Source organism: Armigeres subalbatus, chromosome 1 (genome assembly GCF_024139115.2).
Source record: "Armigeres subalbatus isolate Guangzhou_Male chromosome 1, GZ_Asu_2, whole genome shotgun sequence".
NCBI classification, from domain to species: Eukaryota; Metazoa; Arthropoda; class Insecta; order Diptera; family Culicidae; genus Armigeres; species Armigeres subalbatus.
The window spans coordinates 266,240,984-266,385,162 of NC_085139.1; the positions used below are offsets into that span (position 1 = coordinate 266,240,984).

The 144,179-nt window shown below is 40.6% G+C and overlaps 2 protein-coding genes, 1 long non-coding RNA gene and 1 pseudogene across 9 annotated transcripts in view; 2 read left to right on the forward strand and 2 right to left on the reverse strand.

The window, feature by feature from the left end:
- LOC134213666 (uncharacterized protein C6orf136 homolog) overlaps positions 1-5,226 on the forward strand; it is a 10,756-nt gene extending 5,530 nt beyond the window's left edge. Inside the window, exons 5-6 of the mRNA XM_062692933.1 lie at positions 4,085-4,154; positions 4,832-5,226. Coding sequence (XP_062548917.1) covers positions 4,085-4,154; positions 4,832-4,948 — 187 coding nt within the window. The 3' untranslated portion in view covers positions 4,949-5,226. The remainder of the gene's footprint in view (positions 1-4,084; positions 4,155-4,831) is intronic.
- A 24,756-nt stretch (positions 5,227-29,982) lies between these two features.
- LOC134213674 (uncharacterized protein K02A2.6-like) lies at positions 29,983-38,029 on the reverse strand. Of its 7 annotated transcripts, none has more exons than XR_009979507.1 (3): positions 35,317-35,832; positions 35,060-35,256; positions 29,983-30,670 (listed from the first exon to the last, which is right to left on the reverse strand). XR_009979507.1 is itself a non-coding variant. In XM_062692971.1 (3 exons), exons 2-3 carry the CDS (start codon positions 35,237-35,239, stop codon positions 30,389-30,391), a joined length of 462 nt encoding a protein of 153 aa, XP_062548955.1. In that variant the 5' UTR covers positions 35,240-35,256; positions 35,321-35,338; the 3' UTR covers positions 29,983-30,388. The 7 variants fall into 7 exon arrangements, 4 of the variants coding, with proteins under 4 accessions (XP_062548955.1, XP_062548946.1, XP_062548937.1 ...); XM_062692971.1 differs by having other exon boundaries at positions 35,321-35,338; XM_062692962.1 differs by having other exon boundaries at positions 35,301-35,331.
- Positions 38,030-56,441: 18,412 nt separating this feature from the next.
- On the reverse strand, positions 56,442-118,426 carry LOC134207294 (uncharacterized; annotated as a pseudogene).
- A 20,046-nt stretch (positions 118,427-138,472) lies between these two features.
- LOC134213703 (uncharacterized) lies at positions 138,473-139,365 on the forward strand. The gene is made up of 2 exons (XR_009979508.1): positions 138,473-138,746; positions 138,841-139,365. It is a non-coding gene; the product is annotated as an uncharacterized LOC134213703 (long non-coding RNA).
- Positions 139,366-144,179: the final 4,814 nt, after the last annotated feature.

Here is a 144,179-nt window from a genome sequence, read left to right on the forward strand (position 1 = left end):
TCAGTGTAAATATTCTTATCGCACAAATTTAAAATTTGTTAAAATGGCGTCTTGATCAAAGGTCGTCTAGTGGGAATGGACTGTCTAGTGACGGAAGTAATAATTGGGAATTTTACAAATAGGCGGCAAATTGGCTGATCTTTGGTTACGCATATAGACTCAAAGGCCTTAGTTCCAGAGTTTTCTTGAATGACCTAAAACATATTCTGTGAACACATTCTTTATTTGCAGCATCGCTGGAGCAGGTTGAATGCAAAGAAAACTTTTGATGGACTCTACCACAACATTCATGATTGCCAAAAATGCTACAAACCAAAATACATCAGATCTCACATGCAACAATATACTCAAATATAACAGCTCATTAGCGCTGCTTCTTGGAAGAAGTGCTCATTATATTGAGCACCGCTTTATAGTCTTGGACATCCTGAACAATGTTGCTGAATACAACTTGGTGGTAGATATGAGGGATCTCAAGCTAAAGCAATATTTCGAATATGCAAGAATATTGCAAGTACGCTAGCGCCGCCTATTTGTAAATTTTCTTATTATTTTTTCCGTCACAAGACAGTCCATTCCCACCAGACGAACTTTGTTAAAGACGTCATCTTTACAAATTTCAAATTTGTACGATAAGAATATTTACACTGAGGAAAAGTCCATATATCGGAATTACTTGAGTAGTCTAAAATAATGAATTGAAATAAACCGCCACCTAGCGACCAAGCCCTAAACTAATCAATGCCTCATGTCAAAGCACACGCTTTCCTGCATAACCTTTTTGAAAAAGTACAGTTCAAAATGGGTAGGGTTCTCAGATATAAGTAAAATAAGCATAAAAAACCCCTTTATTGTACCCTTTTTTTACGAAAACCCGTCCCCGCGATGTACCCGCCCACCTATAATCAATTTGGTAACGACCTGAAAGATAATTAAATTATCTTTCGAAACAGCCCCAAAAATCCAAAATTGGCCAAACATTAAAAAAGTTATAGCAATTTCAATTTGGGGTCAATTTGACCCCAGAGCACAGACAACGTAAGTTTTTTGAAAAAAGTACACTGTAGCGCAAATTTTCAAGATTTTTCAAGCGAATTTGCACTTAGAAGACAGATCTCGGCGAGTTTTACCAAACTACCAAAAATTAGGAGAATCGGTTGAAAACTAAAAAAATGGCAGCCACTCAAAGTGGCCTGGGGTCATATTGACCCCAGAGCACAGACAAAAGGTTAACAGTGATGGGCGAGACACTCGAAGAAGTGGAGGCGTCTGTGCCAGAGGCAATAGGCACGATCGAGAGCGATGCGGATGAATGGAGTTAAGCTACAGCAAAGATTTTAAAGTACAAGATAGCCCACTCTTCATCATCCCATACAATCCGCTAGCGAACAACTTTTTTGTAGTACAGCGCCAACTGATGATTAGAAGTCTAACTATTTTAGTGAAAACGATCAAAGTAACCTCGAATTTTCACTGTCCTATTTTGAAGGACAACAACAAACATGTTGATTGTTGACAGAACTCGTCAGAATATTATTTGTGAAAGGTTCTGACTCATGGAAGTATTTCGTTCACGAGCTAATAAATAGAGAAACTGGAACAGATGCCAGGACCTCAGGCGCAATTTGATTGCTTTGGACCCCTTGCAACGATTTCGGCAAGTGCTACCCGAGGAGGATTCCCAGACAAGTATCGGCTCTGAAAACCCCGGAAGGAATTATGGGGAGGCGTCCTTAGAACTAAAGGTCACATGCTTTTCTATTTGTTGAAAAGTACGAATACATTAATATTTAATAAATACTTAATCTTTTTCTGTGTTTGTACTTAGGTTTGTACCGCTTACAGTACTGTATTGTAATAATCCCATTTTTAATTTTTTGGTCCGTTGTGTATTCACCAGAAGCAAGTGAGAGCTGACCTTCGAGAAGTTGCTGCATGAGCTGACCAAATCTTCATAGCATATTCCGTATGAATTTATGTTCATGAACTTGGTTATGTAGTACATAATTTCGGTGAAGGGCTGCTGGATAATAATGGAGTCATCTTTTTTGTTAGAAAAAGGGGCTAGAGTATACGCGATAGCTCAACGTTTTTGAAAAATAAAGTGTTAAAACTAAGAACAACAACGATCGCGACCCAACAAAGTAAATATGAAAAACATTAGGTTTTTGGGCCCCATACACGCTCCGACATGATGTTGTACAACTTTGACACCCCCAGGAAATTCAGTGTTCAACATGTACAGCCATTTAAGGTTTTCGGGAAGGTAGCCATCAGAACCACTAATTTTTCATAAGTTTTGAATTGTTATATGGGCTGTGCGTAAAAACGAGTATTTCCATCATAATTTTTATCCCAAATAAAAAACGGCAAAAAAAAATAATTTTTCGGAGGGTAGGGTAGCTCTTTCCAATAAATTAAAAAGATAACGACGTTTAGCATTTAATTTTGTTTTGATTGTTTCGGAAGCAACGATGAACTTCGCAACGGTGCGCCTCAAAGCGTCGAATTGAAGGCAACGATGCGCCGCCACGCGTTGCTTTGATGAAATAGTTCGACCGCCATCCGTCGTAGCGCTGGAGTCGTGTTCGCCTGTTTTGAGCAAGAGTGGACTATATTGTTAATATATAATATTTGGCTACAGATAGCTCACCACAAAACGGAGGTGCTACTAGACAGCAACTGCAAGGCGATATGGAAATGGATGGAAGCGGATGGAAATCGTCGTCGGAGGACATGCGATTGCTTCGAAGCGATCACTGACGCACCTGGGAGTGATGATCGACGATCGGCTAAATTTCAACAGCCACGTTGGCGGTCCACGAATTAGCACGATGCGTCTGCTAGTTAGTGTCTTGTCATCGATACTGCGGTATGGGGTTCCTGCCTGGGGCAGTGCAATGCAAACCAATCGGAACCGGGAAAAGCTGAAAAGTGTGTTCCGGCTGATGGCCATACGAGTTGCAAGTGCGTATAATATCGTCGGTGGCAGTATGCGTTATCGCCGGGATGGTACCCATTTGCATCACCCTGGCGAAAGACATCGAGTGCTACCAGTGGAGAGACACCGGAAACATGAGAAAGGTGGCCAAAATTCATTCGATGGCGATGTGGCAGCAGAAGTGGGACAGTACGGAGAAAGGAAGGTGGACCCACCAGCTCATTCCAAATCTGTCGACGTGGATGAACAGAAAGCATGGCGAAGTAAACTTCGACCTGACGCAGTTCCTGTCGGGCCACTGATGCTTTAGGAAGTATTTACATCGGTTCGGACACACCAATTCTCCGTTATGTCCAGAATGTGAAAATGTTGAAGAGACACCGGAGCATGTGGTGTTCGATTGTCCGCGATTTGCGGAAATTCGTAGAGAAATGCCTGTTCCAAGGGCGGATAATATCGCAGAGCGAATGTGTCACGAGGAAGACACGTGGAATTCGGTAAGCAGAGTCGTGACGCAAATACTGTCGGAGCTGCAGCGTAGATGGATTAGGCAGCAGTGGATTAGCCAGCCAGTCGGCAAATTAGCATAAGCTAGGGGCCGGAATTTTAGAAGAAGTGCGCGGTACAGCTCGCTCGTATTTTCGTATGTGTTGTACAAAATACAACAGTGCGTACGCTCTTGGGAGTTTCTCTAGGCGCGTGTTTGACAATGATTTCATCAATTTAAAGTGAGCTGCTGAGCTGCACACTTAATTTTTTTATCGGGATCTCAGCAAAATGTTGAACTTTTACCGAGATTCGCACAGCCGTGCCCCAGCAAACATGTTTTTTGCCGAGATTTCTGTCAAAGTTGCTGAAAATCAGCAAATATTTTGCCGAAACCCAGCTAACAAACCTAATTTTTGACGGGATATCAGTTTTTTATTTGCTGGGCACACGGCTGTGCGGATTTTGCCGAGCTGCAGAAATAAAAACTGAGTGTGTGGGGTTCTTTAAAAAAGATCCATGGTTCATCAGCTCAATGTAAAGAAGCGAATCTTTCGAACAGCTCCTGAGCGGAGCTCCCATCTCTAATGGGAAAACGTCACGCATGATCACTGCTTGTTGTCTGAGGTTTAATGTTTTGCTTCTATTGCATTCCAGATGGTATGACGGCTTCTCGGTATTTCACATCGGTCCGGACGGTCTTATTTCTAAGCATGTTGCTGACAAGGTATGTAGCATATATTCCTCAAGTAATCATGAGACTTAAGCAGCTTGATATACAAAATCAGAGCAAATCTGTGAAAACTATAAATCTACTATGAAATTAGAATCAAGGATGTCATCGATCAATTAGTAATCTGCCTACGATCATTTAGTAGTTTGTCAATAATTCATTCTAGAAGCCAAATTTCAAAATGTGTTGTATGGTGGACTTTTAGTGCGAAGGTTTTTCTACAACTATCCTTAACAGGTCGATGCTCGAATTCCACTATTAAAGGAGTTACGGTGCTAGTTGCTATACTTATACTAAATGATAACAAAATATGCAATCATTTAGGCTAAGTTACTGCTACCAGCGCTATAGCTTCGTTATTAGTGGCGGAACTGTTAGGCAGAGTTGTAGATAAACCTTTGCACTAGAAGTCCACCATACAACACATTTTTAAATTTGGCTTCTGGAATGAGTTATTGACAAACTACTAAATGATCGAAGGCAGATTACTAATTGATTGATAACATTCTTGATTAGAACAATTATGAAAAGGGATACGTCAAGATTTTTTTTTCAACTACCCGCAACTTTCATGGTGGATTTTAGTTTGCATAGCTATTTGGTTCTTGCCGCTTCATGATCATTTGGTTATTCAATTGGTGACACACTTTTTTTTGTTTTATTGTTTCCAGATGATGCCCGACGACGACAAGGTGGTAGTGCCCCCGAAGAATGTTATTTCGCCCAAGCTGGCCCTGTTTGTCGGCTTGACGGTGGAAATCAGTCCCATCGTGGGTGCCCAGTGCTAGGAGATCGCTGTACGCCGGATGATCGAATCGCTTGATGTAGAATAGTTGGTAACGGTTGGTACTATCAACTCACTAAGTCTTGTTATGTTCTTATGAGTCCAAAGGTCTATTATGTCCCCTCTGGAAGGTAATGTTCGTTAAACTAACAAGTTAGGTGGCTGACACATTAAGGACTTGATGCCTGTTGAAACTCTGATGATGTGCGTTGTATAAATAGAGAAGGAAACGGAAGGCCCTGCGAAGCGCCGATAGCTTTCGACTGGGTGAACGTAAAACAATGGTGCACAATTATTTTATGAGAAAATCCCTACCATAAACTGTTATCTTAGCTGTGTGATTTAAGTTGCATAATAAATAAGCTAGAAAGTGCTTCTTGATAGAAATCTAAAGCGTACGAAAAGGCGAGGTATGCAGTAAGTAACTTCCGAGGCTCTTGTAGTCCAAATATGAAACATAATCGACTGAGCCTGGCGGAGCAAAATCATTTTTGAACCACACTAATTATTAGTTAAGTGCCGGTGTTTACATTTGCTCAGCGATAAGTTTTTAATCATTTTTTTCGGGCAAAAATAGCACTTTATATTAAGTTTTCGGTTCAAACAAGTGACTGATTTCAAAAAGTGATGTTTAATTTGCATTCGATCAACATTTCGGGCTGCTCATGTGCGGAGAAGTGAAACTTGATTTTTTCAATGCCCTTTGAGAAGAACTGAAGTGCAGTGATAAACCCGCTAAATCGGGGGTCCTGGGTTAGATGCAGTCAAAAAACGGGTCATTTTTTAAAACCATTGATAAATGAACGAAAGTGACCAGAATGCTGATGCAAACGTGGTCAATCATCATTGACCAGCATCAGAAGTTCGTTTTGATACATCTGAATCACCAGGACATGGTTCCAGATGTTCCGGGAACCTGGTTCCCTGGGGTACCCCTGGGGAGGTGGACACTTTTCAAGTGGACACAACCCAGTCTTGCGACATATCAAACTTCATGGTTTTGGAAGACAATGCTAATAGATGAGTTTTTGGGAGGTTTTGGACTCATTGACCACATCCGGAAGTGTTCCCGGGAACCTGGTTCCCTCAAGGAAGTGGACAAATCTCGATTAGCACCAAAACCCATCTTGCGACATATCAAACTCCGTGATTTTGAAATACTAGCTCAATAGATGAGTTTTTTAGAGGTTTTGAACACAGTGGCCACGTTTGAAAGTGTTACCGGGAGCCTGGTTCCCTCAGGGAAGTGGACAAATTTTGATTAGCACCGAAACCCATCTTGCGACATATCAATCTCTATGATTTTGAAAGACAAGCGCAATAGATGAGTTTTTGAGAGCTTTTGGACACATTGGCCACGACCGGAAGTGTTCCCAGGAATTTGGTTCCCCCAAGAAAGTAGACAAATCTTGCCTAGCACCAAAACCCATCTTGCGACATATCAAACTCCATGATTTTGAAAAACAAGCTCAATAGATGAGTTTTTGAGAGGTTTTGGACACATTGGCCACGTCCGGAAGTGTTCCCGGGAGCCTGGTTCCTTCAAGGAAGTGGACAAATTTCGATTAGCACCGAAACCCAGCTTGCGACATATCAAACTCCATGATTTTGAAAGACAAGCTCAATAGATGAGTTTTTGAGAGGTTTTGAACACATTGACCACATCCGCATGTTCCCGGGAGTGGACAAATTTCGATTAGCACCGAAACCCATCTTGCGACACATCAAACTCCATGGTTTTGAAAAAAACAAGCTCAATAGATGAGTTTTTGAAAGGTTTTGGACACAGTGGCTACGTTCGGAAGTGTTCCCGGGAGCCTGGTTCCCTCAGACAAGTGGACAAATCTTGCCTAGCACCAAAACCCATCTTGCGACATATCAAACTCTAGATTTTGAAAAACAAGCAAATACATGATTTTTTGAGAAATTTTGGACACATTGGCCTCGTCCGTAAGTGTTCCCGGGAGCCTGGTTCCTTCAGGGAAGCGGACAAATTTCGATTAGCTCCAAAACTCATCATGCGACATGTCAAACTCCATGATTTTGAAAAACAAGCTCAATATATGAGTTTTTGAGAGGTTTTGGACACATTGGCCACGTTCGGAAGTGTTTCCGGAGACCTGGTTCCCTCAAGAAAGTGGACGAATCTCGATTAGCACCGAAACCCATCTTGCGACATATCAAACTGCATGATTTTGAAAAACATGTACAATACATGATTTTTAACACATTGGCCTCGTCCGTAAGTGTTCCCGGGAGCCTGGTTCCCTTAGAGAAAAGGACAAATTTCGATTAGCACCGAAACCCATCTTGCGACATATCAAACTCCATGATTTTGAAAGACAAATTGAATACATGAATTATTTTTTGAGATTTTGGATACATTGGCCACGACCGGAAGTGTTCTTGGGATCCTGGTTCCCTCAAGGAAGTAAACAAATTCAGATTAGTACCGAAACTCATCTTGTGACGTAACAAACTCCATGATTTTGAAAGTCAAGCAAAATAATGAAGTTTAATATGTCGCAAGATGGGTTTTGGAGCCAATCGAAATTTGACCGCTTCGCTGAGAGAACCAGGCTCCCGGGAACACTTCCGGACGTGGCCAATGTGTCCAAAACCTCTCAAAAACTCATCTATTGAGCTTGTCTTTCAAAATCATGGAGTTTGGCATACCGCAAGATGGGTTTTGGTGCTAGGCAAGATTTGTCCACTTCTCTGAAGGAACCAGGCTCTCGGGAACACTTACGGACGAGACCAATGTGTCAAAAATTCATGTGTTGTGCGTGTCTTTCAAAATCATGGAGTTTGATATGTCGCAAGATGGGTTTCGGTGCTTATCAAAATTTGTCCACTTCTCTGAGGGAATCAGGCTCCCGGGAACACTCGCGAATGTGGTCAACGTGTTCAAAACCTCTTAAAAACTCATATATTGAGCTTGTCTTTCAAAATCATGGAGTTTGATATGTCGCAATATGGGTTTCGGTGCTATTCAAAATATGTCCACTTCCCTGAGGGAGCCAGGCTCCCGGAAACACTTCCGGACGTGACCAATGTGTTCAAAATCTCTCAAAAACTCATGTATTGAGCTTGTATTTCGAAATCATGGAGTTTGATATGTCGCAAGATGGGATTCGGTGCTAATCGAGATTTGTCCACTTTCCTGAGGGAACCAGGCTCCCGGGAACACTTCCGGACGTGGCCAATGTGTCCAAAACCTCTCAGAAACTCATCTATTGAGCTTGTATTTCAAAATCATGGAGTTTGGCATACCACAAGATGGGCTCCGGCGCTAATCGAAATTTGTTCGCTTTCCTGAAGGAATCAGGCTCCCGGGAACACTTCCGGATGTGGTCAATGTGTCCAAAATCTCTCAAAACCCCATCTACTGAGCTTGTTTTTCAAAACCATGGAGTTTGATGTGTCGCAAGATGGGTTTCGGTGCTAATCTAAATTTGTCCACTTCCCTGAGGGGAACCAGGCTACCGGGAACACTTCCGGACGTGACCAATGTTTCCAAAATCTCTCAAAAATTCATGTATTGAGCTTGTTTTTTAAAATCATGGAGTTTGACATGTCGCATGATGAGTTTTGGAGCTAATCGAAATTTGTCCGCTTCCCTGAAGGAACCAGGCTCTCGGGAACACTTACGGACGAGGCCAATGTGTCAAAACCACTCAAAAAATCATGTGTTGTTCTTGTCTTTCAAAATCATGGAGTTTGATATGTCGCAAGATGGGTTTCGGTGCTAGGCAAGATTTGTCCACTTGTCTGAGGGAACCAGGCTCCCGGGAACACTTCCAAACGTGGCAACTGTGTCCAAAACCTCTCAAAAACTCATCTATTGAGCTTGTATTTCAAAACCATGAAGTTTGATATGTCGCAAGGCTGAAGGGGCTGACAAACGTTACATCTATCCATGACTCGGCCCCATTCCTACGGAATGTGCTACTGGCTCCGTCATTGACAAGCACTGCGTCGAGTTTTGCAAGTGCCTCGAGTAACGCTTGTCCCCTCTGATTGGTGCAGCGGCTGCCCCATTCCACTGCCCAAGCATTAAAGTCTCCCGCTATAACGAACGGGCTCCGACCTGTCGGGTCGGGTTGGCCGATAGCCTGTCGATCAAGCAGCTACAATAGAACACCCCATTGATTTTGGCTATCGCGACACCCTCCGCGGAGGAGTGTACAACCTCTTGAACGGGGTACCTTCCCGTTGTGCAGATTGCCGCCGACCTAGACCCGTCCGCCACCCAGTTGCCATTGTCGGCAGGGACGTTGTACGGGTCGGACAGGAGGGCGACATCGATCCTCGACTCAGCAGTTGCTGGGCAGGTGCACAGTGATTCAGATTCAGCTGTGTTACTTGCACGGCTTTTTCCGATTGGCTTCTCCGAAGGGACACGCAGGCCCGCCCATAGCATGGTTCCGGGCCTGCTTCTTACTGGCGCAGATAAGGCACCTAGGTGCCTTGTCGCATTCCTGCGCCTTGTGTCCCTCCTCGCCGCAGCGACGACACATCTTGCTTCGGTCTGGGCCCTTGCAGTCATAAGACTTGTGCCCGGACTCAAGGCACCGGTAGCACTTGTCCACTGAAGGTGGCTGGAGCACGCTTACTGGGCATACTGACCAGCCAATCTTCAGCTTCCCTTTCTCCGTGACCTTTTTGGCGTCAGCCACCGGTAGTCTGAGATAGGCTACCTGCGTACCAAAGAATCCCCCTCTTAGACGTACAGAGGACCGCTCAACCTCTGTGCCGCACTGCTCTTTGACGGCAGAGACGACGTCTTCCGCGGTCGTGACCTCGTCCAGCTGCTTACACTGGAGGGTCACTTCCGCACCCAACGACCTGACCTGAGCGCCGTCACCCAAGACCTCCTGGGCAAGCTTTTTGTAAGCCACCCCGCTGGATTGCGCGCCACGCTTCAGTACCAAGATCATTTCACCGTTCTTGGTACGTCTAACGCTGCGCACGTCCTGGCCCAGGGCCGATAGGCTATCGGCCGCTCGCAGCGATTTCAGGACATCGGCGTATTTGTCCTTGTCGGTTTTCACCAACAAGGCCTCGCCTCTGTCTCTCACCTTCTTCGTAGGTCGAGGGGTGTTTGACTTCCGCACCCTACTGACCAGTTGCCAAGGATTCGCATCCCCTTCGGCGGGTACCGATGGCTGGCTGGGGCCAGCTTGTGGCTCAGCAACTTGTGCCTGTCTAGTGCCTTTTGCCTTCTTGGGCACACGCCCTTCAGGCTCCGGTGCACCATCCAGGCGACGCTTCGCCTTAATGGTAGCGCGTTTGGGTCGCTTCGAACTTGGCGTTTTCTTACCCTCACTGGCCGTAAGGGCGGTCGCCTCTTTCACCGCAGTAACACCGCTAGGGGAGGAGAGGGCCTTGGTCTGCGTACCTTTGGCTACCTTCTCTGCTGCCGCTACACGCCTGATATAAGCGTCCTGTTCTTGTCTTGCGACACGAACAGCTTGCCGGAGACCAACAGGCTCTGCTTAAGCTCCTTGTTGGTGTTCTGCCTGCCGCTTACGAACTCGATGATCTCATCGAGTTGCTCGGCCACCACCCGTATCCCTGGTAGTGGCTCGTCAGGCGTGCAGGCAGGGCTACTCCCCACCACCACTGGAGACTCTTCGGTACGGCCAGTAGCAGCCACCGTCACTCCACTCGCCCCTCTTTAATAGGGGACCTCGCTAGACCCCTTTTGGCAAAGGGGTCCGTCACCTCAACTCCAAAGATTGATTACGTTCAATGCTCATTGCTGGTTGGGTCCCCCTTGCGGCTGCCGCTGAATCCTGCTGGAGTAGTCATCTTTAGTGCTCCCATGGTTATCTATGCCTGCCTTGCGGCAAGCAGGGAGGCCATGCGAGGGTTGACACTTGCGTGTTCAGAGCCAGATCAGCGCAAGTCAGGAAAGGGCATCTGAGCCTACTCCCACCCAGTAGGCAAAACTGGATGGCAGGGTTGGGCAGCGTGCTACAAGGCCCGCCACGGTTTTATGGGACGGAAGACAGCCTAGCCATTAGCCCACTCGCCGTTTCGAGTCGGTGTCACCCGGCCCTACTAAGAGAGTAGAATGTCAGACTGCCAGCCCTCGCTTCACAATATAACAATATCCAAATGCAAGACCAATACACGCAACCAGTATGCCATAATCAGGGTCTTACTGGTATCAACCCTGATGTGCCAGTATCACTCCCTGGGCTTGTGCTTTTGAAGCGGCACACAGTCGCTTTGATAGAGTCTGATTACGGGTACCTGTGGTTTTTGGGAGGGATTTTAGCAGAGCCCACTGCTAAATCCCACCACGCCCTAGGCAGTTCTCCCTGACTCACAGACAGCTGGGGAGGGGTCGTCAAGCCCTTGGACATGGTCCCTGCTGCCCCCGTAGCTGTCTGGAATGAGTCGTTTATCGTATGCCCAGAAAATTGAATGAGATCTAAGGCGGAACTCACTGCAAAAACTTAGTATTAAAAGCTCAGTAGTCTCAATCCCCATCGAGAGGTGGCGCGTCAGCTGGATGAAGGAAATAGATAAAGCATTCGTCTCGTGATATCTATATCGTTATAAAGTGAAAGACAAATACTTAGAGAACACAATTGAGTTGATATCACGGCTTAGGACATCATGAAGGCTTTGGTTGATTCGATAGACCATTTGATTTAAACTCCAGGACAATTTGAAGATCTTACAACATCTCATATGCCTGCATGTATTTGAGACGTTAGGGAAAGACCAATACTCAGGCACTGCCAAATGGCGTTCGACCGGATGACCCGAAATCAGTCAGAACTTTTTTTTTTTAAATTGAGTAAAATTACGCTGTTAGGTCTCTTCGACACATTTTTATCAGATTATTTCTAAAACTTACTTCAGAAATTCAAGAAATGTGCCCACTGGATGATAATAAAGAGCTTGTGTTGCTTTTGTTCTCAAAGAGAACGAAAATGGTTCAGTTCTTATCAATATTATTTCATTCAAATGCTGTCGGTTTTCTTTATACATCAGTCTTACTAGCCATTCTCCTAACGGGAGAGTGACGCGAATCGACAAAGATTACACGAGTTTCGATAAAACTTTTCTTTGCAAATCCACATCCCAGCCTACGTTCTCTAATTCTGTTATTGTTTCAGGCCCGGCTTCGTCTATCGCTATCTCCTAAATGTATGCAATTGGCCCTGACGGAAGCGAGAAAACAAAATGGGGGCCGTATGCTTTTTTATTTCACCCACCAAGGGATATAGGACGTCAATTTTAAAATGCTTATTAAAGCGTTAAGACACATTCTAGTCTAAAATTGTTCACTTTTTTGGGTTAGAAATTTAATTTACTTTCATATAGGTAACACGAAAGTTGAATTATTTTGATTAAAAAAACATGTGTAGATAAGGAGCCTCACATGTAGTTTTTCAAAATTCTAATCCTACGTATTTAAAAGTTTTCAATATATCACTGTTAATAACATTTTAAAAGCATTTTAAAATATACTTCCTATACTTCACCATGTTGAAAAACAGTGATTTCACGCACACGTCCGTCGCCGCTAGATGGCAACAGCGCGGCTGCGTCAAAGCGAATGATGCTGAAACGGCCGGCGCCTGCAACGGTTGCTGAAAACGGATTCCAGAAAGCTACAAAAACACAAACATTTAGAAGCTCCCCCAAAATCCGGGACGTTCTACTTCTGCCCCCCGAAAGACCGAGCGGTAATGATGATCGCGATAAGCGTCACATCTGGAACGAGAGGAGGATGACGCGAGGCTGGCCTTGCTCGCATCATTATTAATCCCGGTGGGAGAATGTTGTAAAACTTTGTCTTTCGTGCGGCATGGGAGCACCGGTAGGCGGAACATCCGGTATGCTTCGTCCAGTTTTGCGATAAGGTTAGCTACCGGTGTGCCGTGCCATGCAGTTCGTTTCATGATTGCTGTCTGGTTGATGCTGCCTGCCGTAGTTACGTACGTACGTAGCACCTCAACAGGATGGTACTCGGGGGAGCCATTGCGTGGTCAGTTTTACAGCTTTAGGGCTTTTGGCCACGAGGAAAGTTCGGCGCTAGCGGGTGCTTTCGTGGTTGGATATAAACAAAGTTTAGGGGAATGGAGTTAGTTGATTGAATTAGCTGAAAGTTTTAAACGATTGAAATCATTTGAAGAAAAATTGGCACCACTGAAGTCTGCCAAACCTTAATGCACTGAACTAAAAAAGTATGTTGGGTTGTTAGTATTATTGGCAAAAGTAAGACATCTCGTTATCGAGCCACATTAACGACCCTTAAGTAGTACGTCCTTTTGCATTTGCATCATATTGAATAAATAGGCAATGAGAAGAGGCAAACGCCCCGTCGACGTTGTCGGCGAACCAAATTGTCGTTTCACATGTTTTCCTTTCTCTCCAAACGGTGAAGTGGATAGAAAATAACAATCTCCATCATCGTCCGTCGTCGTTGTTATTGCTGTGCTCGTTGAAGATAGGTAAGCGTCGTCATTAGTGTTCCCAACGATAACGAGAACGGAAGAACCCGCCGCTGAAACCCGGACGCTAACAATGCAAATGTGGAAATTGCGGTACCCTACACCTATTGATGCAGGATCTGGAGAAAATGAGCGTTATTTTGGTCTCCTTAACCTCAAAGCACTTGCCGACAATGCCGGTCTGGTGCTCCGCCATTATGATTGGAATGTTCCTTCTCTGTCATTTTAAAAACCCTCAATTTTTCATCGTCTTCGTACTCTGTTTCGAAGAAAGCCACCTTGCTGCACCGCAAAGTCTTAATTTAATTACCCAACTATTTAAGAATCATAAATTATAACCCTTTGTCCGACTGCTCCGTTCCTGAACTGCAAGAAGCGCCTTGGACTGCCAAGTGGGTACTGTAATTGAGACTTCTGGCTTCTTCCGCATGGCGACCGGTGGGGGATGAAGTCAAGAGGGCATCAAGTCAGAGTAAACCGTTTGCTCCCTTTTTTCGTGCTCGTTTTCTGTGATGGAGACAGATGGTCTTAATGGTGGTTCCCAAAGTGGTGAAACCGCTGTGGAGTGGGTAGTGTTGGTTGCAATTTATTTATCTTGTTTTTGATTGAAGCAGCGGGGACATCATGAAGTGGTTTGTTATGAAGTGTTATTGTAGAGAATGGAGTCAAGTACGAGACACTGAAGATGAGCTTACTACTGAAGTTAAAATATTAATCTGTAAAGATACAATCAGGAGTGTGTGGTACTTAATAGAAAGTGTAAAGTAGGCTGAATATATACATGACAGCCCTGCAGACAAGTACTCATTGTGAGTACCTACGCTACGACTCATCATTGCACACGGACAGATAAATCAACCCAAACTTTGAGTTCAATATACGCACTATTGAGAATATCGCAGAAAAAAATTACCCAAATTTGGGTAGTTTTCCCTATCTTTCCCATGATTGCTATCAAAACTAGAGCAAGATGCAAACACCTCACCGAGGTTGCTCAGCCCAATAACCCAAATTTGAGTAAATTCAATATTCTCTATTTTGGGTTGATCAAGGTCCGCTTTGGATAAATTAAACTCAGCTTTGGGTAAATTGTTTACATGGGATTAAAGGCAAACTGCCTAGTGCCAGAAAAGTCAGTTTACTCAAATTTGGGTTATTGGCCCAAACTACGGTTTTGAGTGCAAACAACCCACTTTTGGGTGGTTTTGGTTTTCAGTGCAGCAGGCGTTGACTTCTCCTCTTTCGCCTTTCATCCATCGTGCAGGTAAGATGTGCCAGAGCGTACAAACCTGAGCGGTCCCTTTTCCGATAATTATTAGATACTCACAATGGCGATCCTGCCAGGAGTTGCAGCATTTGTTCTTCTTTATTGCTGTAACATAAATATAGAACCACAGTCAATAACTATTTTTTTTACAAATTATACTATTATACTACGGAAAAGGGATCACTCAGAGTTGAGAAATCAAAATAAAAGAAAAAGTGCATCAAAACGGAGGTTATGTCTGCAGCGTGGACCAAAAAAATGGCACCGATGAAAGCGGATCTCGTATCGCGCTGAGCGAGCAAAACAAATTGTCGCACTGATACGGTGATATTGAGTGATATTATTGAGTGTTATGTCAAGCGGGTTGGAAAAATCGCGCTAAGGTTGGACTGCAGCAACAAAACAACATTAGCGAGTCGAAAGACCGCGCTGGCGAGCGGGTCGACATACTGCGCTGTTGTGCGTGTCAGAGGACCGAGTTGGAAGACCACGCTGCTGAACGGGTTGTAAGACCGCGCTGTTATGCGGGTCGTTAGACCATGCTGCTATGCGAGTCGTAAAACCGCGCTGCTAAGCGGGTCAGAAGACTGCGCTGCTGTGCGTGGCAGAGAACCGAGTTGGAAGACCGCGCTGCTGAGCGGGTCGTAAGACCGCGCTAATATGCGGGTCGTAAGACCGCGTTGCTAAGCGGGTCAGAAAACTGCGCTGCTGAGAAGGAAGATTGCATAGCTGAGCGAGTTGGAAGACCGCGCTGAACAAAGTTTAACTTGTTTCAATAAAATAGGACACAAGATCCTAAGAGATACAAAAACAAATGAGCGAATTGCATCGAAGCGAATTAATCAAATCGCGCAAAATAGAAATGAATTAGTCGTACCAGGCTTCGTTTCAGATAAAATTTTTGAGGAATCATACTTTGATCGTTTTTATCGATTTGTCAACCGTTGCAACAACACGGCGATACATATTTTACACGGTTAAAAATAATATTACGAACTAGTTGAACCGGCACATGTTGTCCTGAATAATAGGTGGAAATGTACATTGTGATCTGCCTATGCAAAATATCCTATATAAATCCATCGGAGATTGAAACATACAGATGTGCTGAAACTTTACATTAGGGTGTCCCAAAATTGGACAAAGTTTGGGATTTTGGGGGCTCAACCTTCAAATGAAAGCTTAGGGTAAAACAAAAGAAAAATTGTTCTACGACAACTCTGGGAATTGACGTTTAGGGTGGCCCTGACGCGTTTTATGAAAAAGTGCATTTTTATAGGTAACATCGAAAATACCGGTATATCGGAAAGAAATTCGATGAAACCCATCCATTTTATATTTTTTACATTTAACTTAGGGTCTATACTTTATGGTTAAACTTTGATACCGCATGTTTTAGGTCTATATATTTTTCACTGATGCTTTAAATGCCCAAAAATGATGAATTTTTCCTAATAGTTTTTTATTAATGCATCCAAAACGGGTATCCACCATAATGCGGGTATCCACCATAAACTAGATATACATAGAAAGATGGGGAATTTTATAACGAATATTTTGCTAAAATTAGCAACCTTCTATCTCTATCCGTTTAAAAGTTATTCACGATTTACTGCAGCTTGGAAAAAGACTTTTTGAAATTTCGGATCATAATACCTGTATCATGTTTAAGTAAAGAAACGCCTACTTTTCCATACCAACCAAATGAGTGCTTTAATAACCAATATAGCATTCATATGAGTTGCAAAAAATTGATTTTAATACTTATTTGAGTGTTATAATGGAAACCCAACGATGGACCAGCAGTAACATGACTGACTACAAATTGTTCAGTTAGTCTGGGTGAGTGCTCAAATAGATTGATGAATATGGTTTCAAAACTACCCATAGGTAGGTTCAGTTTTCGTGTCATGGTTTGTCGAGCTGTGCAATGTTTCTCGATAACATGGAAATTAGTTGTTTTGTGACTGCGTGAGCGTCCCAGAACCATGCGCATGCTGAACGGTTAAAGTCGACAGGAAGTAAAGTTTGTTTAAATGACTCGGTTATTGATGCCGTATATACATCTACATCCTTATGATTGCTGACGCCTGATTTGTTTTCAATTCTGTATAAGAACCTGTATGGAAATTATCGATAGAGTTCCTGGAAATTCTCAAAAATAAACTGTCGTGCTGACGAGCTGTCTTGAAACATTTAAGAAGATTGTTCCGTATAGCAGTTGAGCATAAGCATGAGTATGATGACCGCGAGGATGACTGTACATTTCGTAGTTGCACTAAGTTGCACAGAGCAATCGAATTAGCACAAGGAGCCAATAGATGGTGCCATGGGATTATGCTTTCTAACCTAAATGGGCACAGTCCGAGAGTCCTAGCATTTAAAATTGTCAATAACGGCACTGGCCATGTCCTTACGGTCTATCGAGGATGAGAAGGAATTGAAGATGCAGTCACTCGCCCACTGCATGCCGAGAACACTTCTGCACTCGCAACGAGTTGAGGCAGAATTTTATTGGGATATGGAAGTTAGGGTCGACGGCAGAGGTTCGTTTTGATCAACAGGTTACCTATAATGTAATATGAAGGAAAGAATGGTGTATTGTAATTAATTGCTGAAACGAACTTTTGTTCATTTCGAGTTCTAACAGTTAGTGCTAGAATTAGTCAGTTAATTTTAGATATAAAGGATATAATATGATGTCCATTTGCAGCTTTAGCGATTGCTATAACTCCAGAAGTATATAGAAAAGATACACTAAAGTAGGATAATGGAATGGGCCTGGGATTGAGCATAACGACCTCCTTCTTATGAAGCATGCATAAGTAGTATGTAGTACCATTTCTAAAGATTATAACATACAGCAACTTCAATAAAAATCTAAAATAATTCCTAAAATAAAGAAAAAGAACGACTGGTAAAACACATTAACAGGGGTCAAAAAAAAAAAAAAGGTTTTTTTTTAAAGAAATAAAACTAGAGTAGCGGCAGAATTCCTGATGCATGTATTGAATATGACTCGTAGATTTAAAGTTTATATAGGAATTATTATAGCAAATTTAGGAAGAAATGTACTTATTGGCCCCACGTTGGGCGCCAGTTAAAACCCGCAAACCCGTCACGTTCCCCGGTTAAATAGGTGGCTTAAGCGATCTCCTTCACGGAGTGGCCACCAGTTTAAGGTTTGCCCGGCCTGAGACTATCCAGAGGAATGTTTCCCGAAATCGGAGAGGGAAGTGACTGGCTGTCTCAAAACCGTCGTAGTTAGCGTGAGCGTATCGACGCCGCAAGACTCTAAATCACGTGCATACGTGCAACCACCAGAACCGCTTCAAAGACATATTTTCACCTTTCACATTAGGTTTTCATCACTAGCACAACTCCTGTTAACCAAACGAATTAATCATGCTCCGGAATAAAAAGTTATCACGATTACAAGATTGGTATTGACGACCCGTCCGCGAAATGACATGGGATCCTCTCGGATGATTAACTGTTTGACTACATTTACGGGATGTAATGCCAATAAAAAGAATAAGTAAACTTATTGAGAATTTGCTTGGAAGAAATGGTGATTTCGGCATTGTAGAAAGTCTTGAAAAATATTGTTTAAAATATCTAAAACTATTAGAAGTTTTTTTTTTGTAAAATTCCAGGTGGATTCTAATGAGTACTGCTGCAGATAAAACTGCGCGGTAATTGAACCGGAAAATAATCCAGTAGCCCCCAGCTGATCTGATCTGTTGTGACGCATTTCACTGCTGAGCCCAGAGACCCAGAATGAAAACAACAAAGGCCCAAAATTGCGAATTGAATATTTGAAAGATGAAAAAATTCCATTTTTTTAGAGACGGGAAAGTAAAGTTAATCGAAACCAGAGCTCGAAACAAAAAAAAAGATTATTTGAAAGATCATACATTTCTTCAAATGTCTATGAGTTTATTGAATTATTTGCTTGAAACTAACAAGAAAATAAGATTCTCAGTTCCTCTCAAAATTTTAAGGCAAGAAACATTGGAACACTAGAAGTTTCTAAGCGCAGAGTGTACACCACATATTGCATGATTTTTATTGCCGAATTGACTGAAATCTGCCGAGATTTGCATAACTGTAATAGGATTTTAGGAAAAAATGGGACAGAATGTTTTGATGGGACATAATCATAATCGTCTTTTTCTTTGTGCGATAGACTGGAAACATTAGTTTTTGTTTCAGTTTTGGCTTATATGTATTTTCTCATTTTCTCAATTCTAAAATTGACAGAGTGACTTCCTTTGTCGAGCATCATGATATACAAATTCAAAAATGGTAACTTGGAAGAAAACATAGAAGAATAAGAAATTTGCTTATGGGAAGAAGAAGAAAAACTTGGCTTAGAAACCCCGCAGTTTATAACTAGAGCGAGTTTTTGTGGCACAGCAATGCTATTGGAAATCAATCAAATCAATCTCCAAACAGATTTTTCTTTTTTTTTTCGGAGAAGAAGGGAAATGTGTGGTACTTAATAGAAAGTGTAAAGTAGGCTGAATATATACATGACAGCCCTGCAGACAAGTACTCATTGTGAGTACCTACGCTACGACTCATCATTGCAGTAGGCGTTGACTTATCCTCTTTCGCCTTTCATCCATCGTGCAGGTAAGATGTGCCAGAGCGCACAAACCTGAGCGGTCCCTTTTCCGATAATTATTAGATACTCACAAGGAGGATTTGAGAATAGTAGAACTAACTCGTCTTATGGACTTACGTAAAGACAACCGCTAAAACTTTATTGTAGACAAAAAAGCTCTAATCCCTGCTGTTGACTAACTACCACCGCGCTTCATGAAATGAGGATGAGATTAGTTTGCCATGCGTACAAAAAACTATTGGTGCGCGAGCAAGTGCAGGGGAAGGTGGTCGGTTGCCGGCACTGGTCGGGTGTCGGCACCCCAACGTAATTTTTGGCAGATAACAGATATGGGCATTTTGGCATATGTCATTCATGCGCTATAAACACGATCTTTTTGTGCCGACTACCGAACCAAGCTGATGCCTATATTTGTAGAGTATTTGGATTAGATTTGTGTTGGTTTTGAATTGGATTTGGATTGAATTTGGATTGGATTTGTATTTGGATAGGATTTAAATTGGATTTGGATGTGACTTGGATTTGGATTGGATTTGGATTGGATTTAAATTAAATTTGGATTGGATTTGGATTGGATTGGATGTGGATTGGATTTGGATTGGATTTGGATTAGTTTTGGATTGGATTTGAATTAAATTTGGACTGGCTTTGGACTGTGTTTGGATTGCATTTGGATAGGATTTAGATTGGATTTGGATTGGATTTGAATTAAATTTAGATTGGATTAAGATTGGATTTGAATTAGGTTTGGAATTGATTTGGATTGGATTTGGATTCTTTTTTTATTGGATTTGGATTGAATGTGGATTGGATCTGGATTGGATGTAGATTTTATTTGGATTTGGATTGGATTTTGATTAGATTTGGATTGGATTTGAATTATATTTGGTTTGAATTTGGATTGGGTTTGGATAAGATTTGAATTGGATTTAGATTGGATTTAGGATGGATTTGGATTGGATTTAGATTGGATTAGAATTGGATTTGAATTAGGTTTTGAATTTATTTTGGACTTGGATTGGACTTGGATTGGATCGGATTTGATTTGGTTTTGAATTGAATTTTGATTGGATTTGGATTGGATTTGGGTTGGATTTGGATTGGATTTGGATTGGATTTGGATTGGATTCAGATTGGTTTTGGATTGGATTTGGACTTGATTTGGATTAATTTGGATTGGATTTGGATTTGGATTGGATTGAATTGGATTTGGTTTGGATTGGATTTGGTTTGGATTTGGATTGCATTTGGATTGAATTTGAATTGGATTTGGATTAGATTTGGATTGCATTTGGATTGGATTTGGATTGGATTTGGATTGGATTTGCATTGGATTTGGATTTGGATTTGAATTGGGTTTGGAATGGATTTGGATTGGATTTGGATTAGTTTTTTATTGGATTTGGATTTGATTTGGATTGCATTTGGATTTGGATTGGATTTGAATTGGGTTTGGAATGGATTTGGATTGGATTTGGATTCGTTTTCTATTGCATTTGGATTGGATTGTTATTGGATTTCAAATGGATTTGGATTGGATTTGGATTGCATATGGATTGGATTAGGATTGGATAGGATTTGGATTGGATTTGGATTTGGTTTTGATTGGATTTTGATTGGATTTGGATTGGATTTGGGTTTGATTTGGATTGGATTTTGATTTGGATTTGGATTGGATTTGGATTGGATCTGGATTGGATTTGATTTGAATTTTGATTTGGATTAGATTTTGATTGGATTTGGATTTCGATTGGATTTGGATTTGGATTGGATTTGGATTGGATTTTAATTGGGTTTGGAATTAATTTGAATTGGATTTGGATTCGTTTTTTATTGTATTTGGATTGAATTTGGATTTTATTTGGGTTGAATATGGGTTGGATTAGGATTGGATTGGATGTGGATTGAATTGGTTTGGATTCGATTTGGATTGGTTTGGATTGGTTTGGATTGGATTTGGTTTCGATTGGTTTGGTTTGGATTTGGAATGGATTTGGATCAGATTTGGATTTGGACTTGGATTGGATTTGGATTGGATCTGGTTTGGATGGGATCTGGTTTGGATTTGATTTGGATTCGGATTGGATTTGGATTAGATTTGGATTGGATTTGGATTGGATGTGGATTGTATTTGGATTTGGATTTGATTTGGATTTGGTTTTGATTAGATTAGATTAGATTGATTTTGATTGGATTGGATTTGAATAAGATTCGGATTGGGTTTGTATTGGATTTGGATTATGCTTGGATTGGATTTGGATTGGTTTTAGATTGGTTTTGGATTGGATTTGGATTGGATTTGGATTGGATTTGGATTGGATTTGGATTGGATTTGGATTGGATTTGGATTGGATTTGGATTGAATTTGGATTGGATTTGGATTGGATTTGATTGGATTTAGATTGGATTTGGATTGGATTTGGGTTTGTTTTGGATTGGTTTTGATTTGGATTTGGATTATATTTGGATTGGATTTTGATTGGCTTTGGTTTGGATTTGGTTTGGATTTGGATTGGATTAGATTTTGATTGGATTTGGATTTGAATTGGATTTGGATTGGATTTCAATTGGGTTTGGAATTGATTTGAATTGGATTTGGATTCGTTATTTATTGGTTTTGGATTGGATTGGGATTGAATTTGGATTTTATTTGGGTTGAATATGGGTTGGATTAGGATTGGATTGGATGTGGATTGGATTGGATTTGGATTGGATATGGATTGGATATGGATTGGATCTGGATTGGTTTTGGATATGGATTTGATTTGGATTGGATTTGGATTTGGATTGGATTTGGTTTGGATTTGGATCAGATTTGGATCGGATTTGGACTTGGATTGGATTTGGATTGGATCTGGTTTGGATTTGATTTGGATTCGGATTGGATTTGGATTAGATTTGGATTGGATTTGGATTGTATTTGGATTTGGATTTGATTGGATTTAGATTGGATTTGGATTGGATTTAAATTGGGTTTGGAATTGATTTGAACTGGATTTGGATTCGTTCTTTATTGGATTTGGATTGGATTGGAATTTAATTTGGATTTTATTTGGGTTGAATATGGGTTGGATTAGGATTGGATTGGATGTGGATTGAATTGGATTTGGATTGGATTTGGATTGGATTTGGATTGGATTTGGATTTCGATTGGATTTGGTTTGGATTTGGAATGGATTTGGATCAGATTTGGATTTGGACTTGGATTGGATTTGGATTGGATCTGGTTTGGATGGGATCTGGTTTGGATTTGATTTGGATTCGGATTGGATTTGGATTGGATGTGGATTGTATTTGGATTTGGATTTGATTTGGATTTGGTTTAGATTAGATTAGATTAGATTGATTTTGATTGGATTGGATTTGAATAAGATTCGGATTGGGTTTGTATTGGTTTGGATTATGCTTGGATTGGTTTGGATTGGTTTTAGATTGGTTTTGGGTTGGAAGTGGATTGATTTGGATTGGATTTGGATTGGATTTGGATTGGATTTGGATTGAATTTGGATTGTATTTGGATTGGATTTGGATTGGATTTGATTGGATTTAGATTGGATTTGGATTGGATTTGGGTTTGTTTTGGATTGGTTTTGATTTGGATTTGGATTATATTTGGATTGGATTTTGATTGGCTTTGGTTTGGATTTGGTTTGGATTTGGATTGGATTAGATTTTGATTGGATTTGGATTTTGATTGGATTTGGATTTGAATTGGATTTGGATTGGATTTCAATTGGGTTTGGAATTGATTTGAACTGGATTTGGATTCGTTATTTATTGGTTTTGGATTGGATTGGGATTGGATTTGGATTGGATTTGGATTGGATTCGGATTGGATTAGGATTGGATTGGATGTGGATTGGATTGGATTTGGATTGGATCTGGATTGGATGCGGATATGAATTTGATTTGGATTTGGATTGGATTTGGATTTTGATTGGATTTGGATTGGATTTGGTTAGGATTTGGAATGGATTTGAATCGGATTTGGACTTGGATTGGATTTGGATTGGATCTGGTTTGGAATTGATTTGGATTTGGATTGGATTTGGTTTTGATTTGGATTGGATTTGGGTTGGATGTGGATTGTATTTGGATTTGGATTAGATTTGGATTGGGTTTGAATTAGATTTGGATTGGGTTTGGATAAGACTTGTATTGGATTTGGATTATGTTTGGATTGGATTTGGATTTGGATTGGATTTGGATTGGATTTGTATTGGATTTGGATTGGATTTAAATTGAATTTGGATTGGATTTGGATTGGATTTGGATTTGGATTTGGATTGGATTTGATTTGGATTTGGATTGGATTTGGATTTGGATTGGATTTGTATTGTATTTGGATTGGATTTTGATTGACTTTGGTTTGGATTTGGTTTGAATTTGGATTCGATTAGATTTAGATTGGATTTGGATTTCGATTGTATTTGGATTTGGATTTCAATTGGGTTTGAAATTGATTTGAATTAGATTTGGATTCGTTTTCTATTGGATTTGGATTGGATTTAGAATGGATATGGATTGCATTTGGACTGGAATTTGATTGAATTTGAATTTGATATGGATTGAATTTTGATTTGCTTCGGGTGTAATTTGGATTGAATTTGGATTGGATATGGATTGAATTTGGTTTGGATTTGGATTGGATTTAGATTGCGTTAGGATTGGATTTGGATTGGATTTGATTTGGATTTGGATTGGATTTAAATTGGAATTTGATTGGATTTGGATTTGATTTGGATTGAATTTGTATTTGGGTTTGGATTGGATTTGGATTCGTTTTTTATTGGATTTGGATTCGATTTGGATTGGATTTGGATTGGATTTGAATTGGACTTGGATTGGATTTCAATTGGATATGGATTCGATTTGTATTGCATTTGGATTGGATTTCAAATGGATTTGGATTGGATTTGGATTGCATATGGATTGGATTTGATTTGGATTTGGATTGGATTGGATTAGATCTTGATTGGATTTGGATTGGATTTGGATTGGATTTGGATTTGGATTGGATTTGTTTTGGATTTGGTCTGGATCTGGATTGGATTTGATTTGAATTTGGATTTGAATTGGATTTGGATTGCATATGGATTGAATTTGGATTGGATTGGATTGGATGTGGATTGGATTGGATTTGGATTTGGATTGGATTGGATTAGATCTTGAATGGATTTGGAATGGATTTGGATTGGATTTGGATTAGATTTGGATTTGGATTGGATTTGTTTTGGATTTGGTCTGGATCTGGATTGGATTTGATTTGAATTTGGATTTGGATTAGATTTGGATTGGGTTTTGATTGGCTTTGGTTTGGATTTGATTTCTATTTGGATTGGATTTGTATTGGATTAAATTTCGATTAGATTTGGATTTCGATTGGATTTGGATTGTGTTTGGATTGAATTTGGATTGGATTTGGATTGAATTTGGATTGGATTTCGATTTGATTTGGATTGAATTTGGATTGGATTTGTATTCGATTTCAATTCGATTTGGATTAGATTTGAATTGGATTTGGATTGAATATTATTGGGATTTGGATTGGATTGGATTAGATCTTGATTGGATTTGGAATGGATTTGGATTTGGATTGGATTTGTTTTGGATTTGGTCTGGATCTGGATTGGATTTGATTTGAATTTGGATTTGGATTAGATTTGGATTGGGTTTTGATTGGCTTTGGTTTGGATTTGGATTGGATTAGATTTCGATTAGATTTGGATTTGGATTGGATTTGGATTGTGTTTGGATTGAATTTGGATTGAATTTGGATTGGATTTGGATTGAATTTGGATTGGATTTGGATTGAATTTGGATTGGATTTGTATTCGATTTCAATTCGATTTGGGTTAGATTTGGATTGGATTTGGATTGGATTTTATTTGGATTTGGATTGGATTGGATTTGGATTGGATTGGATTAGATCTTGATTGGATTTGGAATGGATTTGGATTTGGATTGGATTTGTTTTGGATTTGGTCTGGATCTTGATTGGATTTGATTTGAATTTGAATTTGGATTGGGTTTTGATTGGCTTTGGTTTGGATTTGGTTTGGATTTGGATTGGATTTTGATTGGATTTGGATTGGATTAGATTTCGATTAGATTTGGATTTCGGTTGGATTTGGATTGTGTTTGGATTGAATTTGGATTGGATTTGGATTGAATTTGGATTAGATTTGGATTGAATTTGGATTGGATTTGTATTCGATTTCAATTCGATTTTGATTAGATTTGGATTGGATTTGGATTGGATTTTATTTGGATTTGGATTGGATTGGATTTTGATTGGATTTGGATTGGATTGGATTTTGATTTGGATTTGGATTGGATTGGATTAGATCTTGATTGGATTTGGAATGGATTTGTATTTGGATTGGATTTGTTCTGGATTTGGTCTGGATCTGGATTGGATTTGATTTGAATTTGGATTTGGATTAGATTTGGATTGGGTTTTGATTGGCTTTGGTTTGGATTTGATTTGGATTTGGATTGGATTTGGATTGGATTAGATTTCGATTAGATTTGGATTTCGATTGGATTTGGATTGTGTTTGGATTGAATTTGGATTGAATTTGGATTGAATTTCTTTTCGGTTTGGATTGGATTGAATTTGAATTTGATTTGGATCGAATTTGGATTGGATTTGGATTGGATTTGGATTGGATTTGGATTGGATTGGACTTGGATTGGATTTGGATTGGATTGGATTTGCATTGGATTGGATTAGATCTTGATTGGATTTGGAATGGATTTGTTTTGGATTTGGTCTGGATCTGGATTGGATTTGATTTGAATTTGGATTTGAATTGGATTTGGATTGCATATGGATTGGATTTGGATTTGATTGGATTTGGATTTGGATTGGATTGGATTGGATGTGGATTGCATTGGATTTGGATTTGGATTGGATTGGATTAGAGCTTGATTGGATTTGGAATGGATTTGGATTTGGATTTGGATTGGATTTGTTTTGGATTTGATCTGGATCTGGATTGGATTTGATTTTTTTTTATTGTCTTTATTAATGAGGTTTCCGGCCCTTGACCGGTTCACGTCATGGATTTGATTTGAATTTGGATTTGGATTAGATTTGGATAGGATTTTGATTGCATTAGGATTGGATTTGGATTGGATTTGATTTGGATTTGGAATGGATTTTGATTGGATTTGGGTTGAATTAGGGTTGAATTTGGATTGGATTTGGATTGAGTTTGGCTTAAATTTGGATTGGATTTAGATTACATTTGAATTGGATTTAGAATGGATTTGGATTGGATTTGGATTGAATTTGGGTTCGATTTGGATTGGATTTGGATTGCATTAGGACTGGATTTGGATTAGATTTGGATTGGATTTGTATTTGATTTGGATTGAATTTGGATTTGATTTAGGTTGGATTTGGATTGGATTTGGATTGAATTTGGATTATATTTGGATTGGATTTAGAATTGGTTTGGAATGGATTTGGATTCGATTTGGATTGGACTTGGATTGGATTCGAATAAGACCCTGGGGGTTGTGACCCGCAGTTTGGGAATCATGATTATTGTTTGGAGATACTACTGGACCTAGTCGGGTGAATGAAATTCAGATCTGGAGCAGGTTGATCGCCATCGGACCTAGTTAGATAAACAAAATCTAAATCTGGCATGCATTGGTCGGAGGTTTGATGGAACTAATGGACTTAGTTGGCTCAGTTATATAAAACCAAATCTGGGGTGAATTGTTCGATGGTTCAGGTCTAATCACTATTCTATTAGACCTTGTCAGATTAAGAAGGTTTGTTGTCACCATCGGATCTACTCGGATCAGAAGGAATACGATTCTGGTTTGGGTCTTTTTGTGGTTTGGAGGCTCTTATGCGCATAGTTGAGTCAATGAAATCTAACTCTGAAGTGATTTGGCCGACGAACGGAAACGCTATCGGCCGCAATGAACACTGGTGGACGGACATTAAAGACGTTTTTCTCCAATCAATTATTGCCCTACTAACAATACTTACAAAGCAATTATTTATGAGTTACCAAAATCCTTCGATGTAAATGTCAATGTAACTCAATGTTATTCTGAATAGATACAAGGAGTTTTTCTACAAGCAAATCTATTTCTAATCAATACGAACCCATTCTAATACATCCTGGTATCAATCATAGGAGTATAAAGGTTCTTCGGGATTTGGTCAATCGTTTGGATATTGATGGGCTTACATGGAAAACCTTATTCAGTTTTTCACTATTAATACCTCATTGACATAAAAAACGGTTCTATTTCTTATAAAGTAAACATTGATTTTGGCGCCTCCTGCAGGCCGGGGCCAACCTGGCCAACCACACGCTATGGCACAATCTGAATGACGTTCTAGAAAGTTCTAGAACTGTAGTATCCACTTCCATCAGCGTAAAGCAAGTGAAAGTAAACTGCACCAGAAATAGGTGGAAGGTGTTCATTGTATGTACAAGAACATCATTTACATCAAAGTAAGTTATTTGTTATCTTTCACTCCTCCTTCCATACTGTCGCGAGATTCGAACCAAAAAGCAGAATACGACACATCCCTGAAACATGTCCCGAATTGTGTGCGATGCATGTCGGGAAGACATAAAATTTAATTAAAAACTTTTTAATTACACGACCATATTCGCGTGCTGCACTTTCGGTTACGGCTTCATCGTAGTAGGCGTTGAACTGAATTTACTATCCCTGGCTTACCCCCCGCCCGATGTCACAATGAGGAGTCAAATCCATTTGTGTATTGGTTACGGCTGCTCCGGTCCGGTGGTAGCGAAGGATTACGCCGTTGTCGTTCAGTTCCCCGGATCCATTAAGCCCCTACGCGTACGATTCATTAGCGTTGTCTCCTTTCACCGCTGTGGATGAAATTGACAGCAGAAATGATTGGTTATTCTGCACTGATTACTGTGTACTGCATTTTTATTACGTAGGCTCTTATCCGTCTGGGGAGACAATGGACGATTATGGACGGATCGGCCGGTAGGCGTCCAGTAATATCGATATTATAAACCTGTTGGTGCCGAGTCGAGAATCGACTGCACTTACACAATTACGTACCGGGTGGACCAGCGAACAGTGCACTGATGATGGGGCCATTGGGCATCCATTAGTACAACAATAGCCCGCCACATAACACTTACTGGGGAAATGGGGGAAATTGATGATTTCATGCGATTTCGTTGTTCAATACAGGAATTAATGTCGAAGAGATATAGGATCAATGATTGCACGAGGAAAGGTTTTTATCGAACCTTTTCACCACTTGTTGAAGGTAGGTAATTGGTTCTGGAGTGCCATCGAAACCAACATGTGTGTGTGCGTGTGTTATTTACAAGATAGATTGCACAACCTAGCACACGTGCTTAGTTGCCAAACTACATTCGGGTGTGTGCTAGAGTGTGGGACTCCTCCAGTCGGGTGACTGAGTGGCCATACTCACCAAACTCACCTTGGGCTCCAGCCAGCATTTCCCCCGGTAATGCCTTCCAGCATCACTTCTGGGGGATAGGCTGCACTTAATGTATTCGCTCGCTCACACTCACACACGTTCTGACCCCATGTGAGGCTGACTTGGGTGCTCACTCTGACACCCCACTGCAGTGCCTCCAGGTGTCGATAGCGGTAGGTGTGGACACTTCTCCCCTACTTCCATACTAAAACCTACGCACTCACTCTTCGGCCATGCTCGAGCCAATCACAAATTAGTCATGCTTGTTGACTGCTCCTCGGCACGCCTTGTGGAGGTACTGTCGGAAGCAGCCATGGTATGACAGGAAGTGTGTCAGAGGGTTTGATCTTGGCCATCGCAATCCTGTAGGCGTCCCCCCCGTATTCGCGTTGGAACCCTCCCCAAGCAACCAAAAGTACGGATAAGATGGGATGTTTTGGCTTAATCAGCTCGCATTTTAAGTAACTTTTTGTATGGTGGGAGCGCAGAAGTGAACTTTAAAGTTCCGTTAAGGGGCTTGGAACTCAATGTGAACCAAGAGTGAACTAATTGGTTCGGTTAGGAACAAATTTAAGTAAAATCTGAACTTTTGGTTGCTTTCGCACAGGTTGTCAAAACACGCTTTCTTGCTGCTCTTAAAGGCCTTGTTGAGGGCCAATTTTGCAACTCGAAACACTTCACGGCGGTCAGCTCTTGCCTCCTCGGTACGGGCACGTTGCATCTTTCGTCTAGCCTTCAAGCAGGCCAATCGAAGCGCTGAAATCTCGGCACTCCAGCGAACGTCTGCTATTTCTCGGAAGCTGCAGAAGAACACACCATTGATCTTGGTTATCGCAACATCCTCCACAGAGGAGTGTACCACCTTTTGGGCCGGGTACCGTCAGGTTGTGCAAACAGCCGCCATCCTAGACCCGTCCGCCGCCCAGATGCCGTTATTGGAATGGATGTTGTACTGGTCGCGGACAGGTGCTCGATGCCGAGACCGACTGCCACAGCAGCTACTGGGCAGATGTACAGTGCGTAAGATTCAGCTGTGTTACTTGAACGGCTGTTTCTTGTTTGTCTCTCCGAAGCGACACGAAAGTCCACCCATAACGTGGTTACGTGGTCAAGAGGCTCGGAAGCCTCCTTTCAAGAGGCTGGGAAGCCTCCTTTCTGTTATGATACAATTTAAGGTTTTAGTTGTAATTTAGCTAATAAGACACTTTGAATTCGCTTTAATAAAAAATACCTTTAGCTCACGTTTTTGTCTCCGCACAGAGTACGGCTGAAGATCGACTGATCATATCTTTTTATTAATCATGAGAGAGAGTACAAATGTGGTGAGTATGTAGTACACTGAGTTCAATTGATGATAAATATATATATGATTCGAAGTTCCATTTTAGATCTTATCGTTTAGGCCAACATTACAATTCTCCCTTCTTCAAGACAATTCATTCATGAATCGACTAGTTTAGATTAAACATTCTGATAGCAGTGTAGTGCAAACATTCATCAATTTCAAATAAATTCTATAATAACTAAATGAAATAACTTATCTGATAGCATAACAATGCCAAATTCATAGAAAATTTCTTTCTTCACGCCATTTACAAAATTTAGGAATCAGATGCACTATAATTCGTAGACAAGGCTGCTTTAGATCGAGTAATGATCGGACTCCTTGTTTGGGCATACTTTTTATTAGTATGCCCCGCATCTTCAGCGACCGACGGTATATCAGGAAAGCCCGTGAATTCATCTTCGTCCTCGATAGATCCTCGCTTGCGTTTCTTGGCAGCCTCTCTCATTGTGACGTATACTTTCGATCGTTGTTTGGGAACGTATATCATCTTCAACTGATTCTTGTGTGCCGTAGTGACGTGGTTACCAACCGAAATCTGTAAAATATTTTTGGAAACATTTTTAATAAATTTTGCATTTAGCCATTTAGGTATTGCATTTTTATTTATATTTTTATATAGCAACATATCCCCTGACACAAGCTTTTCAAATTCATCTGATGTATTAGTTCCATCGTCATCTAAATTCTTTGCCCTTGCAGGAGTTTTGTCTAAATATGTTTTGTATGACTTAGTTGGATTAAGTAAATCCAATAATATCTTTGGCTTATAGCTGAGAATTCTTTCCGTAGGGAATGTTCCCTCCGTACCTAAGCAACTATTCCTATAGTTAACTAGGAAAAGATTAACACGATCTTCTAAGTCTAATTTTTTTGTTTCGTTGTCAAGTAGATGCTTCTTTAATACGTCTTTTACGACTCTTACCATTCGCTCCGCTTGTCCGTTGCTAGCCGGATTGTAAGGTGGACTCTTAAGCACTTTGATTCCTTGATGCTCCAGAAAATTTACAAATTCGCTGGAGTTGAATGGAGGACCTCCATCAGTAACGATCACATCTGGCAATCCGTACCTTGCAAAAAGGGAGGCAAACCTTTTGTTAACTAGTTTAGCACTAGTACCATATTTCATGATATCAACTTCTAGCCATTTGGAATGGCTGTCCACTATAAGTAGCAAAGTCTTTCCTTCAAAATGAAGAAAGTCCGCATGTACGCGGCTAAACGGGCGAGTTGTAGGAATCCAAGATTCTTGTTTAACAGGCTTTTTGATTACCTGCATTTTAGCACAAATTTCACAGGATTTAACAAAATCTTCAATGCTTAAGTTCATTTTTTGCCAGTAAACCTTTCGCCTAGCTAACTGCTTCATTTTGGAAATACCTCCATGGTTTGCGTGCAATAGTTTGAGAACTGGTTTCTTCAAACTACTCGGAATTATTACTTTCCCATCAATCAATAGAACACCTTCCAGAAATTCCAATTTTTCTTTTTGGGAATAGAAATCCTTGAATTCTTTGGGAACCGTTCTGGGCCATCCTGATGTCATAAAGGCAATAATTTCCGACAAAAGCTTGTCGTTCTTTGATTCTTGGGAAATTAAAGCAAAATCCAATGGAAATTCATTACTATAATTTATGCTATTAATATTTTCTTGTGCCAAACTGCTTGGAACAGTTTGATCTAACGGAAAACGACTGCAAAAATCAGCGTTTCCCATTTTAGAGGCAGGACGATATTCAATGTCAAAATTGTATATGGATAATTCCATAATGTATCTCTGCAATCTGGTCACATAGGGTAACCGGCGGTTATGTTGGCCCTGGATGTAACATTGGCTCATCACGCAAATTAATCAATATTTCAGCGATAATACGTCGATTTGTAGGGAGATATTAACCACTGCTTCTTTAGAAAAGTGTATCAAACATATATCTGCTTCATAACTCTAGATTTATACACTTCTTAAACTATTAAAAGCAATTAACTTGCATGAAAAATCACTTTGACTCGGTTTTTAAGCAGCCATGTTTCGTTGACTTATGCAGGCTGGCTGTGCTAGAGTTTTTCTTTTGCCCAATAAAAGAGTTTTCTGAATGAACATACCTGCTTTCGCACATCAGATGAATGGATAACAACCACACTATGTCAGCTATCATTTTCATTTCACAATTTTCATTAGTATAGCGACATAATTAAACAAAACTTTTTTGGACAATACTGGGGGCACCCGTAGCCAAATGGTGGCATACGCTTACGATTTGTAGCACTACGTTAGTATAGGTGAAACTCTAAAGTCCAAACATTCTCACCAATAACCCGTACTGGAGAAAATAACCGAAAGCTGCAGATAGAATATCCGATGCATTCGCAAATTACTTAACGCTAAACTTGACTATTGTCAACCCACACCAAGCCTCTAGTAATGCTTCATGTATGGTAGGGTTCTGAAATTTATAAAGTCCTTAACGCTCAGACAAGTACCCTCCCACAACTTAAAACGTCATGTAGATGTAGTTTGTGAATCTGACCTCATGATGTTTTTCTCGAATCACGATATAATCGCTTTCATTCGCAGAACATACCAAAAATAATTGCCTACCTTACGGCTTAAAACCCGGTTCAAGCATCAACCTTTCGTGGTTCGATACACCATTTCCATCATAATTTCGCAAATAAAAAGATTCAATTAGTGTATGAATATTTAATTTTATCATCTTTCGCACGAATCCTACAAATATTTTTTTATTTAATAATGGAAAGATACAATGGATCGTATGTATCATTAGATAAACTTTCAACGTCAATTCAGGTGAATAATTTCAAGTCATATTACTTGATAATACCTTCATCATAATTTAGATCTATTATTGCTTGCAAAAAGTATTTTGATCTGTAAAATGATACCGAAAAAGTATTCTTTCAACTCGGGAAGTTGAAACACGTGAGAGTTTTGAGAGGATTCACAAAAGCTGATCGATATAGAGAGGAGTGGGATCAAACGCGCGTACCAATCATGAAATTTCAACGCAGGCAGAGTTAAAAACAAGCATCCAATAATTGTATTCATGAATAATTGTGTAATAATATCAGGTAGTTGGCACAGTTCTACCTGTTTATGCAAAATACCACGCAAGGAATTGCCTAGAATAAGTTTTACAATTGGCTTTCTTCAGTAGTGCGTTATGCATCATCCTCACCTAAAGCATTGTTTACGTTTTGGAAAAAAGTTTCTTTGAGAGTAGCGCGAGAGCGAGAGCAACACATCTGCCAAGGTTTCAACTAGCAGTAAATCTCAAAATTATGCGGCCGCCAATAATTAACGTATGCAATTTGTTTGAAGGCACAACTTCAGGGCTAGAACATGTAGCCTTTTTGCAATTGCAGTTTTTAATACCGTTTTCATTTTTCTAAACTTCTTCACTTGCAAATATGGTAAATACTTGGGAAATAAATGATTCATATAATAGTATTTTCGTTAGCATGTCCTTGGTAAGCGTGCTATTGGGGGAATCTAAAACGCACTCTCACAATCAGTGTGGTAGTATTTTACATGCAACCGATTAGAATTCACGCTCAATAAAATGTTTTGATTTTCTCTATTTGTTTGCATGCTGCCTTTATTCAACGCAAGCAAAATGACTGGTACTATAAACAGCAACCCATCTTTATCTTTCGTATGTTCGAAATCAACAATCACTCGTCCCAAGTGGGCTGAAAAATTATCCATCTGATAGGGACAAGGATGCCGACATTTTGTCCATTTCTCTCAAGACTTTTGCTGGTTTAAATGAGATATTGCGGACATTCATCGTCGTTTTTTGCTATTTGGCGTCAAAACCAAATGTAAGCAATCCGGCTGGTGGAATAATTCTAGTTGGAAATGCAATATATGAAGATTTATAACGATTAATGTGCTCATCCGTAGCATAATGGGCCAAGGTTTGAGCCGTTACCCCTATATGGAATGCTGGCCCTGTTTACTAAATATCCCGAGCAGTGGTTTATGATCGGTGAAAATTTTGAATTTTTGTCCATACAGAAATTTGTGGAATTTCTTAACAACACACCAAAGCCAAAGCTTCTAAGTGCAGAATCGGGTATTTCCTCTGCGCACAATTTAATGAAAATGACGTGAAGCAAACTGGTTTTTCAATGTTATTGTCAACTTGTGCTAAAACGCCACCCAAGCCGTATGAAGACGCATCTGTTACAACAACCAATGGTTTACTAGGATCATAAAAAGCTAAAATATTAGAATTGACTAGATTGTTTTTGCTTTCGTCAAACACTTTCTGACAATTATCTGTTTCTTTAAAAGCTCATACAAACATCTTAGTTTTGACGAAAGGTTAGGAATAAACTTATTATAGTAATTAATTAGCCCCAAAAATGCTTTTAATTCTGAGACATTTTCTGGAATTTTAGCATTAGCAATAGTCAATAATTTTTCAGGTGAAGGTAGCAAACCTTCAGATGTAATCAAATGTCCAAGATACTGTAGGGAATTCACAAAAAATTTGCATTTCTTGAAATTTACGCTAATATTAGCATCAGCCAATCTCTGTAATACAAGTTCTAGTTTTTCAAGACACTCTTCGTACGTTCTTCCCGCTATTAGCACGTCATCTAAGTAACAGCAAACTTTATCTAAACCCTTTAAAATCTGGTCCATTACTCTCTGAAATACAGCGGCACTAGAAGACGCGCCCTGAGGCAATCGGTTGTATGTATACAAACCCTTTTCTGTGTTAATAACAACTAGTTTTCTAGAACGCTTCGATAATTTGAACTGAGTATATGCTCCGGCTAAGTCAAGCGAACAGAAGAATTTACAATTTGCTAGAGACGCAAATATGTCTTGAGCAAGTGAGAGGGGATAAGTGTTGGGAACAAGAACTTTATTTAACGAAACTTTGCAATCTATTACCATTCTTATGTCTCCATCCTTCTTAGGTATTGCAATCACTGGTGACGCCCATTCACTTGCTCGAATATGAGTTATAACTCCTTGACTTTCTAACATGTCCAAATGCTCCAGGAACTTGTCTTTTATTTTGTACGGCACCTGATAGGCTTTCTTAAAAATTGGTTGCTCTGTTTTAAACATCAAATCCGCCTCAAAGCCTACAATAGGTTCGGAAAAGTCCTTAGTAAAAACTTTACAATACTTTTGTTTTAGCATACCAACTGTATCATTAGGTTCTCTATCAGCATTCAAGCTCTTCACTGTTTCGGGAGCTACAAACACATTTTTCCAGTCGGGATAAAATCTCTCCAACCAGTCTCTTCCAAAAGAGGAACAAAATCAACAGAGCTTTTTAAAATTATCAATTTTTCTGTGCTAGTACGACCGTTTAGAGCTACTTGTACGATGATTTGTCCTATTACTGTTAATTTTGCGCCATTCACTACAACCAGCTTTTTTTTGCAATCCAAAATAGGAATGGAACTGAACTGTTTTTTGTATAAAACCTCGCTGATTACTGCCACCGCTGATCCAGTATCAATTTCCATTAATAAACTTTGTTGTTCAACACAAACCTTTACTAAACAGGGATCAGTGACACTGTTTACACTACCTATTTTCATGCAACTAATGTCTGAATCGTCGCTAGATTCCTGAAGGCGCATTCTATTAAACTTATCTGTATTTGGAACTTCCGCCACTATTTGTTCATTTTCTACGAATTTAACCGAATTTCTGCTTAACAAACGACAATGCTTACGAATACACTCTAACTTTCACTTACTCAGAGACTGAGTAAAATTGTATTGCCATCTCTTTTTCTCCCACAGAAATTTCACTCAGTTTCCGTCAAAAGTGGGACTACTCATAGTTATGAGTAGTCCCGCTTTTGGCGGAAACTGAGTAAAATTTTCGTAAGAAGAAAAGAGAGGGCAATACAATTTTACTCAGTCACTGAGTAAGTGAAAGTTAGCGTGTATGTCCTTTTTTTTTGCAATAATAAATCGCCTGCTTTGAGCGTGCTTACAGCGGCACACTAGGAGTTAACTTTCTGAAATCAGTATGGCGAAGGGCATCTAAGGTTCGATTTCTCAAAATCAAGCACCTTCATCGAAAAAATATTTGGTAGGGGTAGTAGCGGACACCTTTCTACATAACCGGTACCAAATAGTTTTTCATGAAAAGTTCCTAATTTTGAGAAAACCCGCATTAGATGTCTTTCGCCATACAAATTTCTGGCGGTTAACTCATGCTGGCTATTTTACGCATATACTATAGCGCCTGGATGTGGTAGCGGCGAGTAGAAAATCAGCCACTGCCAATAATTCATTGCACACTGCGTTATAATGATTATTCCAATTTTGTCTATCACGTCTTGCATCACCAGTGTAACGATCGTTGTTATTGTAAGCTTTGTTAGCACTTTCTCTACCATTACTATCACTCCTACTACGTGATCTGTACCTACTTGGTTGATTGTTGTAGTTATCTTTATACTCTTTATCTTCTTCCTAAACGATGTTTGACCGATAGAACACTAGAAACGCCTTCGTTGTTTTCACGTATGGTTTTTCTTTGTTTTGTGGCTAATTCAGCACTAACGATTGTCTTTTCTACAGCAGCTAATTCAATTTCATCTTCCATTAATAGTTTATGTTGTAAATCACTGTCTCGCAAACCCAATATCAGCTTATCCCGAATAGCCTCGTTCTTAAAGTCCTTAAAATTGCAACTTTCAGCCAAAAGTTTAATCGCTAGAACAAAGTTCTCACCAGACTCGTTTTGTCCTTGAGGTCGGTTGTAGAAATGGTATCTTTTCATTAAAATAGGGTCGGTTTTGTCAAATCGTGTTTTCAGTTTCTTAATAATATCGTCGTAAAGCAAGGTGTTTACCTCTTGATACGGAAATAAAAGCTTAATTTCATCGAACACATCATCGCCGCTCAATGAAATGAACCACGATCTTTTAGTTTCCTCAGTCACTTTATTTAGATTGCATAGTATTTCGAAACGTTCAATATAATTGCTAAACGATTTGCCAATAATATAATGGTCAAGAGACCCTATCATTCCTGGGATCGCCATTCCGCAAAACACTCAATATGTTTTAAATCAAAAGTTTTACTTACGGATACCGCAACTTACGTCCCAAACAACCGATCGAGTTTACTCGGTAGTGCTTTCTACTAGATGAATATTCCTAACCGTCCAACGAAATTCAACGATCCAGCATTCAAGTCCCAACGATTGAACCAAACGTCTGACTTTTCAACAGCAGCAACAGCAGAATTTCACAACAACAACAGCAAGCAACAGATTCATCGGCCGCACCAACCGACTAATGCAGAAGTGCATACAGCTTCTCACTTCTCACTTTTATCTTTGCTTCTTTCTCACTAAGATATCCGATGCGTATCTCACTTCCAGTCTTATTAGATTTCGCTCTCTTCTGTCGGCCTCAGCTAACTTGAATTTGAATGTCAACTAAGCGTTAGAACGGATCTCACTCCATCAAAGAATTTGGTCGCTTTCCTAGTTTAGTGAGTGCTCCACCAAGAGCGCCGCATACAAAGAGAATACTGCCTATTGAAAGATATAAGTAAAACAAAATGGAGTTAGTACAACGCCAATAATCCAGTAATTAATTTTTTTTTCACAATTTTAGAATACGTAAAACACAATCTGGTAGCTGATATATGCTAAATCGCGCAGATCTATCTTCGCTCAACAGTTGTTTTTGGCCAGAAACAACTGTCTGCGGCACAAGTTTCCTTGAATCTTACCTAACTTCAAAGAAACTCTGAACAAACTTACCCACAGTTTTCAATATTTATTTAAAACTGCTTTAATCGTATCGATACGGTGATACTGGTTTTCCTCGTCGCCAAATTGTTATGATACAATTTAAGGTTTTAGTTGTAATTTAGCTAATAAGACACTTTCAAATCGCTTTAATAAAAATACCTTTAGTTCACGTTTTTGTTTCCGCACAGAGTACGGCTGAAGATCGACTGATCATATCTTTTTATTAATCATGAGAGAGTACAAATGTGATGAGTATGTAGTACACTGAGTTCAATTGATGATAAATATATATATGATTCGAAGTTCTATTTTAGATCTTATCGTTTAGGCCAACATTAAACTTTCAAGAGGCTGGGAAGCCTCCTTTCAAGAGGTTGGGAAGCCTACTTATAAGAGGCCCAGAAGCCTCCTTTCAAGAGGCTCGGAAGCCACCTTTCAAGAGGCTCGGAAGCCTCCTTTCAAGAGGTCGGAAGCCTCCTTTCAAGAGGCTCGGAAGCCTCCTTTCAAGAGGCTCGGAAGCCTCCTTTCAAGAGGCTCGGAAGCCTCCTTTCAAGAGGCTCGGAAGCCTCCTTTCAAGAGGCTCGGAAGCCTCCTTTCAAGAGGCTCGGAAGCCTCCTTTCAAGAGGCTCAGAAGCCTCCTTTCAAGAGGCTCAGAAGCCTCCTTTCAAGAGGCTCAGAAGCCTCCTTTCAAGAGGCTCAGAAGCCTCCTTTCAAGAGGCTCAGAGCCTCCTTTCAAGAGGCTCAGAAGCCTCCTTTCAAGAGGCTCAGAAGCCTCCTTTCAAGAGGCTCAGAAGCCTCCTTTCAAGAGGCTCAGAAGCCTCCTTTCAAGAGGCTCAGAAGCCTCCTTTCAAGAGGCTCAGAAGCCTCCTTTCAAGAGGCTCAGAAGCCTCCTTTCAAGAGGCTCAGAAGCTTCTTTTCAAGAGGCTCAGAAGCCTCCTTTCAAGAGGCTCAGAAGCCTCCTTTCAAGAGGCTCAGAAGCCTCCTTTCAAGAGGCTCAGAAGCCTCCTTTCAAGAGGCTCAGAAGCCTCCTTTCAAGAGGCTCAGAAGCCTCCTTTCAAGAAGCTCAAAAGCCTCCTTTCTAGAGGCTCAGATGCCTCCTTTCAAGAGGCTCAGAAGCCTCCTTTCAAGAGGCTCAGAAGCCTCCTTTCAAGAGGCTCAGAAGCCTCCTTTCAAGAGGCTCAGAAGCCTCCTTTCAAGAGGCTCAGAAGCCTCCTTTCAAGAGGCTCAGAAGCCTCCTTTCAAGAGGCTCAGAAGCCTCCTTTCAAGAGGCTCAGGCCTCCTTTCAAGAGGCTCAGAAGCCTCCTTTCAAGAGGCTCAGGAAAGCCTCCTTTCAAGAGGCTCAGAAGCCTGCTTTCAAGAGGCTCAGAAGCCTCCTTTCAAGAGGCTCCGAAGCCTCCTTTCAAGAGGCTCGGAAGCCTCCTTTCAAGAGGCTCGGAAGCCTCCTTTCAAGAGGCTCGGAAGCCTCCTTTCAAGAGGCTCGGAAGCCTCTTTTCAAGAGACCTGGAAGCCTCCGTTCAAGAGGCCCGGAAGCCTCCTTTCAAGAGGCCCGGAAGCCTCTCGAGACTCTGCACGCCTCCTTTCAAGAGGCCCGGAAGCCTCCTTTCAAGAGGCCCGGAAGTCTTCTTTCAAGAGGACCGCAAGCCTCATTTCAAGTGGCCCGCAAGCTTCATTTCAAGAGGCCCGGAAGCCTCCTTTCAAGAGGCCCGGAAGCCTCCTTTCAAGAGGCCCGGAAGCCTCCTTTCAAGAGGCCCGGAAGCCTCCTTTCAAGAGGCACGCAAGCCTCATTTCAAGAGGCCCACAAAGCTTTATTTCAAGCGGCCCACAAAGCTTTATTTCAAGAGGCCCGGAAGCCTTCTTTCAAGAGGCTCGAAAGACTTTCAAATGGCATTAACTTCATCAAGCCACCAAAAATTAAATTTTCAAGTCACAGAATCAGTGCATTTAAAAATACGAGCTTCGCGAAACAAGCAAAACAAATCTCGCTTAACTTTTCAAAAGGTCCTAAGTAACATTTTTTTCATGAATTAATTTGAATACAGCAATCAATAGCTTTCATGTTCTTCTGTTGATTGCGCTATTCAAATTAATTCATGAAAAAAATGTTACTTAGGTCCTTTTGAAAAGTTAAGCGAGAAATTTATAGGTTTTATCCGGACTTCCGCCACAGTGCGCCGTCACCCAAGATATCTTGGGCCAGCTTCCTATAGGCCGTCCCGCTAGCTTGCGCTCCACGTTTCAGCAGCTAGATCATTCTCCGGTCTTGGTGCATCTGACGCATCGATCTGACGCGTCTGTAAGCATCGATTTAAGGATCTCGGCGTACTTATCCTTGTCAGTTTTCATCAACAAGGCCTCGCCTCTGTTCTTAGTTTTCTTTGCGGGTCAAGATGCGCTCGACTTCCGCTTTGCCCTATCGACCAGCTGCCAGGAATTTTTGGTCCTTCGTGTCGATAGCTCCGGCCGACTGGTACCATCTTCGGGTCTGATGACTTGCGTCTGGTTGGTGCCTTTTGCCTTTTCGGGCCAGAAAGTCGCTAGAAGGTCGAGGCACCCGATCTGCTCTGTCCAGGCGACGGCGTTTGTCCTTCATGGTCGCACTCCGTTTGGCTGTGTCTGAGTGCCTTCGACGGATTGCTGCCTGAGCCGGTTCGGGTTAGGCGCAGTCTTTCCCTCGTTGGCAGTCAGGGCGAAATCAATCGCCTCTTGGATCTTAGTGGCTCCAAGGCTTCCAAAGAAGGAGAAGGCCTCGATGTGGTCACCTTTGTCAGCCTTTTCGTTTCCCACCACCCGCCTGATAAAAGCGTCCTGTTCTTGTCTTGTGACTCGAACAGCTTGGCGGAGCACCAGAAGGTTCTGTTTCAGTTCCTTGCTGATATTCTGACTATCGCTTCAAAACTCAATTGTACTATCGAGTTGCTCGACAACCACCCGCATCCCGTTTAGTGGTCCGCCGAGCGTACTGATAGGGTTATCCCCTATCACCACCGGGGAGACATTGGTACTGGGAGGAGGCCTCCTCAAACCCCTCTTGGGGTTCATCACTGCATTTAAGGAATTATTGTTATTATTAGAACTCATTGCTTATGGGTCCCCCTTGTATTCTACTCGAGTAGTCGCCTTCCCATGATTATCTATGTACTCTTTACGGCATGCAGAGAAGCTATGCGAGGGTTGTTCACTCGGCTCTACTAAGAGAATAGAATGACTCAACTATCGGCCCTCCCCTTCACAAGCTCGAACAGCAATTTCCCCTGCTGGGTACGCCTAGTCCCCATCACTTTTCCACCCAAGTCCTTGAGCTTGGGTCATCTCTCACCTTGCCTTAGATCGCTGCGTACAGAGGGCCTTTGTCCCTCTCCCGAGGAGACCGAAGTTTTTCCTTCTTCTTTCCACAATTTCCTTCTGCTTCTTCCTCTTCTCCCGCTGGCTTTTCACGGTCTGTCAGTCACTGTCCTGAACGCCTTTCTTCAGCAAGCTAGCACAATCTTGCAAGTCCCGCTGCTTCTTCGGGACTTCATGCTATCCGGACGAGTTCCTGCCTCGCTTTTTCGTGCGAGTATTTCGGGGGCTTTTTGGTGCCTGATGTTCCTCAACAAAACTGAAAACCTCCCCTGTGCCTCAGACTTTGGCAGTCTGTGAAAAGCAGCCGCCGTACCAGCTGAAATCCACTTGTTGATCGGAATCGCCTATGCCAACATCACCTATGAGGACGTATGTACCCTATTGTAAAGAAGACAAGATGAAACTGATGGAAGACGAATTATTGCATCCTTTTGGTGAAAAACGCGCAAAATTGTTATTCTTTCCAGAGCTTTATTTTCATAGCTACACCTTGCCTCAACCAAGTGTAACAATCAGATGTCGATTCATCTGCCAATAGCCTAATTGAAATTGAAGCATCTGCTCGAACAACCAACACCTCGACGTCCAATGGATGGTCTGATAATTTGAATCTGATTCATGATGCAGCCAGGAAAATCTTTGTCTCGTTACGAATGCAAGTGCGCAATAAATATCCTCGGCTCCTGGCTGCTGGAACAGTCCATCCGCTGCGCCAGGGAATGAGACAGCCGAGTTACGAAATTAAATTCAAATGGGAATTTGCGGTAACAAAACAGATCAATCTCAATTTAAAGTTTTCTGCCGCACTAGGTATTGCTACTACTGCAAGTAACCTACCATCGTTCGCTTCGAGAGTTCTTGGGCTTCGCCTCACGGACCGTTTATGGGGAAGGAAGTTTTTGTATTGTTGTGCTGCAACGGGGCAAGGTATAAGGCGTAGGTAACGCAGAGCGTGCGGCGGCAGCATCTCCAGACGAGCAGAATCAGACATTGGCGAGACATTTGGTGGCAACAACGGCAGGAGACTCAGATTGAAGCGAAATTAAATAATTAAAATGCAAAATGGGAAAGCTAACCACGAAAGTGGTTCCCCTTCTGCAATGGAAATCTCGGTGAGCAACCGAGCAGATGGGGAATGGGATTCGAATGGGTTTGAATGGTTGGTTTCGTATTCAATGAGGAATATTTTCGAATGCAAATCACTGTTGCTGGTAGAGTACCGTAACCGGGGGATATCTTGAACTTAAAAGTGGATTCAATAAAACACCCAGCACAGATTTCAGATTTCAATACAGTTCTGTATCAGAACTTTCAATCATGATAGTTCGCCCTTCAGTCTTGAAGTGCAGATAACAAAGCTGTTACAAAATTAGATCACTTGCTAGGACATTAGTATAAAATGTGCGTTATGTTACATTCTGATGGAATTTACATAATGATAGTGGATGTATCTTGATTATGTCTGCAAAACCATCTACAATTTGTAAAAGCTTTCTAATATAAGCTGAAAATACAAACCATTATTTTCTGACGAAAATTAAAAAATCAAACGGTTTACGGTACTTCAGTTCCATTGGAGTAAATATAAACAAGTTTTCTGGAAGAAAGTTTAAAGTTGTTTTGCGACAGTTCGACCACGGCACTCCTCATCCCAGCCGCAGAAGTGCAGTAGCTGCCATAGTTAAACTTTTCCGACCAATTTAGTTACATTTCTCGACTATACTGACGGGGATTCCTTGTTACTTAGGAGTCTGATCTGTGCAGAACTCGGTGCTGAAAGTCGAACACACACACATCTGCTAGATTCCGAGCGACGAGGGACGATCTCCTAATTAATTAAATTAAGCACAAAAACCTTATGCAAATAATGAGGGCTCCTCGGGCGTTCTTGACAAAAGGCACAACTTTCCTACGCCGAAGAATCTCCGAAGAACCAGAAAAGTTAAACAGAAGCAGCACAGAAGTTTGCTTCCGGTCGCTTGCACTTTGCGAAAGGGAAACTTTAGCGGCGCAATATGCAACTGGTTTCCCCTCCTGCTCAATCGAGCGAGGGGTGGATTCCAATCACCGCATTAAAGTGTCGCGACCGTATGCGGCCAGAGGATTTTAGTTTGATTCAATAATAAACAAACTGTTCGTTGGACAGCATCGGTATAATCGGTGCTAACTAATTTCATTAAAAGCCACTGACGGCACACTCCCATACCCCCACCGTGTGCAGACTGAATCAATTTGGGGTATCGGTAGGGAGTGCGAACATTCAATCGAACAGCTGGGTAGGAAAAAGAACCAATTAGTGCGCTATTGATAGAATCGTGAGTGACTGACATTGAAATTAGCGCCACAGTAGGGAGAGATGGGTGATAAGCACTTTGCACGTATTTTCTGAAGTTGCTTATCTATTAGGAAAAGTGGTAAATTTAATTATTATTATCTTGTTTTCAAGGAGCGTAATTGTCGCTGAAAAATGCAAAACACAAGCAACAGAAGAGACTAGCGATAATGTCCTGCTCTGCGATTAATAGCTCGATTATGTATGTACAGTAGACTGGCCCAGGAAACAAAGAGTTGTCTAATTCCACGGGGCACCCCCCAGGATTGTGTCTTTGGGTGAGAAAATCAATCTCTGAAAACTTCAGCTCAATCGCTTGTTGCATAAGCTGGCGCATTTGATTTGAAGTTTGTATGGGGATTTCAGTCAAAATATATAGGAAAATACACCTCCGTCACTTATTCGATCTGGAAATTGGTTCTGATTGCTCGATTGACCTCAGAATTGCAAAAACGGCAGTTGGTATGCTACAGAACAATTCCACAGAACATTGTATGATGATTAAATGAACTTTTATATAGGTTTCGGCTGATGCGATTCGACCAATAAATCCAAAAATACACAATTCAGCTCCTAATAAATCAGTCGAAAACTATATAAAAGTTCATTTAATCATCATACAATGTTCTGTGAAATTTTTCTGTGGCATACCAACTGCCGTTTTTGCAATTCTGAGGTCAATCGAGCAATCAGAACCAATTTCCAGAACGAATGAGTGACGGAGGTGTATTTTCCTATACATTTTGACTGAAATTCCCATACAAACTTCAAATCAATTGCGCCAGCTTATGCAACAAGCGATTGAGCTGAAATTTTGACAGATTGATTTTCTCACCTTGGGACACAATTCTGGGGGGTGCCCCGTGGAATTCGACAACATTTTTTTCTCCCCATACTAAGCTGGGCCAGTCTAATGTACAGTATAGGGTGTCAATGAAGATCGACATTTCGAATTTCAAAAACGGGTAGTATTTAAAAGTTTCATCCCCTCGAAAAAAGTCCCTATGGAAAATTTCAGCTCAATCGGACTTCGTTGAGTGTTTGACCATAGCGGTTAAAGTTTTTTTCCAAGTTCGTTTATTTGGTAGGCTCAGAAGCGGTTAAAGTTTGACTGTTTTGAAACACGAAAATTTCCCAATACCTATTAGGTTACATTTTTTCACATTTAGTTGCAGTAGGCCTTTATTTCACCATTCGTATTCTAGTTCTGGAATATTTTAAGATCATCTTTATTCACTATTTCCAAAAAGAACCAAAAATTGTATTCTTATGATTTTAAACCTATGTCCGTTGAATTCACCAACTTTTTATACATATAACCTTACGGGTTGCAAGACAAATCGATTAAGAAGAAAATTTTGCAGATCCGTCAATCCGTTCGTGAGTTAAATCGTCAGGAAGGAAATCTCAACTAATTTTGATTTAAATAGATAGATAAAAGATAATAGAGGCCATAAATGAGAGCCCAATCAAATTACGTCGTCTGCAAAACTCACGATTTTCACTTTCCTGGGTAGCTGTAAAGTCAACACTCCGTCATTCATCCCGTTCCAAAGAGTTGGACCGAGTATGGAGCCCTGGGGAACACCCGCTGTAACGTGCACAGATTTATGTCCTTCGTTCGTGTCGTACATCAGAACTCTATCCCGAAAATAACTTTTCAGGATATTGCGCAGATAGTTGTGAACCCGCATTCTGTGCAGCGCCGCCGCGATTGCTTCAAATCTGGCGCTATTGAACGCGTTCTCCACGTCTATCGTGATTACTGCGCAGTACCGATCCCCTCGTCTCTTCTGTTTGAGCGCCTTCTAAGCACTCTCGAGCACTGTTCGGATTGCATCCACCGTCGATACTGCTTTACGGAATCTTAACTGCATATTCGACAATCCGCGTTCTTCCTCTGTACATTTCGTCAGCTTATTGAGGATGATTCTCTCAAGGAGCTTCCCGAGCGTGCCTAAGAGGCATATAGGCCTGTACGCGGCCGGATTGGCGGGTGACTTTCCTGGCTTAGGCAGTGTTGAGGAAATCAAGTAAGCATTGGAACCGAAAAAAGAAAATTGTCATTATCCAAACAACCGTTGTTAAGTACGGTAATAAAACAAAAATTTTTCAAGCGTTAAAAAACTAGTTTCTCTCTCCTCACCGGAGATTCGAAAAGTATTAAAAGCCCTTCCAGAGTAGTCAAGCCGAAGAACGAACTGCATAGAAAAGGACGAAATCGGCTCGCCAATCCTGTCGGTTCGAAGCGAAGCCGAAACTGAACATTTGGTCCTTCTCTGTCCAGGTGAGCCCCCTGTCGGTTCGAAGCGAAGCCGAAACTGAACATTTGGTCCTTCAACAACCAGTTTCCAGTTTATATGGAAAATCACCTGCAACGGCCTAAACGGTGCAACGCAGGTACAGTCCCAAAAAACTTAGCAGATTATACAATCAATCTTCCAAATTTTAAAAGAAAGGTCGTAATAGAACGTACTCCCATCAGGAGAAATGTTCTGCCTGAAACCACAGGTATTGAAAATAGTCATATCGAACCAATGTTGCTCGTAATAATTCGGTGTCAAAGTCGGTTAGAAGTTGCGCGTCCGTTGATGCTGGTGGTAATCGGCAGCCCAAAAAATGTCCATTAAAACAGATGAAATTATCCTTAAACAATTGAAAAATGCTCCTTAAAAAAACTGATCGTTTTTCCATAAATTATTGAACAAATTACTTTGAAATATATAAAATGCTCCGTAAACATTCGAAAAGTGTAACGTAGAAACGAAAAAAATGTACCGTAAACAATTGAAAATGCTCCTTAGAAAAACAAAGATTTGCTATTTAACTAATGATATCTAAAATAACTAAAATATCTCTTATAACCACCCACGGCTTGAGGAACTCGAAATTGTCGAAATCTGCGCTTACAAAAATAAACCTGAAGAAGCGTGGCGGTGAATGCTTTGACAGCACGTGCTGTTTGTACTGTGTATGAAGTTTGCTCATCTATTAAGGACAAGTCTACCGGAATTCAAATTTATATCTACTCGCGTCGTGGCTATCCTGACTGTCTGGCCTAGGTTTAAGCGCCATTGTTCGCTCTTTGAAACTAGAAAGAAAATATATTAAACTCCCCTTTCCCTATTTGTTTCAAATTGAAATTATTAAGTTATATTGAAAAATATATGCTTTTGGTAAAACACAGGAACCAAATACTTATGTAATCCGATACATATTTTTTCATTGATTTTTTTATCTTTATTAGCGAGACTTTCAGCCCAAGGCTGACTTATTGATTTATTAAACCCGAAAGTTATCAATTTATTTCGTTTATCCTCGTAGATTTATAAAGATGTACAAAAATAAAGAAATCAAGTCATTCGGTTGGATGAGAGTGATCAACAATAGGGAGGAATAAAATCAACCGAAATTATTCGTTGAAGGCTAATTTACCTATTGTTAAATAAATACAGATCTTGCATGATTAACTCTTCCTTTCCACTGTCTGTCGTGGCTGTCCGGAACATCTTTTGCTGGCGAGGATAGGGTGCTAAATGTCAATGAAGGAAAAATACATATGATTTGACAGTTCGGTACCCAACATGTTTCGGACAGCAGAACAAAGGGAACCGAAGCGACAATATTTATCTTGTAACTATCTTATCTTCTATCTATCTTATCTTATCTAATTTATCTTGTAGATATCTTTTGTGATTATGCAGGGAAATTGATGAATAAACCTATTAGCATTATATGCAATGTGATTTTAATGAAATTCGTATCGTCAAGCATGTTTATGCGATGTGCAGTTGTATGGTCTGTTTGTCTTTGAGAAGTCTGGTGCGCAATTTCTTTAACGATGCTTTGAATTGCTTGTAGGCTAAGATTACATTTTGTACAAGTTTATGGAGCATTTCATTTTTTTTACGGAGCACTGTTTTTAGTTTAAGGAGCATTTTCTCAGGTTAAGGAGCATTTTTTTCTTTTTAGGGAGCATTTTCCTTAGTTTTCGGAGCATTTTTCTGTTGAATAGGGCTACCAAGCAAAACAATCAGCGTCATACTCCAGGGCTATGCAATGGTGCATAAGATTCTACTTTATGACAGCCAATTTCAAGGTACTTTTTCAACTATTTCACAATAATTCTTATATCAATATACTGCGCAATTATCATTAGTTAAATAGCAAATCTTTGTTTTTCTAAGGAGCATTTTCAATTGTTTACGGTACATTTTTTTCGTTTCTACGGTACACTTTTCAAATGTTTACGGAGCATTTTATATATTTCAAGGTAATTTGTTCAATAATTTAAGGAAAAATGATCAGTTTTTTAAGGAGCATTTTTCAATTGTTTAAGGATAATCATGATTGTTTCATGATGCATTTACCATTTTCCCGGTGGTAATCGGTCACATAGAAGCAGGAACTCGTTGGCCAGCAAAACGCAAAGTCAAATTAGAGCTTCGGAACTTGTTGACGAACTGGAGGAAGAGGAACTGCAGATTTCTTTGGAACAGGATAGGATTTTAGCAGAGCAACAGATGGAAACTCTTAAGATCCAGAAAGATATGGAACTCAAAATGCAGCAGAAGAAAGCGGAGTTTATCAAAAAAAAGCGTGAAAGAGCCATTCAAATTAGCGAGCTGCGTTCCTGTTCTGGCTTCTCTAGTGGAATCTCAATGCAACACAACGCAACACAAGCCTGGGTGAACGAAGTCAATGCAGAAAATGGCGCTGGTGTAGACACGGATCAAACTGAACATCCAGTAGTTGAGAAAGGTGTGAACGAAGTTTTGTGTAATGCATTCAAGGCGCTTCAAAGTCGGCAGGTGAAGGAATTACCGCAGTTCTCAGGAAGCATTATGGATTGGCCAATATTCGAGAACGAGTTTAAGATGTCCACGGTTGAATGCAAACGGACAGAGATAATCTGAGGAGGTTAAATAACGCTTTGCAGGGTAAGGCTCGAAAAACTGTTGAGTGCTTGCTGTCTGCTCCTGTAAACGTTAGTTTAATCATGCGAATGCTCAAATCTAATTTTGGACGCACTGAGTGGGTAGTGTCGAATAGATTGGAGCTACTCCGAAATTTGGATTATGTGAAGGACGGCAACATAGAGTCCTTCCGTTCGTTCTACAATGCGGTCATCGGAACTGCGGTGGCACTGAGAAACGTGAAAGCTGACATGTATTTGATGAACCCTGAACTGATATCGCATCTAGCTGAGAAGTTGCCAGTTTTCAGCAAGCAAATGTGGATAAGGCACAAGGCTTCCTTGCTCAAACAGGACAAAGTTATCGATTTTCATGACTTTTCGCGCTGGTTGGAGAATGAAATGGAGAACCAGCTGGCGAGTATGAATCCAGTCTTTGTCAACCGGAGAACCGTACTGATTTTCCCGACGTTTACGTGATGAAAGCCATGATTTTTGGAGCAGTGTCATCTCCCTCAATCGCACAATATATCAAAAATTTTAATGCGAAAGAACTTGAAGAGCAGCTTCCAGGAATTCTACGCCCTATAGTTAAGCAACACTATGTCGATGACTATTTCGATGCAACAGACACTGAAGAAGAAGCTATCGATCTAGTAAAACGAACAGTGGGTAATGTCTGTGACATAACCGCTAAGTGGACGTAGGACTTGACTTGACCATGCCTTTAAGATACATAATATGTCCAAATTTCTCACATTTTGGACTAATAATCTATTTTGGATAAATAATCGGCGTTGCATACCATTCCTTGGCAATATCTTCTCATCAAACCGACACAGAAATCAAATCTGCCTCGAACAAGAATCAAGAAAAAATTCAAGAAGTATCTGTCCGGTCACGAAATATTAGCCTCGACAGTGGCAACCTTCCCACTGAAGGACTGCCTGAAATAAACCACAAGTTGGCTCAGCAGGGGATGTAGACTGTATCTCAGCCCTTCCACTGAAGAGCCTTCTAATCCGTGCGATAGCGACTGAAGGAGAACATTATTTTTAACTCTTAGAGCCTTGAAAAAGGCTGTTTGCTTCGGCTAAGTGCAAAAAGTAAGAAAACGATCTTTTCAAATAACCGCGAATTTCTAGTGGTGGTATAAAAAAGACTGAATGCTCTGCGAGCGAATGCACTTTTCTTTTATACCTTATTTTGAATCTTCTCTGCTTCCCAATTGGTGGGCCAATCAGCTAGTGTCTTGTATCCCGCTTCTTTGTCAGCCAAAGCGTCATCATCATCAACGCGTTCGAGAATGGCTTCTTCTTTTTACGCTTGTTGCTCGCTATGCTGTTGTCTATTTCCTAACGGGACTTTTCGCTAGATACAGGCCAATAAGCCGGGCAAGCGAGCTTAGAATTGCAGTTCAGGTGAGAAGTACGTGTTCTTTTCTGAGACAACATTGTTAGTAGTAGATGGAAGGAAACACCCGGACATGGAATGAACATGGGACGATCATTCAGTCACGTTTGCTTTGTGTGCGGTCAGTATCAAACAATGTTTATCTACATATTTTTTGACGTAGGACTTACGTCTCTCTTTACTATACCGGGTGTCATTTCAAAATATTCAAATCGACCGCGTTACGCTGTGTTGAAAGATTTTTAACGTTAATAGCGTTCGTCTCAGTGGACGAATTTCTTCGGTAAGCCCCTCAATCGACAGATTTCAAGTATGCCTTCCATGTCCATGCTTGATAAGACCCGAAAAACTTGTTTCAATAGGCATGAAACTGTTTTCAATGAAAAACATTGAGATCAAGGGAACCTATAAATATGGGTACCGCATAGTTTTTGCATCATTCCATTACCACGTTCTGATTGGTGCAGACACCAGCGAATGAGCAGCCGCTGGGTCTGCCGAGAAGCCATATAATAGCGCAACGCGATTTTTTCCTTTCATTATGATCGGGGCAAGCGAAGCAACCGCATCATTGATTGAACAGCACTCACACCTTTTAGCAGGGAATGAAGTCTGCACCGACCGCTTTTTCGGCTCGACACCATCGAAGCGACCATCATCAGCCGAAACCTAGCCAGTACATCAGAAGTCCACCCTACAGACCCGACAAAGCAGCAATGCTGAGCAGATACCGGCAGCAGCAGCAGAGTCGAGCCGAGACAGGCTGAAGAAAAGCCACATGATGCAGCATGAATGTCCAAAAAACAAACGGTTCTTTAGAGAGCCAATAATAGAGATCAATATCAATGCTTTCAATACCCTTCGGGATAGAAATTGTACTTGGGTGCCAAATCCAATATTCTAGAGATAAAATTTTATGCGTGATTTTCATAAATAGCGTCAAAACTAACAGTGGATAATTTTTCTGATTTAACCGCGAAGTGGACGAAGGACTTCGCTTGATCATGCCTTTAAAGATTCATAAGATGTTCAAATCTGTCACATAATCTTATTTGGATAAAAAAAAAAACACCGATAACAGCTCAAACATTAATAAACTATCAATCGATTTTTCATCAAATGTTGGATTTTTTGGCATTGATAAAAAAAATATGTAGATAAACATTGTTTGATACTGACCGCACACAAAGCGAACGTGACTGAATGATCGTCCCATGTTCTAAATCTTATCACCCGAAATTCCATGTCCGGGTGTTTCCTTCCTTCTACTACTAACAATGTTGTCTCAGAAAAGAACACGTACTTCCCACCTGAACTGCAATTCTAAGCTCGCTTGCCCGGCTTATTGGCCTGTATCTAGCGAAAAGTCCCGTTAGGAAATAGACGCCAGCAGCGAGCAACAAGCGTAAAAAGAAGAAGCCCTTCTCGAACGCGTTGATGATGATGACGCTTTGGCTGACAAAGAAGCGGGATACAAGACACTAGCTGGTTGGCCCACCAATTGGGAAGCAGAGAAGATTCAAAATAAGGTATAAAAGAAAAGTGCATTCGCTCGCAGAGCATTCAGTCTTTTTTTTACCATCACTATAAATTCACGGTTATTTGAAAAGATCGTTTTCTTACTTTTGCACTTAGTCGAAGCAAACAGCCTTTTTCAAGGCTAAGAGTTAAAAATAATGTTCTCCTTCAGTCGCTATCGCACGGATTAGAAGGCTCTTCAGTGGAAGGGCTGAGATACAGTCTACATCCCCTGCTGAGCCAACTTGTGGTTTATTTCAGGCAGTCCTTCAGTGGGAAGTTTGCCACTGTCGAGGCTAATATTTCGTGACCGGACAGATACTTCTTGAATTTCTTCTTGATTCTTGTTCGAGGCAGATTTGATTTCTGTGTCGGTTTGATGAGAAGATTTTGCCAAGGAATGGTATGCAACGCCGATTATTTATCCAAAATAGATTATTAGTCCAAAATGTGAGAAATTTGGACATATTATGTATCTTAAAGGCATGGTCAAGTCAAGTCCTACGTCCACTTAGCGGTTATGTCACAGACATTACCCACTGTTCGTTTTTTATCAATGCCAAAAAATCCAACATTTGATGAAAAATCGATTGATAGTTTATTAATGTTTGAGCTGTTATCGGTGTTTTTTTTATCCAAATAAGATTATGTGAGAGATTTGGACATCTTATGAATCTTTAAAGGCATGATCAAGCGAAGTCCTTCGTCCACTTCGCGGTTAAATAAAAAAAAAAAAATATCCACTGTTAGTTTTGATGCTATTTATGAAAATCACGCATAAAATTTTATCTCTAGAATATTGGATTTGGCACCCAAGTACAATTTCTATCCCGAATGGTATTGAAAGCATTGATGTTGATCTCTTTTATTGGCTCTCTGAAGAACCGTTTGTTTTTTGGACATACATGCTGCATCATGTGGCTTTTCTTCAGCCTGTCTCGGCTCGACTCTGCTGCTGCTGCCGGTATCTGCTCAGCATTGCTGCTTTGTCGGGTCTGTAGGGTGGACTGCTGATGTACTGGCTAGGTTTCGGCTGATGATGGTCGCTTCGATGGTGTCGAGCCGAAAAGCGGTCGGTGCAGACTTCATTCCCTGCTAAAAGGTGTGAGTGCTGTTCAATCGATGATGCGGTTGCTTCGCTTGCCCGATCATAATGAAAGGAAAAATCGCGTTGCGCTATTATATGGCTTCTCGGCAGACCCAGCGGCTGCTCATTCGCTGGTGTCTGCACCAATCAGAACGTGGTAATGGAATGATGCAAAAACTATGCGGTACCCATATTTATAGGTTCCCTTGATCTCAATGTTTTCATTGAAAACAGTTTCATGCCTATTGAAACAAGTTTTTCGGGTCTTATCAAGCATGGACATGGAAGGCATACTTGAAATCTGTCGATTGAGGGCTTACCGAAGAAATTCGTCCACTGAGACGAACGCTATTAATGTTAAAAATCTTTCAACACAGCGTAACGCGGTCGATTTGAATATTTTGAAATGACACCCGGTATAGTAAAGAGAGACGTAAGTCCTACGTCAAAAAACCCCCTGCCAATAATAGAACAAAACCTGCCAAAGCCGTCATTACCCCTACTTAATTTTGAACCTACTCTGCTTCCCAATTGGTGGGCCAATCAGCTAGTGTCTTGTGTCCCGCTTCTTTGTCAGCCAAAGCGTCATCATAATCAACGCGTTCGAGAAGGGCTTCTTCTTTTTTACGCTTGTTGCTCGCTGCTGGCGTCTATTTCTCAACGGGACTTTTCGCTTGATACAGGCCAATAAGCCGGGCAAGCGAGCTTAGAATTGCAGTTCAGGTGGGAAGTAGGGTGTTCTTTTCTGAGACAACATTGTTAGTAGTAGAAGGAAGGAAACACCCGGACATGGGATTTCAGGTGATAAGATTTAGAATTCATAACATGGGACGATCATTCAGTCACGTTCGCTTTGTGTGCGGTCAGTATCAAACAATGTTTTTCTACATATTTTTTTATCAATGCCAATATTGCATTGATCAATGCATTGATATTTAACGAGTATTTGCTTAGAATTTAATTTAAGTCGCGCGGATTTGGCGCAGAATGGATTTTCATGTCGCGCGGAAAAGGCGTGGATTTGATTTTAGTCGGCGAGGATTTGGCGCGGAAAATATTTCAGGATCTCCGTAACAACCCTGCAATTTCTATCCCGAAGGGAATTGAAATCTTTGATATTGATCTCTATCATTGGCTCTCTGAAGAACCGTTTGTTTTTTTTGGACATACATGCTGCATCATGTGGCTTTTCTTCAGCCTGTCTCGGCTCATCACCGATGCCGGCCGGTCTCGGCTCGACTCTGCTGCTGCTGCCGGCAATGAGACTAGATAGAAGGTGAGGAAGAAGACCAAATGCAAGTGTATTAGTGGCTGATGAAAAATGTAAACAGCAAATGGTGACGTACATATTTGCACGGCTTCTTATGGGAGCTCGTTCGAATGTAGTAGTGAAAGCTTTTTCGCCATACACGAAAGGCACGCACACAACATATGGATTTCCATACCTTAGTATTTATTTTCATTGTGCTGCCGGTATCTGCTCAGCATTGCTGCTTTGTCGGGTCTGTTGGGTGGATTGCTGCTGTATTGGCTAGGTTTCGGCTGATGATGGTGGCTGCGATGACTTCATTTCCTGCTAAAAGGTGTGAGTGCTGTTCAATCGATGATGCGGTTGCTTCGATTGTCCCGGTCAGAATGAAAGGAAAAAATCCCGTTGCGCTATTTTATGGCTTCTCGGCAGACCCAGCGGCTGCTTATTCGCTGGTGTCTGCACCAATCAGAACGTGGTAATGGAATGATGCAAGAATTATGCGGTACCCATATTTATAGGTTCCCTTCATCTCAATGATTTTCATTGAAAACAGTTTAATGACTATTGAAACAAGTTTTTCGGGTCTTATCAAGCATGGACATGAAAGGCATACTTGAAATCTGTCGATTGAGGGGCTTACCGCAGAAATTCGTACACTGAGACGAACGCTATTAACGTTTAAAATCTTTCAACACAGCGTAACGCGGTCGGTTTGAATATTTTGAAATGACACCCGGTATAGTAAAGAGAGACGTAAGTCCTACGTCAAAAAAGGTTATTAAAGCACAAGAACATGGCGGTTTTAAATTGGTAAAATTTGTTTCCAATTCTAATAACGTTCTTGAATCAATCGATGCCTCGTTGAGAGCTGATCCGACTACTGATGCTCGCGTTTTGGGTCTGAATTGGCATAAACCGATGAACTTGTATTCTCCTTGGATTTTATGAAGCTTGAAGCGGTTTTCCGTTCTGGAATCGAAATTCCCACCAAGAGGCAGTTACTGAAATTTATGATGGGAATATTTGATCCGCTAAATGTGTTAAGTCCTATAACAATCCATTTGAAGATACTGTTCCAAGATTTATGGCGTCTGCAAATTGGATGGGATGATACAATTCCTGATGGCTTGATTTCGAAGTGGTTGGAATGGCTGCAGCAAACCGCGAAGATTAAAGAAATTCGAATACCAAGGTATTACTTTCCCGATGTTCCATTATTTCAGAATGTGGAATTACATGCATTTTCTGATGCTAGTGATAAAGCCTTTGCTAGCGTTATTTACATGGTGTATCGAAACTCGGACAGATCACACGTGGCGCTGGTATTAGCAAAATCACGTGTGGCACCCTTGAAATCGCAAACTGTTCCAAGGCTCGAATTACAGGGTTGTGTACTTTCTAGCCAAATGATGAAGATCGTATAAACAGAACTTGAAGTAGAAGTGACATCAACATATTTTTGGACGGACTCCAAAATATGTTTGGCTTGGCTATGTACAAAAGAAAAACTGACTGCCTACGTTGGATCGCGTGTTTCCAAAATAAAAGAAAATGGACACAGCTCTGGAATGTGGAAATGGATCCCTTCGGTTTTAAATGTTGCTGATCTAGCCACAAAGTCATCTAAGTACCGGCCTTCGTCCGATCAGCTTATCGGGTTACTGATCCAGTATCTGGCTGAACTGCTCCACGGTCCACCTTGGAGGTCCGTAGCAAGCAGCTGCATATGAAGACGCAGTCAATTTAGGCATTCACGAAGCCTTTGCATGAACTCTCCACCACTTCTACTTGTATAGGGAATTTGCCCATAACGTGTATCGCAGCCATACCCGAGTAAAGCTTGAGAGCAAAACGATAACTCGTTTTGATGTTGTGAAATCGCCGAATATGATTACTTAATTTGATATCTTTTTGGTCGTTTTAACGGTTAAAATAACAAAATGTATAGCAGAAAAATCTTACTATGACATCAAATCGAAAACTATTCCTGCTATTGATGAGAGCAAATCGAAAACTAAATTTGATATTAGTTCCGATAACAAAATAAGTACACAGTTTGATGTCAGATCATGCAATCTACAGCAAAATGAGATCAAAATATGTAATCAATCATGATGATTCATATTTGAAAACAAATTCTGATTTCAATTTGATGTCGAAATCAAAATGAGTTTTCTATATGCTCTCATTATGTTTTCAGACTTTGCTCGGGTACTTGTTCTAACTGTCACCCAGTTGCCATTATCAGGGGGAACTCGATACAGCTCTGCAATTATGGCGACATCGCACATCGTTTCTGCTGTAGATTGCCATAACAGTTGCTGTGCGGTTTCACAATGATTCAGATTAATCCGAATTATCTCCACTACTGCTAGCCTGCGATCGCCCTCTTGTAGGCTGGGCATTTGTAGCCACCCGCCTGATGGTTATTTCCGTCCTCTGTAATGTAAAGCATACACTTCGGTCTTTACGTGCAGTCTCTTGCAGGATGACCTGTTTCCCCACATTTCCAGCACATGTTAGATTTGTCTGTACCTTTACAAGCTCCTGCCCAGTGTCTAAAGCCCAACCACTTGATGCATCTTTCCGCAGATTTGCTCACTTCTGGGGCGGCTTTCAATGGGCATTTCGACCATCCAACCGTCAGTTTGCCTACTTGCAGTGCCTTATGAGCAGCGGTTACTGGCAGACGAACCATCGCTGTCTGTGTGCCTCCGTAGTCTTCCTAATCCGGATCGACATTCGCACCTCGCCTAGATTGCACTGCGCCTGTAGTGCACCCCGCAGTTCTTCTTCCGACGTGATCTCATCTAAGTCTCTGCACAAAATCACTGTCTCTGGAGTTAAGGCTTTGACTTCCTCCTTTGAGCCCATCGATTTCGCAATGCGCTCCTGCATAATCGAGCAATGAGCCGCAGGGTCCTTGTTTAGCTCGAAGAGCATCTTTCCGGTTTGTGTGCGCCTGGTTATTATCACGTTTTCACCCAAGTCGCTCAACTCAGGATCTTCAATAACTTTTTGAGAAGCGCTGCATACATCATAGCGTCGTTAGCCTTTGTACAGCTTCCTCCTTCGTCGTTTTTTTACGAGGTGGAGGCTTTTTTTTCCGTTCTGCTCCATTTTCCTTGCCTCTTTTCGCTTCAGCTGTTTCTTTCTCCTCTCCTTCTTACCTACTAAGGTACTCCATCCTTGGAGTAGCGTGTGTCCCTTCGATAGCGACAGCGTCCGCCCGTGTCTGCCTCTTGAGTCCGCCTGGCCTGCCGTCTCTCGGTGAGGTTCTTTCCCTTTTGAGAGTCATGGAGGCTTGTGTAGTCTCCACCCCGGGCAGATTCGTTACAACAGCATGTGTCTTAGTTTGTGCCAATGCGTGCTCCGCTACATCGGCCCTCAGCGCTGCTGTATCGATTTCTGATACTAACGCGTTACGGATCCTGTGAACCATGTCTTTAATCTTTTTATGGACGTTGTTCCCCCATCCACGAAATTGTGGATTTCCTCCATCAATCTTTTCACAGCCACTATTTTCGGCTTTTGTGGGGGCTTGTCCAACTTGCTCTTTCCTGGCCGCTGCTCCTGCAGCTGCAGTTGTTCTAGCTTCTTCTGCTCCTTTTGCTCCTGCTTCTGCTACTGTTGTTGCTGTAGCACTACTGCCACTGACGGCGGTGATCTCACCAAACCGATACCTGCGAACGGATTCGTCTCTCCTGCATCTGCTTCTGCGTGATTTGTTGAATTATTCATTCTATAGGATCCCCCTCCAAACCGTTATCTCCACCCGTCGTACGTAGTCCATGCTAGGGTTGACACGGGCGCACTTATATAGCTGTGTTCAGAGCCGATCACGCGATCGGGAGAATCTCAACCGAGCCTGGTACTCACCGATAAGATTGGTGGACGAGTATTGAACGTACTCGGAAAACTGCTAGTTTTTTTTTACCGGGACGGAGACGGCCGTACTGTTAGCCCACTCGCCATTTCAAGCCGGTGTCACCCTTACTTACTCAGGGAGTAGAACATAATCTTATAATCCACTATCCATATTCTGTCCGTTGTCGTAAGCCGTGACCAGTATATCGTCATTAGGACCTTACTAGTATCGATCCTAATGTGCCGGTTGGCACTCCTGCTGATGGGACTGAAGTGCTTTGGAAGCGGCACGGGTCGCTTGTGCCGCTGCGCACGTCATTCTGGATGGGCCATAAGAAATGAGATGTGAGTTATGAAAAATGAGAAGTGAGAAGGAGAAGTAAAAAGTAACAAGTAAGAAGTGAACAGTAAAAAAACATCGTGAGAATTGAAAATTATGAAAACAGTTTTTTTTTTCTTTCTTTCTTCTTTTATGGGCTGCGAAATGGTGAGTTGACATCCGGGAAGGGCGCCTAACATAGCTCTGGTTCTCACAAGTTCCAATACTCACGCTTCCACGGGTCTTCCGATGATAATTGACCGCCAGCTAAGGGTTGCGTACTTAGCTGGTAGTGTAGCCTGGGCACTGTTGTCCTTCTGACATCAGCTAGAGTGAGAGGGTGCGTCCTGTGGGGTATGTCTAGGATGTGGTGGGGTTCGATAGTGGGCTCTGTTGAACTGCAATAAAAAGCTGCATGTGTCCCCAAGCAGGCCCTGTCAAAGCGACCGTGTGCCACTCAAAGCGCACTAGCCTAGCCCTGGTGTTGGGTGACCCGACTGATCGTGTTTGACCAGACTGATCGAGCGTCTGTTCACCAAGGAGGTGCGGCTCCAACAGCGTTCTGGCATCCAGCGGCTGAGTATGAAATGCTATTCCCCGGAAGCTATACCTAAGATGGCAGCCCCATCCCGGGGGATAGGGAACCTGAGGCCAACAACCTACTGTTCCCGATACATCAATTTGTTCGAGAATCCGATAATGAAAGAATACGGACTGATTTTACGGCGACGACTCTTAGCGCGAAACAACGGACACGAATAGGAACATGGAACGTTTTAACCCTAGCCCAGCAGGGTAAATTGGCACAACTTGTCAATGAGGCACGCCGCATGAAGCTCGAGATCCTAGGACTGAGTGAAGTCCGTTGGCCAAACTTTGGAGAACACAGAACGCCGTCGGGACAAGTTCTGCTATACTTTGGTTTACGAGGTGAACATGCTCCCCGGCACCGCGGAGTTGGCTTCCTACTAAGCGCTCAGGCACACTCTGCGCTTATTAAGTGGGAACCTATAAGTGAAAGGATAATCGTTGCCAGATTAAGAACGCGGGTCCGAAACCTTACTATAATCCCATGTTATGCGCCAACCGATGCTGCCGATCTGCAAGACAAAGAGAACTTCTACAGTCAACTCAATGCCATCGTAGATAGAATTCCGAAGGGTGATATCAAGATCTGTTTGGGCGACTTCAATGCGAAGATCGGATCCGACAACTCGAACCATGAGCGCATTATGGGATGCCATGGTCTCGGAGAAATGAGCGAAAACGGAGAGTTGTTCGCAGAATTTTGTGGTAGTAACGACATGGTGATCGGGGGATCGCTCTTCCCTCATCGACCGGTTCACAAGGTCACGTGGGTCTCCCGTGACGGCTTTACAGAAAATCAAATCGACCACATCTGCATCAACCGAAATTGGACACGGAGCCTTCTTGATGTACGGAATAAACGTAGTGCCGATATCGCGTCTGATCATCGCGTCTTCATCGGCGAAATACGCCTGCGCATTGCGCGGATTCGTCGACAGGAGGAAAGAGTTGAACGACGATTCAACACACACCGACTGGAAGATGCCACGGTGTAACGGTCCTTCGTTGAAGAACTGGAGACGCGTGCTGCAGATATTCCGGAAGGTAGCAGCGTGGAAGACCAATGGACCGCCATCAAGAATGCCTTCATCGCCACCAGCGAGAACAATCGGGGCGAACTACGCACCCAGAGAAAACAATGGATCACCGATGAGACCTGGAGGAAGATAGAGGAGCGAAGAGAAGTCAAAGCCGCGATAGAGCGATCGAAAACCAGAGGAGCCAAAGTATTAGCCCGTCAACGATACACGGCTCTTGAGAAGGAAGTAAAACGCTCATGTCGACGGGACAAGCGAGCGTGGGCAGACTCTCTGGCCGACGAAGGAGAGAGAGCCGCCGCAACCGGGGACATTCGCCTCCTCTACGATATCTCACGACGCTTAAGCGTGGCGAAGATGAATGCAACGATGCCTGTGAAAGACGCGAATGAACAGTTATTGACCGACCCAACTGACCAGCTGAAACGCTGGTTCGAGCACTTCGAACAACTTTTTCAAGTGCCAGCCAGACCATCACCACCTCGGCATGATCTGCCTAGGATCCGACGTATATCACGCGTCAATACCGAAGCTCCATCACTGCTAGAGATTCAAACAGCCATCCAAAGCATGAAATTGAATAAAGCCCCAAGGGTCGACCGCATATCAGCCGAGATGCTCAAAGCTGACTCCATGACATCCGCTCAACTACTGCATCGTTTATTTCGTAATATCTGGGATACTGCAACTTTCCCGGTCGAGTGGATGCAAGGTACCTTAGTGAAGGTGCCCAAAAAGGGTGACCTGACTGTATGCGATAACTGGCGAGGCATTATGTTGCTGTGTACCGTTCTCAAAGTTCTGTGCAAAATTGTCCTAGCCCGGATTCAAGAGAAGATCGATGCGACTCTTCAGCGGCAGCAAGCCGGATTCCGTGCCGGAAGATCCTGTGTGGACCATATTGTCACGCTCCGCATCATTTTGGAGCAAGTCAACGAAGTCCAAGAGTCCCTTAACTTGGTATTCATTGACTACGAAAAAGCTTTCGACCGTCTCAATCACGAGAATATGTGGGGCGCCCTGAGACGCAAGGGGGTTCCTGATAAAATCATCGGCCTCATCGAAGCACAGTACGAGGCCTTTTCGTGTGGAGTGCTGCGCAATGGGATCCTGTCCGACCCTATCCGGGTCGTAGCTGGTGTGAGGCAAGGATGTATTCTATCACCGTTACTGTTCCTCATCGTAATCGACGAGATTCTGGTAGATGCGATTGACCGTGAACCAAACCGCGGGCTGTTTTGGCAGCCTCTAACCATGGAGCACCTAAACGACTTCGAATTGGCTGATGACGTTGCACTCCTCGCGGAACGGCGCTCTGATATGCAGAGTAAGCTCAACGACCTTGCCGAGCGCTCCTCCTCGGCTGGTTTAGTCATCAATGTCAACAAAACCAAATCGTTGGATGTAAACACGGTGACTCCTTCCAGTTTCACAGTAGCCGGGCAACCAGTGGAGAATGTTGAAAGCTTCCAATATTTTGGTAGCCAAATGGCGTCAGACGGCGGTACCAAGATCGACATAGGCGCACGGATCAAGAAAGCAAGGGCTGCCTTTGCGAGTTTAAGAAATATCTGGAAAAACAGGCAGATAAGTGAACGCACCAAAATACGAATTTTCAACTCTAACGTGAAATCTGTGCTGTTATACGCTAGCGAAACATGGTGTGTATCAGTGGAGAACACTCAACGGTTGCAGGTGTTCATTAACAGATGCCTGCGGTATATAATTCGGGCCTGGTGACCTCACAACTGGATCTCAAACAACGAGCTCCATCGTCGTTATCACCAGAGGCTGATAGCAACAGAAATTCGGGATCGGAAGTGGGGCTGGGTCGGCCACACTCTACGTAGGGGCGGAAACGAAATCTGTAACAAAGCATTAGACTAGAACCCAGCGGGACATCGCAGCAGAGGCAGACCCATAGGCTCAAGGTGGCAAAGCCTCAATAAAGAAATAAAAGAAGTCGACCGAAATCTAACGTGGCAACAGGTTAAAGCGATAGCCGGGCAACGCTCAGGATAGAGATCTTTCAAGTCGGCCCTTTGCACCACCGGAGGTGTACAGGATCCATAAGTAAGTAAGTAAGTTTCTTCTTTCATCTTCTTTTTTCCTTCTTTATTTTTTCTTCTTTCATTTTCCTTATTATTTCTACCTTCTTTTTTCATCCTCCTTTTTTACACTCTTTTTTCTTCATTCTTTCTTTTGTCTTCATCCTTATTTATTTTTTCTTATTCCTAATTCGTTTACCTCTCTCTTTCTTGTTCTTTATGCTTCTTTTTATTACTTTCTTCTTCCTTTTCCTTTTTCCATCTTCTTTCTTCTATCTTTTTTTCTGTCTTATATCTCACTTCTCAAAATCTCGCTTCTTCCCTCTTGCTTCTGTTTTTCTCATCACTTACTTCTGCTTCTAGTTTTTCATTTTTCACATTTCATCACTCACTTCTCACTTGTTACTGCACACATCTCATTACTCAGAAGTCACTTCCATTTCTCAGTACTCATGTCTCACTACTCTGTCCTCATTTTGAACATCTCTCAGTTCCAACTTTTCAAGATTCACTTCTCAGTTCGAACATTTCACTCCTCACTTCACTAAAGAAACAAATTTAAACTGTATTCATTGAACAGCTACTCAGTCTGATAGTACGCTTTCAACCTGGTGAGTGTGTTGGGTATTTAGATTACCAAACAAATAGATTGATTTCGCCGATCAGCGTCACGACAGACAGCATCCTTAATTTCGAGCTCAAACCATGAGTTCCGGTTTTCGAGCACTTTTCGTTGATCATTACTATCAGGAGACATCGCATCGTGTAAGAACTTCGTTCAGCACATCGAAGTCGAACTAGAATACGTAATCCGGTGAGACGAAAAGCGAAATGCCTCAGAGCCATAAACACCGATGACGGCATGACGGCATGAACAACTTAAGGGCGTTGAACGTTCAGGGCAACCTGCCCAGAACCCAGGATGTAGTCCAGTGGAGACGTATACTTGACGTAGGCTCATCGAGGAGGAACTATAGCCCATATTTATATCAAGCAACAAAAACAACCACGGTGGTGCTTCTTCCCTAAAAACTTCATGGAAACTGTACGATGCATTTTATAGCGCATCCCTCTTGCTAGGCCAATCCTGTAACAAAACAAAGCGTTAAATGTCCTCGTGTATGGCGCATCTTTCACCCTTGGCACTAAATTGGGGGAAAGGTTGAGAAGGCAACTGGCGGTCACCGCGCCTTCGAAAAGTCAATATTGATAGTCAATTAATTATACAATTTGCACACCATTTTCAATTTAACCGCAACCGATAGGGCAGTGCTGCTAGTTCTGTAATATTTTTTTATTTGTTCACCGAAAGTCTGTGTACATTGTATTCGGTGCAAAAACTTTATGTTACAATTGTGTGGATTAGATCCATGGTTTCGCAAAAGAGTAAAATTTCAAACTTAATTGAGAATCATGGCAACATTTTCGCCGTGATATAGATTGTAGCAAGTAAACGTGGCAATATGATGTTGTTCGACTATTGGCTCTCCTTTGCCTAGGCAGGAGCGGTATATCAAGTTGACATACCTTCCCCATCGCACTTCGAAGGTTGGTAGATATGCAGTGTATCGACAACGCTCGTTGTTGCCTACGCTATTATCCACCCTTCCGTGAGGTATCGGCTGCAACTCCATCAGCTATTAAACGGTCGTAAATAATTCATCGATTATTGCCCTCCGGAATATGGCGAGCAAGTCTCGACTGAGTATGGCAGCGTGACGGTGTAAGCTCCCCGATATCACTACATATACATACTTCCAAATGGGGATCGGTTCTGGTTATGGTTGAGGGGTGGGACCTTGGAGGTGAAATGATGCGTTAAATGGCTTGTAAACATGACATTTTGATTTGCGTACCGTTCGAACGGTCGATTTATTACACTTTAAGATTAAGGAAGCCCGAAAGGCAGCGTTCGATATTGATTTCAAGTTTCTGCTTAATGAACCAGACGATTTGATGCCTTCAATTAGCCGGATCAGCGAAATGTTTAGACTACAAAGAGGTTGGAGGGACGACGTTGCCTAATGCAATTTTGATTTGAATACTTAAAATGCGAAGAGCTGTAATTTCTCTAATACTGTTTTGTTTGATTATATCTTGTTAGGATGGGATAATGGGATTCAAACTTAACCTAGGACGCTATCATCATTTTTATCCATTTAACCTTCTGACAAAAAAAGGAAAGTTTGTAATTATCAGTGTTAAAATGATAGTAGGTACATCAATTTTTCTTCTACAAGACTTTTCCTCTAAAGAGTTATAACAGAGATATTTACCATCTTTCAAGTATGCTTTTAACTGTCTTTTATAATGCATGCAGATTAATGTGGGTTTGAAGTTCGATTTTAATTAAAGAAATCTGTTATATTGAAATCCATAAACCATCAAACTCCAATATTCAAGTTGTTCTGTAAGCAAAAAGGGAGTCTTACATTCACTACGAACAAGAAAGCAACCATCCGGTGGTACCGATGTCAGTGTAATGAAATCGTTCAAATGAAATTCGTAAAATTTGAATAACAAATGACGTACGAGTAATTTACACATTCATCCGCTTCCATTGCTGAATGTCTGTATGCAGCATTCCAGAGAACTATCTCGTGCCTCAGTGTCGAGGCATCTGAGTCTGAGAGGTTCAGCGCTGGAAGAGCAGTAAATCTAGAGGGATGGATTGAATTTTGAACAGTGCACGGGGGCGCTTCAATGATATGTTTCATTATTTTAATTTATTTGTTAAAATTTAACTTATAAATAAATAAATCTAATTATCAAACATAAGGGACTATGTCCGAGGACTGGTCGATCCCTTTCCTGGTTACTGCGAGTTTGACAGTCAGCTCTGGTAAACTTCTATAAAAAGTTGCACATACCCGCAAGCTGGCCCTACCACAGCTAGTAGGATTCGCCGAACGCGATGATAAAACGATGACCGTGTATGGGGAGGCCATCGAAGAAATCGAATTGACTGCAGCCAATACGATCAGTCTCGTCGAGGATTGGTTGCGCAGCAATGAGCTACATGAATAGGGTAGGAGGTGCCAATTAGAGTCGGCAGCTTCGACATCACCTACAAGCGACTCCTAAACAATTGAGAGCTAGACGATCAGCCACAGCAGTCATTCCGCCTACGCCTTCAAGTACACGTCGATGGTAAATAGCGGCACTATGAAGGATGTTGGCGAACAGCTGTTGGGATAAGCAGACGTCATAGAGAGCTAAGCCTCAGCTTGATCCAGTTCTTAACAGGCCACGGATGCTTCAGGTGCAGGCTTGTCGTCCATAGTCCTAGTCAAACAATAAAGACCAACGCTTCACTTGCAGGATCATTCAATCGCGATAGGCTCGTTTAATTACAAATCCGCGTCGTAAGGACGGGAACATTATTATTTGTTTGTCTCTGGTTTAGTTACGTCCCAGCCCATGTGCGATAAGATTCTTCGTTGAATGGACCCGTCTCGTTACCATGGATGACGAGAAGGATGTTTTCCGGAGAATGACCCCCTCTGGATACATAAAGGACGGTTGCGAAGCTCAATGCACTGAATAGGTAACCAACGGCATATGAAGGCAAAGTTACCTGTGATTTATTTGTCATATCATAGCTTTATACTGCCGTAATCTGGAAAAGTGACATACTCGCCAATAAGTAAAATTTTCAGTATGACACTTTTTTGTAAACTGAAAGTTTCTCAGACGACCTCGAAAAAAATCGCAGTGAGCTGTGTTAGCGATTGAAAGTGTTGTTCTTCTCTGTCAAATTGAATATTTCTGAAAAATATATTTCTGATAAAGTTTAATTTGAAAATATGTGCTAGTGGTGTTAAGGAATCCAACTTAAGGTATAGTGTGCAGTAATAATTTTTGATTGAGCAAAGCACTGTTTCGGCTGATGGTATGATGCCTGCATTGGATGCTATCGACGTATCAAGTGGGTTTCAAGTTGACTTTCCATGCAACGGAGACAAAACTCGGTGAGCGGTTTCCAATATATGTACTATTAAAACCTTTTTTTATCGATGATATTGTGTATTTAAGAAATGTATGCATAAACTCGCTTGTTTGTATTCCTACTTTTCAATAAATTTCGCCCAGTCAACGGTGTTGCATGGGAGACTTGCCTATTTGATGTTTTGGCATGAGTTGGATTTCCAGATTCAAAATAAGTATTGAGTAAAATACTAACAATTCTGCTTGCTAACACAGAAGTAGGAATTTGACAGTTTTGGCACTCATTTATGGTAGATTGTTCTTGGTTTCATATATAAGAAATAAATAAAAACAGCCACCGCGTCTATAATTATAAATACAATAAGAAAAACGATCGGGACCTATCATGTTTCTTGATTTACAAAATGGTTAAACTATAAACTTTATTATTATAGACGCGGTGACTCCAAGCTCCACTTGCGGGATTGTCGTTCATTGGACATAGGAATCAAATGCTTTTACTATAGAACACATATTGTTGCATTTTACTGAAATTACAATCACAAATAATTTAGATTTGGATTTTATCAGGAGTAACATTATTAGGTATTGGATTGAAACATTCTTTTAAATTTGCATAGATAATTCTTCCTTATTTTCACGAAAATTCTGCTGAATGTGCAGATAAAGTTGGTCTGAACTTCAACAGAGAATTCTACCGAATTTTCAATGATAAAATTTTGTTCTTAGCCGCCATTATCTTTCAAATGGTGTAACAAGGTTCCATCTACTATGATTTAAAAGATGCCCAACATCGAATTATTCAAAAGTAGGCAATAAAAATAGATTTTTCCAGCCATATAGATTCACCATATGCTGATATAATTTGAAAAGATTGCCTAATTTCGAAGACCACATTATCAAGAAGACTGGCAACACAGTCTGAAATCGGGCGACACTGTTAGCAGCGCTGTCGGTGAGCCGAGGTGGTACTATGTTTGTTTGTGTGAGTGAGTTGACACTGTATAGTCAGTTACACGTTCAATCAAAATATATGAAAACCACATTTAAATTATGCTTCGAAAAAACTCTCGAGAAGTACACTGAGATTAAACGTATTTCAATTTTATGAAATCAGCATAACTTTAAGCCGAATAATATTTGGAATTTTGTGCTGAATTGATGAAAGTGCCACACTCTATGTTAACTTCTGTACGGACCTGTTGATTTCCTTCACATCTCGACTGCAGACTGTGTTCATGATATGATTTGAAACAATTTAAGCCCCAAACGCAATACAACGGAACGGCGACGGAAACGGCAAATTTGACAGAAAATATATGTAAAATATATGAAAATATATTTAGATTTTTCTTATTTTCATTATTACCTTGCCTAAAAAGCCAAAAGTTCGAAAAGATTATGCTATCCTAGACATAGTAGAAAATGAATCACCTACCTTGTGCGTCCTTCCAGCGGCACACTAGGAGTTAACTTTCTGAAATCAGTATGGCGAAAGGCATCTAAGGTTCAAAATAAAGCACCTTCAACAAAAAAATATGTGGTAGGTATAGGCTGTGAACCATTCTACCGATTCGTTTAACTTTTAGTTAAAATTTGACAAGTGGAACTTTTTTTTACGAAAAATGAGTAAGATTTCCGTCAAAAAAAGAGATGTCAATACAATTTCACTCTGTCTCTGAGTGATTTGAAACGGGCGTGCACATAACTAGTACCAAATAGTTTTACTTGAAAAGTTCCTAACTTTGAGATAACCCGCGTTAGATGTTTTTCCCCATACAAATATCCGGTGGTTAACTCATGCTGGCTGTTTGCACATATACGTTAGCGCCTGGATGCTGGCAGCGGCGAGTAGGAAACCAGCCATTACCAACCAACCAATAATTTATTGAGAAAATTCAGATAATAGATAACAAAAATAGATGTTAATATATAGAAAGAACGGAAAATATTCAGAATGTTGGTTCACTAGGCAAAAAAATCATTTTATCGCTTTTCAGTTTTTATTCAGATGTTTCGAAGGTTCCAATAGGTTCAAATTCGTTTTTTAATCACAACACTTTATTTTGTAGACAAACAGATAAGAACGCAAATAAGACCCCAAAAACTAAGTAAACAATCTCAATTTTTAACTTACACCCAGATAGTTTTCTGCCTCTCTTTCTCTTTTGTTTGGTGTTAAGTACTAAGGAACTGCCCATGCGAAATGCTCATACAAATTATAATTCCGAATTTATTCCTTGTGTTTTTTCCGAATTGCCACGAAAAACTCTTTTTGCTTCAAACTCAGTTTTACGAGAAATTTTTCTGCCTGTTCAAAACTGAGCTGATTTGTGATTCCGTGTGGTTTGTTTTGTGGGTTGACAGCTATATTCCATTGCAAATAATAAAGGTGCGGGGTTTATCGACGTTTGCTTATGTTAGTAGACCATCAGCAAAATAAACATTAAAGAGAAATTTTGTAACCCACTGAACCAAGCGGCGAGGGTTCGTGGTGCTGGTTGACTAATAGCCAGAAGCTAGGCAATTATCTGAAGGGAATAATCGTGGATGGCCAATGTAAATTGATTGGTACTGGCGATTTTCGAAAATAGTTTGTATACACGCTTCATGACAAATTTTTTGACATATTGCGAGAGAAATCGCAAGTATTGTATCTGTCAATGTCGAAGCAATTTAGAGTAGAATTCTACTCTTCCCTACTGTAGAAAAAAATACCCTAAAAGTTATTTGTTGACAGTTAACTAACACTAGCAGACATCGACTTCCTCCGCACCTTTATTAGATCTCATTTACTTCAGCTAGCTAAGATCACTACCACACAGATAACAAGCTACCACTTCAACTCAGAAGAGGCTCTGCCGGCAATGAAGTTGGCCGCTTGTATGGAAAAATGCCAGAGCTGCCAGTCTTCTTGATAAAGTGGTCTTCGCTAATTTGCAAATTGGTTTTGTTTCATGTTCTCGAAAAACAATCTTGTCCAAACAAAAAAAAATGATTGTCATTCACAATCCGGAGACCTGTAACGACTTGTAAAATTTTCTTATTGCACAGTACACACAGTATGTTATTTTTGCGATAAAATTGTAACACAATTTGAAAGTTTTTTGGTTCAAGTAGTGTAATTTTTTATATAAATTTAGATATTTAAGCAATATCCTGCACAGGGGGTGAAGGCGGAGCACTCAAGCCCTACACTCAGGCAAATTGGCTATCGAATATCATAATTCTGCCTTTTGAAAATTTGCAATAAGTTTTGGATTTAAAATTCCATTAAGAACACGGACGTATTACCAATTATACAACAGCTGCCCTTGCGAGAAAGCTGTACCATAACCAGCTAATAACGGTGGCATATGAGTCAATTCCCCGTATGCATCGTATCCTACTTTAGCAATATTTCACATCTTTTCTCTCTACCCAACTATGTGTATCGAAATTGAACAACAGTCGATCGCGTTTGAATCACAAACATGTGCTTCTGTCTGTCGTATTGAGGCGGGTTTGCTTCTGCTACGACAATAGAGGCTTGTTTGCAGCCGTTTGATCATTTATTCATCCACTTAGAATTCAATTTTTGATCAAAATCATTATCATATCAGGAGGAAGGAAATTTAATTTCTTTTGCTCTTTTTCGTTTCAGAGAGCGAGCAAAGGCGCTTAAACCTAGGCTATTAGCCAGGGCAAGGCTAATACCTTCGCCCCATCCGAGGAAAATCATCGGCAAGGATAATGGAGTGACATAAATTTCTTAGCAAAGTCACTCCCAACGTATTTCCACAAATTTTCTATCATTTGCTTATAATGATACTCCTAAACCACATACCCTACCCACCATCCAATTCCTTGACATCTATGAGGGCGTCGGTGAGTCGCTGGCCTCTCGTTAAGTAGATGTCATATCATCATTTCCTTCCCTTTCCTAGTAACGGAGAAGATGGGCGTGGCCGGCAATGATAGCTTTCATGTTTTATCATTTTGGACCTCCAATTGGATTTCCATTGAATCCCAAATGGAAACCCATAAGCAATTGGGGTAAGAAAGGTAAAGAATATACATGACAACTATCAGTATGCAATCTACGAAATACTCCGTTACAACGCAACGCAACGCAACGCAACGCAACTGAAAGTTTCTCAGACGACCTCGAGGCTTTTCATTAACTAATCTGTACAAAACGTGTTAACCTAAAATAGAAACCTCGCCATGTGCATTCCCTTTAAGGAAATGAAGTTTTTAGCTAATTATGTTACGTACGTCACTTTGTCATAGAAACTGTATATTTTTATACGGTTTCCACAACCAAATGACGTAAATCCATCTCAGCATGCGTTTCCATTTCACAGTGCACAATCCTGGAGCTGATTAGAGACTACGTCAGTGAATCAGAAGAAGAAATTTTTCAGGCGGAATGCATTGAATCGTTGGAAGCTCATAATGAAACTTCCCTGACGAAACGCCAGAAAGCTTATCATCGGAGAAAAGAATCACATGTCGTAATTACTGTGAAATGTTCGTGTAATTTGAAATGCTCTACAAACATTCCGCAAAATACAAGGATCAGAATTAATTCAAATTACTGGAGTTATCCTCTTGACATGAAGAGAACTTTCATCATTGAGCACAGTTCCCGTCAGGCCGTCAAAAGACGTCGTGTTTCACCGGAAATTTGCTCATCAGAATCACTCAGAATATAAGAAATCATTCTCATACGTTTATAAGCTTACTGACGACAAATGCGCGGTTCACAAGGTATGTGCTAAATTCTTTCTTAGCACATTGGGGTATAATTGGAAATGCAAGTAAGTTAACAATTCAACTTCATCGTTTTTTTGCTTATTTTTTTTTGTAGTAATGTTATATACAGGGCACATCACACCGCAAATTATCCGAAAATTCTCGGTGGATGATGAAAGTTGTATTAAAAAAGTACCTCCAAACCCACTTGCGGAAGCCCTGAAACAGGATATCCAGTATTTTGCGCTTCATAATGGCGGCGTGAGTTCTATTTAATTTGACATTCAAGAGGTAGAAAACATTGGAACTCATCTAGTATGCTTTGAAACGAAATATGTTTTAAAAGTAAATAAAAAAATTTGGGGTTGTTTACAAGATACGACCGCTCGACGTAAACTACGTAAAACCAACTATAGTACACTGAACCAATCATTCCGCTCTATATAGAAGAAAAGAAATTATCCCACGAACACTACTAATCAGCTTTAGCAGCATCTCCCACTCGATGAGGCAGTTAGGACCCCACTGTCTAGCAGCTGGACCACCCCATTCATACACCCCAGTTCAACAATGGATAATACCTTAAAAGTAGGCAATTGATAAGGATAGGAACTTGCTGCACAGGAGATGCATGATGCATGAAAGAACTAAAATTTTCAATAGTTTAGTGTCGATACTCAAAAGTTTCAATATTACTGGCAAATTGGTGGAGAATTTGCGAATCGATTTCTATCCAAATCTACAAAATCCATAGAAAGATAAAGAACCTATTAATGTTTTAAATCTTACATGATTTCGTGACGGTCCCCAATATTGAAATTTTCATTTTACACCCTGTATCCGAGTCTTCCCCTTAGACGTAGTTTACGTCAATATACGACAACCATCTCACGGAGCCATGACAAGAAAACTATCGAATCAAAATAATTATTAGTTATACGATCATTGAATAGAGCAGTATTTTGAATCATTATTAAAGTCACACAGATGCCTCAATACAATAAATTTATGAAGATATATTTTAGTGCCATGTTTGACCGTTTCTGTGGAGTTATTTCGACATCGATTCGATGGTTCGTGTATTGTTTGAATAAACCTTGGGATTGACTGTAGGGCGATCACGATTAGCCTGTTAAATTGATTATGTTTTGCGATAATTGAAGAAGTTTTGACGAGCCTTGTTGTTCAAGACTTGTTGCTTTAATTCTCTTAAATATGTGGAAAAAGAAAAAAAGGGAGCTGGTTGCTGTATGTTATAATTTTCTGGACCAAGTGTATTTTGTTTTCGGAAATATATATGCGACAGGATAAATAGTTCATGTGGCAAGGCACAAATACCATTCGTACTTTTATACGTAATAAAATCCCGGAACAATTTACTTGTTGGGTCTTACATATTTCATTCACGGAACACAAATGAATTTTTCAAAGCTATAAGTTCTTGTTTTTCAGCACGTGACATTAATGCAGTATATGGCGGAACAGTTATTTTTGTTAGTTCCGTCAAAACTGTTTAAAACCTAAAATATAAGAAAGGTAATTAATAACAACGAAAATATTATCGGGGAATTGGAAAATAAATAATTTTCTATATACGGTAATGGATGCTGGTTGACGTTTGTTTATTTACGTGTAGAATTCTCTATATATCAAGGCATACTAGATGAGTTCCATTGTTTTCCACCTCTTGAATGTCAAATTCAATGGAACTCACGCCGCCATTATCGAGCGCAAAATACTGGATAGTATCCTACAATCCAACCATTTCGCACTACAGGAGAGAGCACGCACCAAATGTACGCTATTTGCCTTCGGATTTATCATGCCAGAAAATGTACGATCGTTTTAAGCAGCAACGCGAGGCTTCCGGTCTAGGGATCTGCAGTTATTCGTATTACAACAGGATTCTAGCGGACATGAATATTCACTTCACTAAACTTGGACATTAATTATGCGAGAAATGTCGAATGGCAGACATTCACATGAATGTAACTGGCCATCGAAAACAGAATCATGAAGAAATAGAATTCCGTAGTGCTGCTTTATCAGAAAATTATAATGATGAACACACAAATCTCGACGACAAGCTATCCGACAAGGGCAGCTCTTCCGAATCGGTGCAAGCAGCATCTGATGTGATTGAAAAAAAGGACTGTACAGAGTGTATGGAATGGTTAAAACACCGTGACTCAGTTATCACATCCCGACAAGAATACGAAAAGGACAAGGTTTTGGCAGAGGGACTTGCAGTTTCGGTAGACTTGCAAAAGGTTTGATTAAATTGTAAGATTTATAAAGTACGTATATTTTACCATATATCTTAATATGTAGGTAATACAGCTTCCAAGGATGGAGGCATTCAAGGAGGTGATTTTTGCGAAAAGAATAATTGCAATGAATGGAAACATTTGCACCACTTGGAGGAAAAAGAAATGGTGCGGTCCACGCTGTTTTATGGAACGAAACTATTAGGGGAAGAAAAGCCTCGGACTTAGCTAGCGTTTTCACAAAACATCTTATTTCGAACGGATCTTCAAAAAAAAGTGTTGTATTGGCTAGATAACTGCTCTAGCCAGAATAAGAACTGGAACCTAATTATTCACTTCATACTACTAGTGAATTCATCACTCGTAGAAACTGAAGAAGTTACGTTCAAGTATTTGGAACCCGGGCATACGTTCATACGCCGTAGAACGAAGCATGAAAAAGCATCATGGAGGAGAGCTTTATACCTTTTCAGATTTTGTGACTTGCGTGGAACAAGCAAATGTTGAGAAACCGATAGTGCCTGTCATGAATTACACGGATTTCTTTCAACCCAGTGTCCAGTTCAAACCTTCAGTTCTAGGAAAAATGAAGCCACGTCCCAAGCTATCAGAGGTAAAGCTGATACGGTTAACACGTGGATGTTTTGAATTTTGCTACAAGACGCGTTTTGATGGAAAATTCAGAAGGGTTCAGTTGTTTACTAAGGACTGAAAAAAGTTCAAAATGAAAATTTCAACCTAAAATCATCACTCAACTACAAACAATCGGAGAGTGGAATCGAGAAGCTAAGAAAAGATCACATTATCAAAAAACTTTGTCCATTGATGCCAGAATCAAATCGTAAATACTGGGAAGATCTCGTAGTCAGTGACAACTTTGATGAGTTTTAAGAATTATGTATACATTTGTAATAATAAATACATTAAATAAATTTCATATTCGTCTCTTTTCTGAAGAATATTGCAAATTCATATTAAAGATCAATCAAAACTGACTCATCAAATTACGTTAGATGGGGGTATGATTAAAACAAGATCAGATACATATTTCTTGAACCTGGTAAGCCACCAGCCAGAACCATGTCCTGAAACATCATGACTCAGTAAAATCTAATAAGACGAGTTATTACATTACAATTGAGTTTGCTACAGCCGAAGAAGCGCATCCTCCACAGTTTTCAGAAATCATCGTCCAAAGCTATGATTTTTTGAGATTGTTGAGAGTAAATTAAACTCTAACTAAACGAAAACGGATTTCCGGATAAACTGATACGGTTGATCAAAGGCGACGATGGATCGGGTGATGTGCGTAGTTCGGGTTTCAGGGGCATTCTCGAGTCCCTTCGAAACCCGTAGAGGGTTACGGCAAGGTGATGGTCTTTCGTGTCTGCTATTCAACATCGCTTTGGAAGGAGTAATACGAAGGGCAGGGATTGACACGAGTGGTACGATTTTCACGAAGTCCGTCCAGTTATTTGGTTTAGCCGACGACATTGATATCATGGCACGTAACTTTGAGAGGATGGAGGAAGCCTACATCAGACTGAAAAGCGAAGCTAAACGGATTGGACTAGTCATCAACACGTCGAAGACGAAGTACATGATAGGAAGAGGCTCAAGAGAGGCCAATGTAAGCCACCCACCACGAGTTTCTATCGGTGGTGACGAAATCGAGGTGGTTGAAGAATTCGTGTACTTGGGCTCACTGGTGACCGCCGATAACGATACCAGCAGAGAAATTCGGAGGCGCATAGTGGCTGGAAATCGTACGTACTTTGGACTCCGTACGACGCTCCGATCGAATAGAGTTCGCCGCCGTACCAAACTGACTATCTACAAAACGCTTATAAGACCGGTAGTTCTCTACGGACACGAGACCTGGACGATGCTCGTGGAGGACCAACGCGCACTGGGAGTTTTCGAAAGGAAAGTGTTGCGTACCATCTATGGTGGGGTGCAGATGGCGGACGGTACGTGGAGGAGGCGAATTAACCACGAGTTGCATCAGCTGTTGGGAGAACCATCCATCGTTCACACCGCGAAAATCGGAAGACTGCGGTGGGCCGAGCACGTAGCCAGAATGTCGGACAGTAATCCGGTGAAAATGGTTCTCGACAACGATCCGACGGGAACAAGAAGGCGAGGTGCACAGCGGGCAAGGTGGATCGATCAGGTGGAGGACGACTTGCGGACCCTCCGCAGACTGCGTGGTTGGCGAAGTGCAGCCATGGACCGAGAAGTCTTTTATGTGCAGCACAGGCCACTCCGGCCTTAGTCTGATGATAAATAATAACTAAACAAAACTAACTAGTTAATATTTCTTCTTGTGGAGACAGAGCGACAAACAGCAAAAAACACCTTCTAGTACTTTTTCCTTTGTGTTTTTACAGATGCGTATTTCAAGTTCAAATGGAAATTAAAGGTTTCTTCAAATCGCGACGCACCTGTCACTGGGAGACTACGATTATCGTCGATATACAAGTGTTCAAGGAACTCTGCATGCAGTAACTCAGCTATAGTGTATTTGGGGGAATCTTAATTTGCCTAAATGTCAGCAATTCATGCTCTTCGGTCTACGGTCGTCCGGCATGAGTCATCGGTGATGTGATGACATTACCATACACCACACTCAAAACCAGCTTTCTAATCTTATGTAACGAAACAAGTCTGCCTTAGATCTTCTGAAAATTGAAAAGAATTTATTTCGATACTGTTCGCAACCTAGCCTTCAAAAGCACTCGAAAAGTTGCCATTTCATAACAAAGGGTAAGGCATGGGTGTATTGACGCCAACAAGGTATTCAGATTGGTAGTGATAACAATTTTATAATGTGAAGCTCACAAAGCAATATACAGGGGTTAGACAAAAAGGTTGAGATAGGTAAAATTATGTCGAAATTCAAATCATCATAACTTTGCGTAGAATGATCCGATTTTGATAAAATCAGGACCATCAGAACCGGACGCTTTTCTCCCAAGCAACCAAAAGTACGGATAGGATGGGATTTTTTGGCTTAATCAGCTCGCATTTTAAGTAACTTTTTGTATGGTGAGGGTTCAGAAGTGAACTTTAAAGTTCCGTTACGGGGCTTGGAACTCAATGTGAACCAAGAGTGAACTAATTGGTTCGGTTAGGAACAAATTTAAGTAAAATCTGAACTTTTGGTTGCTTGGGTCTAATATACTGCCCCCCTGTAAAACCTAAGATTGGTCCTTGGCCACCGTAGATGTTCCGGGTTTTCCGAAGGTATGTTCAAGATGCATTTTTTCCACTGCTTGTCATTTTATGTGACGTTAACTTTCGTCATGTTTTATGCTTTTTCCAAAAACTAGAACTAATATGCCGGCCAATGGTGGCTGTAGATCGAGAATCCATCAAAACTACGCAGAGATAGGGCCATTTCCGTAAAAACGGTTCCGGGAACAGAATGAAATGATAACAGATCGGAAGAATTCAAATATATACTTTTCGGTATGCCAATTACATTTGAACATTTCAGTTGAACAGTTGAGATAGCTTCAGTTGAGCTTCAGCTATGTGGTGTTAAACAAACCGAAGAGATTTTTTACTTTTTTTTATTAAACCCGGAACATCTACGGTGGTCAAGAAACAATCTTAGATTTTGCAGGGGGGCAGTATACTAGAAAAGCGTCCGGTTCTGATGGTCCTGATTTTATCATAATCGGATCATTCTACGCAAAGTTATGATGATTTGAATTTCGACATAATTTTACCTATCTCAACCTTTTTGCCTAACCCCTGTATATAAAGTTCAAAACGACATCGAATTTTTATTCATAAAATATCAAGAACAAATAGGGAAGAACGTTTATTATAGTAGAATATTGAAATTTGTGTTGCTGTTAGTGTGCATCACCACTAAGGGAAAAAAGACACATTTTGGAGCAAACGCGTTTTTTTTTTTCAAATCGCGATTTCTAAAAATGGCGCAAGTTTGCGCAAGATTTTTCATGGAAATCTGAAAGTACACATCCCAAATATGATCCCCAACTAAATATCTCCGCGGGGAAATGCGGGGAAAAAAGTGGCTGACTTTTGAAGTTGAAAATACCTCAAATTGTCAGTGTTTCTTACGTATTTGTATTACGTTTCAAATATTTTTCCTTCGTGCTATAACGATTTTTGTTAATACGATATGAAAGCTCTTTCAATTATCTTTACAATGCTATATATCAACCTTGGTATTGTATCAGAAAAATCTTTCAAAAACTGGTATGAAGTGAAGCAAGATTTTAAAAAGAAAAACCGCGTTTTTTACCTTTTCTCAACTTCAATAACTAATATCTCAAAAACTATAGCACGTTGGGACCTGAAATTTTGGAGTTTCTTATCTTTTGTATCCATTTTCGAAAAAAAATTGTGAAAAAAAGATTAGTGAAAGTCAATTTTCCTATTAATGTCCGCCTACATCCTCATAGTGGCTCCGGCTTCGGGTCGTCGAAGAACCATTGAATCGAAAGCAATCTTCACCCTCAATCCACCAAACTTTGAATCGACCTCGGCACTTGTCCGGTCACCAGTTGATGCGGGTCGTATATTGCGGGGAACTTCCGAAGTTGGGAAACTCCCCGTTGGAAAAGGATTGATCTACTGTCGAGGGCTATTCGAATAGTCACGATCGGAGTGGAGTTAAAGGTAGTCTCACACCTCGGGAATTTGGTCCGCGGATTTTTTCCCCATGCATTTTTGCATATGCGATGTTTTTGGGATTTGGGCACGGAAAATAAAAATCCTGGCCCCCTTTAAAATACACGGGGATCAAATTCCGGCGGAAATTTTTGCCGAGGTGTAAGGCAGCCTTAACTGACAGACGGGGTAGGCAAACCCAGTGGAAGCGGGAATAGAGCCATAGGGCTTAAAAAGTGGTCAAAGAAGGGGAACCCAAGAAGTCAAACGTAAACGACGCTAGCCAGTAGAGAGGAGCCGCAAAGTTCGTCAACTAAGGTAGATCCTACCTTTCGAAGTACATAGTAACGAAAGGTAGTCCCGGGATGACTTAGGCTGAAGTAAAAGGTGTTTCTTTAGTGGATATTTCTCGGAAGGTATTTCCTAATTAATTGCATATTATTCAGCAACTCGGCCTGAGTGGCCTGGATAGGCAAAACGCAGACTCGTGTAATTGCCCGTTTGAAAATGCCGTCCGTAGTGCGTATATGTTAACGACTCGGACGAGCCCATCGTTGCCAGGAAAAACTTCTATAACAGGACCGAAACGCCACTTCAGTGGCGGCAGATTGACCTCCCGCACTAACACCAACGTCCCGATGCGGATGTCATCGCGTGCAGATGTCTACCGAGTGCGTTGCTATAGTCCTGATAGATACTAAGATTACCATCGTTTCCACAGACGTCGAACATATTCTTGAATCATCATATTTTGTTGAACCCTCTTCCTCTTTGTATAAAAAGAATACACGTCAATATAACAACCCTTACTGATAACTTATTCAAATTATTTTACATCCAACTTTTTCTTGTACACAAGAAAAGTTCCATAGTAACGACGACCTGTAATTTTAAAAAGTGATGAAAAAATGTGTCGAATCGAACGGATCCTTTTTGTTACATCATTATGCTGTAACATTTTTATACTGTGTAGTTGATAATTATATTGTTAATAGTATGCTTATATTTAATGGAGCTCCTCTCTAGAGGTGCAAATCTTACTGAGCGTCTGTTATCCATGCAAGGGGCGGCTGATCATCGTCCGAGTGCCAGCGAGGGACTCTAAGTGAAACTGTGCACCATGGTCCACCGGGAATAAGGAGGAATGGTCCTCCGGAAATTTAGGGGGTTCGGTGTCAGGCCCTGCAAGCCAGCCAAAAAAAAACTCACGCAACCAACAATCAACAAGAGAGTACGGTCCGGAACCATAGGCAAAGACCACCGCGACGAAAAGGGACTAGCGATTGGAAACTCGGTTCGTGGAACTGCAAATCTCTTAACTTCATCGGGAGCACACGTATACTCGCCGATGTGCTCGAGGACCGTGGATTCGGCATCGTAGCACTGCAGGAGGTTTGTTGGAAGGGATCAATCGGGGGAACGTTTAAAGGTAATCATACCATCTACCAGAGCTGCGGCAACACACACGAGCTGGAAACAGCTTTCATAGTGATGGGCGATATGCAAAGGCGCGTGATCGGGTGGTGGCCGATTAACGAGAGAATGTGCAGGTTGAGGATCAAAGGCCGGTTCTTCAACTTCAGCATAATCAACGTCCATAGCCCATACTCCGGAAGAACTGGTGATGATATGGACGCATTCTACGCGCAGCTGGAACGTGAGTACGACAGCGGTCCAAGCGACGACGTCAAAAAGTCAGAATACATATTCATATTAATTAAAACAATTATGTTATTATGTATGATACTGCCATCCGTCTTTCTATTTCATCTTTTCAGAAATCAAGAAGTCTACTTCTCGATCTTTGAACCAGAATGAAGCATATTCCCCGGAACATCTCTTGAAGAGCTATTGGTTTTCTATCTCTGAAGACATAAAGCTAAAACTAGCTGGCGTTGAAGAAAGGTACTTTCTCGTCCAGGACATCGAATCGAAACTTGGTGAGAGAATTCCATTATATATATTTACCACATTATATTGAAACTATATGATTATATACAATTAAAAAACCATCAGGGCACCCGATTGAAGCGATTTGGATAGGAAGTGTGGAATCGCCAACTTCCTATTGTTAACATCTCTTCTTCCCATTTATTGGGTCAATCTGGGAAACGAGGGCTAGATTATAATATCGTATGTACGAACTTTTTTTCTGGAAAAAGATTCTCTATTCATCCCGTGGATTCGCATAAGTGTCTCTGCTTATCGAACCTTACTTGATACTTGATGGGCTACAGCTCTTCGATGAACCTACGCCGAATGGAGTATCCTTCTCCACTGGACTCGATCCTGGGCCAATCGCTTCCAGTCGCCTTGAACATTGAGCGCCCTCAGGTCCTCTTCAACTGCAAAAAGCCATCGTGTACGCGGCCTTCCACGAAGCCAGCCGCCTTATTCCGGTTCTCTACTAAATATTATCTTCGCTTGTCGTTCTTCCGGCATACGAACAACGTGACCAGCCCACCGTAGTCTGCCGTGTTGTATAAGCTTAATAATATCCAGCCCTTTATATACCTGGTACAATTCGTGATTCATGCGACGCCGCCAGATACCGTTCTCCTGTTTACCGCCGAGTATTGTCCGCAGCACCTTACGCTCAAACACTCCGAGAGCTCTCCGATCAGCCTCCTTTAACGTCCATGTCTCATGGCCGTATAAAGCCACCGGAAGAATCAGAGTAGTATACAGCGCGAGTTTTGTTTTCGTTTGCAGACTACGGGACTTAAGCTGGTTACGGAGTCCGTAATAAGCCCTATTTGCAGCTGCAATACGCCTTTTCACCTCGCGGGTAACATCATTATCGCACGTCACTAATGTTCCAAGATACACAAATTCTTCTACCACTTCAAATGTTTCACCATCAAGCACTATTTCGCTACCACCACCACTAATGAACCCACGTTGATTGCCAGCGACCATGTACTTCGTTTTGCTGGTATTGATCGTGAGTCCAATCCTCGCTGTCTCCCTCTTAAAAGGCGCAAAAGCCTCTTCCACGGCACGGCGATCAATTCCGATAATATCGATATCGTCCGCAAATCCCAGGAGCATATGCGATTTTGTGATAATGGTACCGCTTCTTTGCACACCAGCTCTCCTAATCGCTCCCTCGAGCGCTATATTGAACAGTAGGTTCGAGAGTGCATCACCCTGCTTCAATCCATTTAAGGTAACAAATGACGTCGATATTTCATCCGCAACCCTTACACTTGATTTCGATCCGTCCAACGTTATACGAATCAGCCGTATCAGTTTCGCCGGAAAACCATGTTCAAGCATAATTTGCCATAATTCATTCCGTTTCACTGAATCGTACGCCGCCTTGAAATCAATAAACAGATGATGTGTCTGCAAGTTGTACTCCCGGAATTTATCAAGGATTTGTCTCAGGGTAAACATTTGATCCGTCGTTGACCGGCCCTCAAGACAACCCGCTTGGTATTCGCCGACGAAGGACTCTTCAAGCGGGCTCAATCTGTGGAACAGAATACGAAACATAATTTTGTACGCCGAATTAGGGAGGTTTATTCCTCGGTTATTGGCACACTCCAGTCTGTGCCATTTCTTAAAGAGAGGGCAAATGAGGCCGTCCAACCAGCTAGCAGGCATTTCCTCGTCTTCCCATATTTTCGACATAATATGGTGCAGAACCTCATCGCTTATCGAACCACCCCACCCATTTGTGGCCCTTCATACAGCAGTCTGATGAAATACAAACAGTAGTATAATCATGATCAAATCGTTTGTCAGAGGAGCGGGCCATTTGGCATAAAGTCATTTGGCATAACGCCATTTGGCATAAGGTCATTTGGCATAAAAGACATTTGGCATAACGGTCATTTGGCATAACGGACATTTGGCATAATTGTAACCAACGTCAAAAGTGACTAAGTGGTGCGGGAAACACCCCGGAATAGTAAATATAACACCCATCGATAACAATATTAAAAAGACATTGTCCTCTCGTGGAAAGAATGCATTTGCAATGCAATACAAAAGTAGGTGCATGCCTGGATTAGAGCAGTGGTGGATATAATCCCCTCTTTAAAAGAAGGCGTGTTGACGGATTATGGCAATGAAGGATGTGATTCCTTCTTTAAAAGTAGGTGCTTGCCCGGATTATGGCAATGGAGGATATGATCTCTTCTTTAAAACTAGGCGCTTGCCCAGATTAACGTCATGGTGAATCCGATCCCTTCTTTAAAGGTAGGCGCTTGCATGGATTATGGCAATGGATGAAGTGATCCCTTCTTTAAAATTAGGCGCTTTGCCGGATTATTATAATGGTGGATGTGATTCCTTCACTACAAAAATTCCACACATTTTTATTGGCAAAAATCCATTAATTTAATTCATGATTCTAATTAGTGCACACATAACCACTCTCCACGCGAAGTACAAATATAATCTATAATCAAATGAAATGTATGTGTGGTCTCTAATATGCAGTTATTGAATTTATGTGTGGGTACAAATTGCATATATTTGGGTCGCCAAATTGCAAAAATTTATGTGTGCGACAAATATATTCAATATAAAGAATTTTTTCGGTGTTCTTTAAAGTAGGTGCTTGACCGGATCATGGCAATGGAGGATATGATCTCTTCTTTAAAAGTAAGCGCTTGCCCGGATTAAGATCATGGTAGATGCGATCCCTTCTTTAAAGGTAGGCGCTTGCATAGATTATGGCAATGGATGATGTGATCCCTTCTTTAAAAGTAGGCGCTTGTCCGGATTATGACAATGGTGGATGTGATGCTTTCTTTAAAAGAAGACGTTTGCCCGGATTAAGGCAATGGTGGAAGTGATCCCTTCTTTAAAAGTAGGCGCATGCCCGGATTAAGGTCATGGTGAATGCGATCCCTTTTTTAAAAGTAGGCCCTGTCCGGATTATGGCAATGGTGGATGTGACTACTTCTTTATAAGTAGGCGCTTGTCGGGAATAAATCAATGGTAGATGTGATCTCTTCCGCGAAAAGCACAATTCGGATTGATTTGGTTGCAATAACTCATATGTGACTTGATTGATTTTAGTAGCTCGTCTACGACAAGTGTGTTGCTTGAGTTTTCAAAGTTAGGCGCTTACTCGCATTAAGGCATTTTTTTTAAGCAATGATGGGTGTAATTCCTACTTTAAAAGCAGACATGTGGCCGGAATAAGTCATTGATGGTTGTGATCCCTCTCTCGGAAGTATTTCTGCCGTTTTGTTATTTCGTTCTCCCGGAAATGTCTACCATCAATCTAAATTTATCAGAAAACAGCCTCGACCTACGACCTACGCTACGCTACGCTAAACAATACATGAAATATCCCTTTCGCTTTAACAGTTCGAAATTATGCCAAATTACCCACTCTTTTCTTGCAGCTCAAAATTATGCCAAATGTCCGTTATCCGAAATGACCATTATGTCAAATGGCCTTTATGCCAAATGACCTTATGCCAAATGGCGTTATGCCAAATGACTTTATGCCAAATGACCCAGACCCGTGCTTGACCGGATCATGGCAATGGAGGATATGATCCCTTTTTTTAAAATAAGCGCTTGCCCGGATTAAGGTCATGGTGGATGCGATCCCTTCTTTAAAGGTAGGCGCTTGCATAGATTATGGCAATGGATGATGTGATCCCTTCTTTAAAAGTAGGCGCTTGTCCGGATTATGACAATGGTGGATGTGATTCCTTCTTTAAAAGAAGACGTTTGCCCGGATTAAGGCAATGGTGGAAGTGATCCCTTCTTTAAAAGTATGCGATCCCTTCTTTAAAAGTAGGCACTTGCATGGATTATGGCAATGGAGGATGTGATTCCTTCTTTAAAAAAGGCGTTTGCCCGGATTGAGACAATGGTGGAAGTAATCCCTTCTTTAAATGTAGGCGCATGCCCGGATTAAGGCCATGGTGGATGCAATCCCTTCTTTAAAGGTAGGCGTTTGCCCGGATTGAGACAATGGTGGAAGTAATCCCTTCTTTAAATGTAGGCGCATGCCCGGATTAAGGCCATGGTGGATGCAATCCCTTCTTTAAAAGTAGGCGGTTGCATGGACTATGGCAATGGAGGGTGTGATCCCTTCTTTAAAAGTAGGCACTTTCCCGGATTATGACAATGGTGGATGTGATTCTTTCTTCAAAAGAAGGCGCTTGCCCGGATTGAGGCAATGGTGGATGTGATTCCTTATTTAAAAGAAGGCGCTTGCCCGGATTGAGGCAATGGTGGATGTGATCCCTTCTTTAAAAATAGGCGCTTGCACGGATTATGGCAATGGAGGATTTGATTTGTTCTTCAAAAATAGGCGCTTGTCCGGATTGAAGCAATGGTGGATGTAATCCCTTCTTTAAAAGTAGGTGTGTGGCCTGAATTGTGGCAATGCAATGGTGGATGTGATCCCTTCTTTAAAAGTAGGCCCTGCCCGGATTATGGCAATGGTAGAGTCACAACTCCTTCTTTATAAGTAGGCGCTTGTCGGGAATAAATCAATGGTAGATGTGATCTCTTCCTCGAAAAGCACAATTCAGATTGATTTGGTTGCAATAACTCATATGTGACTTGATTGATTTTAGTAACTCGTCTACGACAAGTGTGTTGCTTGAATTTTTAAAGTTAGGCGCTTACCCGCCTTAAGGCAATGGTGGATTTGATCCGGTCTTACGGCGCATGCTAGGATTGAAGCAATGGTGGGTGTAATCCCTACTTTAAAAGTAGACATGTGGCCGGAATAAGTCATTGATGGATGTGATCCCTCTCTCGGAAGTAATTCTGCCGTTTTGTTATTTCGTTCTTCCGGAAATGTCTACCATCAATCTAAATTTATCAAAAACAGAATGCAAGCCTACTTTATCTACGCTAAACATAACATGAAATATCTCTTTCGCTTCCACAGCTCGAAATTATGCCAAATGTCCGATATGCCAAATGACCCACTCTTTTCTTACAGTTCAAAATTATGCCAAATGTCCGTTATGCCAAATGACCATTATGACAAATGGCCTTTATGCCAAATGACCTTATGCCAAATGGCGTTATGCCAAATGACTTTATGCCAAATGACCCAGACCCGTTTGTCAGATATGGCCAGTGCTATCAGCAGGTGCCTTGCTACAATAGATGGTAGTATTATCATCATCATCTTTTGTCAACATGCGTGCTCTCCGCTGAAAAAAAAATCACAAAAATGAGAAACAAATTAAATTGCTTACCACTGCTTTGTATTTGATGTGATGAATATCCGAGCCATGAGATGAATTCCAGGAGCAGTTCCACTACAATGGTTTCAAAATAAAATACACCGATTTGTTTTATTTTTTGTCAATTTCATATGTTTTTCGAATCTATGATCCTTGGTTTTGAAAAACCGACTAACTTTTAAAAAAATTGACTTTCTTGTCCATAATTTCTCCATTATGGCTCATAGGGCAAAAAAAATACATATATTATCTGCTACAACACATCAAAAAATTAAAAAATATCGATAAACAATTTTTTTGAGGATATCGAATTTTAAGTTTTATTTTTAACGATTGAGCAAAAATGCATTCATCGCCACCAGCGAGAATAATCTGGGCGAACTGTGGTGCACCCAGAGAAAATAATGGATCACCTATCCTGGACCTGAGGAGATAGAGGAGCGAAGAGAAAGTGAGTCTTATGGAACGTACACACGGTCAAGCAGTTTGACCAACATTGACTCCACCTCTCGTTTATTCAAACATCCGTCAAGTTTTACCAACAGCGGCACGAACAATCAATTTATTCGACCAACAATATCACACACGAACGACCGAAGCGACAACTTGAGCACCAAACATCAAAAAATATATGGGGGTTTGTGTAACTTCACTTCAAATGCTAAAACATGTTCGGCGAACCTTGACTCCACCCCCGACAACTCAAACCAAAATCAAACCGTTTTATTTTTTTCCAACCGAGCCGCCAACTGTCAAATGGTTGTTCGAACAACTTCACACACGTTCAAACAAAGCAGCAACCGAAGCGTTTTCTTGGGGGCGGAGTCAATGTTCGTCGAACTGCTTGACTGGTGTGTACGCTGCATAAGTTGCATTAGCCCATCAGCCAGAGTCTTAGCCCATCAACAATACTCGACTCTGAAGAAAGATGTTAAACGCTCATGTCGACGGGGCAAGCGAGCACGGCAGACTCTCTGGCCGATAAAGGAGAGAGAGAGCCTCAGCAACCGGGGACATTCGCCTCTTCTACGATATCTCACGACGCTCAAGCGAGGCGGAGATGAATGCAACGATGTCTGTGAAAGACGCGTTATTGATCGATCCAACTGACTTCCTGAAACGCTGCAGCTGGTTCGAGCACTTCGAACAACTTTCTCATGTGCCAGACGGACCACCACCCACAATATCCGCTCAACTACTTCATCGTTTATTTCGTAATATCTGGCACATTGAAAGGAATCTTAGTGAAGGTGCCTAAAAAGGGTGACCTGACTGTATGCGATAACTGGCGAGGCATTATGTTGTTGCGTGCTGTTCTCAAAGCTATATACAAAGTTGTCCTAGCCCGGATTCAGGAGAAGATCGGTGCGACTCTCCGGCGACAGCAGGCCAGATTCCGTGCCAGAAGGTCCTGTGTGGACCATATTGTCGCAATCCGTATCATTTTGGAGCAAGTCAACGAATTCCAAGAGTCCCTTTACTTGGTATTCATTGACTAGGAAGAAGCTTTCAATCGTCTCAATCACGAGAATATGTGGGCGCCCTGAGACGCAAACGGATTCCTGCAAAAAGCATCGGTCTCATCAGGGCACAGTACAAGGCCTTCTCGTGTAGAGTTCTGCACAATGGGGTCTTGTCAGATTCGATCCGGGTCGTAGCTGGTGTGAGGCAAGGATGTATTCTATCACAGTTACTGTTCCTCATCGTAATTGACGAGATTCTGGTAGGTGCGATTGACTGTGAACCAAATTGTGGGTTGCTATGGCAGCCTATAATCATGGAGCACCTAAAGGATCATTTGGCCGAATGGATCATTGGCTGAAAGGGTCATTTGGCCGAATAGGTCATTTGACAAAATAGGTCATTAGAAAAGTGAGAAATTGGGTGTGAAAAGTGAGACGTCCCACTTCTTAATGTGAAAAGTGAGTAGTGCGAAGTGAGAAGTTAGACATATCACTACTCACTTCTCACTTATTGTTTTTCACAGTGAGGAGTGAGAAATTAGAAGTGAGAAGTGAGCCGTCTCCATTCTCATTCCTCATTTCTCGCTTCTCAGTGTATTTCTCACTTTTCAAGATGTATTCTGCCAAATGTCCTACTCGGCAAAATGTCCTATTCGGCCAAATGCCATATTCGGTCAAATGCCCTAATCGGCCAAATGTCCTATTTGGCCAAATGTTCTATTCGGCCAAATGACCCTTTCGGCCAAATGGTTAATCACGGAGTAGCCACTTTATAGATATGTCTGTCTCTCAAAGATCGACGATGGCGATTAGTGGCTTCAATCCAAGCGGTCTTTGCAGCGGCCGGATGGATTTTCGAAGGGTTACGGGAGTTAATCGAGGGGTAAGAACGGCAAGATGACAGCTTGAATAGCGAAACGATCGCCAACGGCAAATAACACTTCTGCATCGATCGTTGAGGCAATATCGTTCGATCCGGGCTGGGGTAAAAATGGTAAACATGATCGACAATGGTTGTGAGCGACATCTGGATGCCATTGGACTAGCAATATTTATGCCATCGTAAAGAAATGAAAAAAGTGTGTTTTTCATGGTAAAAAGATTTCTAACTTTGGCAAAAAATCATATCGTACCAGTACAGTCGATTTTTAGCTCGCAGAGTTATGTTTTAAAATAGATTTTGTATTTGCCTCAAAGGTAATTTAACTTTTAGTAATTCGAGGGACCCCTCTCAATCCGAACAGCGAGTACAATAGACACATCATCGGAGTCGAACTTCCCTTCATGCAATGGGACAGACAAATCAGAAACAGCAGCACACATCATGTAAAACACTTATCCACTCTCCGGTTGTCGTTCTACTTCCATCAGCGTCTACCCGATGTCCTCTGAATCCAATCCACCCACCGGCTGGCTGTGGTAAACATCGCCTACTCTGTGTACCAAACGATACATCCCGCTTGATATCCGCCGTAGCCGTCGTCGTCTGGCAAACGGAGCGTGCCGTGTGTGTGGAGGTGCAACTTACAAAATCAGTTAACCGACGACCGTCTGATGACGATGCGTGGTGGCATGCTCCCTGAGGGTACCGGCTTAGTGTTGGCCTCTGATGAACTTTGTCCGTCTTCAAGAGCGCTCTACACGCGGACCGATGGGACATTGGGAATTCCGGCGGTGAAAGTTACACAAACCGTGCCATCGCTCATCATCATAGTAGGCGTTGATGAGGCTTTCATCGCATACCCGATGGTGCCATAGCTACAACTTGGTCTCATTTCGAACCACTTGGGAACGCAGCATGTGAATGGCCTGCGTTAGTGAGTAAAGCGCGTGGTTTTCAAGTAAGCAGTGATGGAAAATTATCAATTATGAGTTTGAAACGCTTATCGACAAGTGAAACTGGTCTGGATGGGATCTTGCTGACTATTCCAATCGATGTGAAAATATTTGTAGAAGTTTCGAGAAGACAAGCTCCCAACACTGAACAAGTGAAACGTTCATCATCTACATACCCCTACATAACAAACCTACATGTTAGGATTTATTTGCATGTCAAAAGGTGTTGCTTACTTCTCTCCGGTGGGCGCTTGCTTGCTATGCATCCCATTGTTGGGACGTGTTAATCTACTACCGAGAGGACCAAGACCCGGAGCATTGCTGATGCTGAATGATAATCAGATCAGTTTCATGAAATTTACATTTCAGTCAGTCAACTCTTGGCTGGCTCGGTAGAGTCTACTGCGGCCAGTCAGTGACCGTGTCATACGCACTGGATCCAAACGGTCCCATACGGACGGAGTTTGATGCGCTGCTAGATAATCGACGGTAAACGTTGGCGCCCTTTAGATTATGTATACAAGAAGAGTGAATGTGTTAAACGGATCCTTTGCACTCCGAAGCTGGGATGCCAGTTGTGCTGATTTTTGTACCTTCTTAATACTAATGCAATTGCTGTTCAACACATAGAGATTTTTTATCTTGACGTATTTTTTTAATTTTAAAATATATTTCGAAACTAGTTGACCCGGCAGACGTTGTCCTGCATAGTAGGCGAGAATGTGCGTTCCGAACTGACCATGCAAAGTTTGCATAGAAATCACAATTTTAGTTTTTTACGATTTGCTCAACTTTACTCGTAATTTTCGCATTAGAAAATATCATATAAACCCGTCGGAAACTATAACGAATGTTTCTGCTGAAGAAATGAAAAAAATCCATCCAGGCGTTTTCGAGTTATGCGGATACGAACACAGACCATTTCATTTTTATATATAAGAGAAGAAGATAAGAAGATAATGCTAAACAAATTATTAGTATTCTATTTTATTCCAGTACGTGGTTGTAAATTTATATAAATATCTTCAGAGCTCAACAGCAAGGCTTGATATGACTTGTCCTAAAATGTTCAGAAATACCTTCAGAGCTGTGATCAACAAACTAAAGACATATAATCTGACATTCTAAAAACAAGGAAATTTGGCATCACTACCTCGGGATCCTGATTGTGAAGACCCTTCACACCATCACCATAATCGTTGTCGTCATCTTCATATGGGGACCAGCACCGGTTCAGGCCATGGATATAATCACAAATTGAATTTTCCGCAAAACCGATCCGAACATTAGTATGATGGGCCTCCCTTTCTCCAAAAGCGGTAAGTTGAATTGCCATAAATTTGAATGTTAAATTGGAATGACCCAACAGGACAGGACGAACCGAAACCACACTGCACAGCCCTTTGAATTGGGAATGATGACTTCAACCCGTCGCACACCGACGGGCAGCGTCGCAGTTGTGCGAAAACTTTAACCTTCAAAGACGAAGCAACGTTAAATCAGAATCCAGACGGTGGCGGCGGCGCTGCGGAACCACTTTATGCACTTTCTCCACAGATGGGGGATTATGTATTTACCTGTTAGAGACTCCAGTCTCTGGAGCTCATAAAAATTGAACCTGAACGGACGTGTGCTCACTTGGAAACATATTTAATATTTCCGTTTCATACTTGGTTCTCCACGGACGAAGGAATTGAAAGGAAGCACGCGCCGGAAGACACCGATGGTCGAAGGTGTTCGGAATGGGTTGTTTGGAGTGGTTTAGTGCGACTTCACAGGTGAGAATGCTTTTATATGGTAGTGTTTCGCAGTAGTAGAACAGAATCGGTGAAACGTCTTATGATTTTTTTTTGCTTTCTTAAATGTATGCACAATATGTGCGATATAAATAGATGAAAGATGTACTTACATAAAAGAGAAAGTCGACCATATCCATAAGCATAAGTTGTGTGAACTGTGGAGTTTTGGGTACATGAAAAGTTGAGGACAGCGAAAAATGCTGGAGAATCGAAAAAAAAAACATTTAGTTGATGTTATTAGTTCTTTTACTACTATTTTCTTGGAAGTTCTCTTAATAAATTTTTCATTCTCTTCTTCTATGGCTCTACATTCTAACTTGAACTTGGCCTGCTTTTCAACTTAGTAATTCATCAACACGGTAAATGCTGGGTAAAGCGTACATCGGTACTTCGCGTACCTGAAGGAATAAAATTGACCCCATTTCACAGTCCTTAGCATCTTACCCAGCAACTCCTATCCCTACTTCCTTGTAGCGCTGGCCGCGGTACGAGCAACCTTAGGAAATATCGGGTAACCTACCCCGGTGGGAACTATGGTCGTTTGCTGACAGGGAAGGGGGGATTTGCTCATCTCCGGAGGTGCAAATCTGATCGAGAATCTGTTCTCCATGTTAGGAGCGGCTCATAACAGCGTCTGTTTCCCATGTTAGGGGCGGCTGATCATCGTCCGAGTGCCAGCGAGGGACTCTAAACTAAACTGTGCACATCATCGGCTGTGCATTGTGTCAGCTTCGAGAAGGCAGCCCCTTCGACGCGATATAGGTAGCGCAACCCTGGTAAGGTAGCCTACCGAAGATTCCACAGCTACCAAGAGCGAACGGATTGATTCAACGGCAACAGATCCGGCACGGCAACGAATAAAGGACAACGATTGGAAAGTCGGATCTTGGAACGTGAGAACTTTGAATGAACCCGCACGTGTTGGGCTCCTGGCTCGTGAGCTGCAGAAGATTGGCGTGAGTGTGGCAGCTATCCAGGAAATACGGTGGTCCAGAACTGGAGAGCGCGAATTCCGGCGGTGGATCCCATAGCGAACACTTCATTCAAGTACCACATCTACTATAGCGGCGGTGACAGAGCAGAGCGAGGAGTTGGCTTCATGGTGATCGGGAAGCAGATGAAGTGTGTTATCCGGTGGAAGCCGTTAAGCGACCGCATTTACGTGTTGAGAATGAAGGGCAAATTCTTCAACTAACGATAAGCATGATGACGTGAAGGATGAATTCTATGAGAGCCTTGATAAGGCCTACGGAGAGGGCCCAACACACTATGTAAAGACTGTTATCGGGGATGCAAAAGCGCAGATCGGAAGAGAAAGTTTCTTTCGCCCTGTCATTGGTACGGAAAGCCTTCATTCCGCTACCAACGATAATGGTCTGCGACTTGTAACCTTTGCTGCTGCTAGAGGGATGGCAATAAGCAGTACCTACTTCGCACGTAAGAATATCCGCAAACACACCTGGCAACATCCGAGTGGAGACAGTTGCTCACAGATAGGCCACAAGCTGATCGACGGACGACATTTCTCCGATGTAATAGATGTAAGGTCCATCAGAGGTCCGAACATTGACTCGGATCACGGTTTTCCACCGTCACGAATTCACGAAACAACAGAACGATGCATTTCAATATCCAACGCTTGTCAGTTGAAAGAGTTGCTGAACAGTACCACCAGAAGCGGGACGAGCGGATAGGAGATGACACCGGATCTGGCAACGTCAACAGCTTGTGAGAAAATATCCACGAAGCTGTGACTACAACAGCCCAGGAAGTATTGGGCACTGCACAGTGACGCCCTACGAAATGGTTGGTTTGATGAGGAGTGCCAGCGAGTGACGGACGAGAAAAATGTTGCTAGGAGTCGAATGCTAGTGGCTCGTACCCGTTCCAACAGAGAGCGGAACAGTGTAGCAAGGGCAGAAGAGAAACGAATCCACCAAATGGATGGCCTTATATGTTCAATCTATAAGAAAGAGCACAGACTAGAGTGTGCCAATTACAGAGGGATCACCCTTCAGAACTCGGTGTACAAAATCCTGTCGCGTATCCTGTTTAACAGACAGAGACTGCTGAGGAGTCCTTCGTTGGCGAATACCAGGCAGGTTTTCGTGAGGGCCGATCAACGACGGATCAGATGTTTAGCCTGCGGATGATCCTTGATAAATTCCGGAAGTACTTGCAGACTCACCATTTGTGCATTGATTTCAAAGCAACGTACGATTCAGTGAAAAGAAATAAGCTGTGGCAGATAATGTCCGAATATGGTTTTCCGGCGAAACTGATTAAATTGATTCGTCCAACGCTGGATGGCTTGAAATCAAGTATCCGGATTGCAGACGAAGTGTCAACTTCGGTTGTGACCTTAGACGGATTGAAACAGGGTGATACACTTTCGAATTTATTATTTAACATTGCACTACGTTATCAGGAGATCAAGCGTGCAGAGGAACGACACTATCACATTCTCCTGGGCTTTGCGGACGACATCGACCGCATTGGAATCGATCGCAGAGCAGTAGGGGAGGCTTTTGTCCCACTGAAGAGGGAGACGGTGAGGATAGGCTTAACCATTAACTCTAACAAGACACAGTACATGGTGGCAGGTAGAGATAGCGGAAGACCTAGTGGTGTTGGTGCTGAGGTAGTCTTTGATGGGGATGTGTTTGAATTTGTTGAAGAATTTATTTACCTTGGAACGCTTGTGACATGTGACAATGACGTTTCCCGTGAAGTGAAAAGACGTATTGCTGCTGCGAATAGGGCCTTTTACGGATAAGGTAACCAGCTTAGATCCCGCAACATGCAGACGGAAATGAAAATTGCTCGATACAAAACACTGATTCTATCAGTTGCCCTTTATGGACATGAAGCATGGACTTCGTGGAAGGCCACGAACACGCTGGCTGTATGCGGTGGAATCAAACCTGGGGACCTTGAACGTTTGGGGAAACTGGAGGAACATCGTCCAAGACCGACGATTATGGAATACGCCAGGCATTCTTTATTCTTCATTCTTTATTTGGAGCAGGGAAAAGTCCATTTGAGTAGAACCATGGAATCTTTATCAAATGGGCGCAAAACCTCCTCATCTTTTCATTCCAACAGAAATACAATAATTCCAAATGATACATTGTTTGACTTAAATTACCTAATATTATAGAATATATCCTAATGGCCTATGCTAATGTGTGATACTGTTGGAACCAGTGTTGCGAAACTCTTACTCGTGAGTAAAAAATACTCACTCTTTACTCATTTTGTGAGTAGTACTCAGGCCGTGAGCTACTCACTAAATACTCATACTCACGCAGTGAGTAGGATACCAAACTCACAGCGAGTATTACTCACGCAGTGAGTAACTCGCAGGTGAGTTTGGATACCAATACTCACATGTGAGTGAGCATAATTTCTCGTTAAAGTATTGTGAGTAAAGTTGGTTTTCAACACGCATTTTGGATTTTTTTAACAATCTTACACAAAAATGAACTATGTTTTACCCAATGATGGAAGTGGAATCAAATTGTAAAGAGCCCCGCACATAGCATACGTTTGCGTTGCGTTTGACAGTTTTCCCATGGGAAATGTGTCAAACGCAACGCAAACGTATCCTATGTGCGGGGGTCTTAACTAGCTGCATAGTAAATTCTGAAGTAGGTACAAAGGGTTAGTGCGATTACCGTCAAGATAGTTGTGCGGTAGTTTTGAGCTGGGTGATGCGAATAGAATCGATTTGGTTGTCATACTGAAGCCAAAAACTTCTATTGTGCCGGAGCCAAATATTGAAGATTGTGGTTATGTTCGTTTCTGATATAACTAGTTTATTTGTAGACGCAGTAGCGCACGTGGCAAGTGTTTTTTTTTTCAATCAAAATTTTCAACGTCTGTTGTCTGTGATTTTTTTCATCAAATGCTGTGTCTGGTTGTCTAAGGTTGTCACTGGTTTTGTTTTCTGCATCTGATAGTAAAAAAGAATTGAAGTGTCAAATATTTTATTTTTTGTGAGAATTTCCCCGCGTGCTGCGTCTGTTTGGCTAGTCAACGGACAGACAAACAGGGCTATTAGGGCCCATTCACAAATTACATAACGCTTTAGGGGGTAGGAGGGGTAGGAGGGTACCTGCCAGAGCGTTACGGCCCATAGAAATTTCAAAACCCTTTCATACAAAAAACTTCACATGGGGGTGGGTGGGTGCTGAAAATTGTCAATTTTTGCGTTATGTAATTTGTGAATGAACCCTTATGAACCATTGCATCATGACGTCATTGACATTTTTGCACCCGTGTTGGAATGGCGAGTGGCGAGTTTTTACCCGTGTTGGAATGGCTTTCATGAAGGCAATGTTTATATTTTTTTATATGGAGTTTTTGGCTCGTGCAATCGTCTATATATATGCTTTTTGCATTGAAACTTTTCGTTTCGTCACTGAAATCATTGACACTTGTCTTCAGCGACTGTTTCCGCGATAGAGCATTTACACATTTTATTCACTCATCCATCTATATTACTGTCAAAATGTGCATTTGACAATTAAATTTTCAGCAAAAAGCTCTATTTTTTGACACCGGTGCACTCACACAACCAATCGACATCAGTTGTCAAAAAATCAGGAGTACCAATTTGACGACTATCTCCTTGTCGCCGAGTCTGGCGCTGAGTGCTCGGCGCGGAAACCCAAAGGTGGGAATAAAATTTTGGGGCTTATGCGCAATATTGAGAAGTATTGTTATTATATTTGAGGCAGAAATAAAAATAAACTTTGTTTGAGTTTTGGATTCTTTGTAACAAAAATTTTCACATTATATTTCGAATGGAAAATTAGTAGGAATGCAACTAAAAAGCACTCGTTACGAAGTTTTACGAGCTTCAGCGAGAAATGTTTGACAGTCAAGTAACTGCAAAATAATTTTGTTTATGGGAGTGATTTCAAAATATTCCTCTACTCTCTTGAGTGCAGAAAAGCGGCTCTATAAAAGATATTTTAGTTACTAGATAAAGATTGTCGCTGTCGTCGCTGTCCGGAACATCTTTTGCTGGCGAGGATAGGGGAGCTAAATGTCAAAGGAGGAACATCCATACGATTTGACAGCTTGGTACCCAACATGTTCCGGACAGCAGAACAAAGGGAACCGAAGCGACAATCTTTATCTAGTAACTAAAATATCTTTTGGCTCTATCCGCAAGTATCGAGTGATTGTGATGAAGACGGTTTCACTGAATTCGACAAAGAAAGCATCCGTTGTGAGAATGGATGTTTGGGCTCGCCCAAATTCGATCGCATTCGATTACCGTTTTTCTGATCCGGAACGTTAATCAAGGATTTGTAGCAGTACCCTCTCGAAGCCATTGCCACCAAACCCACCGGTGGAGGGAGATTCTGCTGTTGCGCCAGGAGGGACTTGCGGTAACCGTTATGTAAAATAAAGGGTCTATGTGATTTTGTAAACAAAGATTCTTACGTCGATTTGTCCAATCGGACGGTACGCCCACGCAAACCAACACCACCAACAGGTAGCCGAAGCCTCCTTACGTGGAAATGTTATCAGATTGGAGAAATCAACTTTTGATTCATTATTTACAAAATCACATACGTCGTGTTGAATAAGTATCCGAGATTTATTTAAATTTCCATTGTATATCCATTGTATAATTTCAAACGTTCGTGTAAAATTAATTAGATTTAGATTTAAAATTGCAGCGTGTTCGTTTATTTTTGCGTTTATTTTCATGCTCCAAATATGTGCATCAAAATAAACGTAAACTGACAAAATATTATCTTCTGTGAAAGCAAATATTTGACGCAGGCCCAAACTTAACGCACTTTCATATCTATTGATAATTAGTATTTTCTCCAAAAATATATTGAAAAAATCAAGCTATAGATTGCTTTATTTCTAGACCAACATTGAAAAGGGCGTAACAGCCAAAATTTGCTGATTTATATTCCTCGTCCACATATTTACATAGATGTATACGTAGACAAAGAACGGGAAGAATATGTTTTTACATTTACGCCCTTTTTAAATGTTGGTCTAAATTTACCCTCTTGCCGAATAAAATATACTTAATAGCTGGGAGCTGCGGATAGAGTCAAAACGAGTGTCAAAGAATCTCCAAAGTAAGCTGTCAAAAAGTATCCATCGCATCGAGAGAGGTTTTGTGCATTTTGAGCGCAGCCGAGAGAGTGCACGTATAAATGAACTCATACTAAATATAGGTCATTTTTAACAAATTTCAATTTTCTGGCGTCATTTTCAATATTTCGATGGATCCAACATAAATGGAGGATATGAATTAATTTAACATTCGACACGTTAATTTATACGATGCAGTAAATTGACGAAATCATTGTAATTAATTTTATAAAGATAAACACAATGATAATTCGATGTGAGAAAATCGTAACGTTGAACACCGTTAACATTGAACACCGAGAGGAAATTTGCGAGTTTCAAGCAAAATATCTTGAAAATTGGATTTGATCGAGTCCGCAGCTCCCAGCTTAATAGTTGAAAACCGAAATAGAAGACTAGCGAAGTTGAATTTTTCTCGTAATTCGTATGTTAAACCTCCCAGGTTAAACCTAACTACGCTATAATACGCTAATTAGACTAGCTCATCACTAGCGATGTAAACTTTAACATACGGATCGCGAGAAAAATCCAAGTTCGAGTCCACCATTGATTGAGTATATGGACGTCATACACATTATGCGTCAATTTTTCGCGCCAAATTACCTACTTTTGTGATAAGTTTTTCACCCCTACCTATATTGAGTATTATGAGTGAGCATCATGCGTCGGGCATGGATTTATTATTTAAGCTACAGTGTGGTTCAGTGTGTATTAATAGTTTTGAGTCATCTTTATTAATACAATGTCACTTTTGCCAATCAGTAGCTTCAACGTTATACTATAAATTTTCATCTACAGGTTGCTTTGTATGCATCCTATATAGTTTATAAAGTAAACCAGAGAAAATTGTGTGTTTCGTTTAGCATGCAAATACAACAGACCATGACCAGACCAAATACAACATGCCAACAGATAATTCTAACATGAATACCTGTTTTTGCAGTATTCTTCTATGGAGCTGTTCATATACCATGAGGGCAGGTTTTAATCAGTTTATTATACTCCCCCTCACCCAGCGTTAACAACTGCTAATATAAATTTTCAAAAATTTGTGTGAGTCGTGGACATTCGCCATACCCCCTCCCCCGTAAACTCTCCACGTGGTAAATGGACAGCCCCTATTATGGTTCCAGTTAAAAGTCGAATATCGAACTCGCAAAAACCGATTTTATTCGCGTTCAACCTATGGCGCATCATTGCGCAGCTAGTGTTATTGGATGAAAAAAAAATATAAACACTTTTAACTGATTGAGTTTAAACATAATTTTAAAGTGCGTCAAATTAGGAATGACCGTGTCAAATAAGTAAGTAAGTCAGCGTCAAATAACACACATGTGCATCAAGTAGTTAGGCACCTCAAGTACCACATAAAAACTTATTATTAATCTAAGAAATACACCTATCTTAAAGTTTTATTATTTGTACTCGCTCTATAACATAAAGAAGCTAGCTAATATAAAGAAGCAGAATATTTTGTTAATCAATTTTGCTTGTCATAAGTACTTGACTCGACTACGAGACACTGAAGACGGCCTTACTGTTGATGTCGAAATACGTATCTGTCAAGATACAATTAAGTGGTGGAATTCAATGGGATTGTACAAACTCGTCTTATGACAAGTGAAGACATTCCACTAAAAAGCTTAAAATAATTTTCTTAACAATCAATTTTGTCCCATGTCCCATTTGCCTCAAAATTGATCCTGTGTATCCAGTAGGGATATAGCAAGTAGGTAAACGATCTACATCATGCGCAATATTTATTACAGTACAAATTCAAAAGAAAATTGGTACAATTAATTTGCGTTGAAGTATTTTGTGAGTAAAAGTTACTCGTGAGTGAGTAAATAATTTCTTCATACTCACTCGTGAGTATGAGTATTACAGTTCAAACTCACGTGTGAGTATACTCACAGTGAGTTTGAATTGAAATACTCATACTCACGAGTGAGTGAGCAGGTTTCAAGCGATGCTCACTCATTTCTCAACACTGTTGGAAGCTGAGAGGAGTGTAGTAAACCGTTTCCGAAGAACACCCCGTGGAAGGTGAAAATCAAATGCGGTGGAGCATCGATTGAAGATGCGACACATACTAGTGAATGGCTCATTTTGCGCATAGTTTGTGCGAGCACCTCTCAAGAAAATGAAAGATGTTGACCGAAGTGTACGAAAGGGGATGTTAAAGTTCAATTGAGAGAGCAAGGCCGGGCAATCAATTCTAGATTGCAAGAGATCTGCAATGAAAAGCGCCTTGGAAACGTCACGACGCTCACTAAACAGATCTAAACCAATAAGTAGCGTGCTTTATAATTTGGTAAGTTATTTGGATCATTCCAAGGAAGACGGCGTAAAGCAAAACGAACGAATTTTCGCTGAATTGCTTCGATTCGTATTGTGCTGTTTTGGTAGAAAGGAGCCCATACAACTAATGGATATTCCAGTAATGACCTCACTAACGCGCAGTAGAGCGATTTTAGACATTGAATGTTATCGAAGTGCTTCGCTATGCGGAAAATAAATCCATGTGTTTTCGACGCTTTCGATGTGATAAAGGCGATGTGGTCTTTGAAAGTCAGCTTAGAGACTAATAAAACGCCTAGATCCTTAACAACAGATTCTCGTCTAATAGCTGTAGATCCAATTTTGTAACAAAAGTCAATAGTAGACCGCTTGCGGGAAAATGAAATTACAGAGCATTTATTGGCGTTGAGTACCATGCAATTGATCTCGCACCATTTGACGAAAATGTCGAGTTGACGTTGTAGACACAGAGCATCCTGACCATCATTAGTCTAGTATAATTTGAAATCATCGGCGAAAGAAAGCTGGAAGGATTCGAGCACAAGATTCACATCATTCAGATATACTAGAAATATCAGAGGTCCTAAGTGACTACCTTGTGGCACACCCAGAGTGTAAAATAATCGAAAATTTTTGGTGAAGTCTATCTTTCTTCATTTGTCAGTTCATTTCCAGACACATTCATAGTCGGCTCTGGACTGTCAATATTCGGTTGAATATTAGTCAATGAATATTTATGCACATTTTACAACTTGATAAATTATCTGAAATCTGATCACGTTTCAAATGAGTAAAAATTACTTTACTATCACATAGAACTGAATCTGATTTTCGTCCGTGAGTCACTTTCAACGGTAAACATCAACATAAACAATGGTAATTATATTTTTTTCTGCACATGGTAAGCACACTCAATGACAGTGGAATGAATGAATTGGTGGAGTAGTCGTTTGACTATGTCATTCTATGTTTTGAATATTCATGCGATGTTTGTCAAAATTCGGACCGAAGTTGCTTCATGAAGATGAATATTTTAGGCTCTGGGCACACCTGACGTAACACCAAAGTATTGCGAGGTTGAGTCTCCAATGATGATGGCCATTTCCCGACCAGTTAGATAGGATTCAATCCATAACAGAAAGGGTCCGGAAAAACCTAGGCGTTCAAACTTGGCAAATGTAATCCTGTGATTGATCTTATCGAAGGCAGCCGAAAAATCAGTGTAGATAGAGTCAACTTGATATCTTTTTTTGCAAAGATTGGGCGATGAACGACGCACAGTGGGACCAATTCCAAAAAAAGACGGTCAAAAATGTTGGGAGTGAATAAAATGGTGTAGCAGGCCACATATTATGATACTTCATTGAATGGATGGTTCATCTTCTCGACATCACCGACCCGTAAGTTAGAGATCCACTACCGGAACGAGAGGTGGGGAACCAGTCGTCGCAAGCACGCTAACGTTCTCAAAGACAACGTGCTTGCACCAAGTGGTGCCTCATCAAATATCAATGGCTAGCGTCGCCAGTGTAGAGTTCTATTTCTATGAGCACTTTCACAGGTATTCCTTTAATTACCAATTTCTGTCGTCGCCTCACTGCAGTGCTACCGGAAAAATGTATTCCATTATTAGAAATTGTAAACATATAGAATGGATTTTATTTCGTCCCTACACAAAGTAAAGCTGTAGAGGCGCAAATCGTTTCTTGATATTAAGGTTCATGTGAAAAACACATGATTTTTTACAGAGTAAGTATGGAAAATTAGACTAGACCGCTAGACCGAAACCACCACTGTCAGTCAGTGGTGGAAATCTGCGAATCTTACTCACAAAACAAGACTCGCGAACATTTGTTTTGACTTTTTCTTACCTACCTACTACTCGCAGAGAAAACAAAAAAAAAAACGAACCCCGAAAAATGTTCGTGAAGCTTCGCGAGTCATTCGGGTTAATTTGCTAAAAGTCATAAAACAACCTCGGAACTTATTTCTCACTGATGTTCGAGCAAGAACACAATTGTATATTGTTATTGTGTTTATGTCAAGTCAAATCTATCCATTGTATTCGAAGTAATCACAAAAACTCGTGACCGTGTTATTACTCCCGAACAAAATACAGTCCGGCTTTTTGTTTTTGCTCTGCCCGTACTCGCGAACAAAGCAAGCGCCAGAAAAATGCAGTCAGTAGGTTTGCGCGAATATGGCATTTTTGGTAGGCCCAATTACACTCTTTTCTTACTCGTGAAGCGAGTATTTCCACCACTGCTGTCAGTAAAACCGAAATAACTGAGTGGGCGGAGGGTGGCGGAACCTAATTTCTGCAGGATTGGATTCCTGACAAAAAAAATGAAACTAAAGTGTGAATTTCATTGATGGGTACCGATGGGTACCTTTTTGAATTTCACAATGAATACAGCAAGAAGATAATACAATAATAATTTTATACATAATAAAGACCGAGTACTTTCTGCGCGATCAAAAATAATTTACGAACGTATATGCGTGGCTTTATTAGTTTTTGGACTACACTTTGTGATGGTGCCAAATATAATAGGTTTGGGTGATGTATACGTTGTGGCCAACATAATAAAGCAGTAAGATAAATGTTACAAGATTTAACAGAATTAAAAATCGACAACATGCTCAACTTGTATTGACTGTAAAGGTAAGATCCACCCGAATAAAATGACTCAAAACTATGTTTGCATCATCGTCAAGTATTCTACTAACACTCCATGACTCATGTTATTAATTTGGATCATTTTGAAAAAATGGTTTTTGACCGTCTTTTTGAAGATTGGTCCTTCTGCGCGACGTGTAGAGTCAGATTCCTATTCGTTGAACGCCTAAGCATAAAACCGTGTTGATGCTCGGAGATGAAATCTTGACAATTGTGGAATAAGAACTTGTAAATCGCTTTGAGGTGGCGCAAAGTACGGCTATATCACGGTAATTGCTGACATCACGCTTATTTGCTTTTGTAAAGACCGGGCAGAGGCGCGGCCACGTTCCGAGACGTGGGTAGGACAAAACTGGATAATCAAATCTATAGAATACTTTCATGGAATTTAAGCGACTTTCCGGAGATCCTCTCGAATTTCAAAAGATTTTTTGGACATTTTCAGATGAGTTATAAAACTCCCTATGACTATTAAGACAATTATTGGATGGTTTTAAGTATAGATAGTAGAATCTATAGATGAGCGAAAGCATGGTTGGGTTTGTTTTTTTTTACCGTGTACCAGGCGCATATGACATCACAACCCTTAACATTTTCATTGAATCGTGACGTCATGCTCGTTTGGAGACACGTTTGACAGTTTGTTGAGAGACAGAGGATTTATCTTCGCTCATCTATATATTCCACTATCTATAGTTTTAAGCAATTGTCATTAACTTCTAGGAATTTAGAAATCTTCAGAAACATCGCTTTGATCTACCAGTAAAGCTTATGATCGTCCATAAATCTTTAAGGGTGTTCAGTACTGTTTACAGAAATCTCAAGAGCAATGTTACTCCGAATTTCGGACCGTTTCGGACCTTTCTATCTTTTAAGATTTCATGCAATAGTAGGCTGCCCATGATATCATAGTTGACGTATCAACCATTCGAAATTTCTGCGAAATTGACTTACGCGTTTATAGACTAACGCAAAATGAACTCCCTCAAGAAATTATGACATTTGAGCGGGTCGCATAATGAACGCAAAATGAACTTTTGTTCGAGAAGACGACCCGCTCAAATGTCAAAATCCATCAGGTGAGTGAATTTCATGAACTCCTGCACAGGTCTATTAGAGTAATTCAATCGCTGCATCATAGATATGATGCTTGTTCCAAATCTTATTCAAGTGCTTGCAGGTTGGAACGATATAAATTTTCGATGTTTGTCCCTAAATTATTCGAAATACAAACGAAAGTGCAATGGTTGTTACGTCAATTATGAAATCATGGGAAGTAGGTATATTCGTGATTCCTACAGATTCCCATAAACTTTTAGAAGCTTTCAGAATTTCTTCTTCTAGGCTTGCTACCAGACATCCGAATGTGCTACAATCATCATAAACTGCTTCATATTCGCATATTTCTGCGATTGTTCTCCCATATTCTTGTTTATATATTCAACTTTTGAAGACGAGCTCGGCAGTCTTGTGACTACCGCTTCTGCTTTATAGACAGGATGTCTGACAAAAACTACAACACATAATGACTACATAGACTACATCACTTTTCTTAGTGAATCCTCGATCTATACTTCTGTTCATCTACCTCACCGCGTTAACGAAATTTCCTTTCCGTGGTATAGACTAACGCAAAATGAACTCCCCCAAGAAATTATGACGTTTGAGCGGGTCGCATAATGAACGCAAAATGAACTTTTGTTCGAGAAGACGACCCGCTCAAATGTCAAAATCCGTCGGGTGAGTGAATTCGATGAACCCTGCATAAGTCTATTGTGGTACATTGGATCCGAGTTTTGACAATCGTGTTTTGATTATTCAAAACATAGAATGACTTACTCAGTTCACTTCTTGATGGATTCATTCAATTGATTATCACTGAGTATGGTAACTGCGCGCGAAAAAAACATAATTAGCCATGATAATACTGATATTTGCTACTGAAAATGCCCTTCAATTGAACGTCGGAATTAAATCTATGCGTCTATTTATTAAAATCATTAAACATGTGTTCAGTTTTACGATCATTTAATAATTTGTAAAATTCAAGTAAATACTCACTGACCCATATTCATTCCGAAAATTGACGGTGCAAAGCCGAATATGAATATGTTTAGAAGTGAAGTGACAAAGAAGGCCGATGGGCTTCACAAAAAATATTCGAATATTTACAGCTCTGGTTCCAACAATAACTGCACACTGACATTCCTCTGCTTTCTCTACTTACTGGAGCTGTAGGTAGTAAATACCAACCATTATTTACACCAGTTCTGACCAGTCACGTTGAAGCAATCATTGACAAGTATACTTAGTCTTTGCTAAGTTACATCCTTGTTTAGATATTCAACTTTCGATTAATTCACCTGTCAGTCTGTCAATTCTTATAAAATTTCAGAAATTCTGTGAGCCTTCCTGGACTAGCAGAAATAATTACGTACTTTCAAAAAAATTTCAACAATTTCATGAAAGAACAGAAACTATTAGAAACTTAAAGACTTCTTGGAAAATCCTAATACATCATTGAGAACTTTTTGGAATGGAAACGATTCCTCATAACAGACTCTGAGAAGTCTTTTGGAGTAGATTTCTACTGTACAATCCCGGAAACCTCAACGATTGTCAGTTTAACCTCTGATAAGCTTTCAAACCTCTGCACAATGGTCGGATTCGTCAAATTTCACGACATAAATCGATAACTCGAAAACCATCAGTACTAGAGTTTTGACGTCTTCAGAAGAAATGATCTACAAGAAGAGATCTATTTTTGGTGTATGTTGTTATTAGGGTGGCCCTTCGGTGAATTTTTTTTGTAAATGTATTTTTTCACCCTTTTGAGTTAGGAGTTCACATAATTCTACAAAGTTGTAGAGAATTTAATTCTAAGCATTTTTGCTTAATAAACATTTATTTTGTCTCATATAGGTAGTGTTTTATGACAAAATTACTAAATTTAGATAGGGTGGTCCCGAAAAAAATAGTTTTTAGCTTCCACTTTCATCAATTCAGAATATTTTCAAAAACTGTCTTAGCATCGCTTCACGGTCTTTGGATGGCGCATCTTTTGGTTACATAAGATGGTTGATAGCTTCATTTTCAAGCATATTATAAGCGTTTTTTCATGAAAAAGTGATATTTTTCCGAGCATTCTACTGCAGCTAGTAGCAAATATTAGCAAAAATTTCAATCGTTATCTGAAAGTATATATGCAGGCCCATCAAATCCATGATATTTCATTTGTCCATGTTTGTCCACTTTTGTTTGATAATCATATTAGTTTTTGTATGAAAAATCAGCTATTCGATGGGAAACACATATACCATATCTCTGATTTTCGCAATATTTGGTAGAATCATTCTTTTTCGAAAAAATATAAACTCACTTTTTAATTTTGTCCGATTTCGATCCAGGGTGGTCGAAAAAATCAACATTTTTGAAAAAATATTTTTTTAAAACATAATTTTTGAACTACTGGACCAAATATCAATGTTCATGGAATCTCATGTAGTCATTGGCGACCCTCACTTAGAAACTGTGAAAATGAAATTATTCTGCGAAATACCCATGAAAAACCAACTTGAATTTTATGATTTTGTATTTCGCCACAAAAGTAGCGCTCTTTAACATTTATTTCAAGAGAACACCTTGAAAATCGTTCCAGTAGTTAAAATGTCAAAATTATTTTTTCGACTTCTTTTTTACACGAGTTGATTTAAATATTTTAGATAAAGAACGATTCTTTGTGGGTTTTGTGGCCGTGCGGTTAGCGCCGTCAATAGTCTAGAGGCATGGACTATGGGTTTCTATGGGCTCGATTTCCGCCTCGGTAAGAAGGAAACTTTTCGTGATCAAAAATTTCTCCACCGGTCCACTGGGTATTATATGTCCTGTCAGTTGTCTAGGTGTTAAGTGTTCAGTCTGTACGACCCCTGGTCGAAGACAGTGTTCTTGTTTTTTTTTCTACCAAATATTGCGAAAATCCAAAAGATGTTATATGTGTTTCACCCTAATTTTTCGTACAAAAACAATACTATCATCAAACAAAAGTGGAGAAAGATGGACAAATGAAATACCATGGATTTGATGGGCCTGCTTGTATATTTTCAGATAACAATTGAAATTTTTGCTAATATTTGTTACTAGCTGCAGTAGAATGCTCAGAAAAATATCACTTTTTCATGAAAAAAACGCTTATAATATGCTTGAAAATGAAGCTATCAACCATCTTATGTAACCAAAAGATGCGCCATCCAAAGACCGCGAAGCGATGCTAAGACAGTTTTTGAAAATATTCTGAATTGATGAAAGTGGAAGCTAAAAACTATTTTTTTCGGGACCACCCTATCTAAATTTAGCAATTTTGTCATAAAACATCACCTATATGAGATAAAATGAATGTTTATTAAGCAAAAATGCTTAGAATTAAATTCTCTACAACTTTGTAGAACTATATGAACTCCTAACTCAAAAAGGTAAAAAAATACATTTACAAAAAAATTTCACCGGAGGGCCACCCTAATAACAACTTACACCAAAAAGAGATATCTTCTTGTAGATCATTTCTTCTGAAGACGTCAAAACTCTAACACTGATGGTTTTCGAGTTATTGATTTATGTCGTGAAATTTGACGAATCCGACCATTGTGCTCTGGTTAATTTCGGAACGTTTTAATGATATTTTTTAGATTTGATTTATTTATTTATCTTTTAGTTATCCATATGTTCTAATCATAATCATAGGTAGGACAATGCTTAGACTGTCCTACCCAGGTATTTTCATGCGTAGGACATGTCCTACTTGTCCCACCCACTCCCGGCGCCACTGAGACCGGGAATAGGTAAGATTTATTCCATTGCTCAGGAAACGTTCCGACTTGAAGCGATACGATGAAGAGACTGGCTAGAGGTACGGATAGACTATTACAACATTTCTTCAAGACGTACGCAGGAATTCCATCTGGTCCACAACTAGTCGAAGCTTTTACGGTACAGCAAATATCAGCTACTGTGTCTGCATCGACGATTGGGTGGTTTACGAACAGGGACGTTGCTAGCGGCTTCATTGATTTGGTGTAATTCCAGGGAATCGTCGGTGAACACATTCGAGAATTGCTGTTGAAATAAATTACAGATGGCTTCTGTCGATGAAGATTCGATATTCCCATTGGTCATGACAGTGGGAAGACCAGATTCCTTTCGTTGTTGGTTGACGTAGTTCCAGAATCCTTTGGGATTGTGGCGCAGTTTTACTTACGCTTTTCGTTGATGAGCGTTGCATTCATATTCATATAATTGCCATTCTTGAAGTCGTAGTAAACAGCTTCAACGGGATTCGAAAACACACATTGTGAGACACCGCTTACTTCGACTAGCAGCGCAGGATGGTGAATCGAAGAAGTCTAGATCTCCATCAATGCGTTGCGTTGCGTTGCGTTGCGTTGCGTTGTAACGGAGTATTTCGTAGATTGCATACTGATAGTTGTCATGTATATTCTTTACCTTTCTTACCCCAATTGCTTATGGATTTCCATTTGGGATTCAATGGAAATCCAATTGGGGGTCCAAAATGATAAAACATTTAAGCTATCATTGCCGGCCACGCCCATCTTCTCCGTTACTAGGAAAGGGAAGGAAATGATGATATGACATCTACTTAACGAGAGGCCAGCGACTCACCGACGCCCTCATAGATGTCAAGGAATTGGATGGTGGGTAGGGTATGTGGTTTAGGAGTATCATTATAAGCAAATGATAGAAAATTTGTGGAAATACGTTGGGAGTGACTTTGCTAAGAAATTTATGTCACTCCATTATCCTTGCCGATGATTTTCCTCGGATGGGGCGAAGGTATTAGCCTTGCCCTGGCTAATAGCCTAGGTTTAAGCGCCTTTGCTCGCTCTCTGAAACGAAAAAAGAGCAAGAAGAAATTAAATTCCCCTTCCCCCCTGATATAATAATGATTTTTAACTCTATAAATAGCACAAAACAGTAGAAGATTGCTGCAGAAAGTAAAATTCAGTAGGAGAGACGATAGAGTATACCGGTACCGGTTGACATAGGTGATCATCGAGAAAATCCGATCTAGGGAACATATAACCTAATTTACTGATTCAGCTTATCTACAAGGTTCCTATAACAAAATTGTTAAATATGTACATCGACAGCATGTGTTGGATCACACGTATATTGACCAGTTTAGTCCGCTACAATAAAAGCTCACATAGGTAGGAACAGTGAAATGTAATGTATAATATAAACACAATCAATGTAATACGTATTCCACTGAGTTCTAATAAATATAGTCTAATAAGCAATAAGGTTTCATGATAAGTATATAATTTTGAATGGTTAAATCTGATTACAAAAAACCTATTCACTACGCTTGAATTGAATTCTTGATTCAAACAATAATTCAGTTGTTTAAAAATGATTACGTAAAGTTCCAACGCTTTAATGTGGATCATTTTGTGCAAATGAAATCCCCGTTAGAGTTATGCAATTTCAAAATTATTATTAAAACATGTACAATAATAGGTAACCTTTAACTAAATGATACACATAGATTGACGATTGGGCTTGAACATACGATGTTATGTTGCTCAGCTCATTATGGATCGCCAATTTCCCTATTGTACATTTATCTATTGTAAACGCCTTTTTAGACGTTAAAATTACAAAATATGGAATTTCATACAAACTCACTAAATATTGTTCGTTATCTTATGGCCCAATATTGTTCAAACACAGTTCTTATATCTGTTCCCATGTCAGTAACAAGGCAATGTGTACATGAAATACATTGATTTCTCACCCAAACATCAAGAATCATGAACAAAATTATGCTCACCTAACTTAATTTTGAATCGAAAACCATTTTATGACATCCAAAATTTCATTAATTTCACACTTTTTAAGAATCCAGCTAAAAAACACCTTCACCACCATGCACATATTATAATAACATTAAAAATAGTTAATCCCATGCCTGTACCTATATTAATAACACTATTTTCTACAAAAAATCCGCACAATATTACTCGTATGTATATGCAACGATATTTTGCGGTGTTGCTGAATTCCTCAATATTTTGTATTATTGAATGAATTATAAAAATATACAATACCAAATATTGTTGTAGTTTTTCTACTTAACCGTTCAATTTTATGTTCGCCATGTCTTATCTTTTGAAACACCTTATTTTACAAAAATGAGGTGAATTTTACAAAAGGAAATGTATTCAACTTTTTTTTTTAAATAAAACTGTAGGTTGATAACACTTAAGAAATAAAAATACTGTAAGCCATGAAAACAGTTTGGAATATTTAAGAAGTTGTGAATTTCAAACCTATATCAATCTAGGGGGAATGACGGCTTTGGCAGGTTTCGTTCTATTATTTGCAGGGGGGTTTTTTACGACTGACTAGGCTCAAATTTGGCTTAAACATTCTTTGCATATCAAAGAATATTGTGACCAAATTTCATAAAATTTGGTCGACAAAAACCCCCCTGCCAATAATAGAACAAAACCTGCCAAAGCCGTCTTTCCCCCTATGTGAAATTTTTTAAATTATACTTTAAAAAAAATCAAATAGATATAGATTTATCGTGAAATGGAATTTACTTTATTTGTTGTGAAGTAAATTTCAACAGAATACATATGTTTTATCTGGAAATGGAATTGTATCTGCTTGTAATAATTAAGCAGAAAATCGGATCAACAGTTCAGAGGTAGTAATATTTTAATTTGGATCTCGTGAACTAATGTATTCCATTATGGTGTTATTAATATGGGATTTTTGATCATTTCATACAAAGCATCTCATTGAGCAAAGAAAATGAAAATATTAAGAGGTAAAACTTATCTTGGTAACGGGATCTTCATATAATTTGGCTTCTTTTTCAAATCACACACGACACTTATGACTTAAAAATATTCACCGGCACCACTTGAACCTACTAATCTACTATTTTTGCTTCACTTGCCGAATTACATTTAACACAAACTTTCAAATTAACTAAAACATATCAAAAAAACGGAAACATAAAATGAAAAAATGACAGCAACTTTAAGATGCATGCGTCCACGCGCAATGCTTGCTGCGACTTCGTAACATTTCGAAGAAGTCTAGATCTCCATCAATGCTACCGTAACAAAGATCAAGCATTTGACCGTTATTGTTATGTAAAAAATTCAACTGGGATACACGCGCCAAGTTATAACCATTGATAAGCCTAGCGACAGTGGAGCTGATAGAAGATTGTGTAACATCGGGATAGAAGAAATTGGATTTGCTTGGTTTCCATTTAATGTTGGGTAGATTTTAATCGCCAATTATCAATAAGCTATCCCTGATACTCATTTCATTGGGGATCCAATTGAGCGAACTGATGTGCTGATCGACCAAGTTTGGATCTTGTGTGCGATCCGGAGGAATGAAAACAACACAGATAAGGCATAGGTGTATCATCGCTGTAGCCAACCATGTATCCAGATAGATAAGAATCCCTTTGGTATACTAAAATATTTAAAGCCATCTTCTTCTTCTTCTTCGTTGGTATTACATCTCCAACTGGGACATTGCCGCCTCGCACTTAGTGTTCATTGTGCACTTCCACGGTTATTAACTGCGAGGATTCTAAGCCAAGTTTCCGTTTCTGCATTTGTATATCATGAGGCTAACACGATGGTACTTTTATGCTCAGGGAAGTCGAGACAATTTCCAAATCGAAAATTGCCTAGACCGGCACCAGGAATCGAACCCAGCCACCCTCAGCATGTTCTTGCTTTGGTTTGGCATTTAATGCCATATGATAATGCAAAAACTATGCAAATAGATACATTATTCATAATAGTGCTGTCCAATGAGCAGCTCGAAGTAGCTCGAAGTTGTTCACGTCCTGCTCGTTCTTTTTTGTCAACAAATGGACATGAGCAGGACAGGGAGAAACTTCGAGCTACTTCAAGCTCTCATTGGACAGCACTAATGTTTAATAAGTCGAAGCCTGTCAATTTGAATATGCACACTTGTGTCTTTATCTGTGTGTCCTTGAAAACGCGAGTGAATTCTGTTTTGGATTGCGAGATGCTTGTCCTTAAATACTGTGAAACCTAGGCTTACGCATAGGACGTATAACTGCTTAAATTTGCTATGAAGCTTCAAAATGTAAAACGTTCGCTGGATCATTAGTTGAACGTATAATATGGGATTCACCTCACCTTTCGAGACACAAAATATGAAGCGCGGAAAAGAGTTAGAAAAAACTCAAAGGTGCAGCCTAATCGGGTTGAAGGCAAAAGTGACGTTGCTGTATGTAATGTACGTACATACATAATGGTGATGTACATAATATGTATTCCGATTTAATCATTTGGGGTGATAAAACAGGACATGTGTTCAGCATTTTATCATTTTATGCCTTAGAAAGGCAAAATGCGTGAATGGTACCCGTTATTTCTGGTCAAACATGCTTACAGAATCCTGCCCAGGTACTCAGAAGTAATTCATAATAAACTACAGGCGAAAAAAGTTATTTTTTGCAATTCCTGATCATAATACCTGGTTTACAGTTGGCGTTTGAGTGATAAAACGGCCTCTTTTTCCATACCAATGACATGGGTGCTTTAATGAACATTATGCAACTCAAATGGGTTGCATAAAATCCATTATAGCACTCATTTGGGTGCTATAATGGAAAACCAGCATTAAAACAATAGTTACATGACCACATTCAGCTAAATTGGCATGGGTGAGTGTTCAAATAGTGTATTCTTTGTGTTACGTAATAAATGAAATAATTTTATGGGCATGACATCCAATTTTCCAAAGGCAGGTTTATCTATCGCTTTATGGTCTGTCGAACACACAATGGGGCACGATAATATGGAATCTGTTTATGTTAAGAAAATAAAATTGTACCATTGTGGTACAGATTTATCATATTTAAGCCAATTTTTCGTCATTGCAAAAAATAGCGTGTGCAACTCGTTGCAAAACTCGATTTTTCAGCACTCGTAGAATTTATCCAACTCGGCAAGCCTCGTTGGATAAACGTACAACTCGTACTGAAAAAATCATCTTCTTTTTGCAACTAGTTTCACAAACTACTATAATGGAAATAAAAACAAATCGAAAACGTGACAATTGTCTACCCCCAAACGTGGGGGTAGACAAAGTCGGGGAGTGTCAAAATCGGGTCAACACTTTATACTATTTTTAGACCAACATTTAAAAACGATGATAAAAATAAAATTATTAAATAATCTAGGATGAACAACACTCTCAGGCGATCACATATCCAAATCATCAATTGATAAAAACTCGCTAGGGAATAAAAATCGTTCGATAATTGTCTCTCGATTCAAAGCATTGGTAAATGCTACTTTTGAACTCATATTTATACATAACACCAGAACACAATGCCAAACATGCGATTGAACTTCATTGTTGACATTTAATTGGTATTTGTTTTGGTTTACATTGAAATGATACAAAATTATGTTTATTATCAATCGATTTCAATGTTAAAAAATTTGTCGCCGATGACAACTCGCCTACTTTTCACACCTGAGAAGTTATCAAATGATAATTCCAATAATTATCTTATGAGAATGATTCAGCAGTCAGCATAACCTTGGCGGATAGTAACAATCAACGACGTAAAATAGAACAGAGACTTAGCACCCTCCAGTAAGTCAGTCTAAACCCCCATTACAGAAAAGTTAGGCTTGCGAGCAAAGGCACATAATCCGCTCTAGGATGTTTTTGGGTGAGAAACATTGTCGACACCCTGGGCATAGTGTATCCATTGTATTTGGCAAACAAGATACATACTAATGCGATGGCGGATAGAAAGCTTTCAATTAATAACTAATGAAATGCCAATAGCTTACTAAGTTGAAAAGCAGGGCAAGTTCCAGTTGGAATGTAGTGCTATTTGACTGATTCGCCGAAACCATTTGCTAAAATGTTTGCGAGTTTTCAATAGTAGATATTATCATAGATAAATTTTGTAACACACTGGAGTCGGTTTTTACGCGGAGGATATGGACTGCGTAAATTAAAACAACGTAAAAAATGTCCGTCTAGCTGGCAGGCCACTTATCATAAAATTGAAAATAAATACTTCTAAGTTGATGTACCAAATGCGTACCTATGTGTACCTCCGGGGATTTTGAACGTACCTCAATATTTCCTAGAAAATCGATGGCCTGCTGAATAGACAGTCGATTTTTCAAAAATCTTCATAAAACTTCCCAATTTTATCGCTATTGTACTGTACCAAGTACGTACCTTCCGGAACTATATTTGCTTTTCAACGTACCTCAAAATTTCTCATACTTTCTTATACTAAACTTTTCAAAACGCTCTATATGTAAGATAACTCTACGGAATCGGATTCCTTGAAAAATTCTAATCCGGAAACATAAATAAAACCTCTTACTTAAGTTGAATAATAGCAGTTTTATACTAAAAAGAGTGATTTCGGGCTAAAAATCATGTAAATGGGGGAGAGTGTCCCCAAGCCGACCCCCCCGGTCTATCTCATAGATGGCGCTTTCGGTGAATATGCTTGTATTGTCAATTAGAACACTTTCGCAGCACTACTAATTTGGACGCAGGCAGCCATCTTTCAAGGTTACGTATTTTGGAGTTTTTGAGCCATATTTTGTTTTGACCACGCCATATTGTGTTGGAACTCGTTTTTTGGCTGCAGGAGATATCGGTAAAATGTTTTTAGCGTGTATTGATAAATTTAACGATAAGTTATCCTTATTGCTTATGGTCTTAGCTGTGTTGCACGTACTTAGATTAGGTCGTATGAGGTGGTATTGTTGAACGGCGCGTCATTTTGAGAAAAAAAAATCAAGCTGGTCCGAAACCGACCGGCAAGCAGTGGTCCGAAACCGACCCCCATTTTATTGCACTTTACTTGAAAGGGAGAAAGAGAGTGGACGAAATTCTAAATGATTTCGTGATATATTAGGGAACACCCACAAATTACGTAACGTTTAGAGGGGAGAGGGGGCTCCCTGATGTGTGATATCCCATACTAAATTTTCAGATGTTTCATACAAAAAGTGTGACATAGAAAGGATGGGGTGGTGAAAATGACCGATTTTTTCTAGGAAATATTGAGGTACGTTCAAAATCTCCGGAGGTACGCATAGGTACGCATTTGGTACATCAACTATTTATTTTCAATTTTATGATGTGTGGTCTGCCAGCTAGACGGACATAGGTTTTTTCTTGTCAATAACATACCCTTTTCTTGGAGCATCTCCAGATGGGATTCAAAAAATATTGTTTATGAAATCAAATGTCCTGCTACAATAAAATCTTTGAACAAATATTATATAAGTGAATCAGGCAATATTATGGCAAAATGTCTAGCGCAAATACAGCTGTAATTGCATCTCTGTCGAATAAAAAAGTTTAATTTTTTTTTGCGAAACCCATTTTTGAAACTGAAGCAATTGCAGATAGGCTAACGGGAGATAATATTAGGCATAGATGCAACGTTGGCTCATCATGCAAATTGATCAATAATTCTATAATAATATATCGTTTACTAGAGATATTTATCAATGCTTCTTTGAAAAAGTCCTTCAACTGATAAACGCAATAAACCTGCATGGAAGATTGCTTTGACTCGGTTTGTTAGCAACCACTTAAGTAGGCAGACACTGTAAGAGATTTTTCTTTTGTTCAATAAAGTAGTTTTTTGAATGGACTTACCTATTTTCGCACATTAGATGAACGAATAACAATCACACTATTTTAGCATTCATGTTAAATTCAATATTTTCATTAGTATAGTGACACAATTTACCAAAACTTTTTTGAACAATATTAGAACACTCGTTGACAAAATCTGGCTGACGATTTTCACTTGAAGCAGCACATTATAATTGCCTACCTTACGGCGTATACAAACGATTTACAGTGAATAATGCACCAACATTTCATGGGCCGAAAAAGCATCCAACACCAGAGCCGAGATTAGGAAATTGGCCGAACAAAAAGTCCATTTTGCACAAAACTTTTGATGGATTAAATAATAGATTTTGTGCAATTCCTGATCATAATACCTGGTTTACAGTTCATTTTTGAGTGATAAAACGGCCTACCTTTCCACAGCATCGAAATGGGTGCTTTAATGAACATTATACAACTCAAATGTGTTGCATAAAGTTCATTATAGCACTCATTTGGGTGCTATAATAAAAAAACAATATCAGAACAGTAATTACATGACTACATTTTGCTGAATTAGCTTGGGTAAGTGCTCAAATAGTGTATTCTCTGCGCCTCGTGATAAATTAAATAGTTTGATAAACATGAACATCAAAATTGTCCAAAAGCAAGTAAAACTTTGCTTCTTGGCTAGTCGGATGGTTTAATATCCAGAATATAGGCAATTAACTTTGATTGAACTAACTTGTTACTCTGCTTCCCACTGTTGCGTGAGATATAAGCAATTGGAAATATCTTAATCTTACTATAGCTCTTTCTACATGTATACGCAAGCTAGCAATTCTTTTATTTAACAAAACTTTCTCACGACTCATTTGTTTGCTTGCTTACAGTTGTGCTTGGCGGCCTTACTAAACTACATCTTTTCACACGTATATCTATTTCTATCGATTTGAATCCTCTGTCGGCCATAACCATCATATTTTCAAGTAGGGTATCTGTTCCTATATCAATAACAATAAGGCAATGCGCAGATGAAATGCATTGATTTCTCAACCAATAATCAAGAAACATGAGAATAATTATGCTCAGCTCACGTAATTTTTAATTGAGAACAATTTGGCAACTTCAAACATGAAATTATTATCACATTCTAGAAGTATTTAGCTAAAAAACATCATCACCGCCATATGTACCTATTTCAATAACATTCAAAAACAGTTAATCCTATGCTTGTACCTATATCAATAACACTGTTTCCAACATAAAATACGCACACTATTACTTGTGTGTATACGTAACGATATGATTGCAGTGATGCCGTCTTCGTCAATGTTTTGTATTTGAGTTGAAATAAAATTACAAAATTGCAGTTTTTGTTGTAGTTTTTCAACTTATTAGTTTAATTTTATGTTTGTCATAGATAATTTTTTCGATATACCTTATTTTACAAACATGAGAGTTGAATTTCACAGTGCAAGTCATTCAAGCATTTTTGAAATAAAAATCTAGGTCGGCAAACAGTTTGGAATACGGACAAGGATAATTTAGACGTTGTTCGAAATAAACCTATATCAAACTATAGGAAATCGCGTTGGTTTTTCAAGTATAATTATATTTATAGTGAAAATGTGATGTGCTTTATGTGTTGTGAAGTGAACTTTGAAAGAATACATTTGTGTTGACTTGAAATTGAGTGGAAAACAACGACATGAAAACAAATGAATCTACTAGTAACATGCATGCATGTAGTGCATCAATCCATCAGTTCAGAAGTAGGAAAATAAAAAAAAACAGTGCTTTATAATTTTATCTTTTAATAATTTGTATCTTGTGAATTAGAACATTACATAAACAAAATCTTGAATAATATTCCAAACATTCAAGAATGTGTTCCATCCGTTATTGTGTACATACGATGTGAGAAATTGTAATTAAATTGATTTTTTCATTTGGTTTATCAACGATTGAGATTAATATACGGGCTGTTATTAATATGGGAACAGATACCCTAGTTTGTCTAGAAAACCACTTTCTCTAACAATCTCTTTATTTGATATACGTCCTACAGCCCCTTTTGATATAAAATTTATTAACCCGTCTGGCAAACATGCAATAAGATATTTTATTGTATTACACTTTTTGCACATTGAGTACGATAATGCTTGATGTACTGCATTTGTTGGCCGTTCTACCTGAACTTCGAAGCAGTCCATGATAGTATTAACAGCTGAACTTCCTCGATTTCTGGCCAAACTATGAACCCGTCCATAGCATCTGTCAACAAAGCAATATTTTCGTTTATTATTCCTATACTTGATGTCGAAAGCTGGAACTGTATCGCCAAATGCCAATATGCCTCATTCAGCCGAAGTTTTCGAAATATGATAAACATATCTCGTACACTTATACCAGTAGGCTCAGCGAGAATGTCTATCACGTGGAATGATTCCTTGGGAATTCCAGTGTAATGCTTTTAATTATTTTGAATCGCTTCCATAGTAAATTCAATTTGATTTCTTTTGATTTGGTAATTATAATCACTCGGAAGCGATGCTTCTGTTGATGGGAATGAACAAGTGCTCGTGGCATAAGGCTTGTATCAATCTGTTGATTTAGACTCGATTGTGGTTATATTACTTTCCAATGAACTGCAACTAACGGCACTTAGAATGCAATCTGCAAAACAACAAGAAATATTAGATACAACTCGAAACTATTTAAAGTTAAAACACAGTTAAACTAGTTCGTGATTTGTCCAATTCGATGCTAACGTTTTCCCAATGATGATTTTTTTTGGTTAGTTTCATACTAGCAGACCCGACGAACTTTGTTTCGTGTAAAATTGATTTTTTTCTCTAATTAGTTCTCGAGTTATGCAGAAATTTCTGGCTAATTTGTATGGGAACCCCCCCTTTTCAGAAGGGGGAGGTGTTTCAATCCACTACAGAAACATAACTTCCCTTCCAAAACCTCCGTATGCCAGATTTTATTCCATTTGCTTTATTGATTCTCGAGTTATGATGAAATTGGTGTTTCATTTGTATGGGAGCTCCCCTTTTCAAAGAAGTGTTGCAGATTCGGATGGGAAGTACAGATCTTCAAAAGTGCATTTGGAATAACACTGAATAACACACTTTAACCATCTTCGTGATACATCGCGATATTCAATCAAAAACCATAAAACCGCCCATAAGGTTCGGACTTCCCACTGATACCAATCCCTCCCGCCGTTGAATCCTCAGTGAAATAGAATTTAATCAAATTCATTCGCATAAAAAGGACAATACCATCGTTGACAATGATGTTGATGATGATGATGATGCACTTAAGTGATTTTTTTCCCTCGCACCCACGCTTTGTCACATCCAATGGTTCCCCCCTGAATGGTTGGTAACGGATACATTGTGACAAAACGGGAATGGCCTGATGGTTTGCGATGGTTCTCGCTTGCCTCCCGCAGAGCTTCCATCAATGAGGGTATAAGTATTTACTCGCTCGCCGCCATCCGCCACCTTCGACCGTGTCGGGATCTCGCTTTCACTCTCAACCCCCAGTGGTCATTAATCTTGTTTCTTTCACCGGCGAAAGAAGCGATGAAAGCAGCGTAGCAGCGTGCCAGAGTGCCCGACACCGGATTATCCTCCACTTGAACCCCTCCCCGGATTTCGATCTAGGGTTTTGCTTGCTTCGTTTTTCTTATTTTCCCACAGTGCTCTGAGCCCTGAGCCCTCGGTCCGGATTGGAGATTGAGTGAGCTTTGCCGGATCATGAATGCGAATAAGTTTATTTTTATGCAAAACGATTTCGGTTTTCTTGGCGCCGCCGGTTGCCGTCGTCTCAGTCCTGCCAACGTTATCGCTAATGACGTTGTCGTTTTGTTTATTTTCTCAAGAAGTTGACTCTTTGATTCAATTTTCGTTGAAAAAAAAGGAATTGAACTCCCAATATGCAATTTTAGATATACACTGGAGTCGGTTTTTACGCGGGGATATGTTCCGCGTAAAAAACGACTTCACTAAAAATCGATTTTTCTTGGTTTTTACGTGTTTCCTAACCTTTTTTGAAAAACCGCGTAAAAAATACTTTTGAAAAATTCGCGTTAAAAACCGCCCAAATTCCGAAAACCGCGTAAAAAACTTATTGTAGATAAAATAGAATGTGTACACAACATAACTTCATGGCCATTCAAAAAAAATCGTTACGTAGACCATCGAGATCTACACGCGTAAGCAAGGTCTGTCGTCCTGTTTCAAATATATTGCATGCTCCCTGTGGTACATGGAAGAGATTCCGAGATGCGCGTGAAAATAGTCACGTAAATAACGACCCGAATCAGGACATTGTAAGAGTTGGACAGGAGAGTGCATCGGTCCACGTCTCCGAGACCGACTGCCACAATAGCTGCTGGACAGATGCACAGTGGTTAAGATTCAACTGTGTTGCTTGCATGGCTTCTTCTTGTTTTCCTCTCCGATGGGACACGGAGGTCCACCCATAAAGTGATTACATGCTTGCTTTTTGCTGGCGCAGCTGGACACTTTGGTGACTTATCGCATTCCTGCGCCTTGTGCCTTCCACAATGACGACACAGGTTGCTACGGTCTGGGCCCTTAAAGCCGTAGGACTTATGTCCCGAGTCTAAGCACCATTAGTACCTGTCCATTGGAGGTGGCTGAAGTTTGCTTATTGAGCCGATTTCAACATCCCTCGCTCCATGACCTAGGGACCTAGGGTAGGCTAGCTGTGTGCCAAATGGACGACCTTTGTACCGCATTGCTCTCTGACGGCAGAGACGACGTCGTCCGCGTTCTTGACCTCGTCTCACTTCCATCCTCATCGACCTAACCTCGGAGCCGTCACCCAAGATCTCTTTCCGAGCAGCACAAGTCAGACAAAAATAGTTGCAGTAACTTGATTGTGTCTAAATCTGGTCACAGTTGTCTGGTCTGGGCTGGAGTTGCAGCAACCTATGTGAAGCTTGTGTGCTGCTAGGGTTGGGCCAGTTGTCCCGCTAGCTTGCGCTCCACGTTTCAGCACCAAGATCATTTCACCAGTCCTGGTGCGTCTGACGCTTCGCGCGTCCTGTTCCAGCGCTGAAAGCTTTTCGGTGGCCTGCATTGACGTCGGCGTACTTTTGCAGTTTTCACCAACAAGGCCTCTACTCTGTCCTTAATTTTCTATGCGAATCGAGATGCGCTCGACTTCCGCTTTGAGCTACTGACTACTTCGTCAAGACAACGTTTGGCCTACTGTCGTCTACTGTTTGACTTTGCTCTGAGCACCTTTACCGGTTTGCTGTCTGAGCCGTTTTTGGTTAGGCGCAGTCTTTTCCTCGTTGGAAATCAATCGCCTCTTCGGCCATATCCGATCTTCCAACGAAGGAGAAGGCCTCAGTTGTGGCACCTTTGTCGGCCTTCTCGCTTTCACTGGTTGGCTGGTAAAAGCATCATGTTCTTGTCTTATGACTCGAACAGCATGGCGGTGCACCAGCAGGTTGTGTTTCAGTTCCTTACTAATGTTCTGCCTTCCGCTTGCGAACTCGATAATGTTATCGAGTTGCTCGACGACCACCCGCATCTCGGGTAGTGGTCTAAATATTGTACCCAAATCGGAAAGTTTATAGACACTGTAAGTTCTATAGACGAGCTGAGGCGAAGACGAGTGTAGCCAAACGAACTCTCAATTAGTGTAGCCAAACGAGCATGACGTCACGTCACGATTGCAATCCAAGCAATGGAACGTGTGACGTCAAAAATCACTTTCCACTGCTCACTTTTTACTTCTCACTACTAGCATATCATTTTTTACTTCACATTTCCCAAATCTAACATTTCACTTCTCGCTACCGTTTTCTTACTTCTAATTTCTCCCTTCTTATTTCTCACTTTTCACTTCTCACTTCGCACATCTTACTTCTCATCCACTTTTTACTTCTTCCTTCTCGCTTCTCATTTTTCGCTTCTCGTTTCACACCACTCGTTTCTTACTTCTCACTATTCACTTCTTACTCCTCACTTCTCACTTTACACTACTTACTTCGCACTTCTCATTTTTCACTTCGTACTTCCTACTTCTCTTATCTCGCTTCTCACTGCTTTTTTCTTAAATCTCACTCTCTCGTATCTAATTTTTCATTGGTCACTTCTGACTTCTTACTTTTCATTTTTCACTTATCACTTCTCACTTCTCCCTTCTCATATCTCACTAGTCACTTCTCGGCTCTCGCTTGTCACTTCTCATTTCTCCCTTCTTATTTCTCACTTCTCGCTTCTCACTTCACACTCTTCACTTCTCCCTTCTTACTTTTCACTTCTCACAAATTACTTCTCATTTCGCACTTATCACTTCTCACTTGTCACCCGTCGCATCACCCTCAAAAGTCGCGTAAAAGCGACCCGCGTAAAAAAAACGCATTAAAAGCGACCCCAGTGTAGTTGACTTGTTTCTGCATACCGTCTAGATTATAGACACTGTAAGTTCTATAGACGAGCTGAAGCGAAGACGAGTGTAGCCAAACGAACTCTCAATTAGTGTAGCCAAACGAGCATGATTGCAATCCAAGCAATGGAACGTGTGACGTCAAATTCGCGTGGTACACTTCTCACATCTTTATCTATTTTTTTCACTTTTTACATATCACTTCTCACTATTTACTTCTCGCCTCTCACTTCTCAACTATTTGCTTCTCACTTCTCACATATTGCTTTTTATTTCTCACTCCTCTTTTCTCATATCTCACTTCTCACAACTAAATTCTCTCCATTCACTTCTCGGCTTTCACTTATCACTTCTCGTTTCTTACTTCTCACTTTTAAATATCACATCTTTATCTCATTTTTCACTTCTCACTATTCACTTCTCGCCTCTCACTTCTCACTGCTCGCTTCTCACTTCACACTCCCCACATCTGTCTTCTAACTTCACCCTTCTTGCCTTCACTTCTCACATCTTACTACTTTCCATTTCTCGCTCCTCACTTCTCGCATCTAACTTCTCACAGCTCAGTCCTCTCCATTCAATTCTGGCTTCTTACTTCTCACTTCTCACATCTTACATCTCACTTCTCGTATTGAGTTTCTCACGTCTCATTTGTTGCTTCCAATCCACTTCTCGGCTCTCACTTATCACTTCTTGTTTCTCACTTCTCACATTTTACATCTCACTTCTCGTATTGAATTTCTCACTTCTCAATCTCACTTCGAATTTGTCGCTTCCAACCCACTTCTTGGCTCTCACTTATCACTTATCGTTTCTCACTTCTAGCTTCTCACATCTTACATCTCACTTCTCGTATCGAATTTCTCACTTCTAAATCTCACTTCTCACTTGTAGCCACTCATTTCTCGGCTCTCACTTATCACTACATATTTACATATTTATCTCATTTCTCACTTCTCACCATTCACTTCTCGCCTCTTACTTCTGATTTCCCGCTTTTCACTTTTCACTTCCCACTTCTTACTTCTCACTTCTAATTTCTTATTTCTACCTTCTCATTTCTCCCTCTTGTTTCTCACTTCTTACATCTCACATCTTACATATTACTTCTCACTTCTCATTTCTCACTTCTCACTTTTCACTTTTAAAAAATCACTTTCCACTGCCCACTTTTTACTTATCACTACTCGCATATCATTCATTACTTCACACTTCCCAAATCTAACATTTCACTTCTCCCTTCCTATTTCTCACTTCTCACTTCATACATCCTACTTCTCATCCACTGTTTACTTCTTCCTTCTCGCTTCTCGTTTCACACCACTCGTTTCTCACTTCTCAGTTCTTACTTCTCACTATTCACTTCTTACTCCTCACTTCTCACTTTACACTACTTACTTCGCACTTCTTATTTTTACTTCGTACTTCCTACTTCTTTTTTCTCGCTTTTCACTTCTTTTTTCTTAAATCTCACTTATCGTATCTAATTTTGCATTTGTCACTTTTCACTTCTCCCTTCTCACATCTCACTAGTCACTTCTCGGCTCTCACTTGTCACTTCTCATTTCTCCGTTCTTATTTCTCACTTCTCGCTTCTCACTTCACACTCTTCCCTTCTCCCTTCTTATTTTTCACTTCTCACAAATTACTTCTCACTTATCACTTCTCACATATTCTCACACATATCACGACCCGCGTAAAAAGCGTCAAAAGGTCGAAGGTCATAAGGTCGAAGGACAAAAGGTCGAAAGGTCAGAAGGTCGAAAGGTCAAAAGGTCGAAAGGACAAAAGGTCGAAAGGACAAAATGTCGAGAGGACAAAAGGTCGAAAGGACAAAAGGTCGAAAGGACAAATGGTCGAAAGGACAAAAGGTCGAAAGGACAAAAGGTCGAAAGGACAAAAGGTCGAAAGGACAAAAGGTCGAAAGGACAAAAGGTCGAAGGAACAAAAGGTCGAAAGGACAAAAGGTCGAAAGGATAAAAGGCCGAAAGGATAGAAGGTCGAAAGGATAAAAGGTCGAAAGGATAAAATACAGAAAGGATAAAAGGTTGAAAACAACAGGTCGAAAGAATAAAATGTCAAAAAGTCAAAAGGTCGAAAGTCAAAAAAATGAAGAGATAAAGGTCGAAAGTCAAAAAATTGAAAGTACAAAAGGTCGAAGGAAAAGAGGGTCGAAAAAATAACAGAAGGTTGAATGAAAAACAGGTCAACCAAAAAGTTTTGAAACCTGAACAATAAAAAATTTAAAAAAAATATTAAAGTTTCCCGTCTGAAGTCGGTCTTGGGCGTTAAAGGGTTACTAGTTGACTTCAAAATGAAACACAAACGTTCACAAATCACGTAAGGGAGGGGGTTGAGCGAAGTGTGACGATCTATACAAAATTTTCAGATGTTTCTTACAAAAAGTCAGACATAGGGGGAGGGAGGGTTGAAAATTCCCTATTTTTGCGTTACTTAATTATTGGATCTTCCCTAATGCAAATTTTGGCAATTCCATACCCCTCCCAACTTTACAGCGTAACGTAACGGTTTCTAATAATAAAAATAAATGTATTTTGTATATTCGTGTATAGTTCCTTAAAAACACATTTTGTGAACAAAAACGTATCATCTTTTGAGCACATAAAAATAAAATTACTGTCATTAGAAGATGGTATGTTTAGCTAAAATTATATATTTTAAATTATCATTTTGATGAAAATGAGTGAAGAACTATTTTCATGAATTACAATTGAAGTTAATAAAGCCTAGCAATACTATGATAAAAATAGGAATACCATATGTTTTAACAAAAGGAAAATTCTAGAATGAAATGTTTTCAAGTGTTGGTATTTCATATGCGGTAGAAAAATGCGAAAGAAAAGACAAGAAATGAGTAGTGAAAAGTGAGTCGTAAGAAATGAGTAATTAGCATAGGTAAATGAGAAGTGAGAATTGATAAGTGAGAAATGAGAAGTGAGAAGTGAGTAGTGAGAAGTGAAAAGTGAAAAGTGAATAGTAAAAAGGAAGAAATGAGAAGTAGAAAGTGATAAGTGAGAAATGTGATATAAGGAGAGATAAAAATGAGAAGTGAAAAGGTAGAAAGAAGGAGGCAGGAAAAATATACGTTAGGAAAGACAAAAGAAGAATGAAGAAGAACAGAAGAAGAAAAAAGAAATAAAAAGGAAGAATAAGGAAGATGGAAGAAGGAAAAAAGAAAGACGAAGGAAGAAAGAAGAAGGAGAGAAGACACAAGGATGCAAAAAAAGATAGAAGCAAGTAACAGGGAATGGAAAAATAAAAAATAAATTAGGAACAAAGAAGAAGGAAATAAGTAAGAAAGAATGAAGAAAAAAGGGAAAAAATAAAGGAGGAAGGAAGAAAAAAGGAAGAAAAGAAGAAGGAAAAAGAAGGGATAAAGAAGGATGAAGAAGGAAAAAGGAAGAGAGAAGCAAAAAAGAATGAATGAATGAAGAAGGGAAAAAGAAGGAAGAAATAAAAACAAGCAGAAAGAAAGGAAACAAGAAGGAAGAAAGAAAGCAGAGAGAAAGAATGAAGAAAGAGAGAAGAAAGAGAGGAGGAAGAAAAAGGAAGAAAGAAGGAAAAAAGAAATAAGGAAGAAGAAAGAAGGAAGAGAGACGGAAGAAAGAAAGAAGAAAGAAGGAAGAAAAACTGTTTCCTGTAAAACGGGAAAAAGAAAGAAAGAATTGAGGAAGAAGGAAGAAAGGAAGGAAAAAAGAAGTAAGAAAGAAAGAAGAAGGAAGAAGAATGGAAGGAAAGAAGCATATGAAGTAAGGAGGAAGAAGGAAAAAGAAACAAGAAAGAAAATAGAGAGTAAAAGAAAGTCAAAATAATAAAGAAGGAAGAAAAAAAAGGTCTTTCTTCATTTCAACCTTTTGTCCTTCGACCTTTTGACGCAGTTTTTTTGTTTCGACCTTTTGTCCCTTCGACCTTTTGACCCTTCGACCTTTTGTCCCTTCGACCTTTTGACCTTCGACCTTTTGTCCTTCGACCTTCGACCTTTTGTCCTACAACCCAGATTTTTTGTTTCGACCTTCTGACCTTTCGACATTTTGACCTTTCGACCTTTTGTCCTTTCGACCTTTTTCCCTTCGACCTTTTGACCTTCGACCTTTTGACCTTCGACCTTTTGGCTCAGATTTTTTTTTGTTTCGACCTTTTGACCCTTCGACCTTTTGTCCTTTCAACCTTGTGTTCTTTCGACATTTTGTGCTTTCGACCTTTTGACCCTTCAACCTTTTGACTCAGATTTTTTGTTTCGACCTTTTGTCCCTTCGACCTTTTGACCCTTCGACCTTTTGTCCTTTCGACCTTTTGACCTTCTACCTTTTGTCCTTCGACCTTTTGTCCTACAACTTAAACAGCGACCCCAATGTAGTTGACTTGTTTCTGCCTACCGTTCGATGCCCATTCGTGGAGGATCGAATGAATGGACCGAAAGCCAAACTTTTAACTACCTACCTAAATGAAGAAAATAGAATCTTATCCAGAACCTTTTTCGCACGGTTATGTTGAGACATTCTTACGGCTTGCCCGGCCTATTGTAGTTGTCCGAATTTAGCGAAATGAACGAAAAAGACTGAGTCCAACTAACTAAATGCCAGCCAATATTAGATTGATGGACTGTGCGTTTAATTCTACCAGCTCAGAAAATCTCGTGATCGGTAATAAATGTTTTTTCACCTTTTTCAAGTCTCCAATCAGAAGGAAGATATGTATAAGGGTTCCCAAAAGATGCAAATAAGTCAAGGGGGGTCTCGTGGCGTAGTTGGCTACACGTTCGCTTTCTCAAGCGGATGATCATGGGTTTGATTCCCCCAAAACAATCTTCGTCATGCCGCTGAAAGATAAGCACATGGTGGACAGTGTATTGGGGAACACCTGCTCATCACGGCTATCGGACAGCGACTGACACTGCATTCCTCGGAGGTGTATCTCCAACGGCTCGGACAATGGAAACAGACCAACGGCAAACGAACAAATGGACCACTCTTTGGATTTCGCATACAACATGTGTTCGCCACTGCTTAGTCGATAAAGTAGAAGTGAAAACACAATCGGCGTCTAATAATAGAATAGGAAGCAAAGATCTAATATGTATAAAGACATCAGACTATGCACTAGCCAAGTGTTAGCGTTGCAGTCGAAATTGATGACGAAATGATAATAAAATGAAATTCGCTCGCGTAGTGCCCAACGGGACAAATAGAGCTAAAAAAAAGTGGTGTCCTATTGACAATTAGTAGTTGAAAATACTTCAAAAGCTACAAGTCACATCAATTATTCAAAACATGTCTTCGAAGTCCTAGAGCAACTTTTCAACTAATATTGATTCATAATCATTTTGCATTATTTTGACCATTTTCCACATTACCATTAACCACAGATGGTTTATGCTTCGGATTGCCATCTTTCAGGTACCACAAACAATACTAATTTTTTGAAACCTAAAAAAGTTTTCAAATAAATGCTAATACCAATTCTTGTTTTCTTCATATCCCCACACCACAGCAGAATCACAGCCGAATGCTTCGTCGTAAAGCGCTGCTTGCGACTGGGGGTTCCACTTTGATTGCGTGCCAAGTTTGTTAATGCAAATTGCCTGTTTATTTACCTTTATACCAACCAGCAGTGTTGTCTGGTGGCGTGCGGTTTCCCTCCACGTGTTCGCACTTATTGTGGGAGTCTATTTGTGGCCAACCCTACTTTCCGTGCCATGTGGATCAGAAAAAGTTTTCCCGAAAAGAGAAATTAAAGAATACCTACACTACCCCACGAGAGGACTGATCCCCGTACCCGTTCAACGGCGTGCACAAGGATAAAGTTTTTCTCCTGTGGGATGTGGGACTTTATGCAGGAAGATTTAGGAATGCTGATGATGTGATGGAGTGATGAAGCCGAAATAAGGTTAAGTTCCCTGTAATGGTAATAAAACAGACATATTTTTCTCATCCTCGTGAATGGTACAGATCGATGGAAAGAAGCATGCTGTATGATAGATAATCAACAACAGGGCTATATTGTGCTGTCCGAAATGAAACATTAGTTTAGGAAGACTTCTGACAAAAATTGCCAATTTTTGCGTCACGTAATTGCGGATCTTCTCTAATATGCAATTTTGATACAAATCGATGGAGAGCACTTTTAGCTGCAGACGCATCTGTTAGTTTGATAATACTCTACATTCTTCGTGGTCAAAAAGGGTACTTGATGTTGATAGTAACGTTACTTGTTTAAGTTTATGTGAGTTCAGTAGTTTTGTTCAATTTTGATGGAATGTTTTTTTTGCCACACAAAACTGTCCATTCTATCTTTCTACCCTTATTACCAGCGAAACGTGATCAAAATCTCAACAAATAAGGGCCTTCTCTTCATTCGCTCCATGGTACCATCATGCACTTCGAGTTGAGGAACCCGAAAAAACTATCACCAAGTGTATAAATAACTGTCGGAAAAAGTAGCTCAAAAGTTAAGCTTCGCCACAACCGGCAAATGCTGGTAGCGCCGAGATCCTTCTCACCAAGAACCAAGCTGATGTTGTTTGCTAGTTACCGCCACCACCGTCACACAATGAAACAGAAACAAAAAAGAAAAGTGGCTTCCATCCGCACAGCTAATAAGAACTGGCCCCACATCGTCGTCGGAAAGGTGGAAAACTTGTTCTACTCTTTACCACGAGCAATTCCCTCTCGCATTGTGTATGGTGACGGGCGGGCGTCCTTTATGAACATATAGGTGTGAGAAAATCAACTCTTTTGAAGTTCACAGTCTCACTAAAGCGATGGAAGATGGAAGGGGAAGAGTGGGAAAGGTCTCACCACTTGGGCAAAGACAAAAGTTTTCTCATTATTTTTGTCAGCACCTTTCTGTGTGTGGAATTCGCACATGGTTGGAATTTTTCAGGTGATGCACAAAAGGACTTTTGACGTGAGTTCTGGGTAATTTTTCCGTATAAATATTAAAAAATTGGAAATATTCGATATTTCTATGGAATGAATGCTTACGAGTTTTCCAATCACAGCTTGGTTTATTTCAACTTGGTTTTATCTGGTCGATTAAAAAAACACCATAATTCAACACAATAACGATGTTTTTTAAGTCTGCATCATAATTGTAAAAACGTGGGTCCGTTATTCCCTTTGGCAAATGAGCCAGTAAAATATACGTCTTACAAAAAAGTAATAAAATTTATTATCTGTAATAATTTTCTGAAATCACTTATAGGAAAAATGGTAAGGCTTCATTAGCTCAGCTCAATTTACGAAACAAGTCTAAGATTCCCTATTTTTTAATTAAAAAACTTTGAGACTTTTTGAGATATTTTAAGCAAACGTTGCTGCGGAGCCGATGAAACCGGTCTATTATTTTATGAAAAAGAATAAAATATTCAACCAGTGTAACCACTGCTGTTTTGTTTAACAGTCTAAGCAAATAGATCCATTTGTCTGTGTTTCAAGACGCCCCGACTGACTGGAATACCTGTGCGGAATATTTTATCACAACAAACTCTTTCTCCCCGGACAAGAACTAAAGGATTTCCCATCCGAGTGTTTTGCAAAAGTCTCACGTTCTTGTAGGGACTGGTTGAAATGTTTCGAGAAGCTGCTTTAGCCAAGCATCTTGGTTGTTTGGGGAGTTACGGAAATCATATGGCAGTTGTAGTAAATATCGCATATGTTGGGACTTGCAAACTTTGAGTTCGGTTTAATTAACCTTCAGAAAATGTTCTCACGCTAAGAACAATAGGTGCGTAACTGCATTGATCGATGTTTCTACCATTATGTTTTCTTTTATTTAATGTAGCGAATTGCAGTATTTTGCGAAAATTTATTGGTTTGGTATTAAAAAGGATGGTTGCATCTTGCACGAGAAGCAACAATCACAATTGTAGCTTTGAAACAATTGATCTATCAACAAAATATGAAATCGATAAAGAGAAAACAATCAACACAGTTACGCCCTTATGGTTCAAGCGAGAGATATGTTCCCGAGCAGAATCCTGCTATCAAAATATTATCAAAATGATAACAAATTGAGAACATATTTTGATATAGAATTGCAGAGTACTCTAGCAAATATCATATTTTGATATTATTTTGATAACTGAAAATAATAAATAGAGTCCGTATCTTATAAACCGCATGAAAACATATTTGAAGCCGTACACGTGACAGCTTAAAGAGGAAGGAGGGGTCTGTCATTTTTACGTTCTTATGAATGAAAAGTTATTTGCGCAGGAAATCTAACATTGGGAAAGGGTGGTTGGAAAATCCAGAAAAATATCATACATAATAAAAGTACGATCCCTATCTTCTATATCAGAGGTTCCCAAACTGTGGGTCGCGACCCCCAGGGGGTCCTGGGCTGTTCAGTGGTGGGTCGCAAAAGACAAATCCTAATTCATAATTGTGTTACTATTTTGTCCCACAAATCTATTCCATATTGTGAATTAAGATAGTTAGATCTGATGATTGGATGATTAAAGAACAACAAACCTGACGAGGTCAACGGCCTTTTTTTTGTTATACGATATTTGGGCAAGTAGAAAGAAGTCCTATACAATCCAAATGTAAGCCCCGAACCCAATCCAAACAAGCCATTTCAAATCCGATCTAAATCAAATTACAAAATTATTTAAAATCCAGTCCAAATCCAAAACAAATAAAATTAAAATCTAATTCAAATTCAATCTAAATCCAATCCTAATCAAATCGAAATCCATTTCAAAATCAATCTGAATAAATTTCAAATCCAATCCAAATCCAACCCAAATTCAATTCAAATTTCATCCAAATCCAATCCACACCCAATCAAAAAAATTGACGAATTTTTGACAAATACAATGATGAAATATAAGGCAATTTATTATAATTTGCCCAATCTAACGCAAACTCATTTTTATCTAATTTCACAAAATCAATGCATTTGGTACCTGGTGGGTCGCAAGCAATATGGGATTCTGCTAGGTGGGTCGCATATCCAAAACTTTGGGAACCTCTGTTCTATATGAATAGAAATTATTTTTTGTTCAACGGTAGGTAAATGAAGATTTTTCTTACGGATTGAAAAGATAAATTATATTGCCGATTTCATCAATTTGAAGAGTTATGTGTAGATTGTGATTTGCCCGCTTCTTTTTCTCACACTCACTCTCATTTCGGGTTGATCGATTTTTGTTACTGAAATTTACCCAATTATAACCCATTACTCGTGAGTCACATGTAAGCGTGTACACTAAATCGATTCCCGCCATGATTTGACGTCTGTTTGTTTTCAGATTGAGCACTCACACACAAATATTATACAAGGAAAATCAAACTTTTTTAAGTGTATTGAGTGTGAGAAAAAGATAACTGTGAGAAAAAAGCGAATGGTCATGGGTTCGATTCCCAGCCCCTCCACCAAACCCTCGTCAGTCGCCAGATCCGCAGCCCATACGGTGGCGTTTGGGGTACGCGCCTTACCGTCACGGCTGCCTGATGACGACTGACAACTTGTTCTTCTCGGAGGCATTCCTCCAACGTTACCCGGATTAATGGCAACCGAACAATACAACGATCATTGAATACACGACATGGAGAAACGGACACAATGGACTCACGATGAGATGGACTGGCAACGACAATAACAATGGTAATGGAAATCTAAAAATAGATTCTGTGTGGATTCTGTAGAGCAGAATACCACAGTAGATCTCGGCACAGTAGCGGTCAAGTAACACAGAGTGCCTAATAAATAAATAAAGGAATAAAAAAATAAGAAAACGTAAATAGTGTTGTCCATGTCAGTTAATATTGTCTCTATGTGTAAAAATTGATCATTTGTTCTGATGCATGAGTCGTCATACCCTAAGAGTTTACAAGATATTGTTCGATATTGTACATGATTAAATTGAAATCTACTAAAATCTAATTTTGAAATATTCAGCTCACTTGTTTTTATGGAGGTGAAAATTTTAAATTTTAATCTTTCGTCATATTTTAACTTTACCGCTTTTTCAGGTACCAAATCCGCGAATACCAATTAAGAATTATTGATGATTCTGGTATTATTGTCTAAAATGACAAAACCTGGGCATATTGTGTATGATACGAATTTTTAGACTATTGAGAAATTCGTTGCTAACAGTTCACTTTTCCTCAATCACAGTAACCTGGCATAGATATAAGAAGAGGAACGATTGCCAAATACTGAAATTGCAATATACTCTGTCTAATCCAGCTCTGTCCTGATATATTATTGAAAGGACCATGAACATGACCAACAGGGAGTAGATCTATTTGGGCAACACATCTATCCCAATTTTCGACGATCCCCGAAGGTCACATTTCAACGGAAGTACTTGCTGTGAGGTACAAATTTATCGCATTTGGTTGAGATGTGACTAATTAGCAAATGATGGGGCAGTAACCTAAGTATATGTTCAAACCGATTAGTTACTAATCGATTATTCGGGATTTTAGACATCCCTAGTAGCGTATGACGTCAGATTTGCATTGTGTGAAATGATTGGATGAAGATAACAGAAAAATAGCTTCACGCTATACTTCTTTTGACATTAAAATTCAACAGCGCAGTGTGGTGAAATCTCAATTATTATAAAAATATCAGTTGAAAATGTCGATTTATGAAATTTAGAAATACTTGTTTGGATACAAGTGGAGACAGACATAATTATACGCATATGAAACTACAGACCAGATATTTTAAATCCTGTGGGGAGATCCTTGCCCCTCTGTTGCATATGAAGTCTTCAAATATCAATATTTTCGACCTTAAATCGCCGATAACAAGTCATGTTTGCAAAACACATCCCTGGTATTTTTCAGAAAGTGGTCTATTTTGATTATATATACATTTTTGTAGAACATTGTATTGACCAGAAACTGTTAGTTTCGAAAATATCCTTAAATATTGTTTTTTTAGGGTCTGTCCATAAAAAACGCCCGTATTTCAAAAACAATGATAGATGGACACTCAGTGTCTTCAGCAATAAAATTCATAATAAATTACACTACAACTTTGCCAAAGACACCATATTTAAAAATCGTTTATTAAAGATGTTACATGTTGCAGCGCCACCTGTGGCAAAAATTGGAACTACAACTTTTCGTCATTCGATGCGCCATATTTTTCTAAAATTTATTCCCGAATACACCGATGCCAAAAAACAACACCATCAAGTGGTAAAAAAAAAGTTCACGATTTTCGCCAAACGCACCACTGTGCGTCGGTATGTCGCAACTGCATACACCGGAAGAGGGTGAGCTCGATGGGGCCCCTCTTGAGGACTGCTGGAATACAGTCAAAGCAGCCATTAACGACGCAGCGGAGAACAACGTCGGGTATGTGAGACGAAGTCGACGGAACGATTGGTTCGACGAAGAGTGCAGACAGATTCTGGAGCAGAAGAAGGACGCAGCACGGGCGGTCGCGCTGCAGCAAGGTACCCAACAGAACGTGGAACGTTATAGATGGAAGCGGATACAGCAGACGCGCCTCTTCCAGGAGAAGAAACGCCACTTGGAAGAAGCGGAGTGCGAGGAGATGGAACAACTGTGCCGTTCTCAAGACACACGCATGTTCTATCAGAAGCTCAACGCATCCCGCAAAGGCTTCGTACCGCGAGCCGAGATATGCAGGGATAAGTATGGGAGGACCTTGTCGGACGAACGTGTGGCAATCGAAAGGTGGAAGCAGCACTACGAGGAACATCTAAATGGCGCTGAGAGTACAGGCAGTGAAAGTCAAGGCAGCGGAGGAGATGACTACGTCAGTTCAGCGGACGATGGAAGCCAACCAACCCCCATCTTGGGGGAATTTAAGGATGCCATCCAACCGCTAAAGACCACTAAAACAGCTGGTAAGCATGTTGTGGAGTTCATTCTAGCTGTAGGCAAGCGGGAGCCTCTGAAACACCTTATGCCACTGATGGTTCACTACGCGTGACTGACGATACATTTCCCGATTGCTTTGATTGCTAATGATGTGGCTGTCAGTTCTGGTTCGCATTAAGCCTACTTAGATGGTTTAGGAGCTACTGGATATTTGCTGCATATGGTCCAATGATGGGAGGGAGATCCAGATACTACACACGAAATAACAATAAAATTAAACGTCATGGCGCAAGACAATTATCGACGAGCAAAATATACCAAAACAGGCGTCACACGGACTGACCAATTTTTGTTTTGCGTGTCATCGATGTTTTCGTTGATTTCATTGAAGCCGGTGCGTGACTTTCTCAAGTTTCATATATTGCCTGATTTTCTCAAAATTGCACGCGGCGAACCCTTCATGAAAGGTACCGCCGCGCTCTCTGCAACCCGTTTACTTGATTATTATGGGTGAATAGCATTGCGGTGTATCGTTTGGCGCGGCCGTACCTTTCGACAGTCATTCGCCGCGTGAAGTTTTGTGCAAGTACCCATTTGGGAACATTACAAACGCCGCGCAGTGTATCATATCCAGAAAATCTGACAATAACGTTCCGAGTGCTGGAATTTGAAATATGATGTGTCTCGTGAAACTCTCTCTCCGCGGAGTATTGAATTAAGAAGTGTCCGGAACATGGTCGTTTTTCGCTTCCCTATGGAGGGAATCACAAAAAGCGGCGGATTAAATTCAGTATACATAAAATACGAATCTCTTGTCAGCATCTATCTCGACCAACTCAACAACCAAAATTCGTTAAAAGTCATTTATATAAAATTTAATAATTTTGTCGATATTTTTTCACACTAATTTATTCCAAATAATGATATAAATTTCAATGAATCGATATCTAAATTCTCGTAAAGTATGATATCAATGTAATGATATATTTTGGCAAATAATTTCATAAATGATCGCCACTACACCTTTATCCCTTTTTGTTCATCGAATCATCAGTATTTTGGCGTTTGTTTATCTCGGTTATCTTGTTATATTTTTTAGATAAAAATTTAATGAATGAAACGACATTAGCTTTTTGATTATGAAGGGATAGCCTTGTCGTCATGAAAAACCATTTCAAAGGACATTGCCAGTTGATGATTTGGGGGTAAGGAAAATAATTCCCCTACATATTGATTATACTTGAATGAAAAATATATGGGATAGAATGGTAATTCAATTTAGCTATTACCAATCAAAACTACACTGACAAAAATCCAATCATAGCCATTATATGTGGCACACATTAATTTTGACTATAGCATTTCCCACATAACGGCTATGTGAATTCGCATAGCATCTATGTGGAAACACATATAACCCTCATTAACTAATAACTTTTATGTGGATTCTCTTATAGGGGGTGGTTATTAACGCACACATAAAATTTATTTGTAAATTTCTTCAATTTTTTGCCGATAAAAATGTGTGGATTCTTATTAGTGTACATTGTGGTCTAATGATTAAGATCTCTGAGCAAAGGTTCTACAGTATTCTTTCTTCCAGGTTCGATAAACGATTAAGCAAATAAATAAATAAATAAAAATCTGCATAAAAGATAACTCTCGATGTTCCTCTGAAGAACCCTGAAATTAAAGTTCTTATCAAAAATTCTGACATATCGATAAAGTATAACGGTGAAAAATCATATCGGTTCAACCGTATCGATATTTTGGAAAAGATCCTTTGCAATTTTTGAGTAATTTAAAATTCTTTATGAAACGACATCTATCGCTATCGATGGTTCATAAAAAAACTTTTAAAATTGGATGTGATTTTTTTTTAAGAAACTTAAAGAAATGGTTGGCAAGGATTGATTATTCATGTTGGCAAATGTGTTCTTGTTTTCTTTTGCATTTCAAAGTAGCTTGTGGGGTGGGAAAAAACGGAAGTTGCAAAGCAAAATCTCTCTTCCATTCTTTCACCATATATGCCAGATTTGGACGACATACACTTTACAGATTTTTTCAAATCGTCAAAATCCGACTATTCACGATTAAAAACGAAAAAAAAATACTGTAGCTGCGGATTGGGTTGACTTTGAAGAACGTGAAACGAGCGATGCAGATAATGAATTAATAAGCGATAAGCAAAGGGAATCATTGCAAGAAGATGTATCCTAGACGTCTCCTTTTCTCTTTACACTGGACACCATTTTCAAACGAGTTTCACAGTTCGATTGTATTAGGCTTTTTTTTGTTCAACAACCGTCGTTTCAAATATAGATTGATAATGTCCAATATAATTTTTTGCTGTTTATAGTTTTCAATCAAATGATCAGTATCGATTTATTTATTTATTTATTCAGACTAAGGCCGAAGTGGCCTGTGCGGTATATAAGAGTCTTCTCCATTCGGCTCGGTCCATGGCTACACGTCGCCAACCACGCAGTCTACGGAGGGTCCGCAAGTCATCTTCCACCTGATCGATCCACCTTGCCCGCTGCGCACCTCGCCTTCTTGTGCCCGTCGGATCGTTGTCGAGAACCATTTTCGCCGGGTTACTGTCCGACATTCTGGCTACGTGCCCGGCCCATCGCAGTCGTCCGATTTTCGCGGTGTGAACGATGGATGGTTCTCCCAACAGCTGATGCAATTCGTGGTTCATTCGCCTCCTCCACGTACCGTCCGCCATCTGCACCCCACCATAGATGGTACGCAGCACTTTCCTTTCGAAAACTCCAAGTGCGCGTTGGTCCTCCACGAGCATCGTCCAGGTCTCGTGTCCGTAGAGGACTACCGGTCTAATTAGCGTTTTGTAGATTGTCAGTTTGGTACGGCGGCGAACTCTATTCGATCGGAGCGTCTTGCGGAGTCCAAAGTACGTACGATTTCCAGCCACTATGCGTCTCCGAATTTCTCTGCTGGTGTCATTTTCGGCAGTCACCAGTGAGCCCAAGTACACAAATTCTTCTACCACCTCGATTTCGTCACCACCGATGCAAACTCGCGGTGGGTGGCTCACATTGTCTTCTCTTGAACCTCTTCCTATCATGTACTTCGACTTCGACGTGTTGATGACTAGTCCGATCAGCTTAGCTTCCCTCTTCAGTCTGATGTAGGCTTCCTCCATCTTCTCAAAGTTACGTGCCATAATATCTATGTCGTCGGCGAAACCAAATAGCTGGACGGACTTATTGAAAATTGTACCACTCGTGTTAATCCCTGCTCTTCGTATTACCCCTTCCAAAGCGATGTTGAATAGCAAACACGAAAGACCATCACCTTGCCGTAACCCTCTGCGGGTTTCGAAGGGACTCGAGAATGTCCCTGAAACTCGAACTACGCACATCACCCGATCCATCGTCGCTCTGATCAACCGTGTCAGTTTATCCGGAAAACCGTGTTCGTGCATTAGCTGCCATAGCTGGTCCCGATCGATTGTATCATATGCGGCTTTGAAGTCGATGAATAGATGATGTGGGCACGTTGTATTCGCGGCATTTCTGCAGTACTTGGCGAATGGCAAACACCTGGTCCGTGGTGGAGCGTTCGCCCATAAAACCCGCCTGGTACTGCCCCACGAACTCCCTTGCAGTTGGTGCTAGTCGACGGCATAAAATTTGGGATAGTACCTTGTAGACGGCGTTCAGCAATGTGATTGCGCGGTAGTTGCTACAATTCAGCTTATCGCCCTTTTGTAGATGGGACACACGACACCTTCCATCCACTCCTGCGGCAAAACTTCCTCCTCCCAAATCCTGGTAATGACCCAGTGCAGCGCTCTAGCCAGTGCCTCACCACCGTGTTTTAATAGCTCTCTTGGTAGTTGGTCAACCCCAGGGCTTTGTTGTTCTTGAGCCGGCCAATCTCCTCCTGGATTTCCTGGAGATCCGGAGCCGGTAGAATTATGTCCTGCGCGCGTTCTCCCAGGTCCATCACCATACCGCCATCTTCGTCTGCCACATCGCCATTCAGGTGTTCTTCGTATTGCTGCCGCCACCTTTGGATCACCTCACGCTCGTTCGTAAGAAGGTTCCCGTTTATGTCCTTACACATATCGGGCTGTGGCACGTGGCCCTTACGTGAACGGTTTAACTTCTCATAGAACTTTCGTGTGTCATTAGCGCGGTACAGTTGCTCCGTTTCTTCACGGTCTCGATCTTCCTGCTGGCGCTTTTTCCTCCGGAAAATCGAGTTTTGTCTGTTCCGCGCCTGTTTATATCGTGCCTCGTTCGCCCTCGTGCGGTGTTGCAGCAATCTCGCCCATGCTGCATTCTTCTCTTCCACTAACTGCTCACATTCGCCGTCATACCAGTCGTTTCTCTGATCCGGGGCACCGTGCCAAGTGCAGCGGTTGCGGTGCTACCAATGGCGGATCGAATATCTCCAGCCATCTTCAAGAGATGCTGCGCCTAGCTGCTCTTCCGTTGGAAGTGCCACTTCCAGCTGCTGCGCGTATTCTTGGGCTAGTCTACCGTCTTGTAGCCGCCCAATGTTAAGCCGCGGCGTCCGACTTCGACGCGTGTTGTACACCGTCGAGAGTTTTGAGCGCAGGCATACTGCAACGAGGTAGTGGTCGGATTCAATATTCGCACTGCGGTAAGTGCGGACGTTCGTGATGTCAGAGAAGAATTTACCGTCGATTAGAACGTGGTCGATTTGGTTTTCCGTTTCTTGGTTAGGTGATCTCCATGTGGCCTTGTGGATATTTTTGCGGGGAAAGAAGGTGCTTCGGACTACCATTCCGCGGGAGGCTGCGAAGTTTATGCATCGTTGGCCGTTGTCATTCGATACGGTGTGCAGACTATCCGGTCCGATGACCGGTTTATACATTTCCTCCCTTCCTACCTGTGCGTTCATGTCACCGATGACGATTTTAACGTCCCGCAGTGGGCATCCATCGTATGTCTGCTCCAGCTGCGCGTAGAACGCTTCTTTCTCGTCGTCGGGTCTCCCTTCGTGTGGGCAGTGCACGTTGATGATGCTACAGTTGAAGAAACGGCCTTTAATCCTTAGCTTGCACATCCTTGCGTTGATTGGCTGCCACCCAATCACGCGTTGGCGCATCTTACCCAGCACTATGAAGCCGGTTCCCAGCTCGTTGGTGGTGCCACAGCTTTGGTAGAAGGTAGCCGCTCGATGCCCGCTTTTCCACACTTTCTGTCCTGTCCAGCAAATCTCCTGCAGCGCCACGACGTCGAAGTTGCGGGGATGTAATTCATCGTAGATCATCCTGTCGCAACCTGCGAAACCTAGCGACTTGCAATTCCATGTTCCAAGCTTCCAATCGTGATCCTGTATTCGTCGCCTAGGTCTTTGCCGATTATATCGAGTCGCATTATCTCTTATATTGTTCGTAATGATTGGTTTTCTAGGCGGCTTATTGGGCCTGCGCAAACCTCCTGTCTCGTCGGAGGGCCGTCGTGTCAGGGCTGTTTAGCGTCCCACCTAACACCAGGACTTGGGCTTGTGCGCTTTGAGCGGCACACGGTCGCTTTGGTGGAGCCTACTTGCGGATACATGCAGCTTTTTATAGAGGTTTAACAGGGCCCACTGTCAAACCCCACCACATCCTAGGCAAGCCCCACAACTCGCAGATGGCCTGGGGAGGGATCGTCAAGCCCTTGGACATAGTCCCTGCTGCCCTGGATCAGTATCGATACTCCCCATTTATTAAACATTTTCAGCTACACTGAAAACCAAAACTACCCAAAAGTGGGTTGTTTGCACTCAAAACCGTGGTTTGGGCCAATAACCCAAATTTGAGTAAAATGACTTTTCTGACACTAGGTAGTTTGCCTTTAATCCCATGTAAACAATTTACCCAAAGCTGAGTTTAATTTATCCAAAGCGGACCTTGATCAACCCAAAATAGAGAATATTGAATTTACTCAAATTTGGGTTATTGGGCTGAGCAACCTCGGTGAGGTGTTTGCATCTTGCTCTAGTTTTGATAGCAATCATGGGAAAGAAAGGGAAAACTACCCAAATTTGGGTAAATTTTTTCTGCGATATTCTCAATAGTGCGTATATTGAACTCAAAGTTTGGGTTGATTTATCTGTCCGTGTAGGTCTGCGGTGACGTTTCATGACAACTAAAGTTGGGTCTGCACCGGGAGCTGCGGATAGACTCAAAATGATTGTCAAAAAAAATCCTAGCACTGCTGTCAAAAAGTATCCATCGATTTGAGAGCAAACCCGAGAGAGGACGAGAGAGAAAACCTGAGGAAACTATTTGACCAGAAAAAAGTATTGTGATCTGGGACTGCATAAAACAACACAACAATCCCGTCTGCGGTGCCGGCCGGCGGTGCGTTTAGAATAATGGAATACAAGGTGGACAAAAATTAAAAATTGAATGCTTTAAAACATTGAAATTCATTGAGCTTGCATTATTATTTAATTGCAATTATACCAAATTCGTGACGATTTTCGTTCTAGATTCAAACATTCAAGAGCATTCGAAACTAACCTAACTTGCCTGTTGTCCAATTCATTTTTTCTTGCAGAATTATTTACAGTTTGAGTCTGATAACTGATAACTCATTTAAAAAGAAATATGTGTTATTTCAGGTTATTTCACATTTCAACAAATAATTTCCAAATGTCATTTTTGGCCACAAACGTATATCTCCACATTCATAGTGATCACTGCTTAGGTGCGATTTATCTGACATGTCAAAGGTTGTGCAGCAACAGCTAATGGCCCGTTTACATATGAGCTAGTTCTAGCGGACAATGCACTATCCGACAATACTAGCACGAAATTAGCTTAATGTAAACGCTTATTAGCGAGGACAATTCCTGTTTACATGATGCTAATATCGTGCTAGTATTGTCGGACAGTGCATTATCCGCTAGAACTAGCTCATATGTAAACGGGCCATAAGCAAAACAATTGCTTAGTTTGTTCTCCGCTTTCGCAAGTACGTTTCCGCCGCGTTTCCTGCCGAGGACGACCGGGCGCAGTGATCCGACATCAAATTATTGAAAGCTAAGGACTTTCTACGAAAACCTGAGTTCCGTTTGAGGAGATCTCTCTGGCGAATTTCCAGATCCCCATTACTAAAACCCTCATTCGCCTGGAAGTCGATGGGATTCACAATATCACGTAACACCCGAAGGTAAGTTGAATCTTAAAGCAATATTGACCAAAAGCAAATTTAATTAAATGTATTGTGTTTGTTTTTCATGTTCTTTTTTTGAAACAACCATTAGTGCGGAAAAGTGAAGGTAAAGGAAATGCAGAAACCAGCACCATGCACTTCGTTCGATCGCGACAACCGTAGCATCAACCGGGAGGTTGCAATAAACTGCACTGCGTGTTCCACAATGGAGTCTCAACCACGCAGGCTCCCAACTTCTATCCGGGTTTCTGAGCATAAGGAAAATATGGTGTGTGGATCCTGATTTCTGTTATGTTAACAGTAAGATACAGAGACGTATTGGATTTGAGACTCTGACTATGTATTTAAGTTGTTTTCTTATAAGGGCGATATTGCATCATGAGTGCTGTCCAATGAGCAGCTCGAGGTAGCTCGAAGTTGTTCCCGTCCTGCTCGTTCTTTTTTTGGCAACAAATGGACATGAGAGGGATGGGAATAGCTTCGAGCTACTTCGAGCTGCTTATTGGACAGCACTATGATAAGCTTTACCCCCTTTATCGAAGCACGAAAAACAATCAGGTACCGTTGTCCGGTGTGGGCAGAATGGAAGTTATTTATGAATAAAAGTTTCTTTTTTATTATACCAAATTATTCTTATATTTTATGAAGCATAAATTTTAAAAACGTAGGTCCAAGAGAGGCTAGGTTTTCTATTTGTTAGAAGAGAAACTGAATGATTTCCCGATTTTGGATTTGCAACCTTTTAAAATGTATGCTTGATTCTGTGTAGAAAATAAGCAAAATGTTTTGCTGTGATGTTTTGAGAAATGGGAATATCGAAATAAATATTAAAAATACAGAAACAATAATTTTTTACAACAATTTTAATTATATTAATACAAATTCATCGATCTTATATAAACATGCTCCGACTATCGTGCTTAGTTTTTCGTGTTTTCCGAAGTCTTTCTGTATGATGTTTATACTGAATATGCATTTTAATTAGACAATTCTTCAAATCGTGGCAGTTTGGAAATATTATTGGAATAGGAACAGACTGAAGATATGTATGATACACATTCTTCATGTTGTGTATTCCTTCTTCTCTCAGCTGTGTGTAACAGAAATCCAAAGTCAAATAATAATAAAATAATTCTTCTGAAGGAAAGGTATCTGAACGATCGGTAAGTTTTTGTAAGATGACAGAATAACGTGCAATTTCGGAGTCAAAGGGCGCTGTGGTTGTACACATATCAAGACATTTTTGGCATGCTTTACTTTTTAGCTTAGCATTCAAAATAATCTTTCTACACTGATAAAACAGAGCATTTAAAGTGGCACGGTCTTGAGAGTATATCATGCTTGATCCAATATCGAAAAAGTCTACATAGGAGAAGTCATAGTTTGATTTAAAATTTGTACTGTAAGAATCATTCATTGAATCAACCTCCATCGAAGAATTATCATTAACAGAACATTGGGAACTAATAGTAATATTAGGACCTGTTTCTTCCTGCAAAGTTGTATCAAAGGAATTTGAAAGGATGTTTCCATACGATTCATCGCTTTTGCTCTTACTCTTCAAAAGATATTTGAATGAAATTAAGTAATTTCTATCATCTACATCATATGAACTTCCTCTTGGTACATGCATGTATTGGCAAAGCATTATAGTACGTAGGTGTTGTTTCATATGGAGCGCAGTTGGCCTTTTCTGCTTAGATCTAATAACTGAAAACACATTTTCCAGACAGTCTTGAACAAATCTGCCTGTGAATAAAACAGTGTAGTTCTTCTCTTCAAAAAAATAAGTTTGTAGTCTTATAGGGCACTGCACGGACTGCTTTGTCCCTTTCTCACTGCAAAGAAATTAGAAAACAACAAGGCCAGTAAACGTCAAAATTTATGAGGAACGAAAGAGAAAGAGATGTTTCCGTGCAGTGCCCTATAACTGCGTTTGTGGCCATGACAACAGCAGTTTGCCACGGTTTCCAATGACGATCCTTACCGATTTCGATTCCACACATTAGCCGTGCTACCATTTTAATGTGCTCAATAGCCATTTTATGATGAGAATGTACTGTCGGACGTAAAGCATGAATCTCTTCGCGTGAGTTCATAATTTCGTACCATTTCGCAACGTCAGATAAAAATGCACTGGTTGCAATTAAATCAGGTTGATTTGTTCTCTCTCCGACAACTTCCAATGCAGCTGCTACTGCGTAATTGCAGTATTTAGTAGCATTGGCCACTTTCATTTTATCCACATTCGAAAGCGGTTTGTTTTCAAAATCAACATCTGCTTCTGTTAGGCGGTCTACCAAGCTGTGCCCTGAATCTTTCTGTGAACCATGTTCAACGACCAACTTCAGATGTTCACGGTCAACAACATTTGTTTGTAAACCTCGTTTTTCGACATACCATTGCGGCAAAACGATTACTCTATTTGCAATCCAACCATGAACCAAATTCTTGAAAATATGGACCGGATCCGGAATAAACTCAAGGCGTCTACTAGCATCACAAGGATGTTCGATAGATAAATCGCTATGAAGCGTAGATTTCAAGGCTCGAATCCCAAAATCGTTCCACATAGCTTTGTTCGCACTCCCACAATCGGAAGTGACAAAGTGTATACGTAGGTTGTTCTGCTCGGCTTTCTTTATAATTTCTAATACTATCGGTTTGAGTTGACCTTTAGGTATCGAGTTACCTGTAAAATGGAACGCTACGATTTGTTTCCATCGTTCTGAGACACCGCCTAACATAAATACCAATCCTTTCGTGGCTAAATCGTTCGAGGGGGGTAACGTAACATTACCGTACCACTGCTTATTGTTTTGACACAGTTCTTTTGCCTCGTCAATGCTCATCTCATCAAGAAATAAGCCGCAATCTTTCGCCTCGTCGTTCAGTGCTGACACTTTGTCGCCGAGCAGGGTAATCATATTATCCAAGACTCCTAGAACAGTGGAAAATATGTTACTCCAGTGAATTCTGTATGCATATGCTGTGAAAATTACCAGTATCGAAAGGAATATCTTGGATATGTTCCAGAAGTGTCCGAGTAGATGGGAATGGTAAATGACATTCACGAAGAAACTCATAGCCGTTTCCACAAGAGAATCTGGTTTGCAATCCTCGCAACAAGGTGGCCTCCGACCATTTTTTCACCTTTTTCACTTGCCCGAGAGCCAGCTGAATTTGATCATCGTTGAACACTTTGCGCAACCGCTGCGGTGCCTCGAATTGTTTGCATAGCTGCTTATATTTGACCTTCCATGACTGTGCCTTCTGCCGCCAGATTATTGCCAATCTGAAAATTTGTTTCAGGTTAACTGTGCAAAATTGACGAATTATTTGGAAAAAGATAACTACCTCTGAAATTTTGAGCAGCACTTTCTAGGTGGTTTTATATTTTTGTCAGCTGGCACCTGCTTGGCTCTAGATAAACGTTTACTGCTGGTTTCAAAATCCTGGATCGCGTCGTGGCTGAATGAATCAGGGTCGTTACTAATGAAGTCGGCATAATTATGATCATGGAGCGCCGGAGAAGAATATAACGGTAATGATGATGTGGTTTCAAATCCGCCGGAATCACAGTTTACCAGTTTGATTGTCGGTACCGCATTTTTGCTTCTCATAAACTTCCCTTTCCGCTTGTACACGAACGATGCCTCATCAAAATGATCCTGCAATCTGCATGCAAATTAGTATATAAAACTAAAACAACTTTAGCGATATATCATTGAAACTACTTACTGCACAGACTCGGGAATTTTGATTTATCAATGATTTTTCGTTGTCACAGAAATCAATCCATTGTATCCGAAGATCTGGATCTTTAGGGAATCGATAAAAAATCATCGATTTTACCATTTTCCCACAGTTTTTCGCTGAGCAGCACATCTTTCCGCTAGAAAAAAAGTTGTTACGATAGTTTTAGCCTGTTTTCACTTTTCACTTTAGCGAATGCATCAACAGTCCATCAAAAGTAAACAAATAATGTTTGAGTCATGTAAGTGTTTGCTCAATATCTTCGAATTGTTTTGACATTTTCTGAGCCGCGCGTGAGAGAGCAGAGAAAAGGTGATAAATTGACAAGAAAAAGAGCAGTTGTCAAGATAAATGACTTGAAAATTTAAAGTGTTCGAGTCCGCAGCTCCCAGCTTACCATTCCTTATCATTACCAAATCCTTCAATAATGCCGTGAATACCAGGTCCCAACGTACCATCTGTTCATTGATTTCAAGGCAACATACGACAGTGTAGACCGCGTAGAGCTATGGAAAATTATGGACGAGAACAGCTTCCTTGGAAATCTTACCAGACTCATTAATGCAACGGTGGATGGTGTGCAAATTGTGCGAAGATTTCGGGCGAACACTCCAGTTCGTTCGAATCGCGCCGCGGACTAAGTCAAGGTGACGGACTTTCGTGCCTGTTGTTCAACATTGCGCTAGAAGGTGTCATGCAGAGAGCCGGGTTTAATAACCGGGGTACGATTTTCAACAGATCCAGTCAATTTATTTGTTTGGCGGATGATATGGACATTGTCGGCCGAACATTTGCATCTACCGAACATCTACCTTGGATCCTTGCTAACGGCTGATAATAATGCTAGTCATGAAATACGAAGGCGCATCATCTGTGGAAGTCGGACCTACTACGGGCTCCAGAAGAAACTGCGATCAAAAAAGATTCACCACCGCACCAAATGTGTCATGTACAAAACGCTGATAAGACCGGTTGTCCTCCACGAACAAACATGGACAATGCTCGAGGAGAACTTGCAAGCACTCGTAGTATTCGAGAGACGGGTGTTTAGGACCATCTTTGGCGGCGTGCAAGAAGACGGTGTGTGGCGGCGAAGAAGGAACCACGAGCTCACCCAGCTCTACGGCGAACCCAGTATCCAGAAGGTAGCTAAAGCCGGAAAGGTACGATGGGCAGGGCATGGGCAGCAGCGCGGTGGGCAGACCAGGTGCAAAACGACTTGTCGAGCGTGGTGCGCATTCGAGGGTGGAGAGATGCGGCCTCGAACCGTGTATTGCGGTGTCAAATTGTTAATTCAGTGTTATCTGTTTAGATGTAAACTAAATAATGAATATTGCATTTCCAACCAGAATTATTCCACCAGCCGGCTTGCTTACATTTGGTGTTGACGCCACACAGTAAAAAACGATATATTTCCGCAATATTTCATTTAAACCTGCAAACTTAAACCTTGGAACGAGTGATTGTTGATTTCGGACATATGAAAGATAAAGATGGGTTGCTGTTGTAGCCCCCATTTTGTGAATTCAAACGAATTGCCCTCCTTAGGGGCCATTCTTAGTCGTGCGGTAAGACGCGCGGCTACAAAGCAAGACCATGCTGAGGGTGGCTGGGTTCGATTCCCGGTGCCGGTCTAGGCAATTTTCGGATTGGAAATTGTCTCGACTACCCTGG

Coding starts and splice junctions, on each gene's coding strand:
- LOC134213674 (XM_062692945.1), bottom strand. CDS start 31,849: ATGGGAAACGCTGATTTTTGCAGTCGTTTTCCGTTAGATCAAACTGTT. Junction 30,671..31,057: donor ACGGACAAGCGGAGCGAATG/GTAAGAGTCGTA, acceptor AATATTTTACAG/ATTTCGGTTGGTAACCACGT.